Genomic DNA, 143,632 nt, shown 5'->3' on the forward strand with positions numbered 1-143,632 from the left:
TTGTAAGATTTGGGAGATAATTGTCCTGCTCTAGTTGGCACTGGTAAGACCTCAGCTGAACAGAGGCAGCAACACAAATAAAAGGTTTAGAAAACCTGACCTTTGAGGAAAACTGTGCATGTTTAGTCTTGAGAAACAACAACAGAGGGAGGAACCTGATTAACTGTCTTCAAATGTGTTTCAGGTTATTATAAAGAGCCTGGGGATTAATTGTTCTCCATGTCCATTGACAGTCGGACAGGAACTATATGCTTAATATGCAGCAAAGGAGGTTTAGGTTAGATATTAGGAAAAGCTTTCTAACAATAAGGATAATTAAGTAGTGGAATAGGTTTCCAAGGGAGGTTGTGGAATCCCCATCCTTCAAGGTTTTTAAGAGCAAATTGGACAAACACCTGTCAGGGATGGTCTAGGTTTACTTGGTCTTGTCTCAGCATGGGGGATTGTACTAGTTGATCTCTTCAGGTCCCTTTAGCCCTGCATTGCTATGATCTCTGCATCCTGTGTGTTTATTGTGCCTACTCTTAGAAGGTGATTATTTTGCAGGAGTCAGCTAAGGGAGTAACAAACTGCACTGGGCTTTTTCTTTAAGTGATTTAATTCTACAGCGGTTAATTTTGTTAGAAACAGCACCTGCCTATTGAGTGCACTATGATCAGATACGGCTGTTCTTGCCAGGAAGTGTTATTTCATTCCTTCTGTAGGCTTAGTAGCACAGGGCGCTACAGCAATACCTGTTGGTGGTGGTGGAGTTTTATATTATGAGAAATTACTAACAGAGATGATCCTTCACATACCCCTAAAACCAGAAGTATCCCTCCATTCTACCTCTTAGAGAATTTAAATATTCATACCTTAAATCATTCTTGTATAGCTTCACTCCTGGGGGTTTCACTCTCACTGAAGGTGGAAGTCTTTGTATCTAAGCACCAGTTTTCGTGCACTGGCTCCAACTAGACATAATGCAGACACGTACTATGTAAGTTCTCCATTGGCCAGCTCTGCCAGGGGACTTCACAAGACATCATTAGAAGACAAAGTGAATACAGTTGGGCAGGGAAAGTAGTAGTGCCTGCCACTGGACAGATTGAGAGTCCAATAGCTCCACTTATGGGGTGTAATCCCCCGCCCACCAGTGGTTTCTGCAAAATAAATAAATAAATAAAGCCTAAAGAAAATACTGTCAGCTATTCACTTTTTGACTGTAAATGTACTAAGGCTCTGTCCATCTTTTCTGGGTGAGGTGTGGGAAACATCTTTCACGCTCATCACAGAGCTCTCTAACTCTCCTGTATTCCAGCAGCCCCTACAGGGACACAATGTGTGTGCTACCTGCCTTCGTCACCTACTCTCTTCATTTGATTTAGCCCAACTATCTTGTTTTCTAATGTATGTTCTGCTCCTTGGGGTGGGGACTTTTACCACATTTAATAAATACATGTTTACATCCAGAGTTGAAGACAACAGAGCTTCTATACACCTATAATCCTGCAGAAGCTGTTATGCTTTAAGTGAAGACACTACCTACACTGATGGAAGAGCTTCTCCCATCAGCATAGGTACTCCACTTCCCTAAGAGGTGGTAGTTATGTCAGTGGGAGAATCCCTCCTGTCAACATAGCGCTGTCTACATTGGGAGTTTGGCTGACATAAATGCATCACTCAGGGGTATGGATTTTCCACACCCCAAGGGATGTAATTATATCATATTAGTTCATAATGTAGTTCAGGGCAGAGTCAAAAGTTTTAAACTCTAAATTTGTCCTATTTTAAAACTGTTTTGGCCAATAGTAGTATCTGGAGAAATCTGAGTTCTTTTACACTCTACTCCTCCCTGGCCAAGAAACTAACAAAGACAGTTCTGTACAGTTTACCAAAAATTCCCAACACATTGGTACTGGTACGGCAGCACCTGCTAACAAAATCGTCAGATCTAGGTTCCATTAATCCTCATGCACAAAAATTAACTGTAAGGAAAAGGTCAAGTAGAATCTCATAAAAAACAGAATGTATCTTTTGTATATAAAAGTTCTGCCTGTTTGAATGTACGGTGATGGTTAAACAAAAGCTACCATTAATTTCAATTTAATTTGCAACACAGGAAAATGGAAGTTCAGAAAAAAAATGTATATTCAAACCATGATGGTTTCACAAATAATGAAACATGCACAAATATTTTAAGAGGTCCCTTGAAATATGGCAATGAAAAAAAATTACATTTACGTCAGCCATGTGCAAAGTATGCTGCATGGAGCTCACACGACAGCAGGGGATGGGGAGCAGCACAACTTAAGTTGTGGCTCCTGACTCTTTGGGTCTAATTCTGCCTGCAAAACATGCACTGAAATTCAGTGAGCTTGATTTTGATCTTATGTAGGTGAGAACTGGGAGTGATTCCACTGGAGACAATGGGGGAAGTGACATCAAAATAAGGCGTGACAAGTGGTAATACCAGTGTCTCCTAGCACAGACTGATTCTTTACCTGTAAAAATAAAGTTCTAACTCTTAAAATTCTAATAAAACTTAATGTTAGGTTATTAATTTGAATCACATTCCATATTCCGACATCAACAGGCTTCATGCGAGGCACTTGCTTTGAATTAACATTTTCATGAGTACATAATCAGACAAGCCCAAGTTGGAGCCTCTACTGATAGTTAGTTTCTGAACCCCTATTATAGGCATTTGTGCACTTATGCACTAACTTCAGGGTTTTATTTTAATGCAAGTGCCATCTAGTGTCTGCATTTACATTTACAAGCAAGTTTCACCCAGGAAAAAAGCGGGGGGGGGGGGGGAAGAGGGAGAGCTGGTTCTGAGAAAAGTGTAATGTTCAACAATTCCATTAAAGTTAAGCACTTATTTGCTATATTAGCATTTCTTGGAACAAACAGCGCTATTAAATGCAAACATTTGTACAATTCATAGACCAAATGCAGACACACCATCTTGGCTATAATCTGAAACCTTGGTAACTTCTAGACCACAGTATAAGCACTTTTTTCTTTTTAATAATCAGCTGTTTCAGCAACACAATGAGGACACAACACACACTGCAGTGATTTTGTGTTTTCCTGTTTTTATTTAGAAGTTCCAAGTTCCCAGAAATTCACCAACTTTGGTGATTTGCCTCCCAACTACTAAATGTAAAACAAAAATAAAGGGCTAATCTGTCAGTCTCAAATCATACTTATCTTCAGTCATGATCCTGCATCTCAAACCACTAAGTCATCCACACAGAAACCCATTGGAGAGAGCTGCACCAGCAGATCCAATTACAGGTGCAGACCTTTCAAGTTTTATGCTAAGCACATCTATCAGTTGTTAAGTCATACGATGTGCAAGGTAACATTTGACCTTTCGAACAACATACCCAATGGCACTAGAATTCCCATCAGCCCTTGTGGAACAACTGTCAATATCAAAGGAGTCAGTACACCCCAGGACCATGTTTTGATTATGTGGGCTGTGTCTGAACCCTGGCTAGTCTCTTTCATGCTTTTTGTTAGGGTTAAGACCACTCCCTACTCATCATTTTTTACATAACTACCACTACCATATGTCTACACAATATAGACTAGTGTTTGCAAACAGAGCATCTTCCCACTGCCAGGAGTTCTGTATGTGACCTGCCAGAGGACTTCAGCTGGCATCAGGGGCTCCAGTCACTTGGGTGCACACTGAGTTAGGCAAGAGTTATATATTAAACTGGCTGATGAAGGGTGTACTGCAGTCTGCAGGCTTATTAGCGACAGTCTGGTTGAGCCAGGTCTGCAGTTCTGCTAATGGAATTTCATGCATTTTTGTGGGATCATTATACATAAAGGCAACAGCATCGGTTTGTTTACCCCTTCTGCATACTAAAGGGCACCGTACCACAAAAATGTTACTTTTGAGACTCTGGGTAATAACAAGAGCATCCTCGACCAGTCATATTTCCAAAATAGGGAGTGTACTTTCTGAGCACTCTGCAGTCAAGAGGTGTGAAAGATGACAATGACGATTTTAGTCAGTTCTGTGGAAGGCATTGCTTTGCCAGTGGTTTCGGATGGTCTCAGTTACATCCTAGCCTTTAATAACAGCGATAGGTCTCAATTTAATAGCTTTCTTGCTGATGCCAGCAGCATGGCAGGTGTTAACCACATCTGTCACATTCTTATAGGATTCTGGTGCCTGAAAAAAATGAGACACAAAATTAGACACATGCCTCTTGCTTTACCCTTCAACTCTGTTAAAATAGGGGAACTTACTCATTGGAGGAACTAGTTATTTTTACACAGCTAAAAGATTACTGAACCACTTGAAGGACATAGCAATTTTCTGTCTTATTCGGTGTGGGGTGGGGAAATCAAGCTATTTTGAAGATATTCAGGAACTGAACTTGCCACTACACGGGACTCAGCACCAGGAGAGAGAACACCGGGTGCCCGCATCATGGAACAAGCCACTCCAACTTCCTCCCAGAAAGAGGCAGCCTATAAAGGTTAACTTTCACAGCCCTATTAGTGCCTGGAATCATCAGAGTAAACCTCCATGGAGTTTTCTCTGATGCCATCATTTGGGCAAAGGACTAGATTGGGCTGGTTTTGAATGCAGGCTCTTCATGTCAGAGAATGTGTTGTTACAGCACCTAGCCCATTAAAAACAACACACATTAAATGCTCCTTCCTTAATAAAACTTTGAGGTACCAAAAAACACCAACAGCTGTGAACCATTTTTGAGAAGCAGATTGTTCATGGACAAAAAACCACGAAGAATGTCCTTCCTCCTGGCCTAAGCAAATACAAGAGTTCTAGGTATCCTAAAAGCAAAACAATATCTGCATATTGCCAATTCTAGAAGCTGAAGTGCAAGATGTAGTTAGAGTTGGCAAGCACATCACAGAAGGGTGGAAACCCAAGGAATATGGCCAAAAGGCTTATATGGCACCAATATCAAGTCTCTTTGCACAATGGAAAGAAATTATTCCTATCCCCAGAAAACCAGACTTCCAGGAGGAGATTCCCTTCCTACAGCATGGGGAAACATTCAGTGTGACACTTGGAGAATTTAACAGCTTCCATCAGGAATGCATGAGCTGCTCCTCTAATGCCCCAGTGGACAAATCTATCAGAGTACACACCCAGTCACAAATTTAAAACTTACTTCTTCCATGACTAGCTTGGGGGAAGCAACACGGATGGCGATCCCCATGTCAGCCAGCTTGTCCAACACATCCTGGAAGTCCAAATTTCGTCGAGATTTGGCTCGGGACAATGCACGACCCTAAGCAATAGATTTAGATTATTTCACTTTGTTTTGTAATCACCACGAGGAGTAAGAGTTGCATTACTAAGACCGACAGACAGTGGGGGAAAATAAATAAATAAATAAAAATCACACATCTAGGTGTTTCATTCCAGGCAAGACAGCATTTGCAGAAGTGATCATGCACATATTTTACATTTAAACTAACCAGAGACTTGATGGGACAGAATACCCAAAAGGAAGACTTTCTGGGTATCTCTGGTGCTTTACAGAGCAAGCGACTTTTAACAAGTCAGCATACATTAATATTTAGTAGGAGGTGTGTGTTGTACACAAATTCCAAGTAGCAAAATGGGGAGTTTGATGCACAGATCACGTGCCTCAGGCGAGCTGAGAAACAGGAGGCAGAACTAAAATGCATTGGTGTGCTGGGGTTCCTGCATAATCAATAGCACATCCTAGAGCACTAATGTTAGGGATCACTGTTAGGATATAGATATTCAGGCCTGTCTGTAAAGGCCTATACTCTAAGAATTTAGGTGTATTCTTATCACTTGGCTAGTGATAGAGGTATAAAAGAAAGAATCAAAATCACTGTCTGCTGGTGTAAGGGCCTTCTCTTACTGTGACAGTCGGAGGCCCTGTTCTTAGGCTAAGGCCTTTGGCTAAGCAGTAGAGGCAGCCATAAGCTGGGAAGCAAACAGTCACATCCTCACATTCCAAACTAGTCACACTGAAATAAGGTGCTATTCGGCTGTTAGGAATACAATCCTGTCCTGATAGTGCCTATCACCTCCAGAGAAAGGGAAGTGCCTAGAAAATGTAAAAGGAAACTTAGTTTGATAGCATCCTGTCTGGCAAGAACTCACTTATCAATAGCTGGGATGTGAAATCCTCGCTTCTGTGTTGTCTTGTCATTGTAGTTCCCACTTTGCTATTGTTTGTCTGTATAATCTCTGTCTGGTTCTGTGATTGTTCCTGTCTGCTGTATAATTAATTTTGCTGGGTGTAAACTAATTAAGGTAGTGGGATATAATTGGTTACATAATCATGTTACAATATGTTAGGATTGGTTAGTTAAATTTCAGGAAAATGATTGGTTAAGATATAGCTAAGCAGAACTCAAGTTTTACTATATAATCTGCAGTCAATGAGGAAGTGACTGGGTGTGGGTGGGCATGGGCATGTGGGTAAGGGAGATGGGAACAGGGAATGGGGGTAAGAAAATTGGAATCATGTTTTGCTAAGGGTAGGAATGGGAACAGGGACACAGGTGTAAGGCTCTGTGGTGTCAGAGCTGGGAAGGAGGATACTAAGGAAGGAAACTGGAATCAGGCCTGCTGGAAGTTCACCCCAATAAACATCGAATTGTTTGCACCTTTGGACTTCGGGTATTGTTGCTCTCTGTTCATGTGAGAAGGACCAGGGAAGTAAGTGGGTGAAGGAATAAGCCCTCTAACAATCACTACATGTACAACAATCCACAGCATGAAGGTATCTAGGATCCCTGTAGGTTTCTCTTTTCACCCAAACTGCTACGTAGTCAGTATTCCCAATCTGGGCTTTAACTGGGCAAGGAAGCTGCAACTATTTATTTCCACTGGTAAAGAAGCCCGAGCACCACCTCCTTCTACCAAGGGAAGTGCTTTGCATGGGCATCCTCAAGACTTTCATTCCCGTTCGGGCGGTTAGTGTTTGGTGGGGGGGGAGCTCTGTCCACCACACCAAGCCTTCCTGTAAGCAAGGAAGGCCATGCACAGCTCCCTCCAGAGCCATTCAAAGTTTAGTGTTAGCCAGAGAAAGAGGCATCAAGAGTGCATGAGGCATACCGTTCGCAGCACTCCCTAGGCTGGAGATCTGGGAATCTTATCTCCCCTACTCACAAGTGTAACAGCATACTGGCTGCCCCTTGAGCAGCTGTTTCTTGGATATCCCATCACAACCCCTTCTTTAATGGTGTTTTGTACTTACAGCTCCATGGCACGTGGTTCCAAAGGTCTCGGTCATGCCTTGTTCGGTACCAGTAAGAACATAGCTGCAGGTTCCCATTGTTCCGCCAATCAGTACTGGCTGTCCAGTCAGCTAGGGGTGCAAACAAAAATAATCCCAATTTAAGATCAAATTCACTCAAGATTTAAAATAGTTTTGATCAATAAATAATAAGGGGGACCAGGGCACCATCACATATCCATAAAGGAGTTCTGGCAAGCCTCTGGCTGTGTACCCAGGAGTTCTGAGTCACTAGATGACAGGAAAATGCAGGCAGTGTATAAAGATGTTCATCATGAAGAGGCCAGGCAAATAGACACAGTTTGTCCTAACACATGGGTGGGAAAACTTTTTGGACTGAGGGCCACATCTGGGTATGGAAATTTTATGGCGGGCCATGAAATTGGGGGTTAGGGTGTGGGAGGGAGTGAGGGCTCTGGCTTGGACAGCAGGCTCTTGGGTGTGGCCAGAATGGAGGAGATCAGGGTGTAGGAGGGGGCTCAGAGCTGGGACGGGAGGTTGGGGTGTGGGGGGGAGGTGAGGGCTCCAGCTGGGGGTGCAGGCTCTCTGGTGGGACTGGAGATGAGGGTACAGAAGGGTGCTCCAGGCTGGGACTGAGGTATTTGGAGGGCGGGACGCGGATCAGGGCTAGGGCAGGGGGGCGGGAAGGTGTCAGGGTGCAGGCTCCAGGCAGCACTTACCTTAAGCAGCTCCTGGAAGCAGCAGCAGCTCCCCCCTCCGACTCCTACATGGAGGCCCAGCCAGGCGACTCTGCGTGCTGCCCCATCTGCAGGCGCAGCCCCTGCAGCTCCCATTGGCCCCGGTTACCACCCAATGGGAGCTGCGGGGGCTGCACTTGGTACAGAAGCAGCATGTGGAGCCCCCTAACTGCCTCTATGCGTGGTAGCCAGAGGGGGCATATGCCGCTGCTTCCGGGAGCTGTGGGGACCACGGCACGTGCAGAGCAGGGCAAACCCCTGACCCCGCTCCCTGGCTGGAGTGGCAGCTCAAGGGCTGGATTAAAACATCTGAAGGGCTGGATGCGGCCCCCAAGCCATAGTCTGCCCAACCCAAGGAGTGGACAGAGGGCAGATAGCTAGAAGATCACGCAGGCAATTGTAGGCTGGGGAAGAAAGGTGAATCCGGAAGTGTCCAAAAGTTTCAATACAAGCCTGAGGATAATGACGGACACTGGTAAATGTTCCAATATAATTAATTTGCTACCCTGTGTGAACTGAAACAACATTTAAAGTCTTCCTCTGTTAGTAACACAGAAACCCTTCCTATTCATCTGAAACCCCCTCCCCTGCTTCCACTTCCCCCTGAAGTTATCCGTACTTGGTAATCGACAGCAATGAGAGGATGATGAGGAGGGAAAGCCCTGGTCGATCCCTTTCTGTGCACCAGCAGGGTCCGCTCTTTTCCATCCACCACATGCTGCTCCACTTTGGCGATATTATGAGACACATCATAGATCACATGAAGATCTAGGTCATCAGGGGTTGTGTTGAAGACTTTAGCAAAGGCCTAAGGGAGAAAGTTTGGATGTAAATGTAGCCCTGACATAAGTGAATGCAACTTCATTGAAGTCAATCGAGTTGTGCAAAAAATTTACTCTACAACCAAATTGGACCGATTATCTGTTCGCTGGCAGCTTGGATCCTTCTGAAAGTATTAGAAATCAATCAGGAAGACTTAGAACACCAGAAATCAGTCAAAAAGCTGTGAAACATGCCTTAGTATTTCCTCTTCTGCCAGTTTGAGGGTAACAAAAGATACCTCAGCATTTAGCTTTTGAAAATGGAGCACTGGCACTCCTGAAAATTTTACCCTCTCAACCTAGCAGAAGAAGAAATGTTAAGACATGTTATTCTACATCTTTTAGATGTAGCCCAGATGTAACCCAGTGAGACTTTTCTGCTGCTAAAAGGTATTGGACTGATTGCCCTGGAGACTGAAGTCTTCTCTTAAACCAACAAGTCGATATAGGACAGGCAGCAGAAAAGCACAAGCTTCATGGAGCTGCTCACCATCATGGCTCAACATGTTTTACCTTGTTCCAGAGACCTTTAAAAGCACCAGAATACTTGTAGCAGAACAGCAGTTCTGCTCCTACCTGTCTGGTTAGGAAAGTCATGGAAGAGCGGTTGACCCATGCATAGTTCCCAGCCGCTGCCATTCCCTTTAGGTAGTCCTGTCCCTCTGGGGAGGCAATTCTGGCGCATGCCAACTGGCGATCATTAACTATGATCTTGTCCCGTTTCATGGCTTTCTCCATAGCCACTAAAGCATCTGGGGAAAAACAAATACAACCAGCCTGTCACCTCTACCTTGAAAGGCTTCAGATCTGGATTCACAGGCAGAAAACCCAGCTCCCCTCACAGAGGTACCAGAAGGTGGTTGAACCTTCAACTTCCTCTTAAAATTAGAAGTGAACGTGTGGAATGACTACTTCAGTTGTTGCTACACAGGGTCCCCCAGTACCACCTTCAGAGTGAAAGTGATGGAACTAGGTGCCTGGAGAAAAGACATGCTCCTTAGAGCATGTGTTTTAAGTTTTAACTACCTAATAGGTACAGTTAAAGTCCTAGGAGTATGGTTTAGAGGTCTGAGCACAGCACTCAGTGCAGGAACTCTGATGTTCTAACCACAGCTCTAACACTGACTTTTTCTGTGATCTTTGGAAAGTTACCACCTCTCTCCTTTTCCTCTTATTTCTATTGCAATAGTGCCTACGGATCCCAACCAAGGATTAGAGTCTCATACTAAGCAAATACAGACAGCTTCTGCCCTAGAGGGCTCACAATCTAGATATCTGTCCCATTCCCCCACAATCTCACAATATGAGAATTACCTATCTCATAAGGGCTGTTTAAGGATTAACTCATTGTTTTTAAAGCACAATATAAGTACTGAATATATGCTAATAAACTTGACTGGTTAATAGGGTTTATTGTGAGCAGCAGACTATTCCAAAGAGATTTTTATCTTACTTCAGCTCTTGAAAAAGTAGTCTTATCACAAAATATACCTGTAGCTACTTGATGGCCCAGGCCTCTGCTGCCGCTGTGGATCATTACACACACCTGTCCCTTGTGATCAATGCCCATCTTCCTGGCAGCATACTCATTATAAATGTCATCCACCACCTGGATCTCAGCATAATGGTTTCCTGCTCCCAGGGTCCCCAGCTGCCAATTACAACAAGATATCTTAGCCATCTAGTGATTAGACACCAGTCAAAAAGAGGAATGGCTTTTTCCTTTGGAGGTATTATGAATGAAGAGTTTATGTGCAATATGGTGAATTGTAATAGAATGTGGTTAGAAGGTATGAATTGGTTAGAACGTGGAAGTCTATTCCTGAATCCCGGCTATCAAAAGGACTGTGCAGATATAATCTTGTTTATCTCCCTTGAAACTTGTAAGAAGATCAAAATACGTATTTTTTAAAAAAATGGTCCAAAAATAAATAGTTGTAGCAGGAGAATATGATTCAATAGAAGGACCAGGACCTGCCAGTAGTGCAGCCACTTTCAGCAAACACACAGAGGCATACTTAAAAGGACGGAATAGATTCTAAAACACAGATAGTAAAGAGAAGTAGCCTTTACATGGGCTTAGTAATAGGGCTGAGGCAATGTCTACACTAGAGAGTTTACAGCGGCACAGCTGTACCAACGCAGCTGTGCCGCTGTAAGATCTCTCATGTAACTGCGCTATGCCAACGGGAGAGAGCTCTCCCATCAACGTAATTAAACCACCCCCAACAAGTGGCGGTAGCTATGTCGGCAGCAAAACCTTTAACACCAACATAGTGCTGTACACACTACCACTTATGCCGGTATGGGCTGTTTTTTTCATACCCCTGAGCAACATACATTTTGCTGACATGAGTGGTAGTGTAGATATGACCAAAAAAGTTTGTAAAAACAGGTGGGTTTTTTTAAAGCCTCATTCCTGGAGAAGTCAATGATGGAGATGTGGTCTGAGCATAGGACTAGGAGCCAGAATCGCCCAGCTTCTAATTATGGTTTTGACACCAACTCTGTACATTTGGGAAATTCACTTAACTGTGAGAAACAGATAATTACCTGCTCCACAGAAGAGATATGAAGGTTAATGTTTTCAAAATTCTTTAAAGGTTAAAATGCTATGGAATTGCAATATATTCTCATTAATAATACCCACGAGAGCTGGAGGAAGAAGCCTTTAAATTATAGTAATGGTATGATCTCTGCTCTAGCCAGCACACCAACCCAGGCAATGAGCTATCAGCAGTGGAAGTTAAATCCAGTTCTCTTGCATGGCAGGCCAGAATTTTACAATTAAGTCACAGGACATGTTCTTCAAAGGTTTTTTTAATAAATACATTGTTGGCTCAGACAATTTAAGTCAATGTAACCAGAACAAAAAAAAAAATCTAGAGAAGTTACCATTCCTAAAAGGTTGACAAGTGCTAGTAGTGACAAATTCAAACAGTTAGGGCCAGCTGTTTAGCAACAGATGGGAGGTCAACTCACTGGGATTTTTTTCTATAGCCAATTTTATACCTACGTAAGAATTAAATCACAGTTCTAACTGTTATTTGTTTTCCCCTATTCTAGCTCTGTCAGAAAATGGATTCAAAATCATAACTCCTCCCAAATCATGACAAGTCAAAACCTATATGAACACAGGGCATGAGTTATAGAAATGAAGCTAATTTTTTCTTGTTGTTGTTTTAAACCTCAAAGTGTTTACAACCACCTTACAGGTAACATTTACCTGAGGCAAACCTCTTTTCTTAGCTCTTGAGGAGACCTTATTGGGATCAGCCTGCAGCATCCTTCCATACTCCTCACAGTGCTCCTTGTCCTCCGCCCAGGCATAGCCTTCCCGGAGAGACCAGTCCACACCCATCTCCAGGGCCTCCTCCAAGTCCCTGCAACATCAAGACACTTTCCTCGAACTCTTAAATAAGTACTAGCACAAAGTTAACCTCACATGTGTCCCAAGGGTTCACACCCATGTCTGAAGTGGTGAAAAGCCCATGAGTTCAACTCAACCCTTTGCTGCCAACCAAAAAGCCTGTTCCACAAAGATAAAGTTTGTGAATAAAGCCACTTGCAACTTCATTGCTTCTCCTCCCCCCTATCAGGGTAAGGGCTGACATTTTAGCATCACTATCTATACAATTAAAGAAACCCTCCATTATGAGAGCTGATAACCCTCAAAGCACACTTAATTAATCCTCTGACTCCTAGATGGCTTTGTACTATTATTTCTAGCTGTATGTGTCGAGGCAAGGAATGGGCCAGGAAGTTTCTTTCCACCTCCTTCCAGCCTTCCACCTGCAAATCCCTTCTCAAAACAAAGGCCAGACACTGCCCATGCCCCAAAAGTGCACACACAGTCATTTACTTACTTAGCATTCATGGGGATGACACCCTTGGAGCCCACCCCAACTGGAATATGGTCAAACATGGCCTGGGCGAGCTGTTCCTTCACGGGCTGGACGTCACTTTCATCCAGGTTCGTACGCAGCAATCGGACACCACAGTTGATGTCAAACCCGACACCACCTGAAGGTATAAAAAACAAAAACACACACAAAGTTAATAGATGGGGCTGCTCAGTTGTGGGCCACAGAATGCTATGCTGTAGCATTTGGGCACGTTTATCTTTAATGCTGAAGTGCTTCCTGACAGAGAAAGTTTTGTATACTAGGGCCTGCAGTCTTCATCAGTCCTACTACCATATTAAATAAGAGGACAGCTGCAATCTTCTCCATTTTAGTGAATTTCCATGCAGTCTGTAGGCCCCTGGCAAGCTGACAATGCAACCCCCCAAATAGGGTAAAATTTGGCCAAAACCAAGTTCAGGGGTTCTGGGCTCTCTCTTCAGAAGTTGGGAACAGACACCCAAAACAGCGTGAAGAGAGCAAGGCTCCCTGCACTGTTTAGGTTGTAATCAACTCCTGCAGAAAAAACAGAACTCAGGATGGATGAACTGGTACCTCAACAGAGAAAAACTTTTCAGGTCACTATAAAAAACATTTCACTTTACTTCTGTACTGTAAAAGAGTGGGGATCTCAAACAGCTATTTCAAGAAAGAATTTCCAATCACCAAAGATATTTCTCAAAGTATATTACATCAGACTCAAGTTACTCTTACCTGGTGACACCACTGCCTCTGGGTCACTCATGTCAAATGCTGCCATGTTACCAATGGCAAACCCATAGCCAGAATGTACATCAGGAAGCCCAATAGATCTCTGCAAGAAAGTTCATCAGATTTCAAATGGGCAGTGGAAAGACTTCTTTTAAAATTATATACAATCCTGTTCCACGTATAGACAGGCACAATGTAAACCTTACGCCAAGACTAGTAACCAGTAACAGTATCTGGGGCAGTTTACAGATCAACACACCAGTCAGCTACCTGGATTCAGAGTTCCCACATTCCACACTGACACAGGAAACAACTTTTGAATTGAATTGTGGTATCTAAACTGATAAGCAGTTTATCATTAGGACTCATCTGCCTCAGATATAGCACATCTGCCTCATTCAATTAAACTGGATTTAATAATGACAAGCCCACAATAAAAGGCAAGGAAGTTCAAGCATGCAGAAAGTCACCCAAAATGCCAGCAGATTGCAAAACAAAGGAAAGAAAAAAAAAAAACTATTAAGTAAGAGGCAAGCAGGAAACAGACATCATTTTCCAATACTGAATTGTATAACTGCACACAAAGTAAGTGCTTCATCCCAAACAAAAATGACCCAAGAGGTAGATGTTTAAGCTAGTTTTTGTTAGTATGACCTGCAACACAAAGAGGCCCTTTTGCAGATACTTTATTTTACGATGGCTAGAAGAGGCCTGCCCTTTCTCCTCCCCAACACTAGAAATTCAGATCTTGTCTGTCCCAGAAGACTTTATGGAGAATTAGTAATGACTTCACAGCTTTCAAGAAAATGAACCCTGATTAATTGATAAGGGTTGTGATTTTTAATCAGACTGTTTAAAACCGTTTTGAACACTTATTAAAACACAAACATTGGGAAGAAAAGCCGTTTATTAAGAATTCAACCTTTTCCCGTCCTAAGAAAGCTCGATTTGCAACCAGGAAGCCCTCTAACATAGACAGAAGACTAGAATAGATATTTGTGACATTTCTGTGGTAAGACAAGCTGAAAAGCAATTTTAAAGAACAGTTTGCAAAACAGACAAAAACAAAACAACCCACATCCCCGATTCTTCTCCTTTACAGATCACCTTTTAGACCTTTTATAGCCCCAAGGGCAGCACTTTATTGAAAAAAATGAATTAGAGCTTTTGCTTAGTCACCATGTAAAACAACTGAAAATGAAACCACCATGTTGCTTATTGACAGTTAAGAAAAATGAGAAGTAACTCGCCCCCTACAAAAACACTTTACTCTCAGCTTCCTGAAAAGTGACACACCCTATCACGTATAGAAATTTCTTAAATGTATTAGAAGCAAAATAAAGACAAAGAAAAGTGTAGGTCCGCTATTTAGTGGGAAGGAAGAACTAATAACGGATGACACCAAGAAGGTGGAGGCATTTTAATGCTTCCGTCTTTACCAAAAAAAAATTGTGACCAGATGCGTAACACAATATCAACAAGGGGGAGGGGGACACAAGCCAGAACAAGGAAAGAACACGTCAAAGGATATTTAGATAATTTAGATGTATTCAAGTTGGTTGGGCCTGACAAAATTCACCCTAGCATACTAAAGGAACTAGCAGAAGCAATCTCAGAACTATTTGTGATTATTTTCAAGAACTCATGGATGATTGGTGAGGTCCTAGGGGAAGAAAAAGAACAATTCTTCAGAGCAGTCACTCACATGAATAATGCCAGGTAGTGCAGCCACATTCCCAATCTGTTTCATGGCAGGCAAGAATCCACCAGCACCTGAAAGAAGACAACTGAAAGTTTATCCAAGGGACTTGCCAATGAACAGCGTTGATCATGACTGATATGGTAGCACCTTTCAAGTTGGTACTCAAAATCCAGGCAGATCAGTAGTGACCAAAAGTCATTTCAATCTGGTGGAAAATACCTGGCACTTTGGGGAGCTACAGCCCCATTATACTGAAGAGTTTCTGAAATTCTCCCACTGTGGCTCCAGTATCAGTGCAGCTCCGACTGTTGCTAGCATCGAAGTGCCGGTATAGGCCACCTGTCTACATTTTTACTGCCATATAATCTAGACCTGTATAAGAAGGTCAAAATGCTGGCTCTCGGTCTACAACAGAGCTCCCACAAATGCTAGATTAAAAAAGGTGGGCTAATTTCTGAAAACCTTCAATAGATCATGCTACAGTGAAATTAATCTTGTGGCATCAGTGCAGAGCACAGAGGTGTTGACATAACACAAACCACCTCTACAGCTGGCACTCTTGTTGGTAAATATCAAAAGATAAACCAAGGACTGACTGGGGTATGGAGAATGAACTCTCTTTTCTTCCCACTTTGTGGTCCCTGCCGCCTTCCAGGTCAAGGCTGAAGCACTGTCAGGAAGCTTGCACTCTTGATGTCCATGCTGTACCAATATCATGAAGGTAGAAGCCTTCAGAGGACAGTGCCAAGTCAATTTAGTTTGTATTTATATATAAAGATGTTACAAAACCTAAGATCAAACAGAAATATCCCCATGTTTGTTGTTTTAGCTTCCTCTGTATTATGTATTTAAGATTTCCTTCCTGCATTGTGCTGTCACATGAGAACTAGAAATTAACTGAGAAGTCTATTTTCATAGCCCAATCTGAGTGAAATGCAGAAAATAACTAAAAGGATGTACATTATGAAAAGTGCAGTATATTTTAAAATCCTTTTAATTTTCAATTATTTAAAGTTCTTATCAACACAGGAATTTATTAATTATTTTTTAAACTTGCTTAAGTCCCTTAAGTCACCAGGACTGGCAAGCCAACATATTTCAGCAGCGCTATTTTCAGGATAGCGGTGTTGTTAAGCACACAGGTAGTGCATAATGTCATGGCTGGACATATGAGTAGCCTTCACTACACATTTTCATTGTTTTCTTTGATGTATGCAAGCCACATTAATTCAGGGTAGGAGGCTTTTTTAGGAGGTAAGGGTGAAAGAAGTGAAATAAGGGAAGCAAGTGTTTGAAATTTAATGAAAACAAATGAGAATGGGATCTTCCTGTGCTTACCACCACCTCTGCAGGCATTTCGTAACTCCTCAAACATTAATTTCTCTAGCGGCTCATTTACATAAAACACTCCTTCCACCTAGAGGCAAACACAAGAAGAAGAAGAGACACAATAATGCATCATTACTGGTCTCACAAAAACTCACTTCCACAAGAAGAACTACACTATAGAACAAGAATTGCCAAGATTAATGGTATATAATAGGTTACAAAGTGTATTTTTTTTTGTCATTTTCTTGCCACTGTTTATTTAGAAGTATATTATTTGATTAGGTTTCTGGTAGTGCTTAAGACATGCTAAGATATTCCAAAAGACAAGCCTTGAGCCAAGAAGTTTACAATCCAAACGCTCAATCCTGCAAACACTTAGGCCACGTCTATACGTACAGTGCTGCAGCAGCGCAGCTGTACCAATACAACTGTGCCACTGCAGCATGTCTCGTGAAGATGCTCTATGCCTATAATAAAACCACCTGCATAAGTGGCAGAAGCTACGTCAGCAGGAGAAACTCTCCTGTTGACATAGCACTGTGCACACGAGTATAACACGAGTATAACGAGTATAACTTGGTGTAACTTATGTTGCTCGGGGGGTGTTTTTTTCACAACCCTGAGCAACATAAATTATGCAACCATAGGTTTCAGAGTAACAGCCGTGTTAGTCTGTATTCGCAAAAAGAAAAGGAGTACTTGTGGCACCTTAGAGACTAACCAATTTATTTGAGCATGAGCTTTCGTGAGCTACAGCTCACTTCATCGGATGCATACCGTGGAAACTGCAGCAGACATTATATACGCACAGAGATCATGAAACAATACCTCCTCCCACCCCACTCTCCTGCTGGTAATAGCTTATCTAAAGTGATCATCAAGTTGGGCCATTTCCAGCACAAATCCAGGTTCTCTCACCCTCCACCCCCCCACACACAAACTCACTCTCCTGCTGGTAATAGCCCATCCAAAGTGACAACTCTCTTCACAATAAGAAAAGGAGGACTTGTGGCACCTTAGAGACTAACCAATTTATTAGAGCATAAGCTTTCGTGAGCTACAGCTCACTTCCTCAGATGCATATCGTGGAAACTGCTGCAGTTTCCACGATATGCATCTGAGGAAGTGAGCTGTAGCTCACGAAAGCTTATGCTCTAATAAATTGGTTAGTCTCTAAGGTGCCACAAGTCCTCCTTTTCTTTTTGCAAATACAGACTAACACGGCTGTTACTCTGAAACATCTCTTCACAATGTGCATGATAATCAAGGTGGGCCATGTCCAGCACAAATCCAGGCTCTCTCACCCCTCTCCCTTTTCCCCGGGGACACACACACACACACAAACTCACTCTCCTGCTGGCAATAGTGAGTTTGTGTGTGTCCCCGGGAAAAAAAAGGGCGGGGGGGTGAGAGAGCCTGGATTTGTGCTGGACATGGCCCACCTTGATTACCATGCACATTGTAGGGAGAGTGGTCACTTTGGATGAGCTATTACCAGCAGGAGAGTGAGTTTGTGTGTGGGGGGGTGCAGGGTGAGAAAACCTGGATTTGTGCTGGAAATGGCCCAACTTGATGATCACTTTAGATAAGCTATTACCAGCAGGAGAGTGGGGTGGGAGGAGGTATATATATCTCTGTGCGTATATAATGTCTGCTGCAGTTTCCACGGTATGCATCCGATGAAGTGAGCTGTAGCTCACGAAAGCTTATGCTCAAATAAATTGGTTAGTCTCTAAGGTGCCACAAGTACTCCTATGCAACCATAGACTGTAGTATAGACATAGCCTTAGGCACAAAACTACTGACATGCATTAGCACCTGTAGTATTAAAGCCTAAAATCAGACAGATGTTAGGGAGAACAGAGGTGGTGCATATGTGGCCCAGGTGGTGCCTGGGTGTACCTTAGGCTCCTAACTTGTACTTCTGGAATTAGACACAATTATACCTTGGAGCATTACGCCCTGCACGCCAGGATGTTTTCTCTGAAGTTTATTTGAACATTGCCAGATTCATGCTCTAAGGAAATCGTTAGGATGCAAAAATAAAAAAAGTAAATAAATAAATAAATAAATCCCAGCTCCACCAGAGCTCTCTGGGGTCGGGGGAAGAGTGGTGCCTGCCTCCAAGAGACCCCCACCGCCAGCCACTTGTTACATTTTCAAAGGAGCCTCCCCGAGAGCCGCTGGGCAAAGGCATCGCCCGGATCCCGCTTTGACCTGAGCCGACGCAAAAGCACCTGCCTGGGGGCGCTGATCCGCTTCTCTCCTTGGGCCCCGCCCGGCCCTACCCCTGGGTCTGGTCCCAGGCTCAGGCCGCAGCCCCCCGGGCAGGAGCCTGGCGCGCGAAGGTCTCGCGGACAGCAACAGGCCACGCACCGCCGCGGGCTGCTCCTCCCAGCGCGGGGGCGCCAGCAGCCCCAGGGCGAAGGGCGGGGAGGGAGTCTCGGGGCAGCCCAACCCCCACCTCGGGCTCCGCGTGCGGGAGCGCGCGCTGAACGGTCGGCCACTGCCGAGCGCGAGCCCAGGACACCCCGCCCCGAGCTCACATTCATGTTGGGCACGAAGCCCTTCTTGATCCTCCAGCTGTTCTTGTCGAGCTTGTCCAGATACTGCAGCTCATCATTGTAGCTGCGGCTCATGGCGGCGGCCCTGTAGACTCCGTGTCACACACGCACCCAGCGGCTCCCACTCCCACACGGCGCCACCGGCCAGGATGCAACGGAGGCCGCCGAGGCCCAGGCTCTCTCAGAAGGCGAAAATCCAGCGAATGGGAGGGCAGTAGCTGAGGAGGTTGGACGGGACCTGCCGAGGCTCAGATTTCATCCGTTCAGTCTGGAGCGTTACATTACGCCAGCCCTGCGGTGCTCTGCGGCGCCCCCTAGCGGCCGAGCAGGGCGCTGAGCCGTCGGGAGGGTCGCCCCGCCCCCTGCGGTGTGGTGTACGGGCGGCGCGTGGTAGGAGAGCGTTCTGGCACAACCCCAGCGCGAGGAGGCGCGCGCGCCCCCGGCCCCCTCACAGAGCTCGTGCAGAGCGCAGTGGCAGGGGGTTCCGCAGCCGCCGGGTCCCTGCAGGGAAGGTGGGGGCCGGGGGCACTGGGGTGGGATCTCCCGGGATTCAGCCCCAGAGAGGGGCAGTTCGCTTGTGTGGGCCACCCCTTGCTGGTCGGTAGGGACCGAGCTCCTACTGTCCCCTAGAGCTTGCCCAGCCCCTCACACGAGCTCTGCAGCGCGATCAAAAGCGAGAGCCCCCGAGACTACCGCTCTCCCTGGGCCACGCTTCTCCCCTCAGCACCCTGCAGTCTGCCTTGCTACCCAGCAGACACTGATAATGCAACCAATACATCAGCTGCTGGCTAGGGCGCCCCAATGAATCACAGCTGGAGGAAAGCTTTCACCCCCAAAACATTTCCTGCTGAGAAATGGGGGTTTGTCAAACACAGGGCGGTGGCTGTTGTTTTTCTCTGCTGGAAAATAGGGTGTGCAGGGCAAGTCTGATTTTTTTTGGAAATTGGACATTTGTTTCATTTTTCAAAATCTTTTTTTTAATTTTAAGTTTTTATTCCCCCTTCCCTTTCAACAGCCCCTTTTTGTCACTGCAAGCTGAAGAGTGAAACTGCCAAGGGGAGCTAGGAACTCTTCCAGGTGGAACGAGGAGGTAGATATCACTAGAAGTAATTGAATGAATCATTAAAAAATTCTGCCTGAAGGTTTCTGGAAAGTGAGATTGTGGAATAGTTTCTCAAGAAAAGTGACAGGTTTCAGAGTAACAGCCGTGTTAGTCTGTATTCGCAAAAAGAAAAGGAGTACTTGTGCCACCTTGTGGCATCCGATGAAGTGAGCTGTAGCTCACGAAAGCTTATGCTCAAATAAATTGGTTAGTCTCTAAGGTGCCACAAGTACTCCTTTTCTTTTCAAGAAAAGTGGTTGTAGCTGCATTTCTTAGCACATCTAAAACTTAGGGATACAGTACTAATGAAAGTGTAAAGAATAATTCTGTACTGTCGGGGCATGAACTAGACTCGTGGGTCTTTTTCAGCTCTTAGTTCTGGAGCTTCTTGGGTACCCACTTATTATAACTAGAAAGACATCAGGGTACTCCCTGTCCTGAAATACCACTAAGAAGAGCCCTGGCACTTTGTTCATCCCCCTGATCAAACTCTGAGGAAATCCTTTCACAAAGAACTCAGAAGATTTAAGTCCTCATAGGCACCAAGAGAGTTTTCAGCTTGAAGCACTTTTTGATAGCTCCCACTTCATATTAAACACAACAGATGCATTCCATTGGAAGCAGAATAAGATGTTTATGCTACAACAAAGACCATTAATAGAGCAGCTGCTGATGATAGCTGTGTTTGCAGTTTGGTGGCATACATCCTTTTTCCTAAAGAATATTGAGCTTCCCGTATATAGAAAAGGCTTTACTTAAACAGAGAGACTTTAACCTTTAAAAACAGTAACTTTTGCAGCACCTACAAACTCCTGAATAACAAATGCTTCCCCTACCTAACCACAAAACCACACACTGTGATATGTTTTTACATGGTTTTCTGCTGGATACATGCTATAAATATTCCAGCGGTCAATTCCCTCTTTCTTTTTGGCTTTTTGCCCAAATCAGAGCAGAAGTGAAGACTTTGCTCATTTGCAGAATTTTTAAGTTTAAAAACAAAGGGACAGTATTCAGCCTTCAGGGTCATGTTGTTGGTTGGGAACTTCCTGATCATCCAAATGTGCTCTCCTTCCTTAGAGTTTGTAGTCAACGTCAGTGGAAATCAGCAGATAACCCTGAGGAGAGAAGAACATTCACAAAAGTGCCTGAAATTATTGATAGTTAAGCATCTGAATTTTCTGTTTTAATTCTGTCCTGGGGATTAAGGGTGAGAATCTTTACTGAAGAGAACTGAGACTTACTAGTAGCAACCTCAAGAACTTCACAAAGGGACAGAGACTTCTACACACAGACCCATAAACTCCTCAGGGGTCTGCTGCTTTGCACCGCACTGCCAGCAGATGCTGCACCTAAAGCTCATGTAGCCAGCCATGACAGTATCACTCCAGCTAACAGGGAACCTCCATTGACACACACATGGTGTAGTGATGCTTCAGTGCCACCTCCCCACTCTTGGTACCAATGTAGTGTGACTAGAGAGGAAAGGGTGTGAATGAGGCTTCCATACACCTTATCATTAGCTGCTGCATTGGCACTCTTGGAGCTGTTGTCAGCTGGTGCAAGTTAGAGCAGCCTTCAGGTAGTTGCAACTTCTGTCAGGGGACTGGCCTGCCACAAAGCTGTCCCAGGGCTACGGAACACAACAGTGGCTTAAAACTATCTTTGCACTCCCTCTCTAGAGTTGTGCTTCAGCCCCAACCAAAGAACTGGGCACAGTGTTTGGATTATAAAATGACTGCAAAGTTGGAAGATGATTGGAGCAATCTGATTGGCTCATTAATTTTCTACCAATTAATTTATTATTGATTCCTGTTTCTAGCAATGCCCTGTGCATCCAAATTAAAGGCTAAGTTCCCGTGCTGCATCAACATATGGCTGCAGCAAGCGATGGTAGCAGAATATAGCCCTCTGTTTTTCCATTTGATTATTATATCAGAAAGAACCATTGAGGCACAGGGTATATTTGAGAGATTTATGACCAGCTGAGACACATACCCATCGGAGCTCATTAATCCTCAGGAAATGCCCTGCATCTTTATCATTATTACTATTATTATATATGTAAAGCTCCAGTTATTCACACTACACGAGGAAGGCCAAATTCTGTTTCATTTATGTTTGAGCAACCCTATTGAACTCAATGGGGTTGCACTAAGAAGATGGAAACTTGAATTTAACTTGGTGGGGCAAATTTAGACAAGGTGTAAAAAGGTGTGTAACTCCTTTGACTTGCAAGGGGTTGTTCTTACTTTCAGCACATTTGAATTTGACCCACTGAGTGCATTTGGCCACTGAATATCCGCACATTTGGCTCAGTTTTATTTTTTCCCTCAAAGAAAGAAAAATTTGAAACTTTTGTGGTATGAAATTTCTCATCTTATACCAAGGATTTTTATTGTTTAATATGCTGACAATCTAGCAAAAGAGGAGTAACTCTTTTTAAGACGAAAGCCAGTTTCTCACCTTATTAACTTTAACAACAGGTCTGAGGAGGGTAATTTGGTCCAGGTTAGGAAGAGGGAATCCCTTCTTCAGTTTAACTTAAAAAAAGACAAACAAAATATATATAATACTTAAAAATTATAACTTACACTTCTATAGCACCTTTCCAAGGATCTCAAGGTGTTTACAAACATGAATGAATTAATCCTCACAACACCCCTGGGTGGTAGGTATGATCCCCATTTACAAAGGGGCAAAGAGAGGTCAAGAACAGAAGAATGGCCATACTGGGTCAGACCAAAGGTCCATCTAGCCGAGTATCCTGTCTTCCGACAGTGGCCAATGCCAGGTGCTTCAGAGGGAATGAACAGAACAGGTAATCATCAAGTGATCCATGCCGCGTCGCCCATTCCCAGCTTCTGGCAAACAGGCTAGGGACACCATCCCTGCCCATCTTGGCTAATAGCCATTGATGGACCTATCCTCCATGAACTTATCTAGTTCTTTTTTGAATGCGCTCCCATTGCCTCAGCACTTTGCAGGAAGTGCTCAGCACATTAGCTCTCCTAAGTGTCCTATCCTAAGTCACCTAGTGTTAGCAGAGGAACTGTGAACACAGTCCTGTGCTCCAACCACTAGCAACACCCCCTCTCCTTTGTCTGCACTGTCCAAGAAGGGTGAAATACATCCTAGTGAAGAGGTCCATGCACCTCTATTTTGCGGGCTTAAATGGGACTAAAGTGATGCATAGACTTTGGGCTGGTCCTCTGGATAGGGGTTATTTTCACTCAGAATGACTGGCTACGTTAGCACACAGGGCAGTGACATGAATTTCCCCATAGAGCTCCTTCAGTGTGCCTCATCTGTTACTTGTAGAGACCACCTCTAGAGATAATAATAATATTGCTCCTTTTCAATCCAAGCAGCTAGTCAAAATTTGGGATTCTGGGGATGTTCCAGTAGAGAGCAGAAATTCATGGTAGGTATTCTTTGTTCATTTACAAAGACTGTACAAAGTGCTGTGTCTCTGAATGCAGAAGGAAATAGCAGGAACCACCTTCTTTGTCTCACAGCACCAAGAGCATTCTTTTAATCCTGCACCTTTGACCCAAAAAACTCTTGTAACGGATACTAAACTGTAGACAGGATCATAACACCTCCCAACTTTCTTCTAGGGTCAAGCACTGTGTTTTCATCTGCTCCTTCTGTCTGTCTGTCCTCTGTGTTTTGCCGAGTATTTTGTGTATATGAGGGAGGGCAGAACTCGTTCACCCACTCGAAAACTCCTGGCCAGGTTCACAACCCTCTTTTGTCTTAGGTGAGGAGTTTGTGATTAACTCATCCTGAGAGTTACATTAATTGAAGGGTGCGTTCACACCCAGTCTAAAAGAGGTTGTGATCCAAGCAGTCACCTGTATCTCTCAGCATAACAACAACAACACTCTTGTATAGCATTTTTCATCCATAGCACTCAAAGCACTTTACTAATGAAGTCAATATCACTACCCTCATTTTACAAATGGGGAAACTGAGGCAAAGAGAGGGGAGTGATTTAACCAAGGTCACCCAGCAGGGCAGTGGCAGAGCTAAGAATAGAATCCAGGTCTCCTGAGTGCCAGTCCAGTGCCCTATATAATTTCTATGCCCAGTCAGTCCTTGGTTTCTCTGATGAAACTTCAAGTTAGTGCCAGTTGTAGTGATAGTCTGAGAATGTGTTTACTTGTCTCCTAGAAATTGGCTAATACCCCCAACTCATTTCACATAGGCTACCAGCTGATTGTAATGACATCTTGTCATTTCTCATCTGAGTTGATGTGAAATGGTCCCTAATGGGGAAAAGCCCCATATCACATTACCAATTTCTGGAGCCATATAAGTGTTATTTTGTTAACAGAGATCAGGGCCATTAAAGGAACTAGCCACTATCCTTACCATTGGCTGCTGGGATTACTCCATTCCGTAAAACGTAAGACAGGAAATTCTCCAGAAGTGAGACCTGCCATGGGGGAGAAAATGGATTTAGGGCCCACTTCCTGATATCTATGAAGCTGCTCCATACTAAATCCTGGATGGAGTTTTAAGAAGAAAAGTCCTGCTCACATGACCAGACCTCACTTGGGTAGACAAAACCACAAGTGACAACGACCTTTGGTTCTTGAGGCTTGGGGATGATGTAAAAGATACAGAACACGAGGATCTGGATCTTGTTACCATGCTTGCAATATTTTCATTTAAAATAATCAGTTTCATTTACTTGCGAGATAATTTATCTTTAACCGTACAGCAGTATCTGGGAGATTTTAATTCTCCTCTGCTCAGCTTCCTCGAGCTGATCACTTATCCTCAGGATGAAACTGCTCTCTCTGGGAGGCAGGGTTTTCCCCTATTATGTGTTTCAGGCATTTGTGTCTAGTATTGGCTCCCACTCCCTACCTTAATTATGAGAATCTGTGCTTTGTCCCTGCACACCACCACTGCCTCGCTGCCATTCTAGGGTGCATGTTCTAACCTACAACATGCTGTTCCTTCTACTGCTGCATTGCAGATTACTGTTGTACGCTTCGCGGTCATGATTTTAGTGCCTCTCTGATGAAACATGATACACAAAGAAGAGAGATTGGAAAACATCTCATTTTTAGGAGCACTGAAGAGTTGCTGAGAAGAAGTACTGCAATAAATATATATACAGCAGAAAGGACAGACAGAGTTCCAGAAAGAGAGAAAAGAACCACCCAAGGATGAAGTCTAATGATATAGAAAAATGTGTAGGGAAATTCTGCTCCTTACTCTTCAGACTGACATTTTCCCTGAGATTCTTGGCTCTTGTTTCCTAGACACTGAAACCATCAACTTACCTCAAAGAACCCAGCCCTGGAGTCGGCCAGGAAGAGCTGGAATCTGAAAGGAAAGTAGTAAAAGAGGAGTCATTATAAAGGACGAAGGCACATTGTTTTAGTCATGTATAGTCACCCTCAGTGACATCAGGTCCTATGATATGCCCATGACGAGACACTTCTTTATGGCAATGCATCCTACATGCTACCTTCCACAGAAAAGAGCAGGAGTGTTTCTGTAAGGCATTGCCTGGAACGTACACAGAAGGGTGGCCTCGGAGAAGTTTATCCAGGATTGTGAGTGCACTTCTTCCTCTATGTTTAGTTGTGTACGTCTCACTGATTCATACATTTAACTGCACCAGGTCAAGCACCAAAGATCCCCTGTCTCTCAGATCCTACTGAGAGAAATGTGCTACAGGAGCTAGGAGGTGAAATTCCACTTGGAGAATGTTACTGATGGTGATGACTTAGAAGCTCAGTTCAGTTTGCAAGATCTCTGAGGTTCACCCACTGCAAACTTCCTCCCTGTAAACCATTCTGAGGACTTCCTAATCACCCTCCTCATTAGGTTCCTGACACCCCACTACTCTCCTTGGGAACTCCCTTCTGAGAGTCTCTGGAGTTTGGACATCTCTAATTCTTCTTGCCTGTTACGGTCTTCCTAGACATGGTTCTTGTGAGCTCGGGTTCCCATCACCCTACCACCTAATCCAATGGGTGCTTGGCATTCAGAGTCTGATCCTGTCAAGTGGGCGGTTTTGACCATCACCCATGCTTTTAGATACACATATTTGAAAATCTGGATTCTATTTTTTTAATGAAAAGTTAAATTCTATAAGAAATGTCATGACCTCAGATGACAGCTTTCTGACCAAGCTGGGAGTCATTATGCCAACACTTGGAATCACCACTGTAGCATATACATAGACCAGCCCAAACTCTTTCCTGTGTTCTGGCCCCTTTGCCCTGCTCTGGTTGCACAAAAGGACTGGAAAGCAGCTGGATCAGGCCAGTTGAGGATCCTGCCCCACCATGTGGGGGAGCTCTCAATGATGCAGAATCATCATACTAGGCTCCTGTGCTACCTTCCTATCCAGTCCTGGCAGATGGGGCATGCCAGGAGTGGGGAACATGTGTGACTGGGGCACAATGTGCACCAGCTATCTCCAGCTGGCAGACAGTCCCTGGGAGGCTGTTGACAGCTAGCATAAGTTAGAGCAATCCCATGGCTGGTCTAACCTATGCTGGGACTGGTGCAGAATGACCAAGCAAATCAGGGAATCATAATTAGCTTCCCTGATGGCCCCTGCCTTTCTCTGATGAGTTGATCTAAGCATAGGAGAGAATCTCAGTCAAAGATTTTAGACTAATAAATCCAATACAGTTTCCTTTACTAAGCCCTCTATAGAAAAGTACAGAATGAAGCAACAGAAGAAGATTCAATGATCCCAAAATATGGTTGTCTTTCATCCACAGGATTTGGGCAGTGTAGCCAAAAGCATCTCAGGGTCCCTATCCTTGTGAGAAAGAAGTTAAATTGCATTGGCTGCCTTTTCCTTATGCTGGACTAACTCCACAGCTAGGCTGACACAATAAGGCTGTTGTGTTTTAATACTGGGATCATCTGAATGGCCTCAGGTCAAGCTGTCCTGTGTTTACCTGTTCAGACATAATGAGCCAATCAGCTTCTGTTCAAATATAGTCAGACTGGCACTGGCGTTCGCTATCTGCAGGAGAGAAGAGTCTTGAGTTACTGTATCCATATAGAATGGGGTCCTTTCTTAGATTCAAACACAAATATAGTCTCCGTGTATCATTTAAAATGCAACAGTTCCACCTTCTTTGATAAATACTGAAGCTGTCTCATACAGTGCTACTTTCTGCCTGATTTGGGGTTTGTGTACAGTTCAGCCTTGATTATCTCAATGTCACTGGCAATATTAAAAGTATGGACAACTGAGATTTTCATTAATCAAGGACATTTTCAATGTAATGAATAGATGTCAGGGGACATGACCCATTGCTGTATAACAGGGAATTCTAGAGAACTAAGCTTCAGATAACTGAAGTAGTAATATATCTGGGTTTTTATTCCTCTTTAAGAAAACTCACCTCCCAATAGCAATACCCTACAGGCCAGATTGTGCCCCCAAACTTTCATGTTCAACCCCTGGCTGAAGTTAATGGAATTTGCTTATTTAAGGGCAAAATTTTCCCCTATGTGTTGCAGGTACTGACCTCTAGGACCTTCAAATGCCCTGGTTTCTGGCAGGGCAGAACAACAAACTTATTTTAACTCCTAGATGAAATGTAATCCTCTGGTCCATGGTACTTACTATGTTCACTGTAAACATGGATTGGGTGGTTGAGTCTGGCAGGACAGCAAGCACCTCCATGGAGGCACAGATCTCTAGAGTAAAGGAGTCTGTCTGTAAACTGACCACAGGTGCAGCAGTAGCCCTCAGGTTCAACATTGCGGGGCGTGCCTCTACATAATACTGGGCAATCTGTAGGGTTTCAAGGCAAAGAAGGAGAGTCTGAAAGTAGCTTTATATAGAACAAATCTGAACAGTGAAACTTATCATTCATTAAAATAGTTATTTTGAGAGGGTTTCTGAAGATCAAACTTTAGAAAAAAGGTGTTAACAAGATGGTAGAGTCCTTACGGCAACAGGAATAGGAATGTCTCCTGTGATGATGACCTGATCATCTTTGTCATATCAGGAATGTGGAGGAAAGTCCCCTCCATTACCAGAAGACCCATTCCCTTCAACAGATGAGCAATTTCCAGAGGATTAAATTCTAGTTTGTGAACATGTCTGAGACAAAGGAAACATGAACATGGCACTCAAACAAGCCAACAAAGAGGCTGAGGAGCCAGCGTATCACCAGTAGAGTGCATGGTGCTTTGCAGATAAATATGATTATGAGGAACTTTGGCTTAGGAGCTTGGCTACTGCATTTATGATGGGAAAAAAACTATTGTCATCCTGGAAATAGACAGGAACATTTAACTCCTAGAGTGCTGAGATTGTTTAGACTCATGCTCAGCATTTGGCACTAGTTCTTATATTTATTTTCAGTTCCTCAGTTTGTCTCTCTAGCCCAGCAGGAGCCCAAGCTGCATCCTCACTGCCCTCTCCACTCCTGCTCTATTCATCTTCCTCACATAAACTAAATGAGGCCCCACCATCTCCCTTGTCCTTCCATAGACCACATGCAAATGTTAGAAGTTGGCACCTTCCTCACACAGGCAGAGAGCCCCGGCTTCCTTCCTGCCTACCTGCCAGCTCTGTTTCCCAACATGCAGCCACTTTGCTCTTCACCGCTATCATCATCCTCAGCTGCTGATGCACGCTATCTCTCACCTGTCAGCAGCCAGGTGACCCAAGTCATGCAAATTTGGGCAGGAGAAAGGGGTTCTTAGCAGAGATGTCGTGGGGCCAGTTAGGACTCACTTGAGGCAAGAGTCGTGACCTGGACCTGCCTCCTAGCCACTGTGCGTCTTCCCCTTCTCCAACACAGTGACACACAGTGGCTCCACCAAACCATTGGAGGTTAACCAGTACTCAGATGACACCCACACTGGGACTAGCTAGGGTGGTTTCTGAAGGGTTCACAGAACTAAAGATACCCACCTCAGGAACGATGCTGCCAAATGTCTCTGTTGTTACATTAAAATAACTGGAAAGCTGCAAAAGAAATGAAAGAAATTATTCCATCCTGTGTGAGCTTCATGTCTAGGTTTTCTTTAAATCTGCTATTTATTGTCATTTTGATGACCTAGTGCCTTTGAACCTTGGGAAAATTCCTAGGGGGAGTCCTAGAGCACTGAGTCAAATTCTCACTAACGTGCCCAAAAGAAGCCCCCCCACATATTGGAGAAACAAAGATTAAAACCTTCTGCAGAAATACAGGTGCAATATTCTGCTCACATTTGGGCCCGTAGCCACCTGTTTGCTGGGATATATGAATCCACTGGAGACAGGTCTCAAAGCTCTGCTTGGCCTCCCAGCTACAGGCAAAACTACTATGCTTTGTGACATCTGCGTAGCCCACAGGTAGAGCCAGTTCAGTTCCAGGGATCCCTCCTAGTAGTGAGTCAGCAAAGGCCCCTCAGAAAGCTGCCAGTAAGGCAGTAGAGTCCCCAGCATGAATTTCCTTGTCCTTTTCAGAGGAGCACATGGTTCAGATCTGTGACATATCATTTTGAAAGTGAATTGTGCCTATTTTGTACCTTGTTCAGTGGCACCTCTGAATTTGGCCTCAGAAATCTAGATACTACATAATGGCAAAATAAAGAATTAGTATTAGAGATCATGATCACACTCTGATAACTGCATGGCTTGGTTAACACTGAGCCTGTAACTGCACTGCAAATGAGTTTATATAAAATCCCCTTCTCTGAAGGACCATACCTGGAACACTTTTAATCCCTTCATCTGCAAGTGCCACTCACCTCTTCTACGATGGTGATGTTGAAGGCCCCTGCTGTGTAATAAGTCAGTGAGGCAGACTTGAAGAAATACTCAGAGATGCCAAAGTAAAGCATGGAATCACTCTTGTCTGGGAGAATGAAGGGATCTTGTACAAAGGCAAGGTCAGTCCAATTTCCAACTGGATAGACTGTGCCCTGCAAAATATTATTGTCATTTATAAAATCAGGGCCTGTCAAAAACTCTGAATGCATTTACAATGGTGGATCTTACAGGGCCCTCCACGGAGAATGCTCTTGGCCTGATTTTCAAAGATGCCAAGCATCCACTTAAGACGCCAGAGGCTACTCAGGGATCAGCAACTTATTCTGTGCCTAAATATTGATTTTTTTAAAAATTTTTTTTAAAAATCTTGACCCTTGCCTTCATCCCCAGGAATTCAAATCTGAGAACTCTCATCAAGAGCTATCCAGTGATGTCATATTCTAGGATGGTGTGTAAGGAGAGAGGTGATCTCTAAGGCGGGGTGGCGAACCATTTTTCTATCAGGGGCCATTGACCCACAGAAAGAATCAATGGTGGGCAGCACACAGTCCTGCAATGTGGGGAGGGGGGTGGAGGAGCGGCAGAGGCTCGGGGCTTCCCCCAGGCTCTGGGGTGGGGCCAGAAATGAGGGGTTGTGGGTATGGGAGGGGGCTCCAGGCTGGGGCAGGGGGTTGGGGTGCGGGAGGGGGTGAAGACTCTAGCTGGTGGTGCGGGCTCTGGGGTGGGGTTGGGGATAAGGGGTTTGGGATTCAGGAGAGGGCTCCGGGCTGGGGCCAAGCGGTTTTGAGTGCGGGAGCAGGCTCAAGGCTGGGGCGAAGGTTGGGGTGGGGAAGGAGGTTCAAGGTGCAGGATCCGGGGGAAGCTGGGGTGTGGGAGAGGGCTCAGGGCTGGGGCAGGGGGTTGGGATGCAGGTGGGGGTCTGGGTCTGGGAGGGAGTTAGGGTGCGGGAGGAGGTTCCAACCTTGGGTGAGGGTTCAGGGTGTGGGCTCCGGCCGGGCGGTGCTTACCTCAGGCAGCTGGCTCCTGGTCAGCAGTGCAACGGGCCTAAGGCAAGCTCCCTGCCTGCCCTGGCTCCATGCTGCTCTTGGAAGTGGCCACCATGTCCAGCTCCTAGGTGGAGGGGCCAGGGGGCTCTGCATGATGTGCACTGCCCGCACCCGCAGCTGCCATCTGCGGCGGTTCCCAGCCAATGGGAGTGCGGAGCTGGCGCTGGGGGCAGTGCACAGAGCTTCCCTGATCACCCCTGCTCCTAGAGGCCTTAGGGACATGCCAGGCTCTTCTGGGAGCTAGAGCCGACCCTAGCTTCTCCCTGTAGCGGGGCAAGCCAGCGCTCGTGGCTCCAGCCCTGCATGGGGGTGCTGAGGCTCGGGGCTTCCGGCCCGCGGCACGTAGACTTGCCGCAGGTTGGATGAAATGAAGCAGCGGGCTGGATCCAGCCCGTAGGTTCCCCAGTCCTGCTCTAAGGGCTTGTCCAGAAGGGGACTAAAGGCCTGGTCTACACTACGGGGTTGGGTCGAATTTAGCCACGTTAGGTCGATTTAAAAATGACTGTGTCCACACGACCAATCCCGTTCCGTTGACCTAAAGGGCTCTTAAAATTGACTTCTGTACTCCTCCCCGACGAGGGGAGTAGCACTAAAATCGACCTTGCTGGGTCGAATTTGGGGTAGTGCGGACACAAATCAATAGTATTGGCCTCCAGGAGCTATCCCAGAGTGCTCCATTGTGACCACTCTGGACAGCACTTTGAACTCCGATGCACTAGCCAAGTACACAGGAAAAGCCCTGGGAACTTTTGAATTTCATTTCCTGTTTGGTCAGCGTGGCGAACTCAGCAGCACTCAGCAGCACAGATGACCATGCAGTCCCCCCAGAATCGTAGAACGTAAAATGTTTCTACGCTCCCCCTATCATCTCTGTCCCTGAGGTTATCGCAGATTAGAAGGCGAAAAAAATGCACTCGCGATGACATGTTTTCCGAGCTCATGCAGTCCTCCCGCACTGATAGGGCACAGCTTAAGGCATGGAGGCATTCAGTGGCAGAGGCCAGGAAAGAATTAAGTGAGCGCAAAGAGCGGAGGCAGGACGCGATGCTGAGGCTAATGGGGGAGCAAACGGAAATGATGAAACGTCTGTTGGGGGAGCAAACAGACATGATGAAGTGTCTGTTGGAGCTGCAGGAAAGCCAACAAGAGCACAGACCCCTGCTGTATCCACTGTATAACCGTCTACCCTCCTCCCCATGTTCCGTAGCCTCCTCACCCAGATGCCCAAGAACGCGGGGGAGAGGGAGGCGCCAGGCACCCAGCCACTTCACTACAGAGGATGGCCCAAGCAACAGAAGGTTATCATTCAAACAGTTTGATTTTTAGTGTGGCTACAATAAGCAATGTGGCCTTGTCCTTCCCTCCTCCCCCACCTCACCCGGGCTACCTTGTCTGTTATCTCAATTTTTTTTTAATGAATAAAGAAAGAATGCATGGTTTCAAAACAATAGCTACTTATTTCGAAGGTGGGAGGGTGGTTGGCTTACAGGGAATTAAAATCAACAAAGTGGGTGGGTTTGCATCAAGGAGAAACACACACAACTGTCACACCAAAACCTGGCCAGTCATGAAACTGGTTTTCAAAGCCTTTTTGATGCGCAGTGTGCCTTGCTGTGCTCTTCTAATCGCCCTGGTGTCTGGCTGCTCAAAATCGGACACCATGCGATTTGCCTCAACCTCCCATCCCGCCATAAATGTCTCCCCCTTATGCTCACAGATATTATGGAGCACACAGCAAGCAGCAATAACAATGCGAATGTTGGTTGCACTCAGGTCTGACCTAGTCAGCAAACAGCACCAGCGAGCTTTGAAACATCCAAAGGCACATTCTACCACCATTCTGCACTTGCTCAGCCTATAGTTGAACTGCTCCTTACTACTGTCCAGGCTTCATGAGCCATGGGAACAAGAGGTAGGCTGGGGTAGGTGCGACTGTGTGGTGCTGCCAGCTGGGAGAGCAGCCTGAGGCAGAAGCCTCCAGCTCACATGATATTCCAGGCAGGACTGAATCTCCATGAGATGAAACTTAAAGAAGAGAATGACCTGGAGTCTCTGGCTCCCATTTGGTGCTCTAAGAGGAGAATAGCCATGTCTGTCCAAGCGCCCCAATCAACCTCACCGAGGTCTGCCAGGAGCACTCAGGAGATGTACTACAGCTATCAGTCCTACTGCACCATCTGCCACGAAGCAAGGAGCTGCTGCTGTGTAGCAATGCAGTACCGCGTCTGCCAGCAGCACCCAGGAGACATATGGTGACGATGAGCTGAGCGGGCTCCATGCTTGCCATGGTATGGCGTCTGCACGGATAACCCAGGAAAAAAGGCGCAAAAAGATTGTCTGCCGTTGCTTTCATGGAGGGAGGGAGGGATGGGGGCCTGATGACATGTACCCAGAACTACCAGTGACAATGTTTTTGCCCCAACAGGCATTGGGAGCTTAACCCAGAATTCCAATAGGTAGCGGAGACTGCAGGAACTGTGGGATAGCTACCCACAGTGCACCGCTCTGTAAGTCGATGCTAGCCACGGTAGTGAGGATGCACTCCGCCGACTTAATGCGCTTAATGTGGACATATGCAATCGACTGTATAAAATTGGTTTCTAAAAATCGATTTCTATAAAATCAATCTAATTTCGTAGTATAGACATACCCTTAGTGAGTGGCAAGCTGGGGTCTAGATCTATAAGCATGCTAGCCTATCATACACTAATTGACTGTGTGGACCCTATTATCATGCACTAAAAGTTCTCTAGTGCTCATTGACCTACTAGGTCAAAGCTGCTACAGCCTGAACCATACAGGGTTTTACAGGTCAAAATCAACACCCTGAAATGCACCCAGAAACAAATTGGTAGCCAGTGCAGGCCAAGGAGCACAGATGATGTAGAAAGAACAAGTAATATAGGAAAAGCCAAATATACTTGGAGTAACTATTGTACTAACTATAACATTAAGCAGGGGAGAAACAGTAAAGGTTTCAAGCTCTGAAGTGCCGAATATTCTGAAACTAGAATACTTTAAAGAAAAGAAAAACCTCTGTATCTTTTTACAAAACAAAACAAAACAAAATTTAAAATGATTTTTTAAATAGTGAAAATACTCAGGATGTTAAAAATCCAAACTATGTATCCACGTAGTAAAACTAAATTGTTTTTACACTTCACGTAGCATGACAAGAAAATCTTACTACTCAGAATCACACCTAAGCAGGATGCATCATGTTTCCCTCATGTTTCCCTTAGTTGAAGGAATCTCCCAGGGTCTTGAGTCTTATGCTTTGTCTACACTGGCACTTTGTCAGCAAAACTTTGTCGTTCAGGGATGTTAAATAAAACACCCACCGAATGACAAAAAGTTTTACTGACGAAAAGCGCCGGTGTGACCAGCGCTTTGCCAGCAGGAGTGCTCTCCTGCCAACAAAGCTGCTGCCACTCATGGGGGGTGGAAGTTTTTTGTCAGCAGGAGAGCTCTCTCTTGCTGATAAACAGGATGCATCCGATGAAGTGAGCTGTAGCTCACGAAAGCTTATGCTCAAATCAATTGATCAGTCTGTAAGGTGCCACAAGTCCTCCTTTTCTTTTTGCGAATACAGACTAACACGGCTGCTACTCTGAAAGCAGCTCCACTGTGTGCCTTTTAGCGGCACGGCTGTAGCGGCACAGCCATGTCACTAAAAGCCTCATAGAGTTGCCATAGCCTCAGCAGCGCTCTTCAGACTTGGCTTGCTCTCTCTCTCTGTCTACTCCCTGGATTTGTTGTTTAATCTTGGCTCCTAAAATGTACACTCTCTCCCCCTCTCTCATTCCAGGGTCCTGATCTTCTAATTCATACAACGCCCATTGAAATCAATGGACAGGATAATCAGGCCCCAGAAATCTACTTCCCTCTCTTCTCCTAGGGTTGGTTACACACTGTGTTTTCCCTCTTTTCCTTTCTCTCTTTTTCCTTTTAACCTGCTCAATCTTCTTTTACTGCTCTCTACTTGCTATGGGAAATTGACCAACAGAATCAAAATGACCTGTTCTGTTAATTTATTTAAAACCATGTCATGTTTCTACAACAGAATTGTTGGAAAAAACAAACCAAACGAGACATTGCTTTGGAGTCTCTCATCAGATTCAGCTCATAATGTTGAAGCAAAACCAAACATCTGTTGTCTCTTGTCTTGGATTGTAATCTCTTTGGGGCAGGAACTGTCTTTTTGTTCTGTGTTTGTACAGTGCCTGGCGCAACGGGGTATTGGGCCATGACTGGGGCTCCTAGGTGCTATGGTAATACATATAAACAATAATAATAATGTAATAACCATGCCAATCTAACAAAGGATAAGAAGTCTATCAAAAGAGCACAGTTGTAGACAGCTAGCATTAAAGTCAATTACCTTTAAGTCCAGATCAATGTATGATTGGAAGACTCCTGGAGAGTGAACTAGGGAGTAGTCTATTTGGGCAAAGGCATCGATCTGGGTTGGGACTGTAAAGGTGGTAGACAAAACAAAACAGCTATTAAGTATAACACAGCCAGTAATGTTTAATTAAGAGTGAATGCAGTTCTTGGATGAGAAAATGCTCAAAACAAGAAGGGAGGAAAAAATCAAAACAAATGTTTGTGGTTAAGAACTCAAGGTGTTCTCTTTGGAAACCCCACTGACCAACAATGACTAGATGACCTCCTGAGGTCCCTTCCAACCCTGGTATTCTATGATTTCTTGACATTGTTGACCACTTCTGAGTGCATCCTATGGGTCTGTAACTTGCAATTGATTTCAGTTGAAGTTCTGTGCTTACAGAGAGGGAAGAATGGACCCTTAAAAGATTGTGGCAAGGAACAGGTAAGTACTACGCCTTTTGGGCTCAACCCTGCGAAGTGCTGGGTACCTCCTTCAAGATACAGAGTGCCCTCAACTCTCCCAGTCTTCAGGGATAATTGATGACGTACAGCATCTCCCAGGAAGCAATCAGCACCTTGCAGGTTTAGGCCATTATAGATGAAGGCCAGATTTTCAAAGGTACGTAGGCATCTAAAGAAGCAGATGGGGCTAATGGGATTTTCTAAGGCCTGGTCTACAGTACGCGATTATTTTGGAATTAGCCGAGTTACCTTGAAATAAAACTGGCTTCGTCCACATGACCAAACCAGTTTTTTCGATTTAAAGGGCTCTTTACTCCAATTTCTGTACTCCACCTCGGCTAGTGGAGTAGTGCTAAAATCGAGATCGCAGTTCCAGGTTACAGGTACTGTGGACGCAGTTCGACGATATTGGCCTCCGGGAGCTATCCCAGAATGCTCCCTGTGACCGCTCTGGACAACACTCTGAACTCCAATACACTAGCCAGGTAGGCAGTAAAAGCCCCGGGAACTTTTGAATTTCCTGTTTGGTCACCATCAGCACAGGTGACCATCAGCACAGTAAACCATCACAGGCGACCATGCAGAGTCCACCATCTCAAGAGACCACGCAGTCCCGGATTCGAAGATGAGCTTCAGCATGGTCTGAATGGGAGGTACTGGATCTCACTGCGTGTTGGGGAGACGAATCTGTTATGGCAGAACTACGTTCCAAAAAAAGGAACGCAAATACATATGCTAAAGTCTCCAGGACCATGACGGAAAGAGGCTACTCCAGGGACACAGAGCAGTGTCGTACAAAAATCAAGGAGCTCAGGCAAGTGTACCAAAAAGTCAGGGAGGTGAATGGGTGCTCTGGGTCACAGCCCCATACATGCCGCTTCTACCATGAGCTGCATGCAATTATGGGGGGTGATGACACTACTACCCCACCACTGTCCATGGACACTTGCAAGGGGGGAGTAGCACGGAGCGAGGAGGATGAGTTTTTGGAGGACGAAGAGGAGGAAGAGGAGGTGGAGGACAGTGCACAGGCGGCAAGTGGGGAATCTGTTTTCCCCCCTAGCCAGGAACTATTCTTAACGCTGGAGCCAATAGCATCCCCCTACTCCCAAAGCATGCTCCTGGACCATGACCCTGAAGAAGGCACTTCTGGTGAGTGAGAGCTTGATCAGAGCCACTCGGTGAGGGGTGGGGGGGAAACCCAGCTGTGCTGGGCTGTTCGTGTTTAGTTTAAAGGGCTCATCCCTTCTCAGAGCCTCATCGGAGCCCCGCTGGGCTGTTCGCGTTTAGTTTAAAGGGCTCATCCCTGCTCAGAGCCTCATTGGAGTCCCACGGTGTGTGTGTGTGGGCGGGGGGGAGCAAGGGTGTTGAGTGAAGCGATCATCCCAGAGAGCCCGCAGGCTGCCTGCAAGCTGAAGTCTGTTGCCTGGCCGCATGTGATGGCTTACTCACACCAAAGTGGCAGATACTTCAGTATAGAAGGCAAAATGTGACCTTGTACAGAAAGAACATGTGCTGTGTACTATGAATTTCCTGTTTCACTGAGAAACAGTGTCCCCTTTGTTCTCTAAAATGTACCTTTTAAAATACTACCCTCCCTTTTTCTCCTCGTGCAGCAGGTGCAAATGTTTCAATGCGGCCCCTATCTGCTCCGTCCCAGAGGCTGGTAGATTAGAAGGCGGAAAAAATGAACTTGGGACGACACGTTTGCCGAGCTCATGCAGTCCTCCCGCACTGATAGGGCCCAGTTGAATGCATGGAGGCAAACAATTGCAGAGTCGTGTAAAGCGTTACATGAACATGAAGAGAGGAGGGACGCATGTGATGGGAGCAGGCAGGATGCTATGGTCAAGCTCATGGGGGAGCAAACTGACATGCTTCGCTGTATGGTGGATCTAATGTGGGAAAGGCAGCAAGACCACAGACTGCCGCTGCAGCCCCTGAATAACCGCTCTCCCTCCTCCCCAAGTTCCATAGCCTCCTCACCCAGACGCTCAAGAAAATGGGGGCGGGGGAGGCTACGGGGACCCACACAGTCAACCCCAGAGGATTGCACAAGCAGGAGAAAGCTGGCATATCCTAAATTTTGATTTGGTTTCTGGACTTGTCCTTCCCTCCTCCTCCACCCCCCTAACCCAACCCTCCCCCCCCAGTCTAGCTTCTGATTTCTCTCAATGTTTTGTGCAACAAATAATAAATAATAAAGAACGGTTTTTAAACAATTGTGACTTTATTTCCTTTAATATATATATGTAGGGGGCAGGTAACTTTAAGAGAAGCAAACACAACTCTCACACCGTACCCTGGCCAGTCATGAAATTGGCTTTCAAAGCTTCTCTGATGTGCAGCACACCCTGCTGCGTTCTTCTAATCGCCCTGTTGTCTGGCTGTGCGAAACTGGCTGCCAGGTGAGTTGCCTCAACTTCCCACCGCGCCATAAACATCTCCCCCTTACTCTCACAGATATTGTGGAGCACACAACAAGCAGCAATTACAATTGGAATATGGGTTGTGCTGAGATCTAACCGAGTCAGTAAACTGCGCGCTTTCAAACATCCAAAGGCACATTCTACCACCATTCTGCACTTGCTCAGCCTATAGTTGAACTGGTCCTTACTACTGTCCAGGGTGCCTGTGTACGGCTTCATGAGCCATGGCATTAAGTGGTAGGCTGGGTCCCCGAGGATAACTATAGGCATTTCAACATCCCCAACAGTAATTTTCTGGTTTGGGAAGTAAGTCCCTTCCTGCAGCTGTTCAAACAGACCAGAGTTCCTGAAGATGCGAGCGTCATACACCTTTCCCGGCCATCCCACGTTGATGTCGGTGAAATGTCCCTTGTGATCCACCAGTGCTTGCAGAAAAACCACGGAAAAGTACCCCTTGCGGTTTATGTATTGGCCGCCCTGGTGTTCCAGGGCCAAGATAGGGATATGCGTTCTGTCTATCGCCCCGCCGCAGTTAGGGAACCCCAGCGCAGTAAAGCCATCCACAATGGTCTGCACATTTCCCAAAGTCACTACCCTTGATAGCAGCTGGTCAATGATTGTGTTGGCTACTTGCAGCACAGCAGCCCCCACAGTAGATTTCCCCACTCCAAACTGATTCCTGACTGACTGGTAGCTGTCGGGCATTGCAAGCTTCCACAGGGCTATGGTCACTCGCTCCTCAACTCTGAGGGGTGCTCTCATTTTGGTGTCTTTGAACTTTAGGGCAGGGGACAGCAAGTCACAAAGTTCCATGAAAGTGGCCATACGCATATGGAGGTTTCTCAGCCACTGGGAATCATCCCATACCTGCAACACCATGCAATCCCACCAGTCTGTGCTTGTTTCCTGGGCCCAGAATTGGTGTTCCACAGCATGAACCTGGCCCAACAGCATCATGATCTCCCAATCGCCACATGCCGTGCTTCTAGGAGCATCTATGTCCATGTCCTCATCAGTATAGTAATCGTGCTGTCGTCGCTTCCTCGGCTGGTTTTGCAGGTACTGCACATACTGCTGGATAATGCGCGAGGTATTTACAATGGTCAAAACTGCAGCAGAGATCTGATCGGGCTCCATGACTATGGTGCCTGTATGGGTAATCCTGGAAAAAGGGTGCGAAATGTAGGAGAGCAGAGTGGCAGCGGAAGCTGTGCTTTTGGGTTCACCGTAGCCGAACAACGGCTGAAAATGGTTGTCTTCTTTCACGGAGGTGGAAGCCCAGGACAGACAACATGGAGAAGCTCGGAAGCGTGGCAATAGCGGGAGAGCAGAGTTGGCGGCGGAAGCTGTGCTGCTCGGTTCACGATAGCCGAGCACAGTTGAGTTGGAGAGGTGGATTCATAGTAGCAGGAGAGCAGTTGTGCACCATCTGCTGAAAGCAGTATGGTGTCTGCACACCAAAAAGGCGCAAAATGATTGTCTGCCATAGCTTTCTGACGACACACACCCAGAAACACCCGCGAGAATGTTTTTGCCCCATCATGCACTGGGAGCTTAACCCAGAATCCCAATGGGCGGCGGGGACTGTGGGAACGCTACCCACAGTGCACAGCTCTGACATTCGATGCTAGCCTTGGAACTGTGGACGCAATCTGCTGAATTCACATGCTTTAGTGGGGACACAGAAGACAGAATGTATAAAATAGCTTCTGAAAATTTGAATAGAATAATTTCGAAATAATTTTGTACTGTAGACATACCCTAAGGCACCTAAGCAACAGGTCAGGTGCTTAACTCCCATTGATTTCAGTGTACAGCCCCTTTGACCTTCTCTATGGTGTGTTTAGCTCCATATTGGATTGAAATTCCATCATAGTGGTACAAGGCTGATAGAAGATCATTACATCTGGAGTACGCTCATTGAAATGGAATAGCTTTAAACAATACACTGACGCCCAAACAGGAGAACTGGTTTATCGGGAGAGAAGTCACTTGGCAATGCAGTCACCTGCCAGGGGTCTCTGATTGGCTGGGGAGGCTGATCCAGGAGACCCCTAACAAAGGGACTGGAAGGTTATAAAATATAGTAGCTAATCTATTCAGAGTCCTCCCTGACCATTTTTCATGAGCTCAAGCTGAGAGGAGGAGCTGCATGTAGCAGGCTGATGAGAAAAGTGGAAACCTGCCTTCCTGAACACAGATGGGCCTCCAAGGATTCCCAAGGGAAGGGAGAGCGGGAAGGGAGAGCTAGCGAGTGGAAAGCATTTAGGATGTTTGTTGTTTTATAAATGATCTGTACTCTCTTGGGCTTTATCTGTTACATAAAAGAGCAATGTGCAGGGTGTCTCTCTGTGTGTTCTATGCTTCACAACTGCCATGTGCCTCCTGAAAGGATAAACTATAACCCAGCAGGCTCACACCTTTTGATGGAGTTCTGGGAGAGGGTGTGTTTAAACTATTGAGGTATCTTGGAGCATCAGTGCTGGTTCTGGGTATCTAAGAGGCTCCATTGCCAGTAGCAGGCTGAGAGTCAGTGCCCAAGAAAGGTGCCAGAGAAGCCCAGGGAGAAAACAGTGCTACAGATTGCTGAGACCCAGGGAAGTTTAAACCAACCAGTGACCCATCACAGCTGTCTGATGGGTACCCAGCAATGGGAGCTCAACCGAGATCTGTGACAGTAGCTGACAAGAAAACAACAAAATCTGAACAGCATAAGATGAGAATTGTAAAGAAAAGGCAACGTCAGAGACTCACCCTGAAGTGTTCTGAGCTGTGCATCAATCTGCTGGATCCCTTGTCTGATGTTTGGACATGACTGTATAAAAATACAGAGAGATTACGTACTGGCTAGTATATATTGTATCCTTTCCTCTCTAGTGGATGAAAGTCAGATCTGCTCAAGTAACTGTGATTATCTCACTCTCTAGTGGCAGGTTGACAAATTCCTGTTTTATCCCTTATGATGTATGCATGCAGTTTAGCTGACAACCACGATGTACATAGCCACAGATGTGTTTAGTATGAGGAGCATAAGTGTAAAAAATAACTGATCATCATAGCTCCATGAACTAAGTTGCTGGCCCTGCTACAGCCCCTTTGTGCAAGTCAGCCAGAGGGAGAATCTGACCCTATGGTGTTTATGATTATTGCCATGGCCAGGAATTGAAGAGTTTATTTGGAAGTTGGTGCCTGCAAACTGAACCTGCTGGTCAGTGCAGAATCAGGTTGTATTTTTTCTAGTTATCAGATTATTCCTTAATCAAGTTCAAGAATGTTGCCTCTGAGATGATGCAGTTTCATGTATTCCTTAAGTTTCTCCCTTTAAACAATTTATAAAGACTTACATGTATATCCAAGCTCCTGTGAATGGGCTTCTCCAAGTATTTAGTAAAGAATTTATAGAGCCAGCTGGAGAAAAGAAAAAGAAGAGAAAAGCCATTGCTTCAGTTAGTTGAACACTATAGTTTCTGTGTGTCATACATCCTAATATACTTACATGTGTAAACTGGACCTGTGTGAAATCTAATGTCCTAGCAGACAACTAATCTAATAAGTGTTGTATTAATTTATTTGTAGGCCCCAGTATCACAACATAACCTGTATGAGGATAAAAGCCCAGTGTATATTGGACCTGTCTAATCTGAAAACTGCCAGAAGGCCACCTTTTGAATGGAGATCATTTCAGTGCTATGCACACTAAGATCTATGGAAATGAAAAGCACCATCAAGATTAGGAGTAATTAGACTGGGCAGCGGCATGAAGGCCTGCTCATCAGCCTCAGACAGGGGTGGCACCAGCCCTGCCCCCGCTCTTCAGTTAAGTGCCGGCCCTGCCTCCTTCCCTAAGCCCTGCCCTCTTGCCAGGTCAAAGGCCGGAAGCTGAAGCTTGGCTGTGTGGGGTAGATACTGCTCTGGCTGGGGCTACAGTGTGTGCAGCTGTGGCACGCCTCTCTCCTCTTCCTGCTGCTGCTCCTTGGAGCCCGGGCTGTTCCTCAGCTCCCCACTGCGCTTTGACTGCTCACAGCTGGTAAGAGCTGCCTGGGCAGGGGGACCTGCTCTGGGCTGATAGAGCCATCAGGGAGTAGCGACCGTATGGGGCACAGCCCAGGAGCCTGGGCTGGAGCTGGTCAATCTGGATGACTGCAGGGAGCCCCGGACCCCCCACCTGCTCAGGGTGGCACGCCCTGGTGGGAAGGGACATGGATTGGCACTGCTCTCGGGCACCTTGGTCTCCAACCTGGACTTACTTCTGCACTGCTGCTGGCAGCAGGTGCTGCCTTCAGAGCTGGGTAGCCGGAGAGTGGTGGCTGCTGGCCAACAGCCCAGCTCTGAAGGCAGTGGGACCATCTGCAGCAGTGGAGAAGTATCTGGGTAATGTTTGACCTTTGTACTGGGAGAGGTGGGTATGGCGGGGGAGGCTAAGGCAAATTTTGGGGTCGCTATAGCCCCTACAATCCCCCTGCCCCCAGTAACACCTCTGGCCTCAGATATAGGACACGCCTTCTCATTCTCACCTAGAGAGGTTGAGGATTAGAATATTATCTAGAAAACAATGAATGTTAGTGTTGAAATAGCATGTGGAATAGCCCACTCATCCATGCTTTCTCTCTCACTATCTAAAAAGGGCTCCAGCACAAACCAAATGGCTGAAGCTGTACCACCAATGTACGTTCCCTTCTGAATGACACATGTATTTTAATTCTTGGGGTGAACTTCATTCAAAATCTGGGCTACATTTTCAAGTTGGCCTCCAATTGTACATGGGCAATTCTGCATGTACAAGAAACCTATGAATACAATTTTTGCTGTGTTATCACCAACAGACACTAATGATAAACTTCACAGGCACTAAATTCATTTACACTCAATTTGTTTGTGGAAATTACAGTTTGTGTATTTAAATTCTATCTTTGTTTGTGCACACAAATGGCACATGTTGTGTACTTGCAAAATGAGATCATGTTCTGAAAATCTGGCCTGAGAAGATTAATTTTCAAACTTGGGGACCTGGATTAGGGCCTGCATTCTGAATTTTGGTGTCCACACTATCAGATAGACTCCTAAAAATGTATCTGGGTTACTAATTTTGACAAGTGGGCCTTGCACCACTGACTTTGTTACTTTCCACTAGAGTGTATAAAATCTCTTGCACATACCTGATTGTTCCATTCAGCTTGACTTCCACACCCCTAATACTCATCTGGCAGCTATCCAGTGACATTGATGGGTGACCTGTGCTATCTTGTGACATGGTAAAGACTGCTGTAATAAATACTCCTGAAATGGACACTGTAGCTCTTCCACTGTCTTTGCTGCACAGACAAAAACAAACTCAGTTGAAAAATCTACTTATGGGGAACATCCAAGAATCTAATGGAACAAAGTGACTCTGTTTCTTTCACTGAGGAGGAAATGACACTGTTTTGCCCATCTCTATTGATTAAAGTAGATTGTAGAAGTAGTTCCTGTAAAGAATCAGGTTCCACACACTAATCTCGAAAGTGTGAATGTTGGAATGATGTTGGATTTGTCAAGGTTGCCTAATGTCATAATTTCACAGAGACTGTCCGTCTGATCCATGCCAAATGGTGACTCTCCCATGATCTTTGTGAGCTGTAATAATACTGTCACAAAAGAGCCATGGAACTGCAATAGAAAGAGCTACTTAGGTTCGAGAGTGAATGTGATTATGACTTTCTCATAGAATGCAGTAAATTTCCCTTAGTCTGGGGTCCAAAGGGGTGTCATCCTACACACTAGGGAATTGAAAGTTGAGCAACAAAAATGGACTGGAAGGACTGGCCTCGGAGGAACGAGTACAGGATCTGAAAATATATAGATCAGAAAAATGATGACCATACTAAATGTCTATATTAAGTATTTGTTATTATTTATACATTTATATATTATTTATACAATGCAATATGTATGCATGGCACTTTATAGACAAGTAAAAATGAAATGACAATCCTTGCCCTTACAATCTAAATATTTCAAGAATGTAAATAGCATGGCGGGAGAATTTACTCAGCATGTCACAGCTAAATACAACATGGAACAGATTATTTAGCATAAGTACATAACACATTTCAAAGCTCACCTTAAGTGATCACTCTCGTTACAGTGTGTATGGTAACACCCATTGTTTCATATTCTCTGTGTATATAAATCTCCCCACTGTATTTTCCACTGAATGCATCTGATGAAGTGAGCTATAGCTCACGAAAGCTTATGCTCAAATACATTTGTTAGTCTCTAAGGTGCCACAAGTCCTCCTTTTCTTTATTCCAGGGGAAGTGGCCCGTTAACACCCCTCCAGTTACAGGGAGGAAACGAAGCTGGGGGGAAGGGAGGTTGATCAGTGGGTTACAGATCGTAATAAGCCATAAATCCAGTGTCTCTGTTCAGACCATGATTTTCAGTGTCTAGCAAAGTTATCAATTTAAGCTCCCAGGCTTGCCTTTTGAAAGTGTTGTGCAGGTTTCCTTTGAGGATATGGACTGATAGGTAAGCTATAGAATGATTGCTCTGTAAAAAGTGTTCGCCCACTGTGTTACTTAGTCAACAATAACGTAGACAGTCCTGGGGGCCTCTCCAGAGAAGCCCAGGAGTGGGAGGGTGTAAAGATAGCTTAAAGCCACCATAGTCTGCACTTCCCCTAGGCTGTGGATTCCATGCTGTGCCTCTCGGGGCATGTCTACACTGGAGCTGGAGGTGTAATTTGGGTAGACGTACGCTAAAATAGCCATGTAGTCGCAGCTGCTTGTGCGGCAGGACACGCTAGCCGTCCTCAGTACATACCTAGGGTCTCCGATGGAATTGTACTCGGGGCTGCTATCCCATCCCACCTTCTGGGCAGCTGCCGCTACACACCTATTTTTAGCACACTGGTTTGATCAGGGTTAGTGCGGGTGTGTCTACTCAAACTGGAAATTACACCTCCCTGCTCCAGTGTAGCTGTACCCTTGGAGGTGTAGCACAGACGCTCACTTACTGTAACTGCACTTTAATTACAGTGCCCTGATTATTATAGAGCGCGACACACTGTACAATAAACTTCCTAAGCACTGAGTTAGCTAGCGGGCTGGACAATGCCCGCACACTAATAGATCTTTGATCTTTTACTTGCCACTGACGCATCATTAGCGGTGGGATCTCTATTAACATCACAGTGTTACTTGGAAAGGAATGTCTTACAATGGAGAGCTCTGTTAGACTGAATGGTGTATGCTAACAAATTGATGATGTTAACTGATAAAAAGTACCTGGACTTAGATAACTAAAATTTGTATTTTCCATTTTAATTTTTCTCCCACTAGAAAATACTTGGGATGCACAGTTCTATACTTACAACAACCAGGTCCTGATGCTCCAGTTCATGCTGATGGTTGCGTAAGCATGTTGAGTTGATAGTTTAATCCCAATCCCAGGTATGAGGGATACGGAAGCATCTGGGAATTCAATGGTGTTAATTCTTACCCTATAAAATCAGAAATAAGGATATTAGTTTGCATTTCAAAAGCAAACGAGAATCTGAATCAAAGTTTAAACTTGATTCAGGGCCAAACTCTGCTTCTGAGAGAGAGAAATTCTCAGAAGCAAGACCGAGCCTTACCCCATGGCAGAAATGTCCCACTCCAGCACTGGAGTGAACTCAACCCCTCTTTCTATTCCAAATAAGATGAATGCCATGAATGTCCCAGTCACTAGAGGTTTTTAATAACAGGTCAAACAAACATGTCCGGGATGGTCTAGGTTTACTTGGCCCTGCCTCGCTACGGAGGGCTGGACTGGGTGACCACTTGAGGTTCCTTCCAGCCCTACATTTCTATGATTCTATGAATATGTCTCATCTCTCAGAATCAAGATTCTGGTGTAAATATTTGAAATTATTAATATCAAATTCACTTTATGTGACGATTCTTGCAACATCTATTCACAAATTGCTGTGTTGGGAGAACATCCCTGCCAGTCAGCTTATTCACTTGACTAGTCCTGGGAAGCAAACACAAAGATCATCGTTGAAGTGTATTCATTTAAAACGTTTGAATTAATGTTCACTGATAACATTTGCAATATTCACCCAGCTCCATCTATTACTAATCTCCAGCGATATCTTGTAGTTTTTCTGGAGATTGTATGGGCCAAATTTTCAAAGGGTGATGTCCCATTTGCATTTGCCAGTATGTTTTCACATACAGTTAGCTCAAGTGTGCATGCAAATTAGGTAAATGTTTATGTGAGCAACCAGCTGGATGTCTGTCTAACCTTTGTGCATCCATGTCTGTGATTTACGCATGCATTTAAGGTAAACTGAGCAATCAAAGGCAGACTAACAGTTACATACATAGATTTGCTTGAGACCTTCTGCCCTCCCCTTTGAAAGTTTGATCCTGTACATTTTTAATTCTGTGCTTTTCATTACTCCAAATCTATAATTTCTGTATCACTTGTGTTCAGTGTTTGAGACTCAGTTTGCCTTCTGCATTTGAGATCTTTGAACCTGGTCAGTGACATACCTGCTGGCTCTTAGACTCATACTTCAGGTACAGCGTAACCTATTCATTTGAAAATATGGACATTTCCTGCAAGGATTCCTACCAATAAGTAGAATATAATGTTTACCTTTTTCTTTCTTTCTTTCCTATAACTGTCAAACTGGTTTGCAGTACCTATATCTTAGATGTCAATCGGCTATCAGGACCCTTACCCAAGTCATGCTGGTAGCATGATAATTTACTCACAGCTATATTCTGAATCAGTAGCAAGTACTCCAGAGTAATCCAAAGTGCATTATGGACACTGGTAGTCTTGAAGGATTTGCCTCCAGCCTCAAATCATAAATGTGTGCATTGCCCTTTAAATTATAATCAGTGTATGACATGGTGTTATCTCCATGACAACACATAAGCACAGTACCCTAGATAGAATGCAGTGTGCTGACACTACATTGCAAAGAGCTATTTCATGCTATTGTTTTAAAATACCCTTTCCTAGTTTGTTTACCCTGAAATTGTGTAGTCCACATCACCAACTCCAGATTTCTCCCGGCCACTCCAATCTGGGAAGCTTTCTTCTTTCATTCTTTGCTTCAGGATCTCCAGCCCGATCTTCTTGCCTGCAAGGGTACAGAGACCTCTTCAGTTCCCTAATATAACTGGAAAGTTTACACAATGTAGTTCAAGTTTAGGGAATTTCTACTGCTGCCCCCTTCCCTCCATATCTGGGAGTTGCTCTTTCACTTGCCCTGCCATATCTATGGACTCTTCTTCTCCCTCCCACCATGCCATTCCCTCCTTACATTTAATCTTTAAACCTTCCTTTTCTCTACAGCGGTGAGCAACTCATTCTCAGGGTGTTCTTATACTTTGCACTAAGGGCTCAATATAATAAGGTAACTATTGGAAGTATCAGACTTACCATAGTCCAGCCCTTTGTGTGTGATCCTGACTTTGATCCCAGAGTTAGCATCAAGCTGCTGGATGAGCAAACATAACACGAGGAAAAAATACCAAAATTTCAGCATCTTTTCCTGTTTTCACAGTGACCTGTTGACAATATTTATAATTAAACAATGCAGATTCATGCAAAAAAGCCTCATGCCTTACTAATGGCCTGAGGAACAACTGCTCCCCCACTGTGGATTGGATATGAGTGGGCAGTGAGGATCTGGGGACTCAGCTAGTGACTTTTCAGCATGTAGAAGAACTTTGCTGACGCTGTTCTGCTGAGCCTACAAAGGCGTGTAAACAGGCCAGGATCCATGGGCTCTGTATTCCTACAGATATTAACCTTCTGTGAGACATGGTGGCTCTGCTACGTTTTCCCCCATCTGGTCTATTCTGCCACCAGCCCCACCCTCAGGAGCAATGATGTGGCAGAGCAGCAACTACCAAGAGATGCAGATCTGTCCTCCCCTTGGGCACCTTGTAACATCAACAGTGGAGGATGTGGAGCCACAGCCTGTACATAGATCATCACTGAAATGCAGTGGCGGGTGGCAGAAGCACACAGCTCACTGAACTATAGAGTGGAGAAGACATTTTGGATGAGCAAACCTGGGCAAACTCTTCTTCTTAAAGAAAGTGCCATCAGGTCTGTTTCCAGTGCATGGGGTGGTCTAGGCAATGAAGAGTCTGTGCAGGGTGACTCGGCACCCCCGTATCATGGCATAGAAGTCTGTCGCAGCTCTGCACAGCTCACCACTGTTGTGGTGAATGAGTGCAGCCAACCATGTTCTTTGGGCTTCTGTGACTAGAATATTGGAAGTGGAATACATTTATGGCAAGGCTGAATGGCAGGAAAGCTTAGAGAGCAAGATCTAGTAAACTGTGGAGTGGAGTGGTGGAAGCCTGGTCACTGTGGGCTTTTAAAATTAGATTGGACAAAGCACTAGAAAGTGTATGGAAGAAGGGAACAATCCCGCAAGGAATTGGACCGTATGAGCTAATACAGCGGTTTTCTAACTGTGGTCTGTGGTCCACTGCATGCAGGGCTGGCTGGTCACATCATGCTGGTTCTCCTTTCTCCCAGTGGCTATATTGCATTACTAGCAGCTAACCATATACATTAAACGCTTGCCTAGTTTTACTTTGCCATGTAAGCAATTCCTGTAGTGACCACAGGGGATGGTATGCAGAGGCAGTTGTGAATGGGAGGGGAGGCAGGCTGCATGATGATCTTTGTGTGATGATGGCAGTCCACACCGGAAAAAAAGAGTTTGTGAATCCCTGATATAATGGGTCTTTCCTATTACTAACTCAATGGTTCTCAAACTTTTTGTGCTGGCAACCCCTTTCACACAGCAAGCCTTGGAGTGTGAACCCCCTTATAAATTGAAAACATATTTTTTTATATTTAACACAATTTTAAAGTGATATTTGTATTTTGTTAATATCACTTTTCACAGAAGACTTACTAGCTAGCTGGGAGGCATGTACTCATGACCCCCACGTAATAACCTCATGCCCCCCTGTTTGAGAACCCCTGCTAACTCCTATGGATCCTTTGATTCCTGGACTCATTTCACTCATAATCAGGGTTTAAAAAGTCCAAAACGTAAAATTACTACGTAGAATTAGTCTAAATTGTGTGGAAAAGGGAGTGTTCAGACTTTAACCTGCTCCACAGAACAATTTTGTACTTTTAGGAAAATTTGTCACATTTTCTTTAGCTGAACAAACACGGGTGAGTAAAACAAAGTATCATTCCATGTAAAGGAACAAAAAAACAAACAAACAACCTCTCCCTGTCCCAAGATTCTTAAGAATATAGAGAAGAAGACACGTCATTTCTTTCCATTTTAAAATGTACCTATCCCCATAGCCCTAGGGACTTTTATAGTAGTTTAAAATCAAAAACTTAAAGACATGCCTTACCATAGCTCAACTCTGCCAACAAAATAACGCTGCAGAATAAGACCCATCACACTCAACTCAACAAACCATGCCTCTGCTCACCTCTTCCTCAGAAGCCAAAGAGAGGAGCCCTGCAGTGTGATCTGGAGATCAGCAAGATCAGGATGTGACAGAGCAAATGGGATACTGAATTCCAGAGTTGAGGACTCTATACAGAAAATCCCCTGCAGCCAGGCCCATCTCTTTTAGAGCAGGGAGTTTGGTGCTTAGTTCAAAGACCTTTACTGATTGCAGCAGCTGTGATGGTCTCTCATGTAACCAGTTCCCAAACCATTTAGGAGTTTATAGGTCAAAACTAACACCTTAAACTCCACTCCGAAATAGAGCTGGGTAAAAATCCCAAGATTTCAAAAAAAAAAATTCTTTTCCACATTGGGGGGAAAAACCCAAGACCTTTCAACCTTTTACATTAAAAAAAAAGATACTGAAAGCAACCCATCCCAAAATAGCCAAGAGCTTGGTGATTTGGGTACTCACGTGGGATGTAGGAGACCTGGGTTCATATGCTGCCAAAGTGGGAGCTCTCTCAATCCCTCCTCTTGGGGCTGTTCCACTTTGTATAAATGTCAATTGGCAGGGATCTGAAGCTGGGTCTTTCTTATCCTAGGGGAGTGCTTTGACCTCCAGGCTATATAGTCTTTCTCTCGTTATCAAAGGGGCTTGGATAATTGCTTCTAGTTGCTTCCCCCAACTAACCAACATTACCTGTCCTATCAGCACTGAAACTCAGCCAGATAGTGCTCTCCTAACCCCCAATCTCTATGGGATATGGGGCAAATTGCTTCAATACACCAGATGGGTTAGCAGATTAAAAAAAGAGAATTATAAGATCTGGGTGTTTTTTTCCTGACTAACATATACTTTAACTTAGAGTAGCTATATAATATGCAAGTTACATGTTGACTCCAGTGTGTCTCACACATAATTACTCTGATACTTGTATCTCCAGTAACTGAGTATGATGAACAAAACAGCTCCCTCATTTACATAAACCACACCTGTAATTCTTTTTCTTTCTCTGAGGTACAGTTTTCAAACACCTTCAGTTCCTTAAAAGGAAGAGAAAAAGCTTCTTTGTTTCCATCTATGTAGATTTCCAAGTTTTACAAGTCACTGTATTGACCAGCCTGCAGATATCTCAGCCTAGGCGCTCCTGTTTGATGTTTTATGGCTCCTTTGTAGACTAATTCCCTAAAAAGTTTAGATAAACCTTCCAGTAAAGGTTTCAGAGTAACAGCCGTGTTAGTCTGTATTCGCAAAAAGAAAAGGAATATTTGTGGCACCTTAGAGACTAACCAATTTATTTTAGCATAAGCTCCATTTAAACAAGCTTGTGCACAAACAAAGGCAGACTGAACCTCCAATGCAGCTTTACCATTGTCTTCTACAAGTATTACAGTAAAACACAGACTCACAAATAGCCAAATACTTGTTAATATATTACAATACTAATAGCCTTTAAAGCTGCCTCTACAGAAAACTCCTTGTAGTCTATCAGCCAAACTCTTCATTTTCAGCCCATGCTGTGATCAGAAGACTTCTAGACTGAAAAACTTTCTTCTGTTATGAACCACCAAAGAGAGCTCTCCTGCCTGTACCCCACATTCAGACAAGGAATCACTGTGCATAAAAACAAGACACAAAACATTTACCTGGCCTGTACCCCAGCACAGCACCGAAGCTTTACACCACTACAATGTCTGCCTGTAGTACACAGCCTGGCTATGTTTTTTCTAGTTCTGCTCTTTCTCCAATTGGTCTTTACTGGGGAGTGTCAGTGTGTATGTTCTTTGCTGCTCAGTCAACAGGAAAATGACAATGTTAGATTAATATAGATGCAACAGCTAGAAGAATTAACCCTTCGTGTACACTGAAATTCAACCCGAAGAAATGCCCATTAATACCTCTAGGGAAAAATAACTCCAAACCTATATTTACAACATGAGAGAGACACTAGCAGGAGTAGTCCAAGAGATCTATGGATGTTAGTCAACTGCAGAATAGATATGAGTTTGCAATACGATAAGACATAAAAAAAGGTCGGTGTCATTATTCCTACCCCCAGCTCTAGTAGCAATACCCACAGAGAGGGCCTGAGGGGAGAAAAACTCCATGAGGAGATGAGTTTCTGTCAAGGTCCCCCAAAATCATTCCATGTGGGGGCCTGTGTTTGATCACACCATTTTATGAGCAGCAGTTCTGCCCAAGGAAACATGTGGAGTCTCAAAATTCCAATGGATCCATTAAAGGCAAGGGTCATCTTCCTCAATATCATCCTCCTGTGCCCATGTTTACACACACTGCCCTCCACATGCTGGCAGGACTCCCCAGTGGACGGCAGCTGCCCTGGGGCATCCTTCCAGTAATCAATATTGCTAACTCTCACGCTATATGATGCTTTTCCTTGAAGCCAGTATGTTTACATGGGCACTGGAGGATGATAATGAGGAAGAAGTGTGTATATACAGCATCCCCTTGAGTGCTGGGAGAAGTGAAGCAGTCTCTTCCCATTCTGGGTTATAGGCAGGGGACTAAGCCCTGGTCTACATTAGGACTTTAGGTCGAATTTAGCAGCGTTAAATCGATGTAAACCTGCACCCATCCACACAATGAAGCCCTTTATTTCGACTTAAAGGGCTCTTAAAATCGATTTCCTTACTCCACCCCTGACAAGTGGATTAGCGCTTAAATCGACCTTGCCGGCTCGAATTTGGGGTACTGTGGACACAATTCGATGGTATTGGCCTCCGGGAACTATTCCAGAGTGCTCCATTGTGACTGCTCTGGACAGCACTCTCAACTCAGATGCACTGGCCAGGTAGACAGGAAAAGAACCGTGAACTTTTGAATCTCATTTCCTGTTTGGCCAGCGTGGCAAGCTGCAGGTGACCATGCAGAGCTCATCAACACAGGTGACCATGATGGAGTCCCAGAATCGCAAAAGAGCTCCAGCATGGACCGAACGGGAGGTACGGGATCTGATCGCTGTTTGGGGAGAGGAATCTGTGCTATCAGAACTCCGTTCCAGTTTTCGAAATGCCAAAACCTTTGTCAAAATCTCCCAGGGCATGAAGGACAGAGGCCATAACAGGGACCCGAAGCAGTGCCGCATGAAACTGAAGCGGCTGAGGCAAGCCTACCAGAAAACCAGAGAGGCGAACGGCCGCTCTGGGTCAGAGCCCCAAACATGCCGCTTCTATGATGAGCTGCATGCCATTTTAGGGGGTTCAGCCACCACTACCCCAGCCGTGTTGTTTGACTCCTTCAATGGAGATGGAGGCAATATGGAAGCAGGTTTTGGGGACGAAGAAGATGATGATGATGATGAGGTTGTAGATAGCTCACAGCAAGCAAGCGGAGAAACCGGTTTTCCCGACAGCCAGGAACTGTTTCTCACCCTGGACCTGGAGCCAGTACCCCCCGAACCCACCCAAGGCTGCCTCCTGGACCCAGCAGGCGGAGAAGGGACCTCCGGTGAGTGTACCTTTTAAAATACTATACATGGTTTAAAAGCAAGCATGTGAAAGGATTACTTTGCCCTGGCATTCGCAGTTCTTCTAGATGTACTCCTAAAGCCTCTGCAAAAGGTTTCTGGGGAGGGCAGCCTTATTGTGTCCTTCATGGTAGGACACTTTACCACTCCAGGCCAGTAACACGTACTCGGGAATCATTGTAGAACAAAGCATTGCAGTGTATGTTTGCTGGCATTCAAACAACATCCGTTCTTTATCTCTCTGTGTTATCCTCAGGAGAGTGAGATATAATTCATGGTCACCTGGTTGAAATAGAGTGCTTTTCTTCAGGGGACACTCAGAGGAGCCCATTCCTGCTGGGCTGTTTGACTGTGGCTAAACAGAAATGTTCCCCGCTGTTAGCCACAGGGAGGGGGGAAGGTTGAGGGGGTAGCCACGCGGTGGGGGGAGGCAAAATGCGACCTTGTAATGAAAGCACATGTGCTATGTATGTAATGTTAACAGCAAGGATTACCCTGAAAGAGTGTAGCCACGTTTTATAAAATGTGTCTTTTTAAATACCGCTGTCCCTTTTTTTTCTCCACCAGCTGCATGTGTTTCAATGATCACAGGATCTTCTTCTTCCCAGAGGCTAGTGAAGCTTAGAAAGAAAAAAAAACGCACTCGCAATGAAATGTTCTCCGAGCTCATGCTGTCCTCCCACACTGACAGAGCACAGACGAATGCGTGGAGGCAAATAATGTCAGAGTGCAGGAAAGCACAAAATGACCGGGAGAGGTGGTGGGCTGAAGAGAGTAAGTGGCGGGCTGAAGAGAGTAAGTAGCGGGCTGAAGAGAGGGCTGAAGCTCAAATGTGGCGGCAGCATGATGAGAGGAGGCAGGATTCAATGCTGAGGCTGCTGGAGGACCAAACCAGTATGCTCCAGTGTATGGTTGAGCTGCAGCAAAGGCAGCTGGAGCACAGACTGCCACTGCAGCCCCTCTGTAACCAACCGCCCTCCTCCCCAAGTTCCATAGCCTCCACACCCAGACGCCCAAGAACGCGGTGGAGGGGCCTCCGGCCAACCAGCCACTCCACCACAGAGGATTGCCCAAAAAAAAGAAGGCTGTCATTCAATAAATTTTAAAGTTGTAAACTTTTAAAGTGCTGTGCTTAAAGTGCTGTGTGGCATTTTCCTTCCCTCCTCCACCACCCCTCCTGGGCTACCTTGGTAGTCATCCCCCTATTTGTGTGATGAATGAATAAAGAATGCATCAATGTGAAGCAACAATGACTTTATTGCCTCTGCAAGCGGTGATTGAAGGGAGGAGGGGCGGGTGGTTAGCTTACAGGGAAGTAGAGTGAACCAAGGGGCGGGGGGTTTCATCAAAGGAGAAACAAACAGCTTTCACACTGTAGCCTGGCCAGTCATGAAACTGGTTTTCAAAGCTTCTCTGATGCGTACCGCGCCCTCCTGTGCTCTTCTAACCGCCCTGGTGTCTGGCTGCGCGTAACCAGCAGCCAGGCGATTTGCCTCAACCTCCCACCCCGCCATAAACATCTCCCCCTTACTCTCACAGATATTGTGGAGCACACAGCAAGCAGTAATAACAGTGGGAATATTGGTTTTGCTGAGGTCTAAGCAAGTCAGTAAACTGCGCCAGCGCGCCTTTAAACGTCCAAATGCACATTCTACCACCATTCTGCACTTGCTCAGCCTGTAGTTGAACAGCTCCTGACTACTGTCCAGGCTGCCTGTGTACGGCTTCATGAGCCATGGCATTAAGGGGTAGGCTGGGTCCCCAAGGATACATATAGGCATTTCAACATCCCCAATGGTTATTTTCTGGTCTGGGAATAAAGTCCCTTCCTGCAGCTTTTGAAACAGACCAGAGTTCCTGAAGATGCGAGCGTCATGCACCTTTCCCGGCCATCCCACGTTGATGTTGGTGAAACGTCCCTTGTGATCCACCAGAGCTTGCAGCACTATCGAAAAGTACCCCTTGCGGTTTATGTACTCGGCGGCTTGGTGCTCCAGTGCCAACATAGGGATATGGGTTCCGTCTATGGCCCCACCACAGTTAGGGAATCCCATTGCAGCAAAGCCATCTACTATGACCTGCACATTTCCCAGGGTCACTACCCTTGATATCAGCAGATCTTTGATTGCATGGGCTACTTGCACCACAGCAGCCCCCACAGTAGATTTGCCCACTCCAAATTGATTCCCAACTGACCGGTAGCTGTCTGGCGTTGCAAGCTTCCACAGGGCTATCGCCACTCGCTTCTCAACTGTGAGGGCTGCTCTCATCTTGGTATTCATGCGCCTCAGGGCAGGGGAAAGCAAGTCACAAAGTTCCATGAAAGTGCCCTTACGCATGCGAAAGTTTCGCAGCCACTGGGAATCGTCCCAGACCTGCAACACTATGCGGTCCCACCAGTCTGTGCTTGTTTCCCGAGCCCAGAATCGGCGTTCCACAGCATGAACCTGCCCCATTAGCACCATGATGCATGCATTGGCAGGGCCCATGCTTTCAGAGAAATCTGTGTCCATGTCCTGATCACTCACGTGACCGTGCTGACGTCGCCTCCTCGCCCGGTATCGCTTTGCCAGGTTCCGGTGCTGCATATACTGCTGGATAATGCGTGTGGTGTTTAAGGTGCTCCTAATTGCCAAAGTGAGCTGAGCGGCCTCCATGCTTGCCTTGGTTTGGCATCCACACAGAAAAAAGGCGCGGAACGATTGTCTGCTGTTGCTCTGACGGAGGGAGGGGCGACTGACGACACGGCTTACAGGGTTGGCTTCAGGGAGCTAAAATCAACAAAGGGGGTGTCTTTACATCAAGGAGTATTTCAGGCAGGACTTCACGGAGGGTTCCAATAAGAAATGGTGCACCTAAGTTATTGTTCTTATTGGAACAAGGAGGTTAGCCTGGCCTCTGATTGATACATGGCTAGATTTACCTCGCTGCACCTTCCCTGTGAGTGACTGCAGTGTGACCTAGAGGAATGAGTCCCCTAGACAGGGGAGGGGGGGAAGCAAATGAGTACAAAACAAATCTGGTCTATTTCTTGTTTTGATCCACTCCATCTATCTTTTACATCTTTGGCTGGCAGCAGACTGTGCAGAAGGACTGCATGCCATCCACATCTCATGGCTGCTCGGCAGAAGATGGTACAGTATGACTGCTAGCCATCCTCATCTCTTGCCTGCCCGGCAAAAGATGGTACAATACGACTGCTAGCAATCCTCATCTCTTGCCTGCCTGGCAGAAGATGGTACAGTACGACTGCTAGCAATCCGTATCGCCTGCCTGCTCACCATAAGACGGTTCAATAGGACTGACTGCAGGACTAAAGAGAATGACCTGGTCAAGTCACTCTAAATTAAGTCCCTGCTCCCATGTCTGTCCAGGCGCTCCCAGCCGACGTGGCCAGGAGCACCTCGGACATGACGATGACGGCTACTAGTCGTACTGTACCGTCTGCTGACACAAGGCAAGGGGTTGCTGCTACTGTGTAGCAAAGCCATACCGCGTCTGCCAGCACCCAGGAGACATAGGGTGACGGTTACCTGAGCGGGCTCCATGCTTGCCGTGGTATGGCGTCTGCACAGGTAACTCAGGAAAAAAGGCACGAAATGATTGTCTGCCCTTGCTTTCACGGAGGGAGGGAGGGAACGGGGGCCTGACGATATGTACCTAGAACCACCCGCAACAATGTTTTAGCCCCATCAGGCATTGGGATCTCAACCCAGAATTCCAATGGGCAGCGGAGACTGCGGGAACTGTGGGATAGCTATCCACAGTGCAACGCTCCGGAAGTCGACTCTAGCCTCGGTACTGTGGAAGCACTCCGCCGAGTTAATGCACTTAATGCACTTAGAGCATTTTCTGTGGGGACACACACACTCGAATATATAAAACCAATTTCTAAAAAAACAACTTCTATAAATTCGACCTTATTCTGTAGTGTAGACATACCCTATAACTTAAAGTATCTGTACGCCTGAAGTGTGGAGTCCTGGCTGACTACTCTGATGTGGAGCTGCATGCCGACAGAGGAGTCAGGCCATTGCCCCCACCCAGGTCAACACAGGTCCAGGGTGGGAGAATACGTCTCCCAGACTGCATTCCTAACACACCCCTCACTGAAAGGTGCCCCACTTTTGGGACCCAGCCCTCTCTCTCCACCAGAGGCAGCTATGTGGAGGTTACTATCATTCTAGTGTTTACACATCCATTTACAGTGTTATGACTCAATATTCACAATGGAAAAAGATACAAACTCAGGGATTGTTTTAATTAAAGTGCAGAATTTCAGATGATGGCAAAATGCAGCCCAAATGGTGCATCCTTACTAAAATCCTGAGCAATAATGTTTCTTTTCAGCCCTATGATTTGCTGCTGTTCCCAGTGTGGAAGCAGTTATATGGGGGGGATTGCGCTGTGTGTGCACATCTGTGTGTTTTAATGAGACCTTTACAATCACACTTATGCAAATTGTCCCAGCAGTAGCCCCTGGGCCTGTCAGGCTGGACACAGAGAATGCACGCTGTGATGTTCCAAAAGAAACAGGGTGCCAATGTGTTCTAAAATCTTAGCAGGTGCCCATGAACTCCTACCCACCTCCATGGGTACTGCTTGGGAGTCACCTAATATGGATGGACATGAGCAAGCACTCGAAGAAGAAAAGGCAGTTACCTTTTCCATAACTGGTATTCTTCGAGATGTGTTGCTCATGTCCATTCCATGACTCCATATTCCATTCCATATTAGGTGACTCCCAAGCAGTACCCATGGAGGTGGGTAGGAATTCACGGAGGTGTAGATTGCAACACAGTTCTGCCGAACCCAGTGTCGTCCCTGGCCTGCTGAGTGATGGCATGAGCGGTAAATATGTGAACAGAAGACTATGTTGCGGATCTACAGATGTCCTGGATAGAGATGTGTGCCAGGAAGGCCGCCGAGGATGCCTGAGCTCTAGTCGAGTGGGCTCTGACAATCGGCAGTGGCGGGACCCCCGCCAGGTCGTAACAAGTCCTTATAGAAGAGGCAGGGCCGTTCTACCCATACGCAAAGTACGCAGCTGCATAGGACACCAGAGAATGTGGTGCCCTGCGCAGCTGCATGCTGCTCCAACCCCTGCTCCGCCTCTTCTTCAGGGCCTCCCAAGCCAGCCCCACCCCCCTGCAGAAGCCTGGAGCCAGCCCCCCACGGAGACCTGGGGCCCCACACACACACCCCGCGGGGGGGGGGGAGGACTGCGTAGGGCCCCAGAATAGCTAGGGACGGCCCTGGCAAGAGGTGATCCAATTGGAAATCCTCTGCGAGGACACCGGGTTACCCTTCATCCTATCTGCTGTAGCAATGAAGAGCTGAGTTGATTTACGGAAAGGCTTGGTATGTTCTAGGTTAAAACCCAAGGCCCTTCGGACATCCAGCGCATGAAGACGCCTCTCTTTGCTGGTCTTCTGAGGTTTGGGACAGAACACCAGCAGGAAGATATCCTGGTTCATATGGAAGTAGACACCACCTTTGGCAGGAAGGCTGGGTGGAGCCGCAGCTGAACCTTGTCTTTGCAGAAGACCTAGTACGGCGGTTCTGATGTCAAGGCCTTAATCTCAGAGACTCGTCTCGCCAATGTCACTGCCACCAAGAAAATGACCTTCCATGACAGGTGGGAAAAGAACCAGAAGCCCAGAGGCTCAAAGCACGTGAGCCTAGAGAGGACCAAGTTAAGATCCCACTGCAGTACAGGGGTCCGTATCTGCGGGAAGAGTCTCTCGAGACCTCTCAAGAATCTGACCATCATGTCATGCAAAAACACTGTCTGTCCTTGGATCGGCAGGTGAAAAGTGCAGATGGTCCTGAGATGCACTCTAATGGAAGAATGTACCAGGCCCTGGTTTCTCAAATGCAGCAGGCAGTCTAAGACAGACTGTATGGAAGAACAGAGGGAGAGATGCCCCACTCAGACACCCAGAGGGAAAACCTTGTCCACTTGGCCAGGTAAGTCAGTCTGGTTGAGGGCTTCCTACTTCCCAGAAGGACCTGTTGGACCTCCTCCGAACAGGTCCGTTCCTCCGGGTTCAGCCATGCAGCATCCACACTGAGAGGTGGAGGGACGAGAGGTTGAGGAGTAAGAGCTGACCGTAGTCCTGTGACAGCAGGTCTGGTCAGTTGGGCAGGGGCCAGGGAGGGGCCACTGACAGGTTCATGAGTGTGCTGAACCATGCTAGCAAGGCCACACTGGGGTGATCATGATAACTTATGCCCTGTCTCTCTTGATCTTTGTCAGGACCTTGCTGATGAGTGGAATTGGAGGGAACGCATACATCAGGCTCCCCGACCATGACAGGAGGAAGGCATCGGAGAGGGAGCCCTTTCCCAGACCTTGCCGAGAACAAAACCAATGACATTTCCTGTTTTGCCTTCTGGTGAACAGGTCCGCAAGGGGAGTTCCCCACCTCTGGAAGTTCATGTAGGCTACCTCCAGATGGAGCAACCACTTACCTCGTGGTAAGAGGAGAAGGCCCTACTGAGGTGATCTGCGAGTGTGTTCTTGACACCAGGGTGGTGACAAGCCTCCAGGTGGATCTCGTGGTTGGTGCAGAAGTTCCAGAGACAGAATACCTGTTGGCAGAGAGCCAATGAGTGCGCTCCCCCTTGCCTGTTGATGTAGAACATAGAAGCTGTGTTGTCCGTTGGGACTCTCACCGCCTTGCCCGACAGGTGGGGTAGCAAGACCCCGCATGCCAAGTGGACCGCCCTGAGTTCTTTGACCTTTATGTAGAGCGTCTTCTCCTGTGGGGACCACATACCCTGGGTCTGGATATCTCTGAGGTGCGCACCCCAGACGACGTCTGAAGCATCCGAACCAACTCGATGGAGTGAGGGGGGTTGTTGAACAGAACTCCCTCTAGGACCTTCTTGCGATCGGTCCACCATTGCAGTGAGGTAAGTATCATTGGGGGGATAGTAACAATGTTTTCCAGGTGATCCCTGGACTGGGAATAGGCCGCCGTCAGCCATTGCTGCAGGGGCCACATCCGGAGCCTGGCATGGTGGACAACGTATGTACAAGTTGCCATGTGGCCCAGCAGATGCAGGCAGACCCTGGCTGTAATTAGGGAACGTGGATACCTCTGCGGTAAGGTCCGTCAGTGCCCGAAACCTTTCTAGTGGCAGGAATGCTCTTGTGCAGGTCGAGTCAAGCACCACCCGCATGAATTCTACCCTTTGCACTGGAACTAACGTGGATTTTTTGTCATTCACCAGTAGGCCCAGGGAGTGGCACGTGGCTCATAGCACCGTGACGTCCTTTTGGACCTGAGACCTGGAGCTGCCTTTGACCAGCCAGTCATCAAGGTATGGGTAGAGCTGGATACCCCGGCGCCTAAGGTAAGCCACCACCACCACCAACATGCACTTGGTAAACACCCTCGGTGCCGTCGCCAGGCCAAACGTAAATTGGTAGTGGCTGGGTCCAACCACGAATTGGAGAAAACGTCTGTGTCCTTGGAAGATCGCTATGTGGAAGTATGCGTCCTTTAGGTCAAGGGCAGCATACCAATTTCCCGGATCCAGGGAGGGGATGATAGAGGCCAAGGAGACCAAAACAATGCTAGCCGAAGCAGCAGATATTTCAGCACTATCACTGGTGGCAAGAAGGAACTGAGGGTGGGGAAGCTGGCAGCGCCCCTTATACTGTGCCATGCGGGTGCTACTCCAGATGGCGCCAGAGCCAGTTCCCTACGGATACTGCTGAGGGAAAAACTTCCAGCACTGGTGCATGTGGCGAGCACACACACCTAATATGGAATGGACATGAGCAAGCACTCGAAGAAGAACATGCCCATGCCCAGAAATGACATTTCAGTTGCCTATAAATTCGTTATTTGTAAAGCTCCCCCCTTGCCACGCCAAACTTAAAGGAGCACAAACTCTGCAAGGACAACTATATCCATGCCAAGTTTCCAACTTCCTGAGTGAAATCCTGACCTCACTGAAATCAATTGAGTTTGCCATTAACTTCTGTGGGGGCGGGATTTCACTACTGCACTTTTGCATTAACCCTGGTCAAAAGAGGGATGATTAGAATTTTATTTTTACAATAGAAGAAATGAGAGTCAATGAGTCATGTTGTCTTTTGTGACCATCTGAACTACCAACACCTTCTTTTGTCACTTCAAACCTGCTCAGGAGAGAGGCTAATAGACAGGATTTGCCAATTACACCAGACAGTAATTATTCCCTACTGATGAACCAGTTTCAATGGATGACCTCTTGTGACATTTGTAACATAGCACCATGTTAAAAGACTTGAAATCCTCTATTTACATCCATTTCGTCTGCCTGGGGAGAGTGCGGGTTTTGATGTAAGTGTAATGATGGTAGTGGAATCATATTTATGAGGGAGGATGGCCTGAGATTAAAGTTTGCTCCTGTTTACAAAGGCTCAGGGGGAGCTCTATAAAGCCCTATACAGACAATTCTGTTCCCTCTCTCAGAGGTCAGGAGCAGAGGTTGGCAGGGAAAGGTGTGCCTGAGGGATTGATGGCTCTGAGTCATTTTAGTGAGGACAAAGGTTTGGAGCTGCACAAAGCAATTTAACTTTTCCATCATGGATTAACTTGTTTCTTTGTTTGGAGATTTACCTGTTAAATGATACCTAATGTTGTGTGGTGTGTATGCTTGCACCTTGTATTGTGCTGATCCCCTCCCCTGGCTTTTGGTAATATACACGGCTGCACAACTTTCACTCTGTTTGGCTGTAGTTTGACCAAGCACTCTTCCAATATTGCAGAATCAGCGCTATATTCCTTATCACCACTACCTGGGCTGCTTAAAAACACTGCCCACGATGTCATGATACTGCAAAGCAAAGCACAAACTTGACTGAAATAAGCATCAGGGCTATTAGCCAGAGAAGGACATTCAACTAAAACAAACAATTCCCCCCCCCTTGCCTTTGAACTCCTCTTTTCCTGCCTCTTCTTTTCCAGCCACCCCTTTTTCTGCAGAAAAATACAATAAAATGTAGACACCAAAAAGGACTCTTGCCTCTCAGGGTCAGGAACTTTTAAGCTGCTGCTCTGGACTAAACTGAAGTGTAACAATCAGACATAGGGATGAACCAATTCAGATAAAATAAAATTGAAAATGAACTTTTGTCCAAAATTCAAACAACTTGTTGAGGTTTGAAAATTATCTGTTATGGGTTTGTAATGATTATTTTTCATTTTCATCTCGGTGGCATCTCACTTCAAAAAGGCTGAAGTAGCAGAGGTAAACTTGCTCCCATGAGCTTTCCAGCCCAATTTTGCAGATGTACTTTGGGACAGATATCTCAACTAAGGCCCTGATCCCACAATGAGGTGCATCCACACCCACTGAAAGAAAGACTCACTGACTTCAACAGGGATTCCACTCATATGGAGCTCATTACAGGATCAGGATCTAAATATTTTGACATTCACCCACCATTGCTATACTTTTTATATACTTGTGAGTGGCCCAGGTTTGCTGCACCTCACTCATGCTCTTTCCCTTGCTGCAACACTGTAAAGGCTGTTTTCTTTTTATAAATAGAAAGTCAGCTTGACCAGTCTCCTAGGGAAAACAACCCATTCCTGCTGTTAGCCCCAGGCAGCAGACAGCTTCCTGCAGGTGAAATTGTTCAAAGGGAAATAAATCAAGGGATTTTTTTAGAAGGGAATTTTATTCTATTGAATGTTTTCAAACATCCATCCCATTGACTTCAGTGGGAGCTGTGATTCAGCCTGCGGTAAATAAGAACATTGTCAGAACACAAACAGTTATGACAAACAGCAAGTTCTTCATCAGTGAATTCCTTCATCAGTGAATTGTCTTCCTCACAGCCTGACTGAGGCTATGTCTACACTTAAATAGCTACAGCTGCACCGCTATAGGACTTCTGTGTAGACGCTCACGACAGCGATGGGAGGGGTTCTCCCATTGCTGTAGTTAATCCACCTCCCCAAGAGGTGGTGGCTAGGTCAATGGAAGAATTCTCCTGTCGACCTAGTGCTGTCTGCACTGGGGGTTAGGTCAGCTTACCTACGTCGCTCAGCGGGGTGGATTTTTCACACCCTTGCGCAATGTACCTAAGTCAACCTAACTTCATACTGTTGGCTTAAAGCAAAACCAACTCTGACAGGCCCTAATCACCACCAGCAATCCCCTTGTTTTGCTCCACCATCCAAACTGATGCTGGTGTTTGTAGTCTAATTTTGCATTACAGTTGTCTCTGATTTTGCAAACGCTTATGCACGTATTTTAAGCATTTGATTTGTCTCACAGATTTCAATGGGAGTACTCATGTGAGTCAAGTTAAATGTGTGTTAGTGTTTGCATGAGTGGCAGCTTACACTGTAAACTCTTTGGTGCAGGGACTGTGTCTCTCTGTATTTTTACAACACCTAGCACAATGGAGCCCCGATTAGGGTCTTTGGGTGCTACTGCCACACAAATAAACTAACAATTTATAGTTGAATGCATGGGGGAGGAGGGATTGTTTTTAAAACTTTTCAATCTTTAGAAACAAGACTGGAAAGGAAGTACTCACTCAATTTCTCAGCTCTCAAAGTCTGTATTAGAACCCTACTAATCCAGCTCACTGATTGCTGACCTATCCTGAGAAGGGAAGTAGTTTTGGTGATGTTAGGGTTTGAGCTCAGATAATTCAGGAAGGGAGGCATTTAACTCAGAGTAAAAACTGATGTTTTGTTTGGGATATCCTGGACCCTGCGATATAGTGATTAAGCTCCTGTAAGTGCCCTGGGCAATCTAATTGATTTAGAAAGTGTAGTTAAAAGCCACTCTGCATACTTTTTAATTAGCTTTCAAGGCTAGATCCCAGGAGGCTGCTCCCATCCTTGAGGAGCCCTTGTTCCCAAGCACACTACAGTCTACCTTGCTCACTCAGGAGAAATTGCCAATACAACTAAAAACAAAAAGTGTTGTTCACCAGGGTGCCCACAACTATCCTTGATTTGCTACTGGTGATGTGGTAAGGAGAAGGAGCCCATGTTTCCCACCTATGCAAACTTCTCTTCTCAAGGATGCTTGAGTTATTTATGAAAGAGTTATGGTGGACCCATGGCTGTAATAGACCTGTAAGAGCCCAGATATGACCCTTGAAAGGCTTAGGCCTCTTTCTTCTCCATCAGGTAAAATAAACATTCAATCTCTGGGATGAAATCACCAGTTTCTATGATCACTCTCTGTTTGCTCTTTCTTCCTGTGCCCAGTTTGGGGTCAAAGGAAAACAGTCTCTCCACTTGCCTGGCTTATTCTCGAGATAAATGCAAATCAGTTTGGGCTGGAGCCATAGCAGAAAATGAAAACCAGCTCAATGTCTGTACCAAAGGGTAGTGCTAAACGGTCACATACCCTTAGCCAATGACAAATGGCCTCCACAGTTGGCAAGAAGACTACTGTGTCTAGAAGGAGTCTATATAGAGGAAGTGGGTTTAGATCACATTTTATTGAATCTCTTATTTAACTAGCTAAAGACCTGATCCAAAGTCCATTGAATTTAATGGAAAGCCACTGGCTTCTGTAATCTTTGGATCAGGTCCTTCAAAAGTACAGGGGTTAAGCATTAATGAAATTCTCAGTTGATACTAAATTGGGAAGAGTTGTAAACAGCAGTGAACACAGAGAAATTATTCAGAGTGACCCAGAGAGAGATTAGAAACATGGGGAGGGTAGGAGAGAGATGGGCTTGTGATTCAGGTAGTGAGGTGAGAGGCAGGAGCTCATGGTTCTATTCCTGGCTTGGCCATAGCTTTCCTTATTCTCTCCGTGCCTCAGTTTCCCATCTACACAACAGGGATGATAGCACTCAGATGACTGTTGTGATCTGGGAAGTGCTCACATGTTATGGTGATGGAGCCCTGTGATGGTTTAAAAATCTCACACTGGAGAGCAAGGGGTTAAGGAACAAACTCTGGGCCCAGGCAGTTGCACCCAGGCACACCTGCACAAGCCAGGCAGGGCTTTAAAAGGGGAAGCAGAGCAGCAGCTCAGAGGCAGGCAGTGGAAGGGAGTAGACAACTGCTCTGAAGGAAAAGTACTGCTCAGGAGTTCACTGCCTAGGGCAGTGGTGGGCAACCTGCAGCCCCTCAGGGTAATCTGCTGGCAGGCCGCCAGACAGTTTGTTTACATTTGCATGGCCTCCCACAGCCCCCAGTAGCCACGGTTCACCATTCCCAGCCAATGGGAGCCGTGGAAAGGTGTTGGGTGGTAATGGCCACACAAAGAGTTGGGTGTAGCTGTCCACCACTGGGCCCTCGACTAGAGCCTGGGGGAGAGGGTGTGCCTGGGCTCCCCTACTCACTCCTAGAAGACAATACAACAACATGAGCCTTCACCACCTGCGAGAGGCCAGCAGGAAAAGACTGTCTGTTCAAGGGCCCAGCCCTGTGCTGAAAGAGAGGACTGGAAATCCTTGCGACAGGGGCGCTGAAGGACAAGACTGTGCTTCAACAGGGAGATCATAGAATATCAGGGTTGGAAGGGACCTCAGGAGGTCAGCTAGTCCAACCCCCTGCTCAAAGCAGGACCAATCCCCAATTTTTGCCCAAGATCCCTAAATGGCCCCCTCAAGGATTGAACTCACAACCCTGGGTTTAGCAGGCCAATGCTCAAACCACTGAGCTATCCCTCCCCTATCCTGTCATCTCCCTGTGTGACCACTAGGCAGCACTGTTGGCAGTTGTGCACCTTCTACAGGCCCCTATAAGCACCTACGTAGATTCAACTTGGAGAAATGTAAGCAAATGTATCTGGGAGATAAAAATTCAAAACACTGACCTTCCATCAGTGTGACTGACCTTCCATGAGAGTGAAACACCTCGAAAACAACAGTGCTGACAGAAGTGACAATCAAACACTGGAAAAGACATGCAATATGGTAGTAAAAAAGGCCAGTATAATTCTGGGCTAGATACAGAGAGACTTCACATTATTTAGCAAGTAGGTAATCGATACGGCTCTGAGGTGACTGCACCTGTAATATTGTTTTCTGGGCAACTCATTGCTAGAAAGAGCAACAAAAATGAGCATGGTACAAAAATACATCAGGAGTACTCCACTGTCCCAAAATGCCACCAAGAAGAGCCATGAGAGGATTCTGTCCCGCCCTCTAATCAAACTCCAAGGATCCCCTTTTCATCACAAAGAACCCTGAAGATTTCAGCCCTCGCAGCAAGAAGAGTTTCCAATTTTAAGCACTTTGATGGGCCCCACTTCACATTCAACAGAACAGATGAATTCAACAGGAAGCAGAATAAGAAGTTTATACTAGTCCTCTAGACTAGCGGTTCTCAAATTTTAGCAACCTGAGGACCCCCATTTTGATTTAAAATTTTTCACATCCTCCAAGCCCTCTGCTCAGCTCCAGGCCCCGCCCCCACTCCCACTCCACCCCTATCTCCACGGCCCCACCCCCTCTTCCCGCCCCATCACTGCCCCGCCTCTTTCTGCCCTCCCCTGAGCGCACCCCTGTATGCAGAAGGCGCTGGGAGGGAGTGGGGGGACTTGAGGGAGGAGGAGGAGTTTCTCAGCAGGGCCCGCAGACTCCCTGGAGTACTCTAGTGAACCCCCAAGGGTCCACAGACCCCAGTTTGAGAAACACTGCTCTAGACAATGAGTAACAATGACTCAATAGCTGCATTTTTACTTTTGTGACATACATTCTTCCTTCTTCCCCCAGATCAGAGCAGCAGCAGGAAGGCTTCACTCCTCTCCAGTCCTGAATTCTAAGGTTGAAAAGAAAAGGTATTTTGGTTCAACATTCAGACTGGTGGTGTTGGCTGTAAACTTCCTGGCCCACCAAATGATCGCTCCTTACTTAGTGTCTGGAAATCAGCAGATAACCGTGAGGAGAGAACATCAGTCACAAATATCACTTTAAATTACAGATTGTACAATGCAGCTTTTCCCCTATATGGGGGATAGGGACCGGGAGGCCAGATTCTGTACTGTCTCTCTCAAAGGGTACAGCCTTGGAGCAAGGGTGGCTTTATGTCACCTTTGTGCCTCCTGGATTCTAGGCTGCTTTAGGGGCTGGACTAGGCTCTGGCATAAATTAAAACAGCCCTGTGCTGCTCTATATTTTAGGGCAGCCTCACCTAAAGCTGCCTTTGGGCTGCTCCACAGCTCAGAGTGTTCAGGCGACTCTTCCTCCTGCCTCTGGCTGAGACTGCCCATAAATTATGGTGAACTAGGGGGATGATATAGAGCTTGGTATATCAGCCTTGTGCTACTCCTGCATTGGGGGAATTCTTTTTACCCTCTTATTGCCACTAAAGCATCATAAAGTTGTCGCAATGGGAGGGGGTTGGGGGGGAATTCTGGCCCAGGGTTTGTACTATATAAAATCCTCTATAATGGAGACTAAATTTCAGCTACCTCTAGAATTACACAACCAAGGTGCAGATGTGGATATTCACAGACCTATGTACACTGGAACTAAAGCTGGCAAAGCTTGGTAGGGCAGGAACATTCTAATATAATGGGGTAGAGCTGGCAGAAGAGTTCCTACACCACCCCCGCTACTGCCTGTCAGTTCTGAAGGTGTAAATTGGGGAAATGGGTAGGGGGGGCGGGGCTTCCCTGTGCCGCAGCAGCTTTACTAACCCCTTTTACGACTCTTGGCAGTCAACACAAGTTAGAGCAGCCTTCAGGCAGCACTAGTTTACTTCAGGGGACTGGCACTTAGGGATTAAAGGTAGCTTTAAAAAGATGCCTTTGTGCTCCCTACTTGTAGGTTGTGCTGTGCTCGCTGCCGTGGACCACAACGTATGGAGAGCATAATACACCTGTAATGAAGAGAGATGACTGGAGCAATCTGACTGGCTATTTAATTCTCTCTTAATTATTTCTACTTAATTGTTAATTTTCTTAGGCAGCCCTGTACATAAAAATTAAGGGCTAGATTCTGCAGCTGTTACACACCTTGCAAATAGTCCCAGGGATGTCAACATGAGACCTCAACAAGGGGCGGTAGCAGAATCTGGCCCTAAGTTATTGCAGCGTGAAAATGAAAAACGATAGCTGTTGAAACCGAAGGTATTTTGGGTAGGTTAATGGCCAGCTGGCACAAATATCCCCAGCAGATCATTAATCTTCAGAAGAGGCCCCATGTCATCTTTATTACTACTACTACTATATAGCAAACAAAACCTACATTTAGTGGCAGTTAAAGTAGTGGCAGGACACATTCCTTCCACCCAAACCTTTTTTTAAAAAATGGAAATAAGTCAAGGGGAAAGACTTGTGCATGCCTTTCCACAATCCCGTATTGTCTATAGTGCTGTTGATAACCTACTCCAAAACTCCAAAAGACTTATTTCCATCAACAGATACCAACAAGTGATATGTACCCCAACTTCAAACTTGCACTCTAACACAAAACCTTAAGAGTGACCTCATAACGTTTTTATATCAGCAAATCAGCACACCTACGCATTTAGAAAGTTATTCTACCAGAACACAGCTCAGGTCACTGGTTATTCATGGGCCAGTTATTTATATTCAGAAGAAGGCCAAATGCTGCTCTGAGTTATATACATGATGCAACTGCACTAGCTTCCTGGTTTTGCATGAGTTTAACAAGCCTAGAATTTAACTTGATGGGTCAAATTAATATCGGTGTACGAGTGTGTTTTTCCATTGACTTCCATGGGATTGCACTCACGTCCCCGGTCCCCCCCCGGATTTGGATTTGGTCCACTAAATACATTTAGCCACTTGATGGCAGCAAATTTGCTCACTTGTATTTCTTTTCCTCAAAGAAAAATAAGTTTGTTCCTAAAGGGAAGTTTTGTTGGTATGAAATTTCTCATCTTATACACAAGCACTCTTTACTGTTGAATAAATTAAAGCTCCAGCACCCTGCCAACAAATTTTCCAACAGAAACCAATTATCCAGCCTTGAAAGAGGACTAGCTGTTTAATAAGAGAGACAGATTCTCATCTGGTTAACTTTAAGAACAGGTCTAGGGAGGGTAATATGGGTCAGGTTAGGTAGAGGGAATCCCCTCTTCAGTTTAGCTTAAAAAAAAAAGGGGGCAAATTTAAATACATATGTACATAATAATAAATACTTGTATTGCATCTTTTATCTGAGGAACTCAAGATGCTGTACAAGCATTACTCATTCAATCACCACAACTGGAAGGCAGGAAAAAGCCCGGGGAAAAAACAGTATATAATCACGTAATTAAAGACTGTGTCACAGTGCGTATGCAGGAGGGGGCTGAATGAAGGTTGCACAGGCACTTTCATTCTAGCATTTCCTAACTTTTGAGTGCTTGACTTTGAAACCTTAATGTTCTTTTAAAGTAATCATTCTGGATGTAATTATCTAATTATTTAAAAAAAACAATTTGAAAAGAGAAATTCTATCATGTGGAACCACAGTAGGTTCCAACATGGGTCATCGGCAGGGTTCAGACCTTTAGGTCCATAGCACTGACCTCTACCACTTGAGCTATTTAGAGTAAATGGAAGGATTTAGACTGTTATCCTCTCAGGACCAGGCACTAGAGAGGGATGAGCTACAATTTGCCAGCGGTTGCACAGTTATCTGCTGACAATGGAGGAAAGCTGGAGATCAGGACTTCTGGGTAGAATTCCAGGTGCTGAAGGGAAGTGAATCTAGTGGTTGACCCTTCTGCTCTGTCCACCCGTCAGAGCTCCCTCTCTCCCCCTACTGCTCCTGGCTGCCCTACCCCAGCTCCTGTCCCAGACCCACTCTGCTCCTCTCCGGCCCTTGCACCTTCTTGCTCCTACCCTACTCTCCCTCTCATCTATCCATGTCCCCCCTCCTCCCTTCCTATCTTCCCCTCATCCACCCACCCACCCAATCCTGGCTCCTACACCCTTCTGTCTCTGATCTTATCTGCCATCTCTGTTCCTATCCACCCCTTCGATCCCATTAGTCAGGCCTCCTTCCCCTCCCTTTTCAACCCCAACCCTTAGCTCCTGCATTCCCTTTTCCCTTAGTCATGCCCCCACACTTCTGCATTCCCTTCAGGATGTTCCTCCTCCTCCTGCTCCAGACTGTCCAGATGTCAGCAGTGGGAGCAGTGAGAGCACAGAAGAGAGCTGATGTGAAATGGTGATCTAGCAACATAAAGCCCCATATCACATTACCAATCCCTGGAGCCATGCAATCCCTGGGGCATTTAGTTAGAGAAAAAGGCCATTATAGGAACTGGCCATTACCCTTACCATTGGCTGCTGGGATTGCTTCATTCTGTAAAACATGAGACAGGAAATTCTCCAGAAGTGAGACCTGCCCTGGGGGAGAAAATGAATGTAGTGACCGCTTCCTGATATCCATGAAACTCCTCCATGCTAGGCCTGGGATGGAGTTTTTAGGCTAGGAGTCTTGTTCAGCTGATCAGACCATATGTGGGCAGAGAAAACGGCAAGTGAAGATTTTGAGGCAAGACACAAAGCTCTAGGATAATGATCTGTTTTCACACAGTTACAATAGCGTAAATGCAAAATTATTTACTTGGAATATTTTGCCTGTTACTTCACTGTAGGGCTGGAGAGATTTTAATTATCCTCTATTCCGCTACCCAGAACCAATCAATTGTCATTTAAAGGTGGCAGGCCTTCTCCATGGTATGCTGCTGCATCGCTGTTTCAAGGCTTTTGTGAGTAGCATCCTTTACTCCTTCCCCCTAGCTTAATGATTAGCCATCTGTGCCAGTCCCAGCACCACCTGTCTCTTATCCTGCAGTTAATATTCTAACCTGCAACTGGTGCTTCTTTTTCTCCTCTGGGTTTCGAATGCTAGCATTATGTTACATAGTAACGATTTTATAACATTTTGTGATCTGTGAGGAAAGATTAGACTGGAAAACATCTTTTTTTTCTAGGAGTGGTTACTGAAAAGAAGAGGAACAGTAAAGAATACACAGTTTTAAAGCAGAAAAGATATTGGCAGAGAGAGTCCCCAAAAGGAGAGAAAGAGAGAAAAGAGCCAGCCAGGGGTAAAGTCTAATGAGCTAAAAACTAATGTGGGGAATTTCAGCTTCCTGTATTCTGGATTGATCCTGTCCCTGAGATTCTTGGTTCTTGTTTCCTGGACACTGAAACCATCAACTTACCTCAAAAAAGCCAAAGTTGGAGGGGGCCAGGGAGAAGTGGAATCTGAAGGGAAAGAAGTGAGAGCAGAGGACTCATTATAAAGGATGGAGGCACATTACTAAAACAATGTGCAGTCATCCTTTCGGTACTTCAGGCCACACGATATGCCCGCAAAGACAAACTTTTATGGCAACGTGTCCTATGTCGTACATGCACAGGAGTGGTTTTCTTAGGGCGTTGCCCAAAAGAGTGGCTCAGGTATAGGTGCCAACTTCCTGGGTGCTCCAGGGCTGGAGCACCCATGGAAAAAAATTAACAGGTGCTTAGCACCCGCTGGCAGCAAGCTCCCCCTCCCACCAGTGGCCCCGCTGATCAACTCCTCCCCCTCCCTCCCAGCGCTCCTGCCCCCCACAATCAGCTGTTTCGCAGTGTGCAGGAGGCGCTGGGAGAGAGGGGGATGAGCGGGGACAGGGTACGCTCGAGGGAGGGGATGGACCTGGGTGGGAAGAGGCAGGGCGGGGGTGGGGACTTGGGAGAAGGGGTGGGGACAGGGCCTGGGGCGAGGCGGGGGCAGGACCCGGAGCAGAGTGGGGGGTTGCGGCTATGGGCTCAAGAGAAGTTCATCCAAGAATGCGAGTGCACTTTTTCCTCTAAATTTCATTGTGTAAGTCTCTCTGATTCATACGCTTCATTAAAGAACCCTTGACTCTCAACAGCTCTGTATCCAGATTCATACAGGAGAAAGCCAATTCTAGAATCCTTGAGATCTTACTCAAATATATTTGTTTTATATCGAGTATTTTAATGCCTACAAGAGCTGGGAAGAAAAATTCCATTCTCGTATTACTGTTGCTCGTGATGGCTGATCCACAAATTCTTCAGGATTCAATTCAATTTGGATAAGCTCCCAATCGAACCCAAACATTTTACTTCCCAGTATAGCCAATAGGTTCTCAGGGCATGGTACCCTCGGTGCCGGATAAAAACGTGCTGAAGTGCTCACAGCTGCCCAGGACACTCTCACTGTAAGACTTAGGGTATGTCTATACTGCAATTAGATACCCACGGCTGGTCCATGCCAGCTGACTTGGGCTTGGAATGTGGGGCTGTTGAATTACAACGTAGACTTCTGGGTTCAAGCTAAAGCCTGGGCTCTAGGTACCTCCCACCTCACAGAGTCTGCAAGTCTACACTGCAATTAAACAGCCTCGAAGCCTGAGCCAGTTGGCACGGGCCAGTCAAGGGTGTCTAATTGCAGTGTGGACATACCCTTAGTGCCCCACAACTCTATTTATGAGCTTCTTCCTCGTGAATGTCTACAATGCAAAGACATCCATGGCAGCGAGTCTCAGAGCCCAGGCAATTGACTTGGGATTGCAGGGCTCAGGCTGCGGCGCTAAACTGAGCAGTGAAGACGTTCCCACTCGGGCTGGAGCCCGGGCTTTGAGACCCTTCCCCCTCACCAGGTTATTAGCTCCGCAGCCCGAGCTCCACAATCACAAGTCAAAAAGAAAAGGAGTACTTGTGGCACCTTAGAGACTAACAAATTTATTTGAGCATACGCTGTCATGAGCTACAGCTCACTTCATCGGATGCATACAGTGGAAAATACAGTGGGGAGATTTTATATACACAGATTTCAGAGTAACAGCCATGTTAGTCTGTATTTGCAAAAAGAAAAGGAGTACTTGTGGCACCTTAGAGACTAACCAATTTATTTGAGCATGAGCTTTCGTGAGCTACAGCTCACTACATCCGATGAAGTGAGCTGTAGCTCATGAAAGCTCATGCTCAAATAAATTGGTTAGTCTCTAAGGTGCCACAAGTACTCCTTTTCTTTTTGTATATACATAGAGAACATGAAACAATGAGTGTTACCATACAGGCTGTAACAAGAGTGATCAGGAAAGGTGAGCTATTACCAGCAGGAGGCGGGGCGGGACGGGACTTGACAGTCTCTACATAAAAGAATAAATGGACACAAATCAGACGTCAAGAATTATAACGTTCAAAAACCAGTCAGAGAACACTTCAATCTCTTTGGTCACTCGATTACAGACCTAAAAGTGGCAATTCTTCAACAAAAAAGCTTCAAAAACAGACTCCAAAGAGAGACTGCTGAACTGGAATTAATTTGCAAACTGGATACAATTAACTTAGGCTTGAATAAAGACTGGTAGTGGATGTGTCATTACACAAAGTAAAACTATTTTCCCTTGTTTATTTCCCCCCTACTGTTCCTCACATGTTCTTGTCAACGACTGGAAATGGTCCACCTTGATTATCACTACAAAAGGTCCTTACCCCTACCCCTCCCACCCCACTCTCCTGCTGGTAATAGCTCACCTTTCCTGATCACTCTTGTTACAGCCTGTATGGTAACACCCATTGTTTCACGTTCTCTGTGTATATAAAATCTCCCCACTGTATTTTCCACTGTATGCATCCGATGAAGTGAGCTGTAGCTCACGAAAGCTTATGCTCAAATAAATTTGTTAGTCTCTAAGGTGCCACAAGTCCTCTTTTTCTTTTTGTGGATACAGACTAACACGGCTGCTACTCTGAATCCAAAGTCAGTTGACTTGGCCTCTGGAGATTTCACGCTGCAGGTTTTTCTTTGCAGTGTAGACATACCTGGAGTGGCTGTGGACATCTAACTCTCCCTTCCTGTAACAATAATACTGGACAGTCCTCTTGTGATCTGTTGTAATAATTAAGATGGAACAAATGGGCCAAAAGGTATTAACATGACTAACTGTTCAACATCAAACAGTTTTAAACAAGGTTCAGGGTTTGGTATATAAAGACCCCAACCTGCTTCGGGAAAAACGGTTAAAGCATTTGAAATGCAAATTATTCAGGAAGGCTTTCATTTTAACAACATCCCTTGCTCCTTTTCCCTCTACCTGCAGAAAGCTTTTACAAGGAAACTCCACCAATCTGAGTCTTTTACTGAAGGAAAGAGAAGAAGTTAGTTGAGAAGAGCTGAAGCTGTTATTGCTGTTAAAGTCTGATCCCATTTCCTAAAAGGAAACAGAAAAAAGGGAGAGAAAAGAACAGAAAAGATAAATAAAATGCAGCTTATGTCCATAGGTGCTGACTCTGTGAATGCTCCCACTGAAAAAAATTAGTGGGTGCTTAGCACCCAGGGGCAACCAAGCTTCCCCCTTCCCCCAGTGCCTCCCGCCTGCCAGTGGCCCCACTGATCAGCTCCTCCCCCTCCCTCCCAGTGCCTTCCAACTGCTGCAGTCTGCTGTTCCACAGCATGCAGGAGGCACCGGGAGAGAGGGGGAGGAGTGGGGATGGGGCATGTTTGCGGGTGGGGGCAGGCAGAGGCAGGGCGGGGGCGGAGCAAGAAGAGGTGGGGCAGTGGTGGGGGCTTGGGAGAAGGGGTGGAGTGGGGGTGAGGCTGGGAAGAGGTGGGGTGGGGGCTAGGAGGAAGGGGCAGAGTAGGGGCGGGCCTGGGATGTGGGGGACGAGCACCCCCCGGGGTAGAGAGGAAGTTGGCACCTATGCTTATGTCTGATGTTGACTCTCACTTGCAACCTCACTGCTGGAAAAGAAAAAAAAAACAGACACAGCACATGGTTTCATCAGCTACTCTGAGACCTGGCAGACTCGTATCAGTGTCAGGCTGTTTAGGGCATTGGTTTTAATTGCCTCTTTAGCCACAGGCTTACAGTAGTGTTGCAAAATATACAATCTTGGCTCACTAACCCAGACTCTTACAAAACCAAAGGCAGAAGGAGAGAGACAGGAAGAGAAGAAATAAGGTGGGGAAGGAAAAGTATAGGGGTGGGGAGGACAAAGTCTCATATCCTAGATGGTGTTCAGAACATAAGTACAGCTGGTAGAGGTGGTGATGTCGTCTGGTTCCCTCTCTCTAACCCACTCTGGTCTGGTCTGGTCAAGACATCTATTAGGATTAGGGTGAAGAAGGTCCAACGGTGTTACGGTGGATCCCTGGGTCCCAGAAGACAGTGGTAGCCATGATGGTGAAGCTCTCTCCTTTCTGTTCTCTTGTCTTTCAGTCAGCCATTGTCATGGTTCTCGGAGTGACCTCTATGTTCTTCTCCCATTTAGTGACTGATCCGTCTCCTCACACTGGCTTCCCATCCCATCTTTGCTGGTCTCTAAGGACTTATTCCAGCTCTAAGCACAGAAAGTATGTCTATTGCGGGGCTTAGCATGCCAGAATGCAGCAGTAGGTTAAACACACACTTTTTTTTTCTTGACTCATGCCCTTTCTCCACTATTTGATCAGAGCAATAGAGCGCATGCAGAGATAGCTTTCCATGGCTCTTTCTGCCCCATCCCCCACACACACTCAGGTGAAGGAGCATGTGGATCAGATTTGTGACGTCTATCCCTTTGTACCTTCCACAGTACCTAAACTGGCCTGAGAAATTCAGATTCTGTAAAATGGGGAAACAGAGTTAATGTCATGCCATGGATCACATTTACAACAGGTAGAAAAGTGTAATGGATATCTCTGAATTTGAAAATTACTCTGCAAAATTATCTGTAAAAACTCCTTCTCTGACCACCTACACACCTGAAACATTTGTAATTATATCACCAGTAAGTTCTACTCTCCTCTTTTGAGATGGTGATGTTGACAGCCCCTGCTGTGTAGCAAATTAATAAGGCAGACTTGAAGAAATACTCAGAGACTCCAAGGTAGAGCATGCTGTTACTTTTGTTTGGAAGAGTGAATGGGGCTGGCACAAAGTGGGGGTCAATATGATTTCCAACAGGATAGACTGTGCCATGTAAAACACTATTGGGATTTATTTTGATTTATAAAATCAGTGCCTGTCAGAACCTCTGGACATGTTAACTATGGTTGCCAATAAAATATCGTCCTCCTCTTCCCCAAACCAAGAGAGAAACTCAAACTACTAAGGAAAAACCTGAGCAAGCAAATAGGCTGACAGCATACCTTGAAAGTCACCAAAGTCAAGTTCTTCCAGAGCAGAAGACCCTTCATAGAGAACACTCTGCTTCCATCCTCCTAGAGTTCAAACCTGGGAACTGTTACTAGTGTTTCATTTCTATCCCTTGGACTGAAGGCAATCCTCTGGTCCACAGTCACTGCAAAGACTACGTGGGTGAATCAATTGCCAGATGCACAAGGAGAGGAGGGCCAGATTTTCAGTTGTAACCCATGAGAACTGGGCACAATTTAGGAGGGGGGCCACCAAGGAGCCCCATGTACCCTCAAATGTTGGTCCCAGTTCTGTGCTTGCCTGGCATAGAATACAGCAATCTCAGGATGCTCTAAACTATGTTGGCTGCCAACAGCCCTCAGGAACTGTTCTGGCAGTTGGGATTTGCCAGGATGCCCTAGCCTCATCCTCTTTACCAAAGGAGTTGAGGAGCAGCAATGGAGTAGCTGCTACAGAGGCCCTATATTATCGAGGGACCCCTACAAGGGGAGAATCCTTCCTTGGTGTGATCAATTGGTAGCCAGGACCTGAACCATATGGCGTTTTATAGCTCAAAGTCAACAGCTTGAATTGCACTCACAGAACAATGGTAGCCAATGCTGACTATGCAGCACTGATGATGTACAAAGAAACAGTAATACAGAAAAAGCCTGATATCTCAGGATTAACTATAGCACTAAATATAAAGAAACTCTGGAGGGTCTAGACTCTGAAGTAATCTACAATAATATACTAATTAGGTATTTACAAAAAGAGTTTAAAAAAAAATAAAATGATCATGAAACATTATTTAGCATATTAAAACAAACAAACCATGTTTTCCCAAACTATATATATATATATATATATTATATTATACTTTATGACGCATGAAAACAAAATCTTACTATTTATCATAGCCTCGGTAGTTGGATGCATTTCCCATCACATTTCCCTTAGCTGAAGGGATGTCACATGGTGATAAGTCTTAGTAGTGCACTTTTGACTTGGCTTTCTCTCTTTCAAGGGCCCCTCCCTCTCGTTTCATTCCAGGAACCTGGTATTTCCATCAAGGAGTTTGATGTGCCCAACTGAAACAATGACTGGGCCCCAGAAGGCTACCTCCCTCTTTTGCCAGGGCTGGTCAGCTACTTTCTGATTTTAACCTTTTATTTTCTCTTTCTTTGCCTCTAACTTCTTCAGCCTCTTTTACTGTTTTTTTTTGTTATGGATAATTGACCAACAGTCAATTTACTGAATGATCACATCTGGTTTCTGAAACTGAATTGGTGACCAAAATACCCAAATGAAACATTGCTTTGAAATGGCTTGCCTGACTAAAGGCAAAACAAAAGCAACAATGCCAATTAAAAAGCACGATTCCAGACAACTAGCATTAAAGGCAATTAATTACCTTTAAGTCCAAATCAACGTATGATCTGAAGAATGCTGGAGAGTTAACTAGGGAGTAGTCCATTTGGGCAAAGGCATCAATCTGGATTAGAACTGTAAGGGTGGTGGACAAAATAAAACATCCATTATCAAAAAAGTGTAACACTGCCAGTTATGTTTAATTAAAAGCAAAGGATAGTTCTCAGAGAAGATTTCAGAGTAACAGCCGTGTTAGTCTGTATTCGCAAAAAGAAAAGGAGTACTTGTGGCACCTTAGAGACTAACCAATTTATTTGAGCATGAGCTTTCGTGAGCTACAGCTCACTTCATCAGATGCATGCCGTGGAAACTGCAGCAGACTTTATATATACACAGAGAATATGAAAAAATACCTCCTCCCACCCCATTGTCCAGCTGGTAATAGCTTATCTAAAGTGATCATCAGGTGGGCCATTTCCAGCACAAATCCAGGTTTTCTCACCCTCCACCCCCACACACAAATTTACTCTCCTGCTGGTGATAGCCCATCCAAAGTGACAACTCTTTACACAATGTGCATGATAATAAAGTTGGGCCATTTCCTGCACAAATCCAGGTTCTCTCACCCCCTCACCCCCCTCCCAAAAACCACACACACAAACTCACTATCCTGCTGGTAATAGCTCATCCAAAGTGACCATTCTCCCTACAATGTGCATAATTAAGGTGGGCCATTTCCAGCACAAATCCAGGTTTTCTCACATCCCCCCCACCCCCATACACACACACAAACTCACTCTCCTGCTGGTAATAGCTCATCCAAACTGACCACTCTCCAAGTTTAAATCCAAGTTAAACCAGAACATCTGGGGGGGGTAGGAAAAAACAAGAGGAAATAGGCTACCTTGCATAATGACTTAGCCACTCCCAGTCTCTATTTAAGCCTAAATTAATAGTATCCAATTTGCAAATGAATTCCAATTCAGCAGTTTCTCGCTGGAGTCTGGATTTGAAGTTTTTTTGTTTTAAGATAGCGACCTTCATGTCTGTGATTGCGTGACCAGAGAGATTGAAGTGTTCTCCGACTGGTTTATGAATGTTATAATTCTTGACATCTGATTTGTGTCCATTTATTCTTTTACGTAGAGACTGTCCAGTTTGACCAATGTACATGGCAGAGGGGCATTGCTGGCACATGATGGCATATATCACATTGGTGGATGTGCAGGTATACGAGCCTCTGATAGTGTGGCTGATGTTATTAGGCCCTGTGATGGTGTCCCCTGAATAGATATGTGGGCACAATTGGCAACGGGCTTTGTTGCAAGGATAAGTTCCTGGGTTAGTAGTTCTGTTGTGTGGTATGTGGTTGTTGGTGAGTATTTGCTTCAGGTTGCGGGGCTGTCTGTAGGCAAGGACTGGCCTGTCTCCCAAGATTTGTGAGAGTGTTGGGTCATCCTTTAGGATAGGTTGTAGATCCTTAATAATGCGTTGGAGGGGTTTTAGTTGGGGGCTGAAGGTGACGGCTAGTGGCGTTCTGTTATTTTCTTTGTTAGGCCTGTCCTGTAGTAGGTAACTTCTGGGAACTCTTCTGGCTCTATCAATCTGTTTCTTTACTTCTGCAGGTGGGTATTGTAGTTGTAAGAAAGCTTGATAGAGATCTTGTAGGTGTTTGTCTCTGTCTGAGGGGTTGGAGCAAATGCGGTTGTATCGCAGAGCTTGCCTGTAGACGATGGATCGTGTGGTGTGGTCAGGGTGAAAGCTGGAGGCATGCAGGTAGGAATAGCGGTCAGTAGGTTTCCGGTATAGGGTGGTGTTTATGTGACCATTGTTTATTAGCACTGTAGTGTCCAGGAAGTGGATCTCTTGTGTGGACTGTACCAGGCTGAGGTTGGTGGTGGGATGGAAATTGTTGAAATCATGGTGGAATTCCTCAAGGGCTTCTTTTCCATGGGTCCAGATGATGAAGATGTCATCAATATAGCGCAAGTAGAGTAGGGGCTTTAGGGGACGAGAGCTGAGGAAGCGTTGTTCTAAATCAGCCATAAAAATGTTGGCATACTGTGGGGCCATGCGGGTACCCATAGCAGTGCCGCTGATCTGAAGGTATACATTGTCCCCAAATGTGAAATAGTTATGGGTAAGGACAAAGTCACAAAGTTCAGCCACCAGGTTAGCCGTGACATTATCGGGGATAGTGTTCCTGACGGCTTGCAGTCCATCTTTGTGTGGAATGTTGGTGTAGAGGGCTTCTACATCCATAGTGGCCAGGATGGTGTTATCAGGAAGATCACCGATGGATTGAAGTTTCCTTAGGAAGTCAGTCGTGTCTCGAAGGTAGCTGGGAGTGCTGGACAGTCTCTACGTAAAAGAATAAATGGACACAGATCAGATGTCAAGAATTATAACATTCATAAACCAGTCGGAGAACACTTCAATCTCTCTGGTCACGCAATCACAGACATGAAGGTCGCTATCTTAAAACAAAAAAACTTCAAATCCAGACTCCAGCGAGAAACTGCTGAATTGGAATTCATTTGCAAATTGGATACTATTAATTTAGGCTTAAATAGAGACTGGGAGTGGCTAAGTCATTATGCAAGGTAGCCTATTTCCTCTTGTTTTTTCCTACCCCCCCCCCCCGATGTTCTGGTTTAACTTGGATTTAAACTTGGAGAGTGGTCAGTTTGGATGAGCTATTACCAGCAGGAGAGTGAGTTTGTGTGTGTGTATGGGGTTGGGGGGGATGTGAGAAAACCTGGATTTGTGCTGGAAATGGCCCACCTTAATTATGCACATTGTAGGGAGAATGGTCACTTTGGATGAGCTATTACCAGCAGGATAGTGAGTTTGTGTGTGTGGTTTTTGGGAGGGGGGTGAGGGGGTGAGAGAACCTGGATTTGTGCAGGAAATGGCCCAACTTTATTATCATGCACATTGTGTAAAGAGTTGTCACTTTGGATGGGCTATCACCAGCAGGAGAGTGAATTTGTGTGTGGGGGGGTGGAGGGTGAGAAAACCTGGATTTGTGCTGGAAATGGCCCACCTGATGATCACTTTAGATAAGCTATTACCAGCTGGACAATGGGGTGGGAGGAGGTATTTTTTCATATTCTCTGTGTATATATAAAGTCTGCTGCAGTTTCCACAGCATGCATCTGATGAAGTGAGCTGTAGCTCACGAAAGCTCATGCTCAAATAAATTGGTTAGTCTCTAAGGTGCCACAAGTACTCCTTTTCTTTTCTCAGAGAAGAAAAATTCAAAGATGTTCAAAGGAAGTAGGGAGAAAAAAATCAGAACAGAAGTTTGTAGTTAAGAACCCAAGATGCTTCTTTTGCAAACTCCATTATTCAATACTGATTCAGACCTAATGCTCCACTTGTCCCACCAGCCCTTAGTTGACCACTTTCCCCACAATCCTGTTATTATGGGACACTAAAATTTGATCTAAAATAAAGAAAATTACTGTTTCAAAACATCAGAACTAAGGATAGGGACTGTCTCTGGCATGTGGGTTGGTACAGCACCTAGCACAATGGGGCTCTAATCCATGCTTGAGGACTCTAAATGCTCCTTCAATATTACCAGTGCTGCTACTTCATATTTTAAAAAGACAACATTAGCATTTATGAAGCTGTCAATCAGTGCTGAAGACATGGGGATGTTATTCACAATTGCAGATAGCATATTATCAGACAATGTGAGTTTGGGGATATTTTCCCCCTAAATTATGAAAAGTGGTTTAGATCTATCTTCAGTATATTAGACAGTTAACTACTGGACTCAGGATCTGTTCTCTTCCATGTCTGCCACAATTCCCATGGACATTGTGTGTTCATAGACAGAGCATAGATTCCGATATGTGGTGACTACACCTGGGGGTGCATTTTAGGGATTAATCCTTCAGGATGCTGGGCACATCCCAAAAGATATGGTCTTTGACTCCCAGAGATCTTAATGATAGTTGTGAGTGCTCAGCACCTTGCCAATTCAGGCCTTTACAGATGAAGAAGTTGCTCTATTGGGTTGGTTTTCAGTGAGCGTTTCAGTTTTGCATTTTGCAGTTCCAGTAAGTAGATGAGTGAGGGACATATTTTCAGAAGGGCTAAGATAAAGAGATGGATCCTGCTCAGTGCAAGTGTGTGGTGTGGGTCATACAAGCACAAGCTAAAGAGCGATGAGCAGAATGGGGAGCATGGGAGAACCCGATTCTGCAGTAATGAGACCACTGCTGTGTGGCCACCAAGTTATTCTTGCCTAGTACACACAGCATAGCCAAAGAAGGGAGCATATAGCTAAATGCCTTGTCTGCATGCTAAGAATTGTACTTAGCCTGTGTTTGCTTAGATATGCCTACTTTCTATCCAAACATTGCTTCTTTTACCCTGCTTTCTTGTAAGTAAGAAAGCAGGCCAATGAGGGGCTTGAGATCTACCACCTCTCTGCATGGAGGACTATGACTCATGCTTAACCTAACTTGTGCCCATATGTACTCTTCATTCATAACTGCGATGGAGAGCAATAATCTTGTGGTCCCTGCTTCATGCTGAACAAGGATTTGCAGGACAGGACGTCCACTTTCCAGGCTGCAAGTGCCAATGTTGCGAACATAATTTTGTTATCTTTCTCTTGGACCAGGCTGCAGACTGGTCCACTTGTGGAACCACTACACTCACATTTGATTATAAATTAATAAGTTAAGCTTCCTTTCTCCTACATCAGTTACTGATGACTGAGCCAGTCCACGTGGCTGTTGGTCTGGCTACGTATACATGTGCCTTTGTGGGAAAGATGCAGATGTGCCAGAAGAATGAAGTGAGCTGTAGCTCACGAAAGCTCATGCTCAAATAAATTGGTTAGTCTCTAAGGTGCCACAAGTACTCCTTTTCTTTTTAGATGAAATATGAACATTCTAATTCGGAGGTTGTGGGGGGAATGGATTAGTCCTTGAATCCCTCAGATATTTTTTCACCGCTCACACTCCCACAACTGACATTTGTCTGTGTTGGGGTAATTTTTGAACACATTCAATTAAACAGCATCGCGGGCAGCATCCGACGAAAAGGCTACAAACTGAATAGCACAAAAATAGAAATGGAAAGAAAAGAAGTGTTGGAGACTCACCCTTAAGGGTTCTAAGCTCTGCATCCATCGTCTGGATTTTATGTTTGATGTTCAGGCACAACTGTATGAGAACATGCAGAGGACACTAACATACTGGCTAGTGTGTATCTGAACCCTTCCCTCTCTTTCTGAGTCATGCCGGCTCCAGCAGTTGTGATTCTCTCCCTAACGTCAGGCTCCCAAACAGCATAATGTAAAGTTCAATACTGCCGAAAAATCACAGAGTACTTTTCCTGTACTACTAGTTGTAGAGAACTTTCTTTCTGGAATGTCTGAGTCTATGTTCTTTCCTTCAGGCTCCATGTATGCAGTTTAGGAGTCAACTGTGAAGTCTCTAGGTACTTAGATTGTAAGCTCTTTTGGACAGGGACCGTCTTTTTGTTCTTTGTTTGTACAGCACACAGCACAAAGGGGTCCTGATCTGTGACTAGGTCTCGTAGGCGCTACAATAATATAAATAATAGATGGTCACAGATTTGTGACAATGCCATTTGTTCAAAAAATAACTGAGTATGACATACAAACCATATTGGTAAGTGTCATTACAACTGTCACGGGTACTGAACTTTTACATCATGTCAAAGAAGAGCCATGGGAGCTAGTGCCAGGCAAGAAAAGTGATACAGGGTTAATCAGACTAAAGTTATATTTTGTCAGGTTACTCCTCAACCAAGTTCAAGGCTGTGGCCTCGGGGGTAATGCAATTTCTGGTATTCTTTACACCCCTCCTCTGAAACGATCTTTAAAGACTTACATTTCTTTCTAAGATGGTACTGATGGGTTTCTCCAGGTAAGCAGTAAAGAGATTATACAACCAGCTTGAGAAATAGGAAAAGAACAGAAAGGACTTTACCATTGTTTCAGTTATTAGAACAATTATTAATTGTTATATATTATTTATATATTATATATTAATTATATATTTATTTCAATATATGCATGGCTAAATTAGAGCTACATGAAATCTAATATCTAGGCTTGAGGCTACCCTAATAACCTGTAGTAGGATAGTATCCCAGTGTATAATGGACTTGCATGAAATCTGAAAACTGCAAGGCCACCTTTTGAATGAAGATAATTTCAATGCTGTATAGGCTAAAACGATGCAGAAGTGAAAAACACTATCATGGAGTAAGATGACTGGGCAGTTGATTATTTCTGCTCATGAATCTCAGACATATTACAGTACTAGTCTTACCTAAGGGTGAGAATTAGTAGTCTATTTGGAAAGTAAGGAATCCTGATGTTGAAATAGCTGTAGGGATTGCTCACTCATCGACATTCTCTCTCTCACTGTCTAAAAAAAAAAGCTCCAACATATACCAAACCATTGAAACTGTGACCACTAATTTCTGTTTGCTTTGGACTTATCAATTTTTAAATTCCTAGGTGTGAACTTCATTCAAACATTGTTTGTTCCATGAAAAAATAAGCTGATTGATCTTGTCAGATGTTGTGGGTTATATTTTCAAAGGAGCCCCAACTTGGACTCCAACTGTGTGCATGCAACTTTGCATGAACAAATCATTTGCACACTAACACACACAAAATCAAAGGAGTTACATTCACAAAACCCATATTCATATAGTTTGTTTGCCTAATTCAGGGTTTGTGCATATGTACACAAAAGATAGAAAAGGAGTACTTGTGGCACCTTAGAGACTACTCCTTTTCTTTTTGCGAATACAGACTAACACGGCTGTTACTCTGAAACAAAAGAGAGAGTTTACAAACGATAGTAGGAACAAACCAGACATGTTGCATACCCTGAAAAGAAGATTGTGTTTTCAAACATTTCTCTGAAAAATCTAATTCCAAACTCTGCTGCCTAGGTTAAGAACTTATGTCCTGCATTTGGACTCCTAAAACAAGCATTTGGGTGCCTAATTTTGACAAGAGGACCTTGCACCATTGACTCTGCTAACTTTTCACTAGAATGAGTGACTGTAGAAAATCTCTTGCACATACTTAGTTCCTCCATTCAAGTTGAGTTTAATACCACTAATGCTTATCTGGCAGCTGTGAAGCAACATTGACAGGCAGCTTGTGTTATCCCGTGAGATTCTGAAGATTACTGTGATAAACATTTCTGAAATGGACACTGTAGCTCCTCCAAAGTCTGTGCTGCACAGATAATAACAAAGTCAGTTGAAAGATCTACTTTTAGGGAACACCCAAGAAACTACTGATTTGCCAAGTTCAAAGAAAGAAAAGGAGGACTTGTGGCACCTTAGAGACTAACCAATTTATTAGAGCATAAGCTTTCGTGAGCTACAGCTCACTTCCTCAGATGGAAGCTCATCTGAGGAAGTGAGCTGTAGCTCACGAAAGCTTATGCTCTAATAAATTGGTTAGTCTCTAAGGTGCCACAAGTCCTCCTTTTCTTTTTGCGAATACAGACTAACACGGCTGTTACTCTGAAACAAGTTCAAAGAGACTCTGATTCTTTCATCAAGATGAAGAAAACTCCCTCTCCCCCCATTATGTAATGATTAAAGTAGATTATAGTGGTGGCTTCTGTAAAGAAGCTGATTTCACACACTTGTTGCCTGGGCATGAGTTTTAGAATTATGCTGGGATTTAGCAAGGTTACTAAATGCCACAATTTCACAATGACTTTCTGATCCATTTTCTAGTTAATTCCAATTACAAACCTTTCACAACTCTCAGATCTGTGATAACACTGCCACAAGAGCTATAGGACTGCAATTGAAGGAAACATTTTAAGTACTTGAGAGAAGATAATTATCTATCCTACTGAATTCAGTAAATTCTTCTTTATAGCCAAGGGGCAGATAGGAGAAGAGGGGACGGAGAAAGTCTGGGGGAATGGGGCATAGGGTTCTATAACCACTGGAGTACATTCCCCTTCAGAATCTTGAAATGAACCGAGGAGGAATGAGTCCCTGTTTTCTTCTGCTGTCAGGAAATAGCTGTGGAACTCACTGGCAAAGTGTGGGTCTCATCCACGTTTAGTGCCTGGTGGATAGCAAGGATAATAGCCTACTTACTGCACCAGTTAGAGTTAGAGATCTGTGCTGTGGATCTAAAGGTCCAGACGCTGCTGATGACCTAAGCTGGGGTCAATATGGTTCCATAGGATAAACAAAAACAATAGAAATTCCATTTTATTTTAAAGTTAGAAAATTACAACAAATCTACATTAAAACACAGATGCAAAAATAATACGGAAAAAATAATATTCAGTCATGTACTTAAAGACAGTATCAGCATATGCACAACAGGGTCGAATTAAGGTTGCACAGGAAGGGACTGTCTCAACTTGGTGTAAACTGATAAAAAACATATGACCTCCTTATGCATCAAAAGAGTTCAAGTAGTAACTACACTGTATATTTTCCATTTTAATTCTCTTTCCAAAAGACTGTTTCTGGGGTACACAGTATTATACTTACAATAGCCAGGTTTCTATTCACTGGTTTGCACTGATGCTCTGTGAAGCATGTCCAACTGATAGTTTAATCCCAGTCCCAGGTACGAAGGATACAGAAGTACCTGGGAACTCAATGGTGTTAATTCTGAGTGTGTGAAAACAGAAATAGAGATATTAATTTGCATTCCAAACTGAATCTTTCTGAATCCTATTAAAGTAAAAAAAGCCATGAGTTATGATTTAAAACACTTGGTGTAACATTCTGTGGTAGAACGATCCAAACATCTGAGGGAAAGGAACCCTCACATGAGGATATATGCAAAGAGAAAAGAAGGACTTGTAGCACCTTAGAGACTAACAAATTTATCTGAGCATAAGCTTTCATGAGCTACAGTTCAGTTCCCCTGAGGGAATGGGTCCTCTTGACTCAAAGCTGAGCTATGCTCTTACGCAAAAAGAAATTGTCAGATGCAAGGTTGAACCCTACCCATGAAGAAGGGACACCTCTGCAACATTAGGCTGAACCAACCCCTGAGAAAAGGGGTACCAGAGCTGTGGCAGAGCCCTATCCCTCAGGGGAAAAAAACTGCTTGAAGCTGATCACCCCCTTTGGAAAAAGTGACCCACTATAAAACTGAAACTTGGGGGCAGAGGAAGGGGGAATAGAACCCTCTCTTTGCTGAAACTGAATGTCACACATAGGTCTAAATTCAGCATGTCTGAGTGGCAGTATTGGCTGAAGGGTGAGCATTGCAGGTCATCTCATCTCCCCCTCCCCTGCTTCAATAAAGGATTCTTATGAGGTTATAAAAAGAAAAGGAGTACTTGTGGCACCCTAGAGACTAACAAATTTATTAGAGCATAAGCTTTCATTAGCTCACTTCATCGGATGCATGCTATGAACATTACAGAGAATCTTAATTGAAGTCTTCCCTGCCAAAATAAATGCTCAGTGAATTCAAGGGATTTGCCTTCTTGCAAGCATGTGTGGAATTCAGCTAAACTCTCAAAGTGTTACCATGAATCTTGTGTTATTTGTTGGGTTTCTTATAGTTACTCATTATCTCCTGATTTCTGGCAGAAACTTTTGCCCTTATTCTACATGGCTGCCATTTCCCATTACTTTCAATGGGACTGAAACCACAAGCTACCCTGGGTCAAGATGGCTACACCTTTCCTACAGCATTCAGGTGGCAGTGAACCTGCCCCTAATAAAGATGAATGCCACACTTTATGCTGTCCAGCGGTATTAAAGTCAGGTTGTCTCAAGGAAGATGGCCACCCATATGATATGTGGTTAGGAAAGTGGGCTGAAGAGTGGGAGTGAAAAGGGACTGATGGGGCAAGGAGGAGATTACGGAGAACAGGAGGGAGACACAGAGGAAAGTGGGTGTAGAAGATATGCTGATGGCAGTACAATTTCTTGAAGAAATTTAGCCCCCTTTTCCTATTTCTGAAGTACATTCAAAGAGATGGTGATTTCAGTACATTGTTTGAAATTATTTAATATTTGATATGGACATATTTCAGTCCATGGATTGTCTGCAAACTGCTTGCTGCAAGTATTGTTTCAAGCATTTAATAGTCACAATTGAAAACATTAATTGTTTTAACAGCATGTATATAGCATGGCATATTTCTATTCCCTGACTGGATAAACATATGATTGAGATTTCTGGTGTGAATCCTTGCAAATATGAATTTAAAATTTGTTTTCTATGACTAATTTCTGCCTGGCCTTGCACTGATGCTTAAGGGGAAAGGACTTGCAAGGAACCGTCCTTCCAGCCCTTGAACCAATCTTTGGCAGAGTGAGAGGGGCTGATTCATGATTTAATGCTTGGGGTTGGCAATACTGGGGTGATTCTGCCGATAGGTATGGGAGACCTCACAGATAGAGCCTTGCAAATCTGCGGATACCCGCTTTATATCCGCGGGTATCTGCATCCACAGGTCATTTTTGCAGATTGCGGATCAGATGCAGATACAAATTTTGTATCCACACAGGGCTATACTCACAGGGCCAGGGCTGCCCCAAAATATGACAGGGCCCAGTGTCAAGTAATGTATGTACATACCTACCAATGTTCGAAAATTAAAAATACATTTTAATTTGTATGAATCTGCATAAATTTGCATGTGTTTACACTGACCTACACCTCACTTCACACATTCATTTCATACAATCCAGTACTCATGCAATTTGCACCTGCTCATTCCACACCCACCTCCACTCCACTCCATCTATCCCTTCCACTCATTGTGAACACATCCTCAGGACCGTAGTAAGAGAGCTCTAGCAAGCCATTCTTTAAAGCTACAAGGAGGGATGGGGAGGCCATACCTTTTTTAGACAGACACCAAGGGAATCACCATGCTCCTTGGGTGGTGTTTGTGATGACATCCCTCATCCCTCCACTAGGTCTCTGTTCATAGAAAGAGGATGTCCATTATTACAGGTAAATCCCACATAGTGCAAGGATAGGGGAATCCCCTGGTACTTGTTCACAAAAAGCAGAGACTGAGCACTGGAGTTCACTCTGCTGGTGAGGCTAGGCCCTGCCCACTAGGGAAGGGACCTGCCCACTGCTCTGGAGAATTTAGAAGGGAAGGGAAATCAGGGACTATTGTGAGTAAGGAAGCAATCTTGTGCGGTTGGGCTGGGATTTTAACTCACTGGCTTATTACTCACAGGGTATGCAAGTTTCTGTTTTGGTGTTTAATTACATCCTAATAGAAAAGCTTTCAACTGAAGAGAAGGGACTCCATTAAAACTGTGCTGTTCTAGCAGCTTGCTTCATTTTGGGGAAAAGTAGGAACTCCAACAGACAACAAGCCTGATTCTCCGCAGCCTTGACTCTCATGCAGTCATTTACACCTAAACAAAGTGTGTGTATAGCACCACCAAATCAGAATGGCATCTTGTCCTCCTTAAGTCCATTCAAAAAGCAATTGCCAAAGTCATCTTCCTGTCTTGATCACTCCAATCATGTCACCCCTTGTCACCTTTTTCATCCAACCACTTGCCCCACTTTTTCTTATCCAACACAATCTTCTTATCGCTGCTATTTAGGCCCTTCATGGTATTAAGTTATTACAGATGACAGCCTTTACAGGCTATCATTTCCATGTTACCCTCAAACACATCTGTGCTTATTCCCCTGCTGCCCCTTATGCATTGGAGGAACTCCCTGTAAAAGTCTGCAAAGCCACTACATAGTCATCCTTCAGATCTTGCCTTAAAACTCACCTCTAGCAGGATACTTACAAAATCCTTGAAAATGGCTGGGCAAAGGGAGCAGAGCACTTTTCAAAGTCCTGCACTTAATACCGTAACAGTAAACAAAAGGGCTTTATAAGCCATCTTAACCCACTGGGCTGAGACAGCCACCCTCATCACTACAACACTGTAAGCTAGTTTATTTTATTGTTTCGAAACTCACTTCCATAGTTTACTCACCCTGAAACAGTGTAGACGAGGTTACCAAATCTGACTTTCTCAGGGCCACTCCCGTTTGGGAAGATTTATTTTTTTATTCCTTGCTTCAGGCTCTCCATCCCAACCTCCTTTATTACAAGAGAACAGACACCACTTCCAATTCTTTTGATATGGCTGGAAAGTTTGTACTATGTAAATCAGGTTTAGGGGATTTTCAATGTCCAAAGTATAGCACCAAATTATAAAATTAAATAACCAGCTTTCTGGACTTCTAAGTTTTAAAGCAATACTTCTCCATTTGTAAAACTGTGCTCACAGCCATTCCTTAAATCCTCAGCAAGTCTTCATGGCATCTTGTGAAAAAAACTCAATTGTCACTAACATGAACATAAACAAAAACTATGCTTAGTGCTTATTAAGGTTACATCCGGACCCATCCCACCCACACAAACCTTGAAAGCATAGAAACAACAAATTAAGGGAAAAGTCTTCAGCATTCCTAGCCACCTTCAGATCACCTTGTTGTCATTAACACACTCCATACAGCATTCACTTCCATCTCCAGCAGACACTGAAATGCAATAAGCATTCCAACTTCACCCGACTAACTCAACCACTCAAAACCTCGATGATGGCCTACCTCACAATCTTTTGTACCAATGCATCAGCAGGTCTGATTATCACATAGCCCATTCATTTGGAAAATTATTCTGCTTTTCACATTGCTTAGGTCACTTAACGTTTTGAGAGACAGAACTCTTATTAAAACGAAAGTCTGAGGGCAACCTCATGCTGCAGCTACCACTGCTCTCTAATAACTGAAGAATCTCCATTGCTTTATATAATGTCAGTCTCTGATCCTGAAAACCCTTATGCACATAAGTAACATTACACATGTAAGCAGTCACAATGAATTTAGTGGAACTACTTACGTGTGAAGTAATTCATATGCTTTACTGTTTGCAGGATCAGGGCTGTATCTATCAGACTCTTTTTGACACCAATTTATTATTAAAGATACCCATGTGCCTAGATCATCATTTTCTTTGTATGGCTAATGTAAATGTAGAACAACTACAATTTTACATTTAGATGGTTAAGCCAGATAATTGTGTCTGGAGCAGAGCGTATTGCTGTGATGCCTCCTTTGTATGTGTTAATCGGGCATTGAGTTGTTGTATGTTCCATGGTCTGTTCTGGGTGACCACAATCACACACTGGAGAGTCTTTAATTCTCCATTTGTGCAACAAGTATCCGCATCAGCCATGTTTTGTTTAGATACGGTTTAGGGTTGCCCAGGAGTAAGGCCCTACCAAATTCGTGGCCGTGAAAAATGCTTCATGGACCGTGAAATCTGGTCTTTTGTGTACTTTTACCCTATACGATACAGATTTCATGGGGTAGACCAACATTTCTCAAACTGGGAGTCTCGACCCAAAAGAGGGTTGTGGGGGTGGGTGGGTTGCAAGGTTATTATATGGGGGGGTCGCAGTATTGTCACCCTTATTTCTGTGCTGCCTTCAGAGCTGGGTGGCTGGAGAGCAGTGGCTGCTGGCCCGGCGCCCAGCTCTGAAGGCAGCGCAGAAGGCAGCACCATCAGCAGCAGAGAAGTAAGGGTGGCAATACCATACTGCGCCAACTTTTGTGCTGCTGCCTTCAGAGTTGGGTCAGGACCCCTACAACAACAACACTGTGAAATTTCAGATTTAAATATCTGAAATCATTACATTTACAATTGAAAAAATCCTATGACCATGAAATTGACCAAAATTGACCATGAATTTGGTAGGGCCCTACCCATGAACTTCGTGTGAGATTGAAGCCAGGGATCTTCTGTGTTGGTTTTTATTTGTGACTTCTTGTGAACTCCAGTCAGAGCCATCCCTTGGGTAGGGTGAATCAGGGCGATCGCTCCAGGCCCTGTGCTTTGGGGGGCCCCAGAGGCCGGTGCGATTGGCCAGCATGGTTGGTCCTGGAAGAGACGAAGCCGACACTTCGGCCCGAGTCCTGCACCCCTCAAGTCCAGTAAGCTTGCCAAGCTTCAACAGGGTTGAAGTTGCATCGTTGAAGGTTAAATGCATGGGCCCAAAAGGGCTTACGTGGAGTTCAAGCGGTGGTGAGAGAGGTTGCTAAGATCGTAGTGAATGGTAAAATGTTCATTTTCCATGATTCCCGATGGGTTGTGGCATCATGGTAAATGGATGGGGAGCAATGTGTGACAGCACTGGCAGCCAAGGTGTTGGGCTTGACTTGAGGGTTCTGGTGATGCACCACACTGCAGTGTTCAGTTGGACATCAACGAGTAAGTGTGGCTACTTCTGGTCCACGCCAGTGCATAGTATTCAGTTACAGAGTACATAAGGGCTATCACTGATGTCTGTAACACTGATGTTGATGCTCTCCAGCTTGTGAGTGCCAGTTTCTGGACCAGGTTGACCTTGTCTTCGTCTTGTCAGATGGCTACGGAAGGTTAGCATGCAATCCAGCTTCACTCTGAGATAGGTGTGAGAAATGAGTAGACCTGGCCCTCACTTTTAGCAAAGTGAAGTTCACAGTTACAGTTGCATGTTAGAGTAATAAATCCCAAGTTTTTACTTTTCCTCTCCCGTCTCCATTGTTTACCTGTCATGGCCTTCAGAACCAGGGCTGGCTCTACAGCTTTTGCTGCCCCAAGCAGTGAAAAAAACTGCCACCGCAGATGGCAAAAGGGAGAAGCTGCCGCTGATTTGCTGCCGGAACAGAGGAGCTGCCGCCGAATTGCCACCGCCGCGGAAACACTGCCGCCCCTTTCTAACTGCTGACCCAAGCACCCGCTTGGAACGCGGGTGCCTGGAGCTGGCCCTGTGCAGAACATTACCAAGAATGAATCCTTACCTTGATCCAGCCCTTGCTGAATTCATGCCGTATTAATAATAAAATCATCATCATTAATTCACTAAGCACCCAAAATTGTGCTAGGTGCTGCCCAGACACATAATAATTCCTCCTCTGGCCCAGTGACATGATCTAAAGCTTAGAAAAGATAGTGAGAGCAGCCAGGAATGGGGCAGTGAGAACAAGGGAAACAAACATAAAGTAAGAAGGTTAAAGAGGTATAATCACACATACAAGCTTGCTGTTTTTGTGTTAATAGTTAGAATAATTGATGAAAATCAGTTTTTTGAGGGGAGTACACAGTGAGGAGGGAGAGAAGGGAGATGTGGTGGTTGTGGTAGAAAAGGAGCTGGAATGGGCACCGGACATGGAAAGTGTGAGAGGAAGGTGGTGGGAAAGGCCCAAAGAGAGCTGGAGGGTGAAATGGTGGACAGAGGAAGAAATAAGAAAGGTAAGATGCAAAGTTGGCAGTTGTGAGGGAGGTCAGGCTGCAGAGAGTGTCACCTTCCCAAAGTTCCCAGCCAACTCTGATGTAGTTGTGATGGTGTAATGAGAAGTAAATATATGTACTGAGGACCAAGTGGCAACCTTACTAGTGTCCAGAATTGGAGCATCACTCAGGAACGCTACCGATGTAGCTTGAGCTCTCGTTGAATGGGCAAAGAGTCTCTGTGGAGGAGGGGTGTTTTTCACCGCATAGCTGGTAGTACAGGAAGTAGTCCATCTGGAGGTTGTCTTTGCTGACACCACTTGGCCCTTCATCCTACCCGCAGAGGAAACAACAAGTTGAGGAGATTGTTTGAATTGCTTGGTTCCGTCCATACAGAAGGACAGTGCTCTCTTGACATCCAAGGCATGCAGGTGCTCCTCTTCCCCAACAGAATGTAGTTTTGGGAAGAAAAATACCTAGTTTAATTGTGATGAAAAGCCAAAACTACTTCAGTTAAAAATGTAGGTTGCTGTCTCAAAGTCACCTTATCCTTGATAAATTGTCAGACCAGCATCAATGCTTGCAGCTTGCCCACCCTCCTAGCTGATGTGATGGCGATAAGGAAGGCTGTCTTTTGAGACAAGTAAGACTAGGAACAAATCGCCAAAGACTCAGACAGGGGGTCCACAAGAGCCGTTAACATGGTACTGAGGTCCCCAAGTGGTACCAATGCTTTAACAGGTGGAAAAAGTGGGGTAATCCCTTTGAGACTCCTTGCCACCATAGGGCTGGAGAACAACTAACTGAACCTGAATAGGAGGGCAAATGGCTCAAATTGCTGTTGGTGAATGCTCAGGGAAAGCCCTGAAGAGTTTAGAGGCAAATACTCCTGAAGGCTTGCCACTGCAGACTGAATCCACTGACTAGCCCAAACCAAAAAATGTTTCCACTTAGTCAAGTCAACCTAATGAATTGCTTCCTGCTGTTAAGCAATACCACTTTAACTGCTACAGAACAGCCCTCTCTTCACAATTTAACCATCCAGAAGCCATGCTGGCTGTTCAGGTCTGGGTATAACACTCAGTGTTGTTGAAAAAGCAGATCTAGAAGAGGAGGCAGAAGCTGTACAGGTTGTACTGGGAGGCTGCAGAAAGTGGAAAACCAGCATAGTCTTAACCAAGCTGGAGTAATAAGAACTACTGTGGTGCGATCCAATTTCAGTTTGTGAATGACCTGCAGGATCAGAGAGGTTGGGGAATGCATATTGTAATGGGGTCAGCCAAACTCCTGAGTGCACCCTTATGGCCAGAGGTGACTCTGCAGTGCCCTGCTACCAATTTCTCCCCTCTTCAGGGCCCTTTAATAACTCATAATCCATAGGTAATTAAAACATTTCCTCCTGTGGTTCCATTTGAGTCCTTACATGCTGCCCTCTAGGCCCCACCACCAATTCATTCACCCTCTCCCTTTAGGTAGGGAGCCCACAGCCCTTTTTCCACAGCTAGGTTCCACTTTAAAGTGTCTCAGGCTTTGCCTGGCTGGAGCTCAGCCATTAGGTTTCCAGGGCCCCCAGCCCTTCTCCCAGTCAGGTTCTCTAGCAGGAGCTGGGCCCAGAACTTCCAGACATTATCTGGCTGAAGCTTAGTCTTCTGGTTCTGGCTTCCAGGCCTAAACCCTTTGCTCAGTCAGGGTCTCTCAAGCAGGAGCCTCCTGCTCACTGCAGGTCCTCTCTATCACAGCTCTCTTGGTCTCAGGGTCTCCCCTGCAGGAGCCTTTAACACCCTCTGCAGTCTCTCTACCATTTCATGAGCTCCCCCCCACTTCATTTCAGTCTCCTCCTGCTCTTTATAGGGCAGTCACCCTGATCTCTCCAAGGTGTAGCTCATTCTGCAGTCAGAATGGACTAACCCCAGCCCTCCAGACCTTAAGAGGTGAGCCATCCTGTTACATAATCACTGAGTCAACAGAAAGGCATCACTTAGTGAGCCAGGACTGTGACCCACTTGAGAGCAAAAGTGGTGGCACTTGACTGATGGAGCACCCCAGGTTCAAAAGTAAGTCCTCAGTACACTGTTTCTGAGGGACAACTCGTGATCACGAGAGAATTTCCTGCTGACAAAAGTAGCCAAGTAGTTCTGGGAGCCAGGTAAGTTAGCAGCTACTGGAGTGATGTTTACCTTCATGCAGAAGTCCCAGAGGCTCACCACCTCCTTGCAGAGCCGTGTGGACCAAGCTCCTCCCTTGTCTGTTCAGATAGAACATGGCAGTTGTACTGCTGGTCACGATCTGGACTGATAAGCCCCTGATGAGAGGAAGAAAAGCACCACATAGTTTGTGAATTGCCTGGAGCCTGAGGACATTGATATGAAGATTAGCTTCCTGCTCTGTCCATAATGTTTGGGTTCACGAGCCCTCTAGATTGGCATCCCACCCAATGGAAGAGGCATCAGCTACAACTGGCTTATTTGGGAGAGGACAGGAGAACGGAACACCTGCATATACACGAGAACAAATTAATGGGAGACAAAGTAGCCTCCTGGGGCAACACTGGTTCTTCCAATAAAAGATAATCCTATGGGAGATGTTGGTTAGGAGGGATAACTTATGCTTGCACCTCTAACATATGAGGATCTGGAGGCTGTCTCAAAGCAGGATCTGGAGACCTTCTCCTCAAGTGAGGAGGAAAATGTGATGGGGAGATTCTGGGCACCTCCCAGGGATTCCACAGGGGCCTATAAGGGAGAGTATAGCGCATAGGTGGCCTGTAAGCATCGGGCAATGACAATCTGTCTCTGCTGGAGGATTCCCATCCAGACCTGAAAGGCCTTCGGAATAGTCAGTAGTCAAAGGAGGTGCTCAACCTGATGGGGCTACTAGACGCTGAAATTTGTCTGAAGCCCAGTGTGAAGAAAGCAATGTTGGTGCTGACAACATTATGGTGATCAGTACTGCAAAGGTTTCTTGGCACACAGATGGTCTCACATCTATGTCTGGTAACACAGATGGAACAGAGGAATAAACTGAAGTCAGGCCCCTCTATGACAGTGGTCCTAGTATCGGAGCCATAGGTGCTGAAGTTGAGGGAGCAACAGATTCCAGATTCGAATGGTGTCTCAGTACTAATGTGGAGTGTGACTCTATAGCAGACAGTGCCAAGGTAGAGTCCTTGGTTTGTCTTGGGACTATCATTAGTATAAACTAATGGCAATCTTTGCCCTGGTGCCGAAGTAAAGAGGCCAAGGGCAGCAGCCATCTAGTAGGGTCTTGCATAAATGGTGAATTGGGGGAAGACAGCAAAGCAGTTCTTTCACCGACTGATATACCTGCGGTGTGATAGGTACCAAGATAGATGGTGGCTTGATGTCCATCGGTGCCGGACTTTATGGCTGTTGCACAGATGCTTTTGGAGTCAATGATATGACACTAGGATCCTCCTGCCCCATTACAAGGGAGACCTGAGATGACAACCCAATTCTAGCCTGGACACCTGGTGAGCCACCATGCTATTCAGAGCCTCTCTTTGAGAAGGAGGATAAACCTCACCTAGCCCAAATGGCTTCAGTCAGCTTTATGGGTCCTTTTGCGTGGAACTCCAGAGCAAGAAGATTGAACTCTCCTTCTCCTTGGAAAGGAGTCAGAGTCCAAAGGCCTGTCCGAAGCTTCCCTAGGGTTAGTGGTTCAATAAATAGGATGATCAGGCGTTGGTCCTGGTGCTGAGGCAGGCCTTATGGCCTGTTCCATGAGGTGTTGCTTGAGGCACAGCTTTCCAGAAATCTGTGTACACTTTTAGAAGGTGCGACAGATGCAACATCATTCAATGTGTCTCTCATCAAGAAGCAATAAACAGAGTTTGTGGGGGTCAGTATTAAGTATAGATAGTGCACATGATGTGGGTCGCATCTACACAACACACAGAGAGCTGCATATGCGGCTCACAATGGTAAATATATTAAGAACCACTGATTTAGGCTAATGTCAGGAAAATCTTGCTGAAAGTGAGATCCAATAGGTGTGCAGTAGCCTTCCACATCTCTGGGGACTTTTAAAATTTTACTGGACAAAACACTAGAAAGTTTGCAATTGGGAACAACCTTATAAGGTAAGGATTGGATGAGCTAATCCAAAGTTTTCAAACTATGGTCTGTGGACCACTGGTGGTCCATGAACAGCTGATTGGTCAAATGATGGCAACTGTTTCCAGCTGCTATGCTGCATTATAAGACAGCTAAAGATATATATTAAATACTTTCCTAACATTACTTTTCCATGTTCTTATGTAAGCAGTGACTGTAGCTGTCACAGTGGTATTGCACAGTTGTGAACAGGAGAGGAGGTGGTCAACGCAACAAATACTTTATGTTAAAATATGATCCACATTATGAAAGTGTTTCAGAATCCCTGAAATAATAGCTCTTTTCATCTCTAATATTTATTATCCTCTGGATTTCTGCAATCCTTCCACTGACAAATTTTAAGCAGTCCAAAATATAAAGTTATTAGGTGATACAATTTGAAATTGTGCAGAATAGACTGCTTAAAGTGAGGAATCTTCAATCTACTCCAAATAATACATTGGCCCTTTTTGTAAAGCACTTACAGTAGAACCTCAGAGTTACGAACACCAGTGTTAAGAACTGACTGATCAACCACACACCCATTTGGAACCAGAAGTATACAATCAGCCAGCAGAGACAAAAAAACAAACAAACAAACAAGACAAATACTGGGCAGTACTGTGTTAAACGTAAACTACTAAAAAATAAAGGGAAAGTTAAAAAAAAAAAAGATTTGACAAGGTAAGGAAACTATTTCTGTGCTTGTTTCATTTAAATTAAGATGGCTAAAAGCAGCATTTTTCTTCTGCATAGTAAAGTTTCAAAGCTGTATTAAGTCAATGTTCAGTTGTAAATTGTTGAAAAAACAACCATAACATTTTGTTTAGAATTATGAACATTTCAGAGTTACAAACAACCTCCATTCCCGAGGTGTTCGTAACTCTCAGGTTCTACTGTACCACTGTCTTTAGTTTAATTAGCATGGGTGAATTGAAAAGAATATTATTCCATGTAACGACAAAGGGCCAGATTTTCAAAGATGTTTAGGCACCTAAAGATATAGCTAGACACCTTGCTGAATTTTCAAAAGCGCTTGAGCAGGTTAGGTGCCTGATTTCAATGGGAGCTAGGGAATTATTCTGTTTAGGCACTTTTGAAAATCCCAGTAGACATTTATCTACATCTTTAGGTGCCTAAAAAAGCCTTTGAAAATCTGGCCCCAAAAGGCCCTTAACTATAGAAGGGGAAAAAACAGCATTCTTTCTTTCTATTTTAAAAAGCACTGATTCATAAAGCTTAAGGTGCTTTTATAATCATTTTAAATACACCAACCCAGGGATGAATATCCCAAACAAAAGGACATTTTCGCTGAATCAAGCTCTCCCCACAGAATCATTCTACAAATTACAAATCAAAACCCATACCGAGCCAAAACATTCCTCAATTTAGCCCTTCCCCAAAAACCAAACAGACCAGCCTTGCAGCATGCCCTAGAAATCAGCAAATTCAGAATATGGCAGGTCAAATGGAGTAGTGAATTCCACAGTTGAGGAACCCACACAAGAATTCTCTGCCAGCATTATCTTGTCTTTGAAAGCCCCGGGGGGTGGGGAGGGAGAGAAGAGGGTGAGGCGGTCCGGATGAATAACACACGAGGACCTCCGCTGATTGCAGTTGCTGTGGTATCACAAGTAGATATTGATCTCTCCCATGAGCAAGTCCCAAACCATTCAGGACTTTATTGTCAAAGCTGACACCTTAAATTCCACTTCGAAACTAATCAGAAGGCAGCAGAGACTATGAGTGCAGGTGAACAGCATAGTGATGGGCACAGTACAGGAACCAAAACAGAATAGGATATAGTATGTGTAAAGTGCTGTCCACTTGAAGCACCACTTAGCCTGAAGTCACATTCTGCATTAATTTACATTTCCAAGTGATTTTAAGATGTAGCACACATTTCATTAGTCTTATCTCACAATGGCAAAGGCCTACATAACTCCAACAAGATCTGTATCTGAAAGAAAAGATCGCATCCTTGTTGATACAAGGGGATCGAAACCAGCAGTATTAGTCACTGATACTGTCTGCACATCCAAATATTCCTTAGGATTGAACATGAACCCCAAATTGTGAACCTATGGGCTCGTCTACACTGGCACTTTACAGCGCTGCAACTTTCTTGCTCGGGGGTGTAACCCTCCCCCAAGTGCTGAAAGTTTCAATACCGTAACGTGCCAGTGTAGACAGTGCCCCAGCACTGGGACCTGCCCTCCCAGCGCTGGTAGCTAAGCCCCTTGTGGACGTGGATTTTTTAGAGCGCTATGCTGTGACTACACAAGCCATGTTAAAGCGCTCCCGGGGCAGCACTTTAACATTGCCAGTGAAGACGTGCCCTTAATAACAAGCAGTGGTTGCACTCCCTCAGTCCAGGGGCTGATGTAATCTCCACCATTTCTTCCAGTTGCTTTCCCCCACCAACAAACTTTACTTAGTCTTGTCAGGGCTGAGCTCTCAAAGCCCCAGTCTCTGTCAGGAACTGGGTTAATTGCATCAGCTGGGACCGATGAAAGAGAGTTATAGAGCTTGGTATTAAATATTTTAACCTAATCATATAATATGCAAGCTAAATGTTGACCTCAGAAAGTGACACACAAAATTGCTCTGATATTTGTCTTCAGTAACTGAGTAGGACTAAAACAACTACGTCATTTAAATGAAACATTTAATTTTTTTCTATTTTTGTCTTAAGTGTAAGAAGAAAAAGAAAAACTCCTATGTTGCTATCTATGTACATTTATAAGTCTCATTGTAATGTGTTACTGTATTTACCAGTGTGCAGATAAAACAGTCTGGGCTCTCCTGTTTGACGTTTTATGGCTTCTTTGTGAATGGTATCCCTAAAAATGTAGATAACTTTCAGTAAAGGTTACCACTTAAACCAATCTGTGTGCTAACAAAGACAGACCAAAGGTTCCAAAACAGCTTCTGATACAGCAACGTTGTGTACTGATATGATAGTCATATAAAGCCAAATCAGATCTTAAAATGACCACAGTTCCAACATTCTGTAAAGGTTTCAGAGTGGCAGCCGTGTTAGTCTGTATTCGCAAAAAGAAAAGGAGTATTAGTGGCACCTTAGAGACCTTAGAGAGTCTCTAAGGTGCCACTAGTACTCCTTTTCTTTTTGCAACATTCTGTAAAGCTACTTCTACAGAAAAATTCTGCCACCTTGTTCTCAAAATTCTTCACTTGCAGTCCATGCTGGGACAGGAGACTCCGCACTGAAGAGTTTTCTCTTGTTCTCCGCAGTGCTGCTCCTTAGTTGAGACAAGAAATCCCAACTGCACAAAGAAAAGCACAACTGACCCAAATATGTAAATAAACAAACCATTTATCTGGCCTGTGCTCCAGCAGAGCACTTTAGCTTCACATTACCCCAATGCCTGCCTCTAGCACACAACCCCGCTGTTTTATTCAGTTCTTCTTTTACTCCAGTCTTTCCAACTGTGGCACACAGAGTAGCATGTATGTACATTCTTTGCTGTTCGGTCAACAGGGAAACAATAAAAACAGATCAGAAAGGATTCAATAGCTAGAAGGTTTAATGCTTCACGTACACTTGAAATTCAACCTGAAGAAATGCCAACTAATATATTTGGGGAAAACAAATCTAAAACCTAGCTTGTCAATGGGAGAGGGACATGAGCAGGAATGCTCAGAGACTATGGGGAATAGTCAACAGCAAAATAGGTATAAGCTTGCTACATGTGTAAAGGGCTTGTATCACCATTCATACCACTAGTGGAAATACCCAGGGGAGAGGCCCTGTGGAGAAGAAAACTCCACAAGGCTCTCCTGGTGGAGTTTCCTCCATTCCACAAGGGAAGCAACGCTACCCCCAACCCATCTCCAGGATAAGCAGTTGTTCTGTCCCCTGAACCTAACAGATTGAGTGAGATTTGCAGAAAGCAATTACCTCCTATGGATTCTGTCTGCATGGAGTACTTGTGCCTTTGCACTAGCTCTGGGGCCCCTGGCGCTCCTTAGCAGGGCTCCCAAAGGAGCCACATTACCAGGGTTTTTCCTGCCTGTTGCAGCTCTGGGGACACCCTTAATAGGGGCTTTTGATGCTGAGAAGCAAGCTCCAGAAAAACTATTATGCAGCCCAGAGTTGTAAAATAGGTAATACAGCCATGATGCCTACAAGAATTCAGACAGCTACTGATGACTAGGTTGAGCAGCAGTTGTGGACAGCTGATTTTATTTATTTATTTAAAAACCACCACCACCACCACCACTCAAATGATTTCGAACCTTCAAGTTGAGCACACAGCAAGCCTATGTACCAGCCTTAGCTTATGACTGTTAACCTTCTCTTCTCTCCTCCAGTCCTCCCATTATTTATCACACTCATTGGTTGCAACTTGTCTTAAATTAGATTGTAATCTCTTTGGAGCAGGAACCATGCCTTCCTGTGTGTTGTGCCTCTAGCACAGTCAGGTCCTGACTCTCACTGAGGCCTCTGGGCATCACTGCAATACAAATAATAAACAGTTATAATAAATGTTATCTGTTCTGCATAGTCTCCAACCTTCTCCCTGTGTAGCTCCTCACCATATGCAAAGATCTGCATAGGTTCCTAGGGATTGTTTTACAGAGGAGATTGTTCTCTGCATGTCAGGGAAGATCTTCATGTGGAAATCTCTCTGTATCTAGGGATCAGCCTGTGACTATCTGGGCCAATATATTTTGGGTTGCTTACACAAAGGCATAAAGTCCCAAAACAGGAAGGTAAAAATCCCTTTTTAAATGTCGCTAATGAAACCACTTTTAGAATATTACTGTGAATTCAATTCTGAGCAGCAGAAAGAAGAAACACACAGAAAAGCAAGGATTTGCAGGTCAGGCTTATGAGGGAAGACTCTAAGAGTAAGAGAGCTAGGGGCTGAATCATGGCCTTGGAGTGTCTGCAGTGGACCCCCGATGGAGGACTGTAGCTTGGGTGACTCCTGAAGAGGAATGCCCCCCATAGGCATTTGCCCAACTCTTGTCCATCTCCAGGAGTGGAGTCCATGACTGCACATCATCAGGCTCAGGAGGAACCTAATACAGATGGCTATATATTCTTAACAGAAACAGAAACAAGAAATTTAGATTTTTATTTTAAATTAAAACTCAGTTTCAGAATATTGCAAAATCGAGCCTAATTTGAGAACTACTGATTTTATGCATGCCCACAATTTTCAACTGTTCCTTGTTTTGTACGAAAATCTTATGAGATGCCCACTGAGCCTGCCCAGAAATGACATTTCAGTTGCTTATAACCTTTTATTTTAAAAATTCTCCGTTAGTGACCACAAATTTAAGAGACCACACCCTCCACAAGGATGTCCATAGCAAGCTTCAAACTTTAACTCTGTTCAGAAAAGTAGTAATTAGAACAATGAGTTTATGAGCCATGGTGATTTAGTGACTCCCAATCAAGGAACACCTCCTTTTGTCATTTCAGTCCTGCTCACGATAGAGGTTCCCTAGACATGAACCCATCTCAGAGAATAACCCCTTGTGTCACTGGGACTTAGCATCATGTTAAAGAGCTTGAAATCCCACTTACATCCATTTCTTTTGGCTGGGGAGAGTGGAAGTTTTGAAGGTTTCAAACTGGTTAATTCTTGGTTTGGCTTGGTTTGGCCTTTCCTCCCTGAGTAAACTTTATATTTTCTCAGGAGTGTTGCCGGCACCCAGTGCCGAGAGGCTGAACAACAGCTTGAGTGGTTCGTTACCCGGTTTGCTACACCCAATAATCACAACGGGGTGGAGAAGCAGAAAAGTTTATTTGCAGCTGCAAAAAGGTACAGGGAGAATAAAATCTCAAATCCTGCACAACAGAGCAGGAAGTTACACAGGCTTTTATACATCCTTTTTTCCAGCATACTTATCCAATAGCAAGCTGCTCCAAGTATCCATATAGCCAGGCAATCCAGTTCCCAGCTAGTTCCCTGATTCTCTGTATCATTTGTTAAACTATACATAAAGCTGCTTTATTCAGCATTGTTCTTCCATATCTCCCCTGTTTGGCCTTGCTTAGTTTCAGGCAGTCTGACTCTGCAACATACTGTTGCAGATTCTCAGCATAACTGCTGTGTGTGCCTCCAGGCGGGGGGGGCCAAGGACACTTGGGCCTAGCACACAGAGCTGCTGCGAGTGCCTCCAGGCAGGCGGGGGGGGGGGGGGCAAGGACACAGGGGCCTAGTGCGAGGGGGCTTCATCGACACTTGTGGTCTTCCATCCCCTCGAGTTACCTAGTGGCCATGCCCCAGTGTTCCCAACAACTCCCCCCTTTGAGAACACTCAACAGCCTTGGCTCTGAGTTTTCTCACTTGGGCTACTTATTTCTTTACAATATGACTTTGCATAAGCACTTTGTGATAGCCCTGAAGAGAATGACTTATTAACTTTTGCAAAAGGGCCCTGACACATGATACCGCACAGCATAATACCAGTAATACAAGCAGTACAGGAAAGAGAAATTTCAATAGCAGGCTAAATAAACCACCAAGCCAAGACGACAAACCCCAGCCTGAAAACAAGGTTTGCAACCAATCGTTCTCTGGAGCAGTATAGGCAACCTGTGCTCCGGCTCGGGCATGGGCCTCAGCCTGTACCACCTTTTCATAGATCTCATAACTGCTATCATTTACATATACACAACATCGGGGCCCGATGAGGGCACAAACCCCTCCTTGGGATGCCAAGAGATAGTCCAAAGCCAGCCTGTTTTGGAGGGAAAACGTCCTGAGCTGCTGTACCTCTTTATTTAATGTTTTTACTGCGGACCCTAAATCACTAACTGAGTCCTCTAACTCTAAGGCCACTTTCTCAAGTACCATCTGCAGCCTTACAGTATAGCGGCCTATGCATGCCAGGGCTGGCCCGGTAAACAGTGGCGCTATTCCCAGTACAGAGCACCCTACCAGCTTCTCGGTTGTGAGGGGATTCTTCATATTGCCCGCCAATGCCTTAGTCAGTCGCCGCAGGGTCTTTTCTCATGACTCAACAGAGGTGTCTCGGGCATTTCTAATCTTTCCTTTGGGCAGTGTGGCAGTTATGGAAAGATGAGGAACTCCATGAGCTATATAACAGCTACCTGTCCAGTTGGCTGGCAGCACCTTGTAAGCCTTTCAGCCACATACAAAATAGTGACCCTGTAGGGCCCAATAAGGACTGTTTCTTAAGGGGATTCCTGGGATATTTAAGGCTGCTTTGGCTGCTTTTTTAAACAATTCATATGCCCCTAGGGGGGCATCCCATCCTCCTGATTGGGTACAAGTGGGGGCATTTCTAATTGTGCCGTTCAAATTACACTTGCCATAGGGACCACTACAAACCCACCATTGGCTTGCTACATTGGAGATATTAACTGGACGGCAAGTTACATTTCCAAACCCCTTTTTTGTGGTAAGATTATTTGTAAGTGTTTCCCTAAAAGGGGAGGAACCATTACACCCACACCGTTGGCCTCCCCTGTTGGTCTTTATCCAATACCCATAAGCCCACTGTGTAATAACACAGGAGCTCTTTCCCACAGGATGCCCATAGGGATCAGATTGGTTTCGGGTAAAACATAACACTCCCTCAGTGAGTACTGCAACTGAATACTCCTGGTCCTGATAGGTGGCTTGCTGTAAAGAGGTCTTGTTTCAGAACGGTGAGTCCGTTCTTTCCTGCTCTTTGGTGGTGGCTAATTCTGCTAGGGTCAAGGGCAGCATGTCAAGGGGCATTCCCGTTTTGGGGGATAGTGGAGTTGGAGCACATACCCAGCAATCAGTCTGGTTTGTTAAAGTAGCAACATGGTGCGCAAGCAAAACAAAGGAGTTATGCTCCCGATATGCACAATTTGGAAATACCAATACAAAGAATAACAATGTTACCCAATTAATTATTACCAGAGTCTTTTCAACCCAGGGTCTTTAGTACCTGGGTGGGCCCATTTTAGCATTAAGGTGCCCGCTATTTGTGTCTTTTAAACAGTAGCTTTAGCCCGAGATCGTCACTAGATGAGGAGTCAGCAGGTTGAACGGTCCACTGTTCTGCTGACGAGGGGGCAGGTACTGCCTTCAGACGAGAGTGATGGATCCAGTTCTTGTGTCCCTTGATTTTTGCCGCTGTATGGGAGATCAGCAGGACGGTATAGGGTCCTTTCCACTTTTCCTGGAGAGGCTCGTCTTTCCAGGTGCGAACAAGCACAGAGTCACCGGGCTGTAAGGAGTGGACGGGAGAGTCCAAGGGGAGAGGCTGGGAATCCTTGGTATACCTGTGAAGAGACAAGAGAACAGCAGACAGGGAACACATATACTGTGACAAAAAAACATTACCCAACTCCCATTCCCCTGACAGAACCGGGGTGCCATTCATGGGCCATGCCCTTCCAAACATAATTTCAAAGGGACTGAGCCCTAATCTACCCTTTGGGAGAACGCGGATACGGAGTAGGACGAGGGGCAAAGCATCAGGCCATTGCAGTGAGGCTTCTTGGCACACTTTTGAGAGATGCTGTTTAAGGGTCTGATTGGTACGCTCCACTACACCACTGGCTTGCAGTTTCCAGGGCGTATGGAGTTTCCAGGGGATCTGTAAGGCATGTGAGATGCTTTGGATGATTTTTGACGTGAAGTGTGTCCCATTGTCAGATTCCATCCACAGGGGGAGTCCAAAGCGAGGAATGATCTCCTTAACAAACTTGAGGGCCACTGTCCTGGCAGTGCAGTTACGGCATGGGAAGGCTTCTGGCCATCCGCTGAACCGATCCACTATAACAAGGAGATATTTGAACCCTTGGGTACGGGGAAACTCAGTAAAGTCTATTTGCCACACTTGTCCGGGGCCCGGAGTGGGTTCTAGGGCAGCTGGTGGCACAGGATGTCCCGGTCGGGGGTTATTCTTTTGGCAGACTAAGCAGTCCGCTTGTACCTGGGCAGCCAGGGGTCGGAGTCCGGAAGTGATAAAGTATTTTCCCATTAGCTGGATAAGTGCTTCCCTGCCAGCATGAGTGGTTTGATGTAGTTTCTGCAGCACTGGCCGGATTAGGCCCTTTGGTAAGAGGACCTTCCCTTCTGGGGAATGGAGCCATCCCTCCTTTTCCCGGAGACTGAGTTTGTCAGTTAGCTGTCTCTCCTCCCCAGAGTACTGAGGGGTTGGAAGTTCCCCTACTGATGGGATAAGGGCATGCATATGGGCGTTCTCAGTCTGAGGGGATGGCAGGGTGGCAGCATGCTTAGCCTCTCTATCTGCCCGGGCGTTACCTCTGGCCACATTTTGATCCTCCCTTTGATGGGCTTTACAGTGTACCACCGCCACTTCCGAGGGGAGTTGTACGGCTTCTAGGAGCCGGAGGATTTGGGGCCCGTACTTGACTGGGGAGCCTTGGGCTGTCAGCATTCCCCTTTGCTTCCATAGGCCAGCATGAGCATGCAGCACACCAAAAGCATACTTTGAATCAGTAAAAATGTTGACCCGCTTTCCTTTTGACAGTTTAAGTGCACGGGTCAGGGCTATTAGTTCGGCAAGCTGGGCAGAGGTCCCCGCAGGCAAACCTTCAGCTTCCACAGTGTCATGGAGGGTCACAACAGCATAACCCGCCCTCCTTTGCCCATCTATTACAGTACTGCTACCATTAGTGTACCACTCATAATCTGCATTTGGGAGAGGTACATCCTTTAAATCCGGACGGCTGGAGTACTGGGCATCTATGATCTCTAAACAGTCATGTTTCTGTTCCTCTGTTTCTGGCAAGAGAGTGGCTGGGTTAAGGGAGGGGCAAGGCTGTAGGGTGACTTCAGAGTTTTCTAACAGCTTAGCTTGGTACCGAGCAATCCGAGCCTGGGTGAGCCAAAGCCCTCCCTTTGCAGCCAGTAAGGCTCGGACCATATGGGGAGTATAGATTTGCATAACCCCTCCCAATGTTAGCTTCTCGGCTTCCTCAAGCAATAGGGCAGTAGCTGCGACCGCCCATAAACATGCCGGCCAACCCTTTGCAACCTGATCCAATTGCTTAGAAAAATAAGCCACAGGACGCTTCCATGCTCCTAACAGCTGTGTAAGCACTCCTAGCGCCACCCCCCTTTGTTCATGTACATACAACTGAAACGGCTTAGAGAGATCCGGCAGGTCCAGAGCTGGGGCTTCCATCAATTTTCTTTTCAGGATTTTAAATGCCCTGTCAGCCTCTGGGGTCCAACAGAAGGGGTCATGATCTGCTTCTTTTACACAGTCGTACAGGGGTTTAGCCCACAGTCCAAACTCTGGGATCCATATCCTGCAAAAGCCTGCCATACCCAGAAATGCCCTGAGCCGCTTACAATTATTTGGAGAGGAACTTGACAGATAGATTCCTTTCTTTCTTTTTGCTTGAACGCTGACGCTCCCCTTGCCTTAGCTGTAACCTGATCCCTCTCCACCTCAGACAACAGGGTTCTCAGGAGGATATTACAGTCGTCTCAATCGGCTTGTGACTACTGAGGCACCCCTTAAAGACTGAAATAAACCTGCTTGCGTTCATTGAGAATTCCCCAGCCTATGTTTTAAAAGCTGCTTAGTCTATTGGATTGAATGGCACATGGGTGTAAACTTGCATAGTGGTAGCCTGACGTCCATCTGCCCCTGGGCAAGCCACAACAGTCTCTGTAAGCAAAGGATAGAGTCCCACCGAGGGGGCAATCTCTGTAACCCGAGGCATCCTACCCTTATACGGTGGGGGTGTGGGGGCCGAAGGGGACACCGGCTCTGCCATTACAGTGGGGGTTGGGGTCTGGGGACTAACATTAGCTGCTACCAAACCAGTTGGAGTCAGATTACAGTGCTGTAAAATATCTGGTCAAGTACATAAAGTCAGAAACAAATGCGCATATATATGTTCATTCCATTTACCCATTCACTGACCAAACTAATTGGAGGATCGTGTTGTAATTAATTGACCCTCCTGGTGGCCACCACTCCTGGTCCTCTAGTTGATATTGAGGCCAGTCAACTGTACAGAATCGTTTTAATTGGCTCTTAGTCATCGGATCCGCACCAAATACCTTCCAGTTTGCTAGAATGCACTCTAGGGGCGTACACCGTGCCCTAACCTCTGAGCTCTGTCCCTGTCCCATACCTACAGGGTAACTCTGGGCGTCCCCAGGTTCCAACAGAGCATATAATCCGGATTTTAAAAGGATCCTACCTGATCCAAGGGACCGGTTCTTCACCGTGGCCCTGCAGCTGCTCCTCCCCCACGTCTAAGGGACCGGTTCTTCACCGTGGTCCACAACAGCTTCTCCACTATATGAGTGCGTTGCACCGTTGTGCCCTCTGGGGTCGATCAAATCGCGTCTCCTCCGAGGCCCCCGATGAACTCACCGGTGCGCGCTGGGCGTCGGTTCTCGCCGCAATCCTCGACCTCCAGGAGGGGTCCGGGCAAGGCTAAATTGCAGCCTCGAGCCCACCCAGGGACGCCAAAAGCTGTTGCCGGCACCCAGTGCCGAGAAGCTGAACAACAGCTTGAGTGGTTCGTTACCTGGTGTGCTACACCCAATAATCACAACGGGGTGGAGAAGCAGAAAAGTTTATTTGCAGCTGCAAAAAGGTACAGGGAGAATAAAATCTCAAATCCTGCACAACAGAGCAGGAAGTTACACAGGCTTTTATACATCCTTTTTTCCAGCATACTTATCCAATAGCAAGCTGCTCCAAGTATCCATATAGCCAGGCAATCCAGTTCCCAGCTAGTTCCCTGATTCTCTGTATCATTTGTTAAACTATACATAAAGCTGCTTTATTCAGCATTGTTCTTCCATATCTCCCCTGTTTGGCCTTGCTTAGTTTCAGGCAGTCTGACTCTGCAACATACTGTTGCAGATTCTCAGCATAACTGCTGTGTGTGCCTCCAGGCGGCGGGGGCCAAGGACACTTGGGCCTAGCACACAGAGCTGCTGCGAGTGCCTCCAGGCAGGAGGGGGGGGGGCAAGGACACAGGGGCCTAGTGCGAGGGGGCTTCATCGACACTTGTGGTCTTCCATCCCCTCGAGTTACCTAGTGGCCATGCCCCAGTGTTCCCAACAGGAGGGTCTAATGCTTACTGATGTGTGCTTTAAAAAAAGTGATCACTGGTAGTCAAATGCTCTTTACAAAAATGTGGAAGGGAAAGAGGAAGTAGTATACTTATGACTCCTTTCCTGTTTGATAGTTTATCCTTTATCTAAAAGGTACCAAGGGAGGTGCTGATGGTTGTGAAATCCCATCATCATTTTCAGATTCATGAGGGAGCATAGTCTAAAATGAAGGCTTTATCTACACGAGAAAATTGCACCTATTTAACTTCAATTGCTTTTCAAACAGATTTAGTTAAACTGGTGCAACCTGCGTGGACCTTCTTATTTAGGTTTAAGAGTGGCTCATTTTGGTTTACCTTCAGTTGATTTTTAGTCAACAAGCTAAACAGAAGTAAGTCTGATTTAAGTCAAAATAAGTCAAGAGAGCTTTTTGGACAAATTTAACTGCATCTGTTTAAAATCACTACTTAAGCTAAACTGGTGCTACTGTCTTACGTACTGTCAAAGTCAGATTCAAGACTCACTGAATTTGTCAGACCACTCTGTTTATTAGCAAAGCGCTTTGCCAATGCACCCAGATATATGTGAGCCTCCTGCAAAAGCTCAAGCTAACTTATTTATACAGAAGCCAAAGCCAATTTAACATAGGAGACAAAAGGAAGCAGAAACTGACAAATATACATACATATCCTATTTGCATACTAACGTTTACCAATCTCCTAGCTCAGTAGGAGCTCTAAGTTAATTAGTTTGAGGACCCATTGTTTCACACTCCTTAATGTTTCTCTTCCTGACAACTATATTTCAAAAAACTCTTCAAGCAGCATTTCTTTTATAATTTCAATATAATTCATTCTACTTTCACAGTACACAAGACTTAAATTTGGCTTTACTTACAAAGGCTCATGAAGCAGGTGCTTGAAATGCTATAAACACAATTCAGAGGATAGGAGCAGGAGTTGGCAGGGAAAGATGTGCTTGAGGGATTGGTGGTTATGAGTCCATTTAATTTTAGTGTGGATAAAGCTTTGAAGCTGCGCAAAGCATTTTAACTTTTCCATTGTGATTGTTTCTTTGTATGGAGTTTTTCCTGCTAAGTTAATACCTAATGTTGTGTGGATGTATGCTTGCACCTTGTATTGTGTTGCTCACCTCACCTGGTTTATGGGGAGATTAATTTACACATAATTTTCACTCATGTTTGACATCTCTGGCTTTCTGACCTAGCATTCTTCCAACACTGCAGAAATAGTGCCACATTACTTTCTATCAGTACTCTGGATTGTGAGGAGAGATGCTTAAAACATTGCTCAAAATGTCATTATACTATCATCCATGGCATAAAGGAGACCACAATAAGTACCAGGTCTGTCATTAACCAAAGAGGGATATTCAACCACCAAAACAAAACTTTCCTTTGAATTCCCCTTTTCTTTCCTCTTTATTTCAGTCTCCTTTTCCTGCAGAGAAATTTGGTAAAATGTGACACAGTACAGGACTTTTGTGCCTCAGTTTTAGGCACAGTCAAATGTGACACAGTACAGGACTTTTTTGCCTCAGTTTTAGGCACATTCAATATGGCACTCAGTAATAAAGTAAAATATAGCAGCCAGACTTTTATCTGGGGTGGATGAACTGGTACAGAAAAGACAAAAACTAATCCAAATTTTCATCCAAACTTCAAACTGACCATTTTGATATTTCAAAAATGTTAGTTACAGATGTTTTATCATTTTTTTCACCCCTCTGCACTCCCTGTTTACAGCTGAGAGAACCAGAAGTGCTGAAACAGCAAAGATAAGCCTGTTCTCATGAGCTTTGCAGACCAAAGAGATGTAACGTTTGAATACGCTGTACTTTGAGGTGGATATACAAGCTAAATTTTCTGAGGTTTACCCACCATTCCTGTACTTTTTATACCTTTGTAAATTATCCCAAGCTTGCTTTGCCTCACCCCTGTCTCTTTTGCTTGCTGCAAGACCAATAAAAGCTGTGTCTCTTTATAAACAGAAAGTCAGCCTGGCCAGTCTCCTAGGGAAAACATGCTGCTCCTGCTGTCAACAGTCCCAGGTTGTAGATAACTTCCTGCAAGTGAATTTTTTTGGAGAAAAAGAGAGGAAGGTTACTTACTGGTAACTGTTGTTTAAGAGTTATTCTGTGCATTCATATTTAAGGGATTGGTACCCCGGTGATAAGCGCACAGAACCACTATTAGTGGGTATCTAACAAGCAGTTCCATCCAAGATGGAAGCTGGGCTGAGGAGTTGTGAGATGAACAGAGGCTGAAGCATTGAATTCCAAAACCTCAGCATTTGAACCGGAGGTTAAGTCTAAGGGGTAGTGCTTAATGAAGGTGGGAATTAAACTTCAAGTCTCTGCTCTGCAAGTCTCACCAATGGGCCTAAAGACAGGCCACAGAAGTGTCCATAGCTCTAGTGGTGTAAGCCTCAATTCTTGTTGGTAAGGGATCCTAGATACAGAATAGCACAACCAAATGCACAAAATAATCTATTTGGCTAATCTGTGAGTGGAGATCTCTGCATTTTACATTTCTCCCCATACACCACAAACAACCTACTGGACTTTTGGGAGGGCTTATATCTCTTTAGATAAAAACAAATACATTCTTCACATCTAAGATGCGGAGACAGGTCTCCTCGAGGTGTGAGTGCAAGGTTGGGAAGAAGACCAGGAGGGAGATAGACTGATTAATATGAAAGTCCATCACACTTTAGGAATACATTTTGGGTTGGCATGTGTCAAGGTTCCTTCCTCACTCTGAACTCTAGGGTACAGATGTGGGGACCTGCATGAAAACCCCCCTAAGCTTATTTTTACCAGCTTAGGTTAAAACTTCCCCAAGGTACAAACTATTTTACCTTTTGTCCCTGGACTTTATTGCTGCCACCACCAAGCGTCTAACAAATATATAACAGGGAAAGAGCCCGCTTGGAAACGTCTTTCCCCCCAAAATCCTCCCAAACCCTACACCCCCTTTCCTGGGGAAGGCTTGATAAAAATCCTCACCAATTTGCATAGGTGAACACAAACTGAAACCTTTGGATCTTAAGAACAAGGAAAAAGCAATTAGGTTCTTAAAAGAAGAATTTTAATTGAAGAAAACGTAAAAGAATCACCTCTGTAAAATCAGGATGGTAAATACCTTACAGGGTAATCAGATTCAAAACATAGAGAATCCCTCTAGGCAAAACCTTAAGTTACAAAAAGACACAAAAAACGGAATATACATTCCATTCAGCACAACTTATTTTATCAACCATTTAAACAAAACAGAATCTAACGCATATCTAACTAGATTGCTTATTAACCCTTTACAGGAGTTCTGACCTGCATTCCTGCTCTGGGAAAAGCAACACACAGACCGAGAGAGCCTTTGTTTCTCCCCCCCTCCAGCTTTGAAAGTATCTTGTCTCCACATTGGTCATTTTGGTCAGGTGCCAGTGAGATTATCCTAGTTTCTTAACCCTTTACAGGTGAAAGGGTTTTTCCTCTGGCCAGGAGGGATTTAAAGGTGTTTACCCTTCCCTTTATGTTTATGACAGCATGTAAGAACACTTGGCTCTTAGGGTAACACCACCATCAGAGCTTGCAACTCACTGATGCTCCTGGCAGCAATGATAACTATAAGGAAAGTTGTGTGAGACAGGTAATCCAGAGAGCAATCCACAGGAAGCTCAAAGGATGGCTCCATAAACTTTGTTAGCAGCAAATTCAAGTCCCAAGCAGGAGTAGGCTTATAAGGGGAAAAGCATGGGTAAAATCTTTAAAGCTGTATGAAACTGTAGAGCGGGGAAAAAACAGCAGACAGGTAAAAATATGCAGAAAATGCAGACGGATGAATTTTCAGGGATGCTATGGACAGGCCAGCTTCTTTGCAATATAATAATAAAAATCAACGGGAATAGGCAAGAATTCTGGAGCAACCCCTTTAGCCACTGTCCAAGCTGAGAATGTCTTCCATTTGATGGTACTTTGGAGTTTACAATTGATCTGACACTGCTACTATTCAGTCCAGTCTTTTCCCCAAAGAAGTCAACAAGTGTTTTGCTGTGGCAAGCCCTGACGTTCTGGAGAAAGATTTCATGAGACGCTATCAGATGCATTGCTGAAGATGAGTCAAGACATGTTCTAGCCACGAATTTTATAATTAGATTTTTTAAAAACTAGTCAATTTTGCTGTTCTTTATCAGCTCATTCTGCTTATGGCTGGATTGTAACTACTGGATTGTACCTGGCCTGGACAGAAGTTGCCAAGTGCCTTCCTGCCAATTCTTTTTTTTTTTTTTTTTTTTTGCGGGGGGTGGACGCAGGGCTGGCAGGTGGGGGCAAACACAGGGATGTTAATGCTCAGGTTTAGCAATACTGGTGGTAACGCTGCAGAGACGGATGGAGCCTGGGATGCTCTAGATCTAGCAGGGCCCAGTGTGAAGTCATGAATGCCTGGCCCTCCTCTCCCACTCAGCATCCCCACAGCGTCAGAGAGCGATGAGTGGCCAGTACTGGGCGAAGAGCTGACGCCCCAAAGCAGCCACAGGCCATCGCCCCCTACGCAGCAGCAAAGGCTGTCCACGTGATTTCCCGTGGATTCCCACCGTCCTAGGCAGAAGCCTTGTGCTCTCGCCCAAGGCTTGCATTCAGAACGCGTGCGCGGAACCAGGGCGAGCACCGAATCGTCGATCCAGCTGGGCGGACTCGAGCCTTTCCTTCAGCGTGCACGCTCGGAAGTGCGCAGATCCTGCGGCGAGCGCCGAATCATCGCCCCTCAACGTTACCGTTGGTGCGGAGAGCTGGGCGGGGCCCGCTCCCATGAACACCTAGGGGCGGGGCGGGGCCGGGCCGGGCTGGGGCGGGAAGGGGGCCGGGCTCTCAGGGAGCGAGGTGGTGCTTCACCAACCAAAACAACAACAATCCCCAGCAGCCCCCGCGCCGCCGCCAACACCGAGGGGGCAGAGCGGAGCCCGAGGGGGGAGCGCGGAGCCGCCGCCGCCGCCATGAAGCTCCGGGTCCGGCTGCATAAGCGGACGGCCCCGCTCGAGATGCAGGGGGCGGAGCCAACGCTGGGGGAGCTGCGCGCGCAGCTGTGCCAGGCCCTGCTGCCCACTTGGGGCTACAGGTAACGCCGGGGGCGCGGTCACTCCTAGGCCGGCGGGTAACACCCGGCTACGACCGCGCAGCGCAGGGGGGAGGGGCCGGGCCGGGCCGGGCCCCTGACCCAGCCATCTTGTCCCGGGCTGCGGGGAACTTGCTGCCCCCGGGGGCGGGCGGGCGGGCGGGGCTTCCCCACAGGTGCCCGGTGCTGCTGGACACCGCGCTCCCCCCGCCCCCACCCCGGGCAGCGTCCCGACGGCCAGGGTGACCGTTGAGGCCGCGGGCGCCCGGCCCGGCTGCAGCGTTTCCAGGCCTCGGGTTTTTACCCCGAGTCTCCCGGTAGCTCTTGGCTCCCGTAGAGCCCGCGGGGGCGCTGGGCCGCAGCTGGCGGCACAATCGCGCTTCTAGCCCGCCTGGCCGCGGAGAAAAGCCCGGCGAGAGGCGCAGCGCGTGCCAAGGGCACGAGCCCGCGCAGCGGCCGCCCCCTCCCCCCCCCCCCCCCCGAACGGCTCAGGCACGCGCATGGTTCTGGGGGCCCTGGCTGTGGCCAGGCCTCGGGCCGCAGCTACCCTAGCTGGGGGTCCCGCCGTCCCTCGGCTGAGGCACGGGCCGGGAGATTGCCCCGCTGCTGCGCCCGAGCTGCGGGCACTAGGACTGGTACGTGATCCCAGAGCTGTCACTTCCGAACCGTTCACCAAAAAAAAAAAAAAATCAGGTGGCAGAAGTAAAAGAGGATAAAACGCCCGGTGTTTATTCGGCGGACTCATCGCTTTCGGTTTTATTTATCCCTCACCACAAAAATGGAAATAAAATGAAAGCGGCTGTAGGGAGTTTGCTACACAAAATGATGTTGGAGAAGTTTGCTTCCGGAGTCATGATTATATAAATAGAAAAGTGAAAGTTATTCTCAAACACCCCACTGAAACGCTCAACTCAGGTCTGATGGTACAACATTTATGGACCAAAATTGAACCTTTCTTCAGTGTGACACAAACTAGAATTTGTCTTTTTAGTATGGCTGTATAGCCTTCTTCTAGAGGGGGCTCTGTGTTTCAGCAATCACAAAAAGATTTGTGTGCGAAAGGCTTGTGATTTTTTTTTAAAGGAGAATAAATGCTATTAAGTGATTTTTTAAAATAAAAAATGAGCTGCTTTAGCAGGCTAAGGGCAATAAAATATTTGCATTAATGTTTTTGTGTGTGTGTATTTTATATTCATTCTGAAGGATCCCAGAGCGCTTCACAAGCAGTATATATGTATGCTAGCAGCATGCTGCATAACAGCATGGGGAGGGGGAACTTGTCCTAAGACATCCGGACAAACCATTAATCTTATTAAAATGCCATGGAATCTTTGCTGTCTCTGGGAAGACCGTATTTTTCAAGGACTTGCCCAAAGACCCTCACATTGAGCAAGCTAAAGGATATTTGCATAGAAATATTTTCAAGAATTAACTATTTTAAATATACTCTGCCCCAGTGGTTCATTTAAAATCTTTGCCCTACAGCTGCTGAAGCTGATGTTAGTTTTGAGGGCAATTGGCTGCTTCCCAGAATGTATTTATAAGGTACATTGTAGACAGAGGCAGTTACCTGTTTTTCAGAGATGGAGGCTTAAACCTATCCAAGATTTCTAGGTTCTGTGATTTAGTTAGTTAAAACAAACATAACACAAAGAGAGAAAGGTAGAAAAAAATCACTTTAACCTGTATCTTGGTTTTATACTGTGTCCATCATTTATTTTCCCAGTGCTTCTTTGGGCATGTGACTAATAAGACCGGTACTTAGGTTTAACAAAACCATTTAATAATCATACCATACATTTGTGTAATCTGAATGTATGACTTAAACTGATTCCACCAGACATGGCCTTGGAGTTTTTTCTCTTTCTTTGCAGTTCTCATACCCAGTTTGCAATAACATTGAACAACAAAGATGCCCTCACTGGAGACCATGAGACCTTGGCTTCATATGGGATAGTTTCTGGAGATATGATATGTTTGTTACTGGACGAGACCAATGAAGCACCCATATTACCCCCATCCTTATCTTCACCTCCTCCCTCACTGCAGAATAATCACAAACTGTTCACCTTGACCACCAGCCACAGTCAGGCCAGCAGTTCAGAAACAGAAAGGCAGAATGGGCCATGTGAAGACCTTAAAGCTCAGACTGATGCTCAGAAGAGCGATAATATGGTAAGTACTTAAGGACTGAGGTACACGGATCAGGAAATAAGAGGAGGCAGCACACTGATGCTGGTTGCTAGACTGTATAATAGGGAGCGTCCTTGAAGTATTATGGTTCTAAGTGCTTACCTGGTGTTTGGTCAATCACTTATCTGTCTAGTACTGTCTCTATTTATAAGCTATTAAGCTTTATCCATGCCAGAGATGTTAAGGTGTTTCAAACTCCATTTGAGTCCTTTACATATCTCTAGATGTTTGCTAATCAGATTTCTGCAGAAACACACACCCTTTTCAAGGGAGCTAGGAGTGAGTTCTTCTCCCACCTCCACAGCCTCCCTTTAAAAAGCCACTTCTGATACTTGCCACAAGAGTATGTGTTTGTTCCCCCTCCTCCTCTCCTAAGCCCTCAACCGAGCCAGTGTGAAATAATGTCCACTGGAGGAGAGAGTAGTTTTGTAATCAGTTGAAATAATGTCCATGGTTTAAAGAGTTTGTCATGAAGTAGGAATATTCTGCAGGAACAGTTCCCTTTTAAGAAATGTGTCACTTTAGGGTTGGTTCCAACACATGAAACTATATTTTTTAAACACACACAATCCTAAAACACAGAATTGTAGAGCATCTTGTTACAGTCTTTGTGCCCACCAATGTGAAAACTTGAAAAATAAATTGTAATATAAATTAAGGGGTGAGGGAGGAAATTTTAGAAAAAGTAAAATGTGGGAGAAAATACTGTTCCACCTTTGTGGGAAGCACTGCCCCTACACTTTACTCTTAAAAGACAAGCTCCTCATTTCAGAAAAGTTTGGACATAGTAATCATTTAGTTGTACTTATTTCATGTGTCTAAGATAAAATTTCTTCCCTCCCTTCCAGTAGGCTTTCCTTCCAAAATTTAGGAAAAGGTGGAGAGCAACTTTTCATGTACTCCTTTATATGCCACAAAACTAAAGTGTAAAAATTTGAAAAACAGTTTAAATTGCTTCTTTTGAATTTTATCTCAGGCAGTTTTGAGGGGGCATTTAATCATACTATATGTTATAAAATCTGAATGTCTGACTTTAAGGGTATCTTAGTAGAAGGGAAAGTGTGGAGAAGACCTTTATGGTTTTTGAGGGGGATGCTCTTTTGAGAATTAGATCTAAGGGGCTGGGAATAATTTCATTTACAAAGAAACTTGGGCATTCTGGACCAGTCTTAGTCTTGTCATTTTTGGTCAGCTGCCTTGAATTTTGACAAATGGTGATGCCATACTGTGTAGAGTTGTGCCCCTGTAGCCTGCTCTAAGAATCTTCATGGTGCTTTAATACATTATTTATTTGTAGTACAGTAGTGCGTATAAGCCCATTGTATGTACAACATCTATCACACATAATAGACTCTGATCTGAAGAGTCTGTATTACAAATAGACAAAACAGACAAAAGTAGTAGTAGTATTCCCATTTTACATAGGCACAGAGATTAAGTGATTTGGTGAAGATCACACAGAAAGTCTATGGGAGAGCCAAGAATTGAATCAACTCCAGTGCCCTAACCCCAAGACATTCTATCTCTTGGAGGTTGCTTTGTGTTGTAGTGCAAGAAAGCCCCTCTTACATTTGAGAAAAGTTGTCATTCAAAAGTAGTATCCTTCTAAGCTCCGCATGGCAATTCTGAGTGACTGACCAGTCTGTGCCCCCAAATCAGAGCTTCACAATATAGTTGAAAGAAGACTGAAAGGGCTAGCAGGATTATCAATTTAATCCATGTAGGATTAAGTTTTTGAATGCCACCTTGTTTTTATTACTTTCCCTTTAAGGCAGGATCCAGCCTAGAGTTTGCTTCTGGGCTAGTCCCAGATGACGTTGATCTGGAAGAAGGTACAGGTTCTTATCCTTCTGAGCCAATGCTGTGCAGTGAAGCTGTGGATGGAGAAGTGCCACACTCCTTGGAGACCCTCTACCATTCTGCTGAATGTGCCCGTGCCAACGATGCCTTGATAGTTCTGGTACATCTTCTCATGATGGAGACAGGTTATGTACCGCAGGTAAATGCAAAACTGGAAGAGAAGCCTCCCACTTAGTAGGAGAAAAATTGGAATATCTAGAATATTGTTCATGTGTCTGTGCTTATAGATCTACTGTTGATGATTTACATCCCTCTCAGTAGCATGGGCAGCTGAAGTACCAGCTTCCCTAGTTTATCTTGCCAACATGCCTTAATGATGAAAGAGTGGTACAATCTCTAAGAGTGGGACAGTAGTCCAGTCTACATATCTAGTCAATCCTTGGCCTCCCTGCTTAAGTGGGAGGATGTTAGCTACTCATTTTTGGCTATGCAGGGATAATGTTTAAATTCAGTTCCTAGAGTGGAGAATGTATGCATTTATATCATTCTGTATTCAGTTATCAATAATTTTGTGTACTCCACCCTTGCCTCTCTTGGCATTCACAAAGGAAAAATATGCCTTTCATACCAGCATTGTGTATTGACTGCCTGCCTTCTAATTTGGAATAATTGAGTTCCTTTTATATATATGGGAACATGATTTGTGACAATGGATGTCTTTGTTACAATCTCCCCCTCGCCCCCCATATTTGACAGTTTCATTGGTGTTCACCTCAGATGATAGTTACTGTGGCTAAGAAGTTCATAGATCTGCACGAGATGAGCATTTTTCCTCACCCCTTGGCTATTAGTTGTAGGATGCACTAGTCAGCCACTGTGAGCTATGTCTCTTCAGCTCAGCCAGAAGTCTTGGGAGTAGTAACTGAGGCTGCAGCACAAAATTGTGAGGAAACAAATGGAGTGAAGCACACAGATACTATAGTAATGAGAGCCATATAGAAAGACCATGAGGAAATTAATAATTCTGTCTTTAGAGCAGGGTTTGAATAATGTACAGTAAATCAGGCCTGAGGCCATGTATTGTTCAGTGAGGGGAAAACAATATTGAATAGCTGCTTGTTCAGTGAGTACTGTCCATCCTATGCAGTGAATGAGGCAGGGCTCCTGTTGAAAATATAGTATATGATCATGCAATTAAAGATTGTATCATCATGCATATTTACGAGGGGGCCCAGTTAAGGTTGCACAGGCCTCTTAATTCTAGCATTCCCTAACTTTTGGGTGCTTGACTTCGGAACCTTAATGTTCTTTTAATAGTGTTTTTGTCTATGTGTGTTAAATATATATAGTCAAACCAGTAATATATATAATAAACATGGATTCATGAAGACAAAGGCACCCGGCTTCACTGGGAGAGAGGTGAAAATTGTCCCAACAGCCTTTCTTAAAACATTCTTAATATTAATTTTCTGCAGCCTGTGGCATGTACTGCATATATAGTGAATTGTGGTATAAAGGTTTTATTGATACGAGTTTAAGATGACTTGTGTATTCATAAGCGGTGAAGCTAGAGGTATGTTAATGTGGCCATCCCAAGTTTATGCTGATAAAACCTTTATGCCACATTACACCACTAAGTAGTGTGTCTCTGTAGAGCAGACATATTAATTATTCTGTCACACACACATCTGTTGGGATTTGAGTAGCTGTTAATATTTTAATTTAGTTCTTCTCAGCCTTGGTCGGATTGCTCAGGAATGCAGTGTTGTTTCTTTTCATTTACTGTCAGGGAACTGAAGCAAAGGCAGTATCTATGCCTGAGAAATGGAGAAGTGGAGGTGTTTATAAACTGCAGTACACTCACCCCCTCTGTGAAGATGGCTCTGCTGCTCTGACCTGTGTGCCTTTGGGAGATCTTATTGTCATTAATGGTAACTGTGCCAGGCATTAGAAATGTCTCTGTGATCTGACTTTTTTTACCCTTATACTCTATATATTGTCATATGATGCTACTTCATCCTTTTCCCCTCTGGAATCTCTCTCTCTCTCCCTTCCTTCCCCCTTTCTCTTTGTGGTGCTACATCACAGCTACCATTCTTCCAGCAAGGGAAGATGGGACTAGATTTCCTTTGAATCTTTAGCTTCTTAATCAGTTGAGCAAGAAAAGGTGCTCCCTCCTGGGGTTCTGAATGTGCTTGACTCCTTCTTGCCTGGGTGGCGATCCCAGGTCTCCCACCTATCAATACAGAGCAAACCCAATGGCTACTGAGCCAGCTCAAGTATTCAGTTTTAATTAGCATGTTGGCAAACTTGTCTGTTCCTTCTTTCGACTCATGGGAACTTGTGAAGTACAATACAAGGTGTTAAAATAGACCTAATGGGTTTAGCAGTATTTATGTTTTTGTATTACATGCTATTTGTAAAGGTCACAGACAAGTTCCAGACTTATTTATTTTGATGATTCAGCAAGCAGTCGCTTTAGCAACATCCCTAAGCTTCTTTCCACATTTTCAGTTCATCAGAACTATTCATTCCAGAAAATTAGTGCCATTACTTTCTCTTAAAATGATTTCCAGGTTATTTGGAGTATTTTTTGACCTAATTTACTCATCATTTTGGACACTTCCACAGTTTGCAGGGGCAGTTACTTCTGGGCTTGATTCTAACCTCAGATACAGAAATGTGCACTTCAGTGGAAAGTACATATACGTTAAAAAAAAATCCATGACCGCATGCATAAGCACTTAGGCTCTCTCAGGATATGTGACGAAGCATGTCTCACTGTCCAGGATTTAAATCTAATCCTTTGGCCAAGTCAGGAGAATTGCTTACTTGAATTTATGATGGAGAGGGGCAGTGCACTGACTACTTCGTGTACAAGAGCGTTCATCTAGTGAACAGGAGCAATGACTCCTTGCTACAGTTTGATTTCTTCAATGACCTTGTTAGAAATAATGGATCATGGTATATCACTGCCATCTCTTACCTTTGTTATGACTATTTCAACTGAAAAACTGCTGTAGGTAACTGATCTTTTTCTCTTCTATGCTACTTTGCATGTATTCATTTTTGGGGAGGTAAAATGGGTTTAGATATCTGCTTGTCAAAATTGTATGTTTTCAGTTCCTCTCCTCAGTAAGGAGACTGGGGGAAGGAAAACTAAACTATTTCCAAGGATAAGGTAATGAGATGGTCTTTGTAGTCTCTCACCATGTTCATTTCTTTCTTTCTTTTGCTTTTGCAGCAACATTAAAAATCAACAACGAGATTAAAAGTGTGAAGAGACTGCAGCTGTTGCCAACATCCTTCATTTGCTTTCAGGAATCAGGTATTTAGAATGCGGCTCTTTAGAAAACAGCCAGCCTGAAAAGTGAGGGAGCACTAACATAGACAGCAAACGTTTGACAGAGAGGCCCAAGATGCCAAAGGTGGTGATAAAAGAAGGTGGGTGACCACCAGTTCATGAAGCAGCTAGCCATGAGGAAAAAGGAATACAGAAGTGTGGCCACTAAGTAGAATTTTGCTGTTAAGATTACTTGAATTTCCTGGATTAGCTATGTAAGTGAAGAACCTTGAGAGGCCATCGGGCCTCTTCTGCATTATATCCCTTTTTCATGGGGCTTCTAACTAAATATATGGATGTATATAGGTGTTTCTAAGGTAGCAATGGTGAACCATTTAGGACTCGTTTTTGTTTTCTCTTTTTGTGGGAATTGGGGGTTCAATGTGACTAATGTCAGCTCTGTCTTTGTGGCATTGTAAATGTTGTTCTTGTTAGAAAGCGTGTGCTGACCACTTAGTCCAGGATGCCAAAATTAGGGAAACATCCAATGCAAAAGATCTGGATTTTACATTAGCACAGGTCTCACTCTGTTTTGTACTCTAAAGTACGCATGACTGCTTTGTTGCCAGTAGCTGCATTTTATTGCACTGTATCCTGGGTAGCCCCAGATCCTTATATAACAAGACTTTATTGAAAAGGCTACAGAAGGATAGCTAAACAGTGAAGTGTAGCCAAGATCATAGCAGCACCATTTTGCTTTTGTTGCTGCAATGAGAGAATGGGCAACCATTCCTGTCAGCCCCTCATCAGTCAGGTTAACAATTCAAGCATATGTGCCTGCTCTGTGGCTAAAATCTGGCAAATGTGTTGAGTCTGTAAACAAATTTTATTTGAAAAGCTCTTGGTGTCTGTAAACACAAAAGGATAACACTTGGCTACTTGTGAATATATGCTATGGACTTGGTCCATTACATTACTGTGGTGGCAACACTTCTTAATTACTGACCTGGTCGACCGGATTGTGATCTTCTAAGAAACTTCTAAGTCTTGATAGGACTGCGGAGTGGTTCTTTTTGTTTTTAAAACTGATCAAATATTTAAATGTCTGACTTTTGGATCGTTGGAGATGATTTAAAGGAGAAAAATACGTAGTTACAAAGGAGTCTGTATCCAATCTCAGAAATACAAGGAACTCCCAGCTGAAGGCTGAAACTCCATCCTTTTCTCAAACTATTCTACTGGCTTATCACAGGTCTCTTAATGTCATTTTTGCTGCCCTTTCTAGTCACAGCAGGAGGACAAAGAGGGCTTTGTAGCATACCTAACGCAGAGGGTATCTGATCCTTGATTGAGGTTCCATCGCAGTACTGTAATGGAAACAGAAATATATCCACCAGGATTCTAAGCTTTATTTCTTTCGCCCCGCTATAGATTTGGCCAGGTTCCAGTGCCTGTCCTCTTATTCTGATCCACCCCAAATAAAATATTTTACTTTGTTGTTTCCTTCATATGAAAAATGAAAACTTTCATGAACTATAGAGTTCTGTTTGTACACAAAATGTAACCCATAAACCTCTCTGCCTTGTATGTTGTATAACAACTTGTTGAAGTTAAACTCTGTCTTCTTATTTCAATAGAAGAAAATGTTGGAGGGGTATACAAAGATCTTCAGAAACTATCCCGCCTCTTTAAAGACCAGCTGGTGTACCCTCTTCTGGCTGCTGCCCGACAAGGTAACATCAATAAAAGCAACTGGTATGTTATCAGTTGGGAACTATCCAAAGCCCTACATAGAAAGAGTCATGAATAACCTAAGTGCTGGCTACATAGGGAGTAAGAATAAATATTCCTAGTTCTAAAGATATTAAATTAGTAGTCATCTAATTTTAGAAATGTTAGTAAAACTGTTAAAAATCTGAAATTGCTTGTGTAGTTCAAATTAAATAGAGCATTTGGGTTTCACTTAATGGGCTCAAGATTTACGCCACTGCTGAGACAGCTGGAAAGACTATTTCCAATGGTGATGATGACAAAATAGCAACCAGGCTTAAAGTGCTGAATTCCTTGGCTGAAGTTCTGTGCTGTGTATTTGTTCCTTTTGTTAGGCTGGGGGAAAGCTGTGCAGTATTACATCTTTTGTGGGATGACATGTTTAATGGTTGGTTACTGAGATGATGTTGGAAGGAATGGTGTGAAGCAACCGAGCTTGGTGATTTGTGTGGCAATAGTAAAGCATAGTTTGTTTTTACAGGAATTGCCAGACTAAATCTCAGCCTCACAATCCAAAGACAAACTCAATGATAAATTCTTTCTATTGGAGTATTTTTTGAATTTTGTTGTGTTTTCATGGGATTAGAGGTTCTTTGTTGAAAGTGGTTTATGTGGAATACTGGAATTAGACAAATATTGCCTTTACCTTTCCAACCTCTTGCTCAGTTTTGTAGTCTGTGAAGCATGATTAGTTCCTTAGGGCATCTTAAGTTTGAGGGACAATAGTGTGGAGCATAGCCAGTGCTGTATTCCTATTTCGTCCATTTCACATATGTGCGGAAAGTGTCTCTCTCCAATCTGTCATAGTAAGTCTCATCATAGCACTTTCAGAGTTAAGTAATGCAACTGAAAGCTCCATGGGAAATGACTTAAGGGAAAATGTTTCCAAACCAGGAAAGGACCCCTTGATGATGGGAATGACACTCAATTATTGCAAATAATGCTGCTTTCTCCTCACCTCCCATTCTAGCTCTGAACCTGCCAGATGTGTTTGGCTTGGTAGTCCTTCCTCTAGAACTGAAGCTACGGATTTTCCGACTTCTGGACATCCGTTCACTCCTCTCTCTGTCTGCTGTCTGCCGAGACCTCTACACAGCTTCCAATGACCAGCTTTTATGGAGATTTATATACCTGCGGGACTTCCGAGGTGATTTCCACATGCACCCTTTCTCCCTAATTGGGCTGCCACCTAAGGTCTCTTGTCAAATTCATTTTAAGAGGGGCTACATCTGTTTCCTAAAAATGGAGAGTAAATTTATTAATTAATCATTATATTGACTAATTGTGTTGGCTAGTTGAAAGCATAATACTGGCAGATGCTTCCTTCGGTGATTCTTAGATTATGGGCAACTGATAATCTGCCAAACATTTGCTGGTGGTCCACAGAGAGCTGGCCCGTCACCTGGTGCTGAGTCTCCTACTTTTCAGCTGTTTCTATAAAGACTCAGGCTCTTTATTGCAAAGATGGGGAGAGGAAGAAACCTTTGCCAGTGTCTCTCAAAAGAAGTTCTTTAGGAAACTAAGCAGTTATGGGTTGAGAGGCAAAGTGCTGTCACACAGACACTGGCAGACACTGACAGTATTTCTAGGGTTTCTGTAGTTGATGAATAGATACAGGAGCTTGAAATTTGGTGTGAAGCAGGGAGAATGAATAGATTGAATGGCTCCTGGCAGTACATCTTCTAGGAGTCCTAATGTTTAAGGATACTGACTCTTTATATACAAAGGTGCTTAAGGTCTGATCACCTACCTTATTTGTAAACCCCCGCAAAAACTATCTACTTATGCACCTCAGTATGAATGTGTTGTTTTTTTTTTTTTTAAAATGCTTATTAAATTTTGCCCCTTCACAGATCAAACTGCTAGGCCTCGCGACACAGACTGGAAAGAGGTATGTGGGTATTATATATGTTCTCTTTGGGATAAATCTCCATGGCTTGTTTAAGAATGAGCGTAAGGCTTGGAGATTAAGTGGGAGCAGAGATTAGGTTCTAAAATGCCTGGAGCTGAGATCTTCATATGCACATCATGTTCAGCCCACACAGGAGAAAATGCATTGCATCACTCCTAGTACCCTCCTTGGCCAAATCCTGGAATAAATTTGAGGATCCTCTGCAGGGAGCTAGCTGTATGCAGTCCTTGGCACGAAGGAGGGTTGCTGTTTTAGACATTGAGACTGGCAAGAGAGAATCTCAGCAGTGCTGCAGAACAGTGTAACTGAGTCTCAGATACCAGGGCCTGTTTGTAAACATTACTATCAATTCTGAAATGACCTCTTCAGCTAGAGAAGCACTAACCTCTAGTGATTAGAGCAAGAGACTAGGAGTCACTGACTTTTTATGACACATTGGACAAGTAACTTAACTGCTCACTATCTCAGTTTTCCTGTCTAAAATGTGTATAATGGCACAAACTTTACTTTTCACCCAAGGATCTTAAAATATGATTCATGTAATTGTAAGTAACGCTTTGTGGGGATAAGGAAAATTAGCCCTGTCTCTATTATATTTCATTTCTAAGGTGGCTTTTTGATGATTTTAGGCAAATATTTAGATCCCAAAGCAGCCATAAACCACACAAAATTAAGTGCCAAATTTGTACTTGGTGTAATCTTGACAATTTCAGTGGAATTAAACCAGGGATAAATTTGGTCATGGAGGTTTAAAGTAAATCCAAGTAGTCAGTATTTTTGGGGTTCTAATTCGATGGGAATCCAAAAAGAGAGAGACCGACCAAGTCAGAGCCCTTTCCACAGAAAAGTCTGATGCTCAGAAGGATGGTCTGAGTCTGCTGAATCAGGACAGTCCTGCCGTGATTTGAATACGGGCAGCTGGATCATTAGTGTGCAAATTGTAAATAACTGATAGAACATGGAGGGAGCTCTCCCTTGCCTTCTACGCCTGTAACAAGTGTGTGAAGGAAATCCAGTGTGGGTGAAGCTAGAACAATGAGCACCACTCAAAATTTAATCTCCATTTTTTCTTTTCTGTAGCTGTACAAGAAGAAACTAAAGCAGAAGAAGGAAAACCTGAGATGGAGGCACATGATGTTCCTGCCCCCACCTCCTCATCCCATTCCATTTCATCCCAGCCCATTCTATCCAAACCCCTTCCCTCCCAACCCATTCTCTCCTAACTCCATCTACCCCCCAATGATCATTGGTGGAGAATATGATGAGAGACCAACTCTTCCTTATGTTGGAGACCCAATTAACTCACTCATTCCTGGCCCAGGGGAGGCACCAGGCCGGTTTCCTCCATTCAAACCACATTTTGATCCAATTGGCTCTCTGCCAGGGCCAAATCTAACACTGCCAGGGCGAGCTGGTCCCAATGACAGATTTCCTGCCAGACCCAGCCGAGGCCGCACAATTGACATCCGCCGTTCATTCATCTGACTGCCACCTCTTCCTTTAATGAGTTTCTAAATTTTAGTTCCTGAGCTTGCTTTCTAACTGCAGGAGATTACATCAGGGCACTAACATCAACCTTCCTTTCTGATTATGGTGGGAATTCATGGGCACAAGGATATCTTGCCCACAAGGTATGGGTTCACTTAGTCTCTGTGGAAGTGATAATGCTGCACCACCTAGAATTCAGTGCTATTTCCAAAGTAGCTCTGCCTTGAAAGTTTGTGCTACTGTGTTTTCCCCTCTCTAATCATCTGTGAAGTGCTACTTAGAGAGCAGAAGGTTGTTGGCCTGATATTTGCTGCATCAGATAAAGAGCACTTTAAGCACAAATACTATGCTGGTCTGACTTCTTGTTATCTGAGTGATTGAATTAAGTGTTCGGGATATATGATGGCTTTTATAATCCACCTGGCTAAAAGCCTTTCTCAGTAAGGGAACCCTTCTTTTTCCACACTGTATAAGGTGCTAGAACTGGTGTTTACAGCACACATTTGAGTGTCTGAAGTGTTCCTAAAGTTGATCAATTACTTTCTTTTCACTAAAAGAAAAGGAGTACTTGTGGCACCTTAGATACTAACAAATTTCACAAGTATTCCTTTTCTTTTTGCGACGGCTACTAACTAACACGGCTGCTACTCTGAAACTTTTCTCTTCACTGTTTTTTTTTATTTTATTTTACTACTTAAAAAGCAGTTTTGGTGTAGGACTCAATGCACAAAGAATACAGGGCTAGGTTTCTTTACTGCAGAAATAATATCACAGAACAGTTCATCTTACAAACAGCTGAATAAAAACATGCTACAGTTCAATCCAAAAGTCTGAATAAAAGCACAAGCAAAATGCAATGACCTGCAGCAAAACTTAAAGTGCATCTGTCTCCCTCCTTCTTTAGACTGTTTGGTTTTGCATATAGTGAGTAAAGGCATTTTTGTGGGTTTAAAAACGGAGCAAAAATAAACCTTTCCCAGCTGGCTAACCTACCTAGTACAGTAAAATAGGGTGACCTTCCTAGCTGCAGTGAAGACCAGATTGCAGCAGGAAACTCTGAGTGACTTCCCACATAGACTGGTATGTGATTCCATTACTGCAGTATCAAATGATATATCTTTCAGGTGAGTAACACATCTCAGCATGTGTTTTCAGCGCCATTAATACATTCCCATTTTAATTAAAGCAGCTAATGGGACCATAGCCAAAGCATCCTAACAGAAAGATCATTCCATGAATGTACACCGTTATTGAGCCTGGGACTACCTCTGGCCTAGTTAAAAGAAGATGGCAGTAATTATAAAGGGGATCTTTACTAAAGAATATGTTTGTTTAATAAATTTTCCAAACTTTTTTGAGAATAGTTTTCAGTATCTCTGCAAGTCTGAATAGTGCTGATAACTCCATCACAGCTGCTATTTTACTGATATTTCCCTGTTCCAGGTTATAGTTGAGACAAAGGAAATTGTCTGGCTTTTCCTGTCTTTCACTATCAAAGCAGCAGCTTCCTGTTAATTGTTATTACCTGTCTGATTTAAGGTCAGATTTTCAGTGGCACATCTGCCCATCTGGTTTGAAATCCTGACACTACTGAAGACAATGGGAGATTTGCCATTTATTTTAATGAGCCAGGATTTAATCCATTTTGCTGGATTAAATGGCACAAATGGCCCCTGCATTCTTTGTGCTCCTGCAGTTAATTGCTAGTGCAAATCTGCATTTGGATAGCTGAACACCTGACTAGGGATGTAGTAGCAGAATGTAGGGACACAATTTTCCCTTTAGAAAGCGAGGCTGCCCTTAATCTTTGTTTACTTGTAGTGGCTAGAATACCTCATTCCATTTTAGTTTTCCTCTAAGCAGAAATAGGTGTATGTTTAGGCCTCATAGCTAACAAATGATGATTGACATTCCATAGGTTATAACAGAAAAAAGGGAATTCAGGCTCTGTAGGTGTTGTGCCATGATGAGCACTTTAGAAATGTACCCATAATATTGCAAGCAACCACATGTGAGTTTAATGCATTGTTTGTTTTAAAATTATTTATTTTCTTACCTTGACCCGTTCACTAACTAGCTCTTAAAAAGCAGATATCCGGAAAAGAGATTTGTGTATGTGTTACACTGATAAGTTAATTTAGGGGGGACGGTTCCTGGCTTACAGTGTTGGAGCCTGAAGTGTATTTTTTCTACAGGCTTCTCCATGTTGTGTCCATCTGCCAGTGTGTCCCAATCCTACTCTGGAATGACTGCCTCTAGGGCAGAGAGGGTATCTGTCCATATCCAATCTGTATCTGTTGTTTCTGTTTGGCATACTGCTACCAAAGGTGCCAATTGTGCTGGTGGTGGTTGTGATATGTATGCTTGTTCACAAGGAAGGGAATTGAAATGACCTGTTTATAAAATGAAGCTAGTCATTACCATTGCTCATGGCTCTCTCGTGCTGGATTTAAAACTGTGTGACCTAGAGCACAAGAATCTAACTTTTTTTCCTGAGCCTTCCAATTCCAGAGAATTGTTTTTTATGTTTTTATAACCGAACATGAATGTATAATAAGAATGCAAACTTGCCATGGACAAATGCATATGTAATTAGATACAAGGGAGAGGAACAGCTGAACATTGGCTTTGGGATGCCCACTTATCATGTCAGTCTTCCAGTTCTAAAAGAGGGCAATTGGGTCGCCACTCTTCATGCAATTCTTCAAAAGTGAAACCAAAGGAAATCAAAGATCTGGAGCCCCATATCTTTTACTCACAGCAATCCCCTATTTGCAATACCTCTAGAGCTGCTGCTAATGGACACTCAGGAATGAGATGGCATAATGCAGTGGTCCTCAAACTATTGTACTGGTGACCCCTTTCACATAGCAAGCCTTTGAGTGCAAACCTCCCCACCCCTTATAAATTAAAAACACTTGTTTATATATTTAACACCATTATAAATGCTGGAGGCAAAGCGGGGTTTGGGGTGGAGGCTGGCAGCTCATGCCCCCTATGTAATAACCCCCAGTTTGAGAACCCCTAGCATAATGGGTTTTCTTTCTTTTTTCATATTTAAGCTGACCGGAATGCAAAGCCTGACAATATCCAATTGGAGTGAGCAGGATACAGTAGGCAGCAGCACTGAGGCACTATCTATGGTGGATAAATGGAAGAAAGGAGAGCAATGGTTCCCAGGGCATGCTTAGGGTTCTCTAATCCCTGGCATTGCATTGGAATGTAAACCATATTAATTATCTTTCAGGTCCAGGTGCACTGGTTAGGCTGAGAAACTGTCTATTTACAAACATTTCTGCTGCTGTCATACACAAGAATATATTCACTTTTTTTTAATCTGTAGGCAAGGTGCATGAAATCAGAATTGCTGTGTGTTTGTAATTCATCAGTTCCTGTTCTTACAAGCTCTGCAAGTCCCTCTTTTCCCAGAAGCTTCCACATATGTCACTCATCTTCAGATTCTGGAGTGAGCCACCTGCCTTCCTCTCTGCTGTTTATCGTAACAGAATCTACTAGCAAACGCTACCCCAGGGACAGTATATTGTTTTCCCTGATATCCTGTCTGATGCTGTTACTTCCACAGTACCTAATTCTTGTGCTGCATACAGCATTATTCACTCTAGTTGAAGAATGAGCAGCAAACTAGTTAAGGAGACTATGTTGGTTGACCAAGCCAAAGGCCTAAAAGAATGTATAAGATAAGGTACATCCGCATCCTATTTCAATTTACTTCCTATTAGTTGCTTTTTCTGCTACACTCTTCTCTTTCAGCCCCTTGGCATATAAATTACACCCACTAAACCCCACTCTTGTGTGACTTTGAACAAGTTATTTAATTTCTCCATGCCTCAGTTTCCTATCTGTAAAATGGGGATAATACTCCCCTTTTCTCACCATCTCACTCTCTTGTCTATTTAGACTGTCAACTCTTTGTGATGAGGACCGTCTCTTGCTATTGATTGGAGACTTTCAGTAGCGCCTCAGATTTAGGAGCACAAGTGGCATTGACTTCAATGGAATTTGCGGTTTTAAAAGCAATAGGTGCTTTTGCAAATCTCCCCAAGCACAAGGGTAGCCCTGACAGTGGGTTGGGGCTCCTAGGTGCAACTGGAATATTAATAATAAACTTAGAACATAACCCTCTTACCTCTAACCTGTAAACTTGGCTGCCTGCAACTGACAGCACTTCTGACTTGTCAGCCTCTTGTGTGGCATGAAATTGAAATGTTCGGGAGCTAGAGCACTGACTGAACATGAATTACCAAGTAAAATTGATTGTGGCTGTTGAGACACACTGCAGCCCTTGTTTATTGTGAGGGGGGTAGTTAGGCGTTCCAGTTTGTTTGCTTGCAGCTTGTAAGGTGACATTTGGGAGCACAAAGCTAAATGCCTCAATGAGCAGGTCTGTCTCTTATACTGTCAATGGATTTGTTACTTCACATTGTACATGGCAATTCTGCAAGCATAACAATTCCTATAATCCAGTTCTATTCTATTCTCATAAACTGTGTGCCAGTAACCCTGACACCTTTGCTATTACAGCAGCACCAGCTGAGCAGTTCAGACAAAGATGTAAATTTTTAACTTGGATTGTTTAAAATCAAAACAACCATCTTTTCGTAGTGCCATAAGGTCGTTACTGTCTTGCTGTAACTACCCTTCCTCACCCCTGCTCTGGTCAGAACCGCTGCATGTGCTGTTAGAAACATACGTTAAGTAGGGTTTAAACATACTGTTTTGCTAAAGAGACTGATTTTCAAGAAAAGACATGGACAGCTGAAGCTCAGTCCTACAGTATGAAACATTTCAGCAGAGAGCAACTCTTAGGCCTTGTCTACCCTAGAAAGGGTTTGCCAGTAGAGCTAGCTATCTTGCGAAACCTGTCCGGGGAGAGGCGGTTTATGCTGGCAAGAGTGTTTGTCCTGGTATAGCTTATTCTGGTTCGCTAAATGAAATAAGCTGTAACAGCAAAAGGACTTTTGCTCGCATAACTGCATCCACAGTAGGGATACAGTGAGGTGACTTTTTCCATATACCCATAACTGCTGGCAAAACGTCCGCGTAGCGCAGGCCTGAGACTTACAGTTTTCACTGTGTTCCTTTAAACTGGAGATTTCTTTGAAATAAGATACTGAGTTGCTGTCTGAACTGTTGATGTACATCCCGCCCCCGATCTCTCTTGCTTTAATTAAGTCAACTATTGTAGTTCTTTTGGTCTCCTGCAGTCAGATAATGCCATAGTAGTATGAATAGACTGCCTGAGTGGCACATACCAAGGTATGTAAAATATAATAGGGGGCTGTGACCCTCTGTGACTTCACCTAGCCTATGTATCTCTCAGAATTATGCTGGCCTTGCTAGCTATGCCAGCTGGGGCTATGCAAGTTGCTTGAGAGGACTACACTATAGCAACAAACAGCTTGTATAAAGTACAGGCTTTGGGGTTTTTTTTTGTTTTTTTTTAAGTGATGGTAGTTAACTACTGGAACAGTTTACCAAGGGATGTGATGGATTCTCCATCACTTGAAGTCATTATATCAAAATTACATGTCTTTCCAAGTGCAATGTTGTAGTTCAAACCACAAGTTGGGAGCTTGATGCAGGAATTACTGGGGGAGGGTCTCTGGCCTGGGTTAAATAGGAGGTCAGACTAGATGATCACAATGGTCCCTTCCTTCTAGCCTTAAAGATCAATGAATTTCTCACTGCCTTTTCATTTAGGACAAAGCATCACTTTGTTAATTTAATAAACCTGCACTCTAAAATGGTCTAGAAGCTAAAAATGGGGGGGGGGGGGAACGTCCTACTATCCTCAAACCCAAAGCTCACTGTTACCAAATGTGCACTGCTGGGAGCACTTCTGGGCCTTCCAATTGACTCCTATGGCTGAGATGTAGATTTTGCTTCCAGAGGCTGCATGTACTCATAGCTGCACAGAGGTCTTGAAAAGAAATGAGTGGGCAGGGGAGGATTCAGGTTATTGGGCCTGAGGCAGCTGAGTAGCACTAAATATTACCTTAAATTTGTATTCCCTTAGATGAGTCGCTTTGGCATAGAGTCAATGCTGTTAGCTTGTAGTAGTAAACAGTGGAAAGTAAACGCTGCTGCTCTGAGCAGCAGCATTAGCAAGTGCTCCAATTGGTGGTACAGTGACCGCTTTGGGTTGATTTGAAGTGCAATGCCAGACTAGTCTCCTAGTTATTTCAGTTTTGCATAGACAGTGCTGGAAAGAGGAAGCAAAACAAGTTATTTGGTTTATAAGTGGGGGTGGAATAGCTGAGCTTTCTGGCAGTGAGCCCTTTTCTTTGATGTACCCTGGAAACATTTACTCTCTAGAAAAGCCTAGATAGAAAGGAAAGAGCCTAAGAATTGGGGTGTGTGTGTGTGTAAAGAAGGAACACATACCTCCCCCCCACACCAGAGTTGCACTACCTCCTCTCCACAAAATGGAGCCTGTTAAATCACCTGTGGCTTTTGCCACTGGTACAGTGTGTGCTCATGGCAATTCAAGGCCATTTGTCACCCTTCATTGCGCCTGGAGACTGCAAAGCAGCACGTGCCACTTTCTCGCTCCTGCACAGGAGCAGTAACTTGTAGTTATAGTGCTCTGTGTTTCACCACTTAGCAAAGCCGGAAGGAAGATCTAGAAGCACAGAAGGAAAACGATAAATCAGGAGGTTTTTTCCTTCAATATTAACCTACAGACATAATTCACTGGTCCAAAAAACCTCCCCACCCAGAAAAAGTGGCATGCTGGAAAGCACTCAGCTCGCCAAAGACATTTAATCTACAAAGACCCAGTCAGGATAGTCCCTGGGAGCTGATTGTCTTGGGGCCCTGTGGCTGTGCTGTAGTGACAGTTATTACTGGTGGTGTGCAGGAATTGTCTGGCTTTATTCCCATGTTGGTGTAAAATCCAAGATGTCCAGCCTGCTGTTTTTCTTGCTACTTTGGGGTTCTGTTCCCATTTCAGCTTACAGCAAAGCACTAAACCACAGGCAGAGCTGCACACTGAAATGTGTTTGATATCCATAAAATGTCCTCTCCCAGCCCCAAACAGGAACTTCCTGGTGTGCTGCAAAGGGGACATGGGCTCAAGGGTCCAGCCCTAAAGTTACATGTGAGGATTGGTACAACACTACTAGATAGAGCCAGAAGGAAAGTTTAGCAGAAATGTCTTCTGTGTCATCTGCCTCCTCACTGGGGTTCACCGGGCCTCCCTTCCTGTGCATAAGATTGGTGGGATGGAAATACCACACTCGCATCAGGTGTATTGTAAACTGAACTGCTCCTGTTCCAAGGAGCAGAGCCTCAGCTGGGGTAAATTTTCCTAGCAGCAGTCATTAATGTCCAGCTATTTATATAGCTTCTGTCACTCTCATTTTTGTCATGGCTCAGTCCCAAGCTAGTTGCACGCACTCCTGATTTAGATTGTCACATGCCACGAGGGAAAGCACAGCAGGCAATGGTTCAATTATTGGTCCTTCTGCCACCTTTAGGAGTTCTCCAGAAAAATCATTCTTTGGGGTACCCGTAATACTGATAACCTGCCCCAGGGCAGATTCTTTGGGGCAGTTAATAAAAAGAGTAGGCAATCAGACACATCATGGCTCCAGCTGTAAACTAGTTCTTCACACATTGTCATCCCACTTTGGGGGGGGGGGGGTCACCAGGCTCTACTGGTTGTTCTCTCTCCCAAGTGATAGTTTTCCAAGGGGAAGCCATCCAGTCACAGGTCTCTCACTTTGCACTGACTCCATGGGTGAAGTCCTGGCCCCACTTACATCCATGAAAAACTCCCTTTGACTTAAGTGCGGCCGGGAGTTTACCCCATGGCTCTCTCCATTCTGTAGCATGGAAGACTCATAATGGTACGAACACCTCAAACTCTGCTACTAATTAATCTTGCCCCATGGGGATCACTTAGCCAAATGCAACCAAGTCAGATTTAGCAGCTTGGATGGATTTTATCTGGAGTTTGTGTGAACTATATTTGAACATAAATTATCTATTTTTTCAAGATGTGTGGCAGTCCTATTTTCTGGTTTATTTTTGAGCTATGGCTGTAGGGTTAGAACATGATACCTTTCTCCCAGAAATCAAGAAACACATATAGGAAACATAGCCTCAAAGCATGAAATAGACACATTTAAATTGCTACTGGTAAGATGGCCCTGAGCAGAGCAGAAATCCAACATAATACTTCAACGTAATGCTTCAATGATCTCTGGGACTCACTGACAGCTGATACCGAGTTTTACTTGAAATACAGTTCTGCTCAGAAAAGTGACTCTGTAAAACTAGCATTATGAGGTTCCAAATTCATTATGTCTTCATGATTTCCAGCTCAAACATGCTCACTCAAGTAAATAGATGTTTATTTTAACTTCTGTCTCTGCACATTTGCATCAGAAATCAAACTCTGTTCCTTTTGGGTCAGCCTCAATGAGAATAAAGAGTCTTTAATGGGAACCTAGTTATTCATTCTATTAATAATGTGCAAGCCAAAATGGAATCTAATTTGCTCTCCAATAGCTTTGTTGGCTTGGGAAGGGGTGATAGCAGTAAAAAGTACTTTGAAATTATTTCAGGTCACTCAAGTAAGCAGATCTTACTAACTATGCACACAAAGCAGATCTACCAAGTGAGAAAGTGCCATTTTTACATAGTCACTTTTTTAGCCCATGTTGGACTAACCCTTAAAATTAAAACATCTAGGGCTAACTAATTTCTGGCAAAACCCATTTAGAAAAGATAGCCTGAAGGATTATGTTCCCAGATTTTGCATGAACCATTAGGTACCAATGAGTAAATTCCACAATAACATTGGGTAGGTTGATATGAAGAGTGGACTAATAAAAGCACTGATCTGACTCCAGGGATGTTAATCAGAAAACAAGCTAGCAAAAGACTTCCTCAGGTTGCGGATGGTTTCAGCTTTTGCCTCATCTTCGTTGGCATTTCCCCGTTGTGATGATTCAGATATGCTGAAGGTGTTCGTCAGGGACTGGGATTTGCTGAAACAGAAAGGGACATTCATGCAGAGAAAGACTGATGTTGGATTCATTTGGGGAGGGGAAGTTGGCAATTCAAAGCTCGTCATTGATGCTATGCTGCAAATGCAGCAGACAAGTTCAAGGGCAGATACGGGGTGTCTCCATAGGTTGAGAAGGCACCTGAGCCCTGTTTGGAGGCTGATGGCTCTGATATTCACAGTTCAGGCTGTGTTTGGGGTGTGCAGAGATTGAGGCAAGGTTTTCAATACTAGCATTTTTACAAATCTCCATGTGGCTATCTGCTATCACAATGGACTAGAGGCCAAATCCAACTCTCATTAAAGTGAATGGAAAGTCTTCCATTGAATACAACGGGAGCTGGACTGAGCACCAGGTCATCTCCAGTAATGTCTATGATACCATACACTTCCCAGCTAGGGTCCTTGCCTGTGTGTTCTGTGACTTCCTCACCAGAGGTACTTAATACATACATTAGAGCTAAGGCCCAAGCAAAGGAACGTCTGTTGTTTACAAACCTCAAGAAACATGCAAATCCAGTATGTGAAGAAAAGCAAAGGTCCCAGCTGCACCCTTGGCAGGAGAAGAGATGATTATGGATGCCAGCCTCGTGCTCCACACAGCTATAGCAGAGACCCATCTTAATTTCCAAGGTCTCAGTTTTCCACTGCCAGAGGCTATGAGTGCTGTTGAGGCCAGACTAATGGTCCAATGGTTCATTATGCAGGAAACCCAAGCATGTCTTTCGATCTGCAGGTGGCAGAATTAGCAGTTCACCCAGCCCTTCAGGCCTTGTCTACACTAGAGAGTCCCCCACCATTGCTAGTGCCAGGTCAGCTCCACTAGTGGTCCCAACACAGGGAGCACTAGTGGCCATCTGGGTTTTGAGCACCACATGCTTTGCTCTGACATGGTGCTTAGCAAAGCTGTGGCCATCTGGATCTCTCTTTATAGCAGTGCTCCCAGCCTCACTACAAATGCTTGGAAATTTGGGGCAACAAAGGTTTATGCAGAGCCTAACCCCAGGGGAGAGTGAAGGTGTGATTCACATCAAGCCCTCTGGTCAATGACAGGACAGTCATGGTGTTTCCTTGACTGGGAGGATGGCAGCTGTGCCTTGCAGGAGGGGACAAGGAGAAAGAATGTGTGTGTGTGTGTGTGTGAGAGAGAAAAAATGTGAAATCTCAGAGATGCAAAGGATCTCTCGCTTTCCCTGAAAAAACACTCATGTGGCCCAAGGATCTGCCAAGGCCAATTCCATGGAGAGCATCAGCACAGGGGCACTTGTACCAATTAAGTCACTGTTGCCCAGCCCTGAGTCTTGAAGAATGCTGTTGCCTGGCAACAAGGGATCAGCGAGGCCCTGGCCTATGTACTAAGCCAGGACGCTTTTAAAGACATCTTTTTCAGATCTACAAATCTGTTAGCTTAAAGGGCACCTACTTCAGGTGTGGATGTGGGGAGGCCTGCTGCTTGGCTGTTTCACCAAGGCCTTGTTGAGCAGGAGCCCGTCCTTGGGCAGGGGGTCTAGGCTGCTGTGGTGGAAAGATGCCTGGCCTGGAGGCCTGGACTGGGGAGGTTCCAGTGGAAGATCGTGTTAACTGTGGGGATCCAGGCGACCTCTGCTGCTGAGGTGAGCTAGACTGGGGACTCTGGGGCTGCTGGCCCTGAGGAGAGAGCCGTTGTTGTGGAGGTGCTCCAGTCCGCGGAGGCTGAGATCCCTGAGGCTGGCGTGGACCCCCTGCAGGGAACATGGACACAAAGGTGCACAAGACACATTAAACAAGGAGCAGCTGCATGGGGGAACGGGTTGTAGTGAAAGGAGAAACATTTCAGACTCGTTATGGACACTGGATGCCATTAACCTGTTGGTCTGTGGCAACATGCCCATATCTACAGAGTTGCTGCTGTACAGTTCTTTGCCTTCTTAACACCAAGGGAACCCTGCCATCCTTCTCCCAGGTAAAGCTGTCTCAGCGTGCCTTAGTTCTCCATGTGATTGTCACCATTTCTTGTCTTTGAGTCTTGTGTGGGAGCCTGAATTGTTGGGGTGGAAGGTTGGAATCAATGGGAGAACTAGCTCTCCCCACAGAAAATGGAAGTTTGGGTCAACAGCACCTTCCCTGGATAGTTACTATGAGGGGCTCGTATGCCACATCACCATCCATGCTTCTGTATTATAACATTATCAGTGGGTGGATGCTTCAGCATTTTTAGATGAGAGACCCTCAGACCAAAGCCTGACTTTTCTGCCATCCTAAAGTCACATAAAACGATGCTCCTAGCAAGTGAAAATAGACATACACTGTTTCAGAGAGTAAAGCTAATAGTCTTTAAAGATCTCATGTACTCTTGTACATGAGTAAAAGTGTTACCCCAATGTCTTGACCAAATTCCAGCTTGGGCAATTACATTCTGCTGAGCTCAATTCTACCTGCATTTTCCACTGGAGATGCTATTCTTCTTGACTGCCTTTTCTGAACTGTTGTGTGATGTTACTCTGCACTGTTGAACAGTTGCTGTATTTTATTGCCACGCTGGCTGCCTGTCAATTTCAGTGATGGGTGAAGAGATTCCTGTGTACAGTCTGAATCGAATCCCAGAATGAACTGTCTAGGTTTCCTTTGCCAGAGGTCCTAGAGTACAGTACCTTGAGGAGGTGGCCGTGGTTGGGATGATTGCCCAAGCTGGGGTCCAGGCTGAGGCTGCGTCTGTGATTTCATTGACTGAGGCTGGACTTGTTGAGGCTGGAAAAAAATCATTACAGTCAGAACGTGTTCAAAAGGAGAAGCCTAGGGATGACAGAATTTTGAATATTGTGGTGTTTTCAACACACACTCTGCCACTGCAGCATAAGGCCTGTAAGGTTCCATGGTATTTGATGGAGAACTGAGTAGGAAAAAGCATGGAAACTCTTAGCTAGAAGAGAATGACTGCAGAGTTACATTTTTTAAAAGTGGGTTTACAAATTACCAGACTGGATCAAACCTGAGGCCCATTTAGCCCAGTTGCGAGCACCAGATGCTTCAAAGGCAGAAGTATGTAAGAACCCCGCACTAAACAGGTGTGGAGTTATCAGGTCTCATCCTGATTTCTAATACTTAGAAATTGGCTTAAGCCATGATGTTTAATATCCCTTCCACATGGATTGTCGATTAATTATAACTCTGGAAATTCCTGACATCCCTATAATGTCCAATCCGTTTTTCAATCTTATCAAGTTCTTGGTCTCAATGACTTTCTGTGGCAGTGAATACCACAGTCTAGTTATTTCCTTTGATTCATTTCCCACCTTTTAATTTCATTGAATGCCCCTTGTTCTCTGCTAAGAGACAGGGAGAATAGATGTTCCAAATCTATCTTCTCTAGACCATTATTTTATATATTTTTATTATGTTACCTCTTATCTGTCTCCTTTCTAAGGAGAACAAGCTCATCATTTCAGTCTCTCTTCCCAGGAGAGTGTTTCCAGGCCCTGGATCTTTCTCACCACTCTTTTCTGAGCCCCCTCTAGTTGTTCACTATCCATTTTCAGATGGGGTGATTAATACTGCAAACAATATCCAGATAAGGCTGTACCACTGATTTGTATAAAGGCATTAGAATAGTCTCCATGTTGTTCACCATCCCATTCCTTATGAATCCTAACAACTTGTTTGATTTTTTTGCCTGCAGCTGTGCACTGAGCAGAGGTTTTCACTGAGCTGTCTACCATGAGGCCAGTTGAGTTGATACAGTTAATTTAAAATAAGTAGTTTAAAATTTCCCCTCCAATGTGCATTAATTTGCATTTATCAACATCGAATTTCGTTTGCCATTGTGTTTCTCATTCACCGAGCTTGGTTAGGTCTTGCTGAAGTTTCTCCCAGTCCTCTCTAATTTTGCTATCTCTCTGCTCACTCTCCTTTTCTGATCATTCATAAACAGTTTAAACAACACGGGACTGTTGTGCAGAGGCCTGTACTCTAAGCTGTCCAAGGTAACAAGAGTCTAACACAGCCTGTTACATAAAATTGTTTATGAAAGTCAGCAAAGTTGGAGACAAATAGACTGGTCCAAACTGGATTGTTTAGGTTAAAAGAACTATGTTAAGGGGCCTTCAAGGCTCCTGGCAAAGTCATGGGTTGGCATGACAAGGAGCTAAACGAGTCTAGAAATGGGAAGAAATGTTTATAGTTGAAATCACTGATGTGTGTTTTAATTAGTTAATGTTACTGGGATGTGGTTGCCAACCCATCTTGGACAGTGTTCATTTTGGAGTCACTAAATGGACGGGGGCCAGATGCATGGGCTGGAAGGATTGAGCTTTGTCACTGTGGCTGCCACTCCCAAAGTCTCCTGGGATCCACCACGTTACTGTTGGGCCTTTGTTGTCCTGTTCCTGAAAGGCAGCCTGACTACACCGGGCCAAAGAGAGGGAATCAGGTGACATTGCTACCAGCTTCAGCCAAATCCTGAACAACACCTGGGATATGAGACTTGGGTTCCTGCTGTCGCCCCTCCCCTGTGTTTCATTTTCTTTCCCTACCTTATTTCTGCTCTTTCCTTTCTCTCTGCTTTCTGTCTAATAAGCATCTGGCTTAGCCATCCCAGACAAGTCCTCCGTTCGCAACACTGTTATGAGCCTGGGACTGGAGAGGCAGCCACAAGCAATACTTTAAAGAGCTGAAGACTGCTATAGTTTGCCAGATCTCAGCGTGGCTGATCAGACCACGTGCTGTGCCTGTGTTTTCCCAGCAGCAAGGGTGCAAGGGAAAGGCAGCACCAGACACAGAAGCTGCATTTTCTATCTTTACTGTTCTTTTCTCTCCTCTGTTGTGTGATTGTCTTGTTTTGTCTTAAACAAAGAAGGACTGGACTTTAGCAGCAACAGCTCCAGACCATCTTAACTAACTTTTTCTCTTTCCCCAAAAAGACAGTTAATAATGCATCTTTAATTCCATCTAACGACTATCCAACAGGGGTTCCTCCCTATATAAAGAACCAACTGACAGCTTCAGGGGAAAAGGGGAAGGAGTATTATTAAAACGAAAGTCTTACTTAATACTTTACTGCCTTGACTCTTCTCCAATCCCTCCTCCCGACGTTCCTGCTATAGGCTTAAAAACAGTACTCATATTCACAGATGTTTTTATTTAAACCCTGGTATGTCATGCCATGGTGCGGTTCAGTCATTCAAAACTGCCATTGGCAAATGTTGCTCTAAAATAAGGTGGATTCAGTACTCAGCCTGGGGTGAGTGCGCGGTGAGGCCTACTGCTCAGTTTAAAAGCAGAAATGATGGGTTCTGATGAACGGCAACATCAGCCAGGTCTTCTTTTCAGGGACTGGTGGCTGAGACACAGGGTCTTTCTGAAGAAGCAGGGATGCCATTAGAGAAGGGCCTAACAGTGGCAGAAAGCCTCACTGGCTCCCTTTGGGATGCACCAGATTTCACCAGAGAGGCAAAGGCTGGAATAAACTCAATTGGGGGGATTGCTATCCTGTCAAGCGGGGATGGAGAGTTGCAGCCAAACTATAAAGAGTTCTAGAGTCTCCTCAACATGCACACAGAACTCATGTCCATAGTCACTCATGGGAGCAGAGACCCTAAGAGTAGCAGGGGCTCCATCAGCAGTGAACAAGCCACATTGTTTGGCTTTATAGGCTACCGAGTCATGTATTGCTGGGGTCCAGCTAAGAATCTGCCCGTTCTTTGTGGGCAGAGATGGGGGATAAGTTTTCTTTATAAACCCTGCAGAAGCTCTCAGACTTAATTCCCCCTGGGAGGGACAGGGTTATGATCCCTCCAGACTCTCCCTGGCATAGGTTGGTCTGACTGCTCTTTACTGAAGTTATTGGATGCCGTGTCTTTAAACTGATTCTAACCCCCTCTTCCCCAGTCCACAGTACATCAGCTCACTGCTGTCACCTACAAGGGTGCCTAGCTCAACATATTATTGCCTGCCATCATGCCACCCAATCTGAGTCGCCATAGCAACAGCTGCCCCATACTGCTTGGACATTTGTGAGCAGGAGATGCTCCTACGCTTGCCCTTTCTGCTGCCATTCCTTGCCCACTCTGAGTCCACCTCTTGCCAAACTTCTACAGTGTTTGTCTCTGATGATGCTTCTCTTTAAAATTTGTAGTCTTGGTCACAGTCTGTACCCAGCCAAAAAAAGCCCAGGGTATATGTGTGTGGTGGATAAGCTGAATGAGAATGTGATGCCATGGTAATATGAAGAGAGACATTGCTCAGGGACAACCCATGAAGGGTTTATGGAAGAGCTACCCCTGCAACAGTAACAGCAGAATCATCCAATACTTTGTATGGGGTGACATCTCTGTCCAACAGAACCAGAACATTCAATCCACTGAGGTACATGATTGGCTGAACACTCACTGGGGTTTGAGAAAGCACCTGCTTTTCTGAATGGCTCCATCCACACTTACCCAAGACCTTGGAGGTGAGGGGGTAGATCCCACCGTCACAAGAAGCTGAGTCATTTTGGAGACAACCAGATCAGCTACGAGCTGTGTGTCCTCCTCTACGTGCTCCCCTATCAGGGGCATCGAGCTATCCATCACCTGCACAGAGAGAGAAAGGGCAGCTATTAAGGGGGCTTCCTAGTGAAGGGGCAGGTCTAGACACTCAATTGGATGCCAAGCTCCGTTGTGTTACTACCTCCCCAGGCACCTATTCCCATCATTTGCCCACATCCTGAAGTGGAGGGAGCTGCCTATCACAATGGCTGGTGCATATCTCAGTTTTTGAGAAACGATGCCTCCTGCCAGTTGGAGCCCAGGCCTAGGCTTGATACGAGTTTCTAGAGACTTTTTTTTAATCAAACTAGTTTCTTCCTACACCCAAAAAGGCTGATTGAATGTCTTTCATTGATGGGTGTTTCTCTGGAGTTCAACTGTGGTGATATTTGTGGATGATGCTCCGAAGGGTTCCAGGTATAAAGGAGAAAGGAAACAAACCGCAAAGAGACCCGTGCAGATTAGTGCAAGGGGGACTAGAGGCAACCAGGGAAGAGCTGGTATTAATCAATGCAACGCTCTACAGGAAATAAGGAAATAAACAACACAGGCACAAAATAGACAGGATGTCCCGAAACAGCAGCACCCATGCCATGAAAGTAAACTTCCTCTCAGCTGGTCTCCTTTATGCAGTGCTGACATTACTTTGCCATGTAAACACACACTACAATTACCACAGGGAAGGTGAGGAAGGAAAGGTTTGAAGGGGTCCACAGTCTTAAAAAGGGCGAGACCCACACTGTATGCCATCCCTGAAACACCACCATAATCATCAAAGTTGTTTGTCGTATCCCAACAGCTTTACAAACATTAACCAAGCCCCATACAAAGCACCTCATTATGGTGAAGCTAAGGTTCAGTTGGGGGTGCTTATTAACCTACCAGAATGTTAGTGCCTTTTAAGACAACGAAACTTTAGAAATCCAGGAAATGCAGCATTAAAGTTTGCATTTGTTAGATAAGGCACTGACACACTCAGATAACAACTGCAACCTCAAGTCTGCCCCACTAGAGTTCCAAGCATACAGTCTGGACTGGGACTCTATTCTCAGCTCTGCCACTGGCTGGCTGGGTGATCTTGGGTAAGTCACTTCCTCCTCTGTGTCTCAGGTTCCCTAGCTGTAAAATGGGGCTAATGACACTGACCTCCTTTGTAACATGCTTTGAGATCTACTGATGAAAAACACTCTGTAAGACCTAGATATTATTGTTATTATTATTATTATTATTATTATTATTAAGCAGAATGTTCTGCACACATTTCTATAGGTAGGTTTAAGGAAGTCTGTTTGTGTCGTCAGTTCATCAACAGATAGTTCCAACCTGACCATCTGACATAGAGGTGACTTATTAATGGAGTAACTGTTCAACTCTCCTTAATTTGGTCTCCACTTTAGTTTCGTTACATATGAACTTATATAAAATCCCGAAGCTATGCCTGTGGACAGCTTTAATTTTGAAAATCTGATGAGAAGAGGACTGGTACCAAAATCCATTGCTTTCTTGATTTATGGTCTAGGGCAAACTATGGCCCGCAGGCCATATCCGGCCCGCGGGACCCTCCTGCCCAGCCCCTGAGCTCCTGGCTCAGGAGGCTCACCCCCAGCCCCTCTGCTGCTGTTCTTC

General features: G+C 44.8%; 4 protein-coding genes and 1 long non-coding RNA gene across 8 annotated transcripts in view; 1 reads left to right on the top strand and 4 right to left on the bottom strand.

Annotated features, from left to right (window-relative positions):
* Positions 1-3,060: 3,060 nt before the first annotated feature.
* Positions 3,061-19,195, bottom strand: RTCB (RNA 2',3'-cyclic phosphate and 5'-OH ligase). The gene is made up of 12 exons (XM_084652137.1): positions 18,969-19,195; positions 16,432-16,510; positions 15,097-15,164; positions 13,395-13,494; positions 12,645-12,801; positions 12,005-12,161; positions 10,270-10,429; positions 9,355-9,530; positions 8,577-8,765; positions 7,221-7,331; positions 5,148-5,267; positions 3,061-4,174 (listed from the first exon to the last, which is right to left on the bottom strand). Exons 1-12 carry the CDS (start codon positions 19,059-19,061, stop codon positions 4,067-4,069), a joined length of 1,518 nt encoding a protein of 505 aa, XP_084508263.1. The 5' UTR covers positions 19,062-19,195; the 3' UTR covers positions 3,061-4,066.
* A 1,546-nt stretch (positions 19,196-20,741) lies between these two features.
* On the bottom strand, positions 20,742-70,352 carry BPIFC (BPI fold containing family C). Of its 4 annotated transcripts, none has more exons than XM_084617234.1 (16): positions 70,314-70,352; positions 47,598-47,655; positions 47,184-47,295; positions 45,529-45,657; positions 43,334-43,489; positions 41,522-41,585; positions 40,932-40,992; positions 35,279-35,370; positions 29,830-30,003; positions 29,009-29,062; positions 27,707-27,877; positions 27,030-27,097; positions 25,389-25,431; positions 24,466-24,529; positions 22,555-22,631; positions 20,742-21,206 (listed from the first exon to the last, which is right to left on the bottom strand). In XM_084617234.1, the coding sequence occupies exons 1-16, from the start codon at positions 70,347-70,349 to the stop codon at positions 21,165-21,167; spliced, it is 1,401 nt and encodes a 466-aa protein (XP_084473360.1). In that variant the 5' UTR covers positions 70,350-70,352; the 3' UTR covers positions 20,742-21,164. The 4 variants fall into 4 exon arrangements, with proteins under 4 accessions (XP_084473360.1, XP_084473358.1, XP_084473361.1 ...); XM_084617232.1 differs by lacking the exon at positions 70,314-70,352 and adding an exon at positions 51,247-51,317 and having other exon boundaries at positions 47,598-47,725; XM_084617235.1 differs by lacking the exon at positions 70,314-70,352 and adding an exon at positions 51,247-51,302.
* A 32,266-nt stretch (positions 70,353-102,618) lies between these two features.
* LOC311522629 lies at positions 102,619-108,896 on the bottom strand. The gene is made up of 2 exons (XR_014712173.1): positions 108,025-108,896; positions 102,619-105,117 (listed from the first exon to the last, which is right to left on the bottom strand). It is a non-coding gene; the product is annotated as an uncharacterized lncRNA (long non-coding RNA).
* Positions 108,897-113,769: 4,873 nt separating this feature from the next.
* Positions 113,770-126,811, top strand: FBXO7 (F-box protein 7). Its single transcript, XM_084610858.1, has 9 exons — positions 113,770-114,026; positions 115,898-116,198; positions 117,988-118,215; positions 119,806-119,947; positions 121,261-121,344; positions 122,937-123,032; positions 124,040-124,216; positions 124,923-124,960; positions 126,062-126,811. Exons 1-9 carry the CDS (start codon positions 113,905-113,907, stop codon positions 126,464-126,466), a joined length of 1,593 nt encoding a protein of 530 aa, XP_084466984.1. The 5' UTR covers positions 113,770-113,904; the 3' UTR covers positions 126,467-126,811.
* A 392-nt stretch (positions 126,812-127,203) lies between these two features.
* SYN3 (synapsin III) overlaps positions 127,204-143,632 on the bottom strand; it is a 279,080-nt gene continuing 262,651 nt past the window's right edge. The window contains exons 11-14 of the mRNA XM_084610849.1: positions 141,917-142,051; positions 138,134-138,230; positions 136,927-137,224; positions 127,204-135,486 (exon numbers count right to left, since the gene is read on the bottom strand). Coding sequence (XP_084466975.1) covers positions 135,354-135,486; positions 136,927-137,224; positions 138,134-138,230; positions 141,917-142,051 — 663 coding nt within the window. The 3' untranslated portion in view covers positions 127,204-135,353. The remainder of the gene's footprint in view (positions 135,487-136,926; positions 137,225-138,133; positions 138,231-141,916; positions 142,052-143,632) is intronic.

The sequence above is a fragment of the Lepidochelys olivacea genome (assembly GCF_965140295.1).
Source record: "Lepidochelys olivacea isolate rLepOli2 genome assembly, chromosome: 1".
Lineage (NCBI taxonomy): Eukaryota > Metazoa > Chordata > Testudines > Cheloniidae > Lepidochelys > Lepidochelys olivacea.

What these genes read in the sequence shown, in the direction of transcription:
- FBXO7 (XM_084610858.1), top strand. Translation starts at nt 113,905, where the DNA reads ATGAAGCTCCGGGTCCGGCTGCATAAGCGGACGGCCCCGCTCGAGATG. An exon ending in CTGCCCACTTGGGGCTACAG is followed by an intron (nt 114,027 to 115,897) that starts GTAACGCCGGGG and finishes CTTTCTTTGCAG; the next exon opens with TTCTCATACCCAGTTTGCAA. An exon ending in TCTGGCTGCTGCCCGACAAG is followed by an intron (nt 123,033 to 124,039) that starts GTAACATCAATA and finishes CTCCCATTCTAG; the next exon opens with CTCTGAACCTGCCAGATGTG.
- RTCB (XM_084652137.1), bottom strand. Translation starts at nt 19,061, where the DNA reads ATGAGCCGCAGCTACAATGATGAGCTGCAGTATCTGGACAAGCTCGAC. An exon ending in AAATGCCTGCAGAGGTGGTG is followed by an intron (nt 15,165 to 16,431) that starts GTAAGCACAGGA and finishes GTCTTCTTTCAG; the next exon opens with GTGCTGGTGGATTCTTGCCT. An exon ending in GGGCCATCAAGTAGCTACAG is followed by an intron (nt 9,531 to 10,269) that starts GTATATTTTGTG and finishes GTTTTTCCCCAG; the next exon opens with ATGCTTTAGTGGCTATGGAG.
- BPIFC (XM_084617232.1), bottom strand. Translation starts at nt 47,703, where the DNA reads ATGCTGAAATTTTGGTATTTTTTCCTCGTGTTATGTTTGCTCATCCAG. An exon ending in ACACAAAGGGCTGGACTATG is followed by an intron (nt 47,296 to 47,597) that starts GTAAGTCTGATA and finishes GTACCCTTGCAG; the next exon opens with GCAAGAAGATCGGGCTGGAG. An exon ending in ACAGGAGCTTGGATATACAT is followed by an intron (nt 40,993 to 41,521) that starts GTAAGTCTTTAT and finishes ATTTTTATACAG; the next exon opens with TCATGTCCAAACATCAGACA.